The 124,976-nt window shown below is 40.9% G+C and overlaps 13 protein-coding genes across 21 annotated transcripts; 6 read left to right on the top strand and 7 right to left on the bottom strand.

Annotated features, from left to right (window-relative positions):
* Positions 1-4,359: 4,359 nt before the first annotated feature.
* Positions 4,360-5,346, bottom strand: LOC139344985 (odorant receptor 131-2-like). The gene has a single exon (XM_070983429.1). It carries the CDS (start codon positions 5,344-5,346, stop codon positions 4,360-4,362), a length of 987 nt encoding a protein of 328 aa, XP_070839530.1.
* A 3,851-nt stretch (positions 5,347-9,197) lies between these two features.
* Positions 9,198-10,184, bottom strand: LOC139344984 (odorant receptor 131-2-like). Its single transcript, XM_070983428.1, has one exon. The coding sequence runs from the start codon at positions 10,182-10,184 to the stop codon at positions 9,198-9,200; it is 987 nt and encodes a 328-aa protein (XP_070839529.1).
* A 16,695-nt stretch (positions 10,185-26,879) lies between these two features.
* On the top strand, positions 26,880-27,875 carry LOC139344983 (odorant receptor 131-2-like). Its single transcript, XM_070983427.1, has one exon. The coding sequence runs from the start codon at positions 26,880-26,882 to the stop codon at positions 27,873-27,875; it is 996 nt and encodes a 331-aa protein (XP_070839528.1).
* A 2,563-nt stretch (positions 27,876-30,438) lies between these two features.
* LOC139344981 (odorant receptor 131-2-like) lies at positions 30,439-31,374 on the top strand. The gene has a single exon (XM_070983426.1). The coding sequence runs from the start codon at positions 30,439-30,441 to the stop codon at positions 31,372-31,374; it is 936 nt and encodes a 311-aa protein (XP_070839527.1).
* Positions 31,375-32,693: 1,319 nt separating this feature from the next.
* On the top strand, positions 32,694-54,242 carry nup98 (nucleoporin 98 and 96 precursor). 3 transcript variants are annotated; one of them, XM_070982750.1, is made up of 35 exons: positions 32,694-32,873; positions 34,353-34,462; positions 34,931-35,026; positions 35,387-35,572; positions 36,034-36,173; positions 36,365-36,472; positions 37,156-37,339; positions 37,493-37,662; positions 38,148-38,285; positions 38,662-38,794; positions 38,948-39,040; positions 39,286-39,426; positions 39,601-39,734; positions 39,822-40,009; positions 40,195-40,311; positions 40,838-41,027; positions 41,275-41,374; positions 41,698-41,811; positions 41,945-42,083; positions 42,260-42,437; positions 42,783-42,944; positions 44,588-44,827; positions 44,917-45,049; positions 45,517-45,767; positions 45,967-46,151; positions 46,675-46,940; positions 47,181-47,456; positions 47,777-47,934; positions 48,151-48,291; positions 48,385-48,536; positions 48,763-48,984; positions 49,193-49,434; positions 49,684-49,838; positions 50,343-50,454; positions 51,934-54,242. In XM_070982750.1, exons 2-35 carry the CDS (start codon positions 34,384-34,386, stop codon positions 52,131-52,133), a joined length of 5,523 nt encoding a protein of 1,840 aa, XP_070838851.1. In that variant the 5' UTR covers positions 32,694-32,873; positions 34,353-34,383; the 3' UTR covers positions 52,134-54,242. The 3 variants fall into 3 exon arrangements, with proteins under 3 accessions (XP_070838851.1, XP_070838850.1, XP_070838852.1); XM_070982749.1 differs by having other exon boundaries at positions 39,283-39,426; XM_070982751.1 differs by having other exon boundaries at positions 32,743-32,873; positions 37,496-37,662; positions 39,283-39,426.
* Positions 54,243-55,114: 872 nt separating this feature from the next.
* Positions 55,115-56,959, bottom strand: LOC139345062 (uncharacterized). The gene is made up of 3 exons (XM_070983521.1): positions 56,479-56,959; positions 55,600-55,827; positions 55,115-55,417 (listed from the first exon to the last, which is right to left on the bottom strand). Exons 1-3 carry the CDS (start codon positions 56,953-56,955, stop codon positions 55,166-55,168), a joined length of 957 nt encoding a protein of 318 aa, XP_070839622.1. The 5' UTR covers positions 56,956-56,959; the 3' UTR covers positions 55,115-55,165.
* A 4,301-nt stretch (positions 56,960-61,260) lies between these two features.
* rnasekb (ribonuclease, RNase K b) lies at positions 61,261-64,061 on the bottom strand. Its single transcript, XM_070982898.1, has 3 exons — positions 63,853-64,061; positions 62,834-62,916; positions 61,261-62,247 (listed from the first exon to the last, which is right to left on the bottom strand). The coding sequence occupies exons 1-3, from the start codon at positions 63,928-63,930 to the stop codon at positions 62,103-62,105; spliced, it is 306 nt and encodes a 101-aa protein (XP_070838999.1). The 5' UTR covers positions 63,931-64,061; the 3' UTR covers positions 61,261-62,102.
* Positions 64,062-64,125: 64 nt separating this feature from the next.
* Positions 64,126-67,088, top strand: bacc1 (BPTF associated chromatin complex component 1). The gene is made up of 6 exons (XM_070982601.1): positions 64,126-64,485; positions 64,885-64,979; positions 65,396-65,497; positions 65,937-66,166; positions 66,319-66,423; positions 66,745-67,088. The coding sequence occupies exons 1-6, from the start codon at positions 64,465-64,467 to the stop codon at positions 66,807-66,809; spliced, it is 618 nt and encodes a 205-aa protein (XP_070838702.1). The 5' UTR covers positions 64,126-64,464; the 3' UTR covers positions 66,810-67,088.
* A 6,024-nt stretch (positions 67,089-73,112) lies between these two features.
* On the bottom strand, positions 73,113-81,611 carry LOC139344430 (P2R1A-PPP2R2A-interacting phosphatase regulator 1). The gene is made up of 9 exons (XM_070982600.1): positions 80,814-81,611; positions 78,509-78,593; positions 78,352-78,408; positions 77,867-77,913; positions 77,725-77,782; positions 77,479-77,543; positions 77,336-77,382; positions 76,335-76,419; positions 73,113-76,241 (listed from the first exon to the last, which is right to left on the bottom strand). Exons 1-9 carry the CDS (start codon positions 80,912-80,914, stop codon positions 76,118-76,120), a joined length of 669 nt encoding a protein of 222 aa, XP_070838701.1. The 5' UTR covers positions 80,915-81,611; the 3' UTR covers positions 73,113-76,117.
* A 2,383-nt stretch (positions 81,612-83,994) lies between these two features.
* LOC139344837 (schwannomin-interacting protein 1) lies at positions 83,995-93,238 on the top strand. 3 transcript variants are annotated; one of them, XM_070983240.1, is made up of 7 exons: positions 83,995-84,190; positions 85,227-85,420; positions 86,695-86,795; positions 88,313-88,394; positions 88,817-88,930; positions 89,138-89,255; positions 90,023-93,238. In XM_070983240.1, the coding sequence occupies exons 2-7, from the start codon at positions 85,235-85,237 to the stop codon at positions 90,115-90,117; spliced, it is 696 nt and encodes a 231-aa protein (XP_070839341.1). In that variant the 5' UTR covers positions 83,995-84,190; positions 85,227-85,234; the 3' UTR covers positions 90,118-93,238. The 3 variants fall into 3 exon arrangements, with proteins under 3 accessions (XP_070839341.1, XP_070839342.1, XP_070839343.1); XM_070983241.1 differs by having other exon boundaries at positions 84,036-84,194; XM_070983242.1 differs by lacking the exon at positions 83,995-84,190 and adding an exon at positions 84,773-84,834.
* Positions 93,239-98,212: 4,974 nt separating this feature from the next.
* LOC139344838 (P2Y purinoceptor 3) lies at positions 98,213-100,479 on the top strand. The gene is made up of 2 exons (XM_070983243.1): positions 98,213-98,703; positions 99,564-100,479. Exons 1-2 carry the CDS (start codon positions 98,213-98,215, stop codon positions 100,477-100,479), a joined length of 1,407 nt encoding a protein of 468 aa, XP_070839344.1.
* A 2,390-nt stretch (positions 100,480-102,869) lies between these two features.
* LOC139344836 (uncharacterized) lies at positions 102,870-112,153 on the bottom strand. 5 transcript variants are annotated; one of them, XM_070983234.1, is made up of 9 exons: positions 112,095-112,153; positions 110,249-110,461; positions 108,340-108,478; positions 107,936-108,078; positions 107,541-107,593; positions 106,969-107,093; positions 105,990-106,097; positions 105,624-105,833; positions 102,870-104,939 (listed from the first exon to the last, which is right to left on the bottom strand). In XM_070983234.1, the coding sequence occupies exons 2-9, from the start codon at positions 110,452-110,454 to the stop codon at positions 104,628-104,630; spliced, it is 1,296 nt and encodes a 431-aa protein (XP_070839335.1). In that variant the 5' UTR covers positions 110,455-110,461; positions 112,095-112,153; the 3' UTR covers positions 102,870-104,627. The 5 variants fall into 5 exon arrangements, with proteins under 5 accessions (XP_070839335.1, XP_070839339.1, XP_070839336.1 ...); XM_070983238.1 differs by having other exon boundaries at positions 102,870-104,876; XM_070983235.1 differs by having other exon boundaries at positions 111,977-112,129.
* An 8,390-nt stretch (positions 112,154-120,543) lies between these two features.
* Positions 120,544-124,572, bottom strand: med31 (mediator complex subunit 31). The gene is made up of 4 exons (XM_070983886.1): positions 124,368-124,572; positions 123,233-123,307; positions 122,237-122,333; positions 120,544-122,120 (listed from the first exon to the last, which is right to left on the bottom strand). The coding sequence occupies exons 1-4, from the start codon at positions 124,375-124,377 to the stop codon at positions 121,907-121,909; spliced, it is 396 nt and encodes a 131-aa protein (XP_070839987.1). The 5' UTR covers positions 124,378-124,572; the 3' UTR covers positions 120,544-121,906.
* Positions 124,573-124,976: the final 404 nt, after the last annotated feature.

The following is a 124,976-nucleotide window of genomic DNA, read 5'->3' as shown; positions in this document are numbered from 1 at the left end:
GATATGAAATAAAATATCGGCTACGTGTATGTGTGTTCTGTGCAAAAAAGGGGATATAAATAATTTTGCCAATGGAATTTGTAAGGTGAGGATAATTAAAGCTGCAGTATGTATAATCTCTTCTCGATCTTACCTGCTGTAGCTTTAAGTACAGCGTTTGTACTGTAGCACGATGCTCTAGAATGCGGGGTAGTATGGGGTGAGAGTAAACGTAAACATAACGTTGTGTTTATAGTCAAGAGGAAAATGAATGACAAGAGATGTTTGGATAGCTAGCTCTCAGGATGTTAAGAGATTTGGCTGAAGGCGCCACTGAGTATTGCTGTAGAGGGAGTGACCTGAGTGGCTGTACTGACCGGTATAGGAGAAGGTGGGGTAGCTGAGGAGGAACCAGTATGAAAGGTAGAGGGAAGGGAAGAGGGCAGGGTGCTGGGATGGAGGGATGTAAGTGCTTGGGTTCATCGTGACTTTGGGAGAAAGGGGGAGGGTACTTGGGTGAAGGGATGTATGTGGTCGGGTTGAGCGTGACTTTGGAAGAAAAAGGGGGATGAGATAGTTATGAAATTAGGAGAGCTTGAATAAGATTTGATATGACCTGGCCCAGCGAGGGCTGAAAAGGAAGGCTAGGCTTCTTTGGCTGCGGGATGTGCTGTGATGTCATCAGCATCGACCTTGGCGCTGCGTTGGGAACCTGTCAGTGCTCCAAATGATCATCTTTGCTCCATCAGCAGATTGAAAAGTTGTTTGCTCTTTCGTAATGGTTAAGAGGGTTGAGGGATAAAGGGATGAGGGTCGAGGGGTGAGGGATGAAGGGATGAAGGGGTGAGGGTCGAGAATCGAGGGGTGAGGGATGAAGTGATGAAGGTGTCAGGGTCGAAGGTCAAGGGGTGGTAGAAGAGGGATCAGGGATGAGGGGTGGATCAATGAGGGGGTACATGTGTTGTCGGAGATCGTTCTTCGAGTGAGTTACTGTCCATGGTTACTGTGGATAGGTTTGAAGCTGGATGGCATTCTGGTTGTGTGAGGCGAATGTCCTTTGCGGTGGTTTCCGCTGTTGCTGAGGAGACTGGACCTTGGGCAGTGCCGGAGAATTGTTTAGAGCTGAGGACAGGATGTTACTCTGGAGTTTCTGATAGGCAAGGGTAGATGACGTTGGAGTTGTCAGGGGCTGAAGGCCTAGAGCGTCTGGAAAAATGGTTTGCCGAGCACGACTGAGTGGTCGAGATCGACAATAGGAGATGGAGAGGAGTCTGCTGATCTTTGAACAGATCATTATCTGAAGGGTTGAACATGAGCTCCTAGTCTGTGGTGTAAGGTGAGCAATTTATTGTAATGCTTGTTGTCTCGTGTCGTGCGAAGGCAAAGTTATTTGATTAGTTGGTGCGTGGCAGACTGAAGTCTACTGGGAACTCACTTCATTCCTCTACCTGTTGCACTGTTGTAAAATAGTGGCGTAACTTGGTGGGCGTTATCCTGGTTATTTCTCTGCGTGAGACATACCAGGTGTGGCGTGTGAGCGTGTGAACTTGTTGAAATGCATGTGTCTCACGCCCAATGCTTGAGACTTGAGAGCTTTGTGAGAAAAGAATGCAAATTTGGCTATTGTGAGTTTTTTGGAACTGCTGGAATGAAGGAGTGCGTGTCTCCAGTTGATTGTGAAGTTTGGGTGGAAAGGTGGAGAGAATGAGAGAGCTTGGAAACAAAGTGAGCTTGAGTATTGTTTTATACGACCTGGCCCTTTTGGAAGGGCTGGTGAGGAAGGCTGAGTTTCTTTGGCATATGTGTGACATGTCGTGATGTCATCGGCGTTAGCTTTGGCCTGGCGCTGGGAAACCCGAAAGTGTTCGGGACACTCGAGGAGGCGAAGTGGTTTGTGAGATTCGTTGAGTAGTTTGGAGAGTTTTGCTTTCCTGTCGGAGTTGTGGAGGTGGATGTTTCACTGCCTGAGCATGTTTCAGGCGAGCTACTGTCCGCTCAGGTGTGTTTGACGCTGGGGAGCGGTCGACGCGATGTCTACCTGTGTGTGTATGGCGGAGGCTTCTCCTGTTGCTTGCTTGGACCTTGAACGGGTAGGAGAGAGGTGTCTGGTGGCCCACCAGTCACGTGGGGATGGTGCTTCTCGGTGACAGAGACAAGGTCTTCCTTGGAGCTTGTGGCAGGCGGCATGCCGACCACGGGGGAATTGTCGGGGTTGTGGTAGTTGTTGATATTATCTTTCATGGCGGATGTAAGTTTTTACAAATTTGAATGTTCTGTTAGTAAGTTGTGCCAGTGTTTTATTGATTTTTTTTTTTTGGTCTTTCCAATTAAGTAAAATATTTTTTTGGCTATGGTTATAGAGATGAGGATGAATGTTTGCAGATCTTTTGGGGTTGATAAGGAGGAGAGGTCACCAAGCAGGGCTATGGTCGGGGAGAGTGGGATGCTGAGGCTGAAGATCTTGGATAGCTCTGTCATGACCTCCGACCAAAGCTGTCTGACTGGGGGACAGTTCCAGAGTGCATGGAGGTAGTTATCTGTTATGGTGGGACAGTGTGTACAAGTGTTGGTATCAGTGAGGCCCATCAGGTGCATTTTATGGCTGGTGATATGTGTTCTGTGTAATATTTTGTATTGGATTAGCTGTATGTTAGAATTGGATGACATAGTGAATGTGTTATTGCAGATTATTTGTCAGCTGATTTCTGTTGGAGTCTGAAGATCTGAAGTCCATTTGTCTGTTGGTAGTGAAGTAGTGTTGTCATGATGTGAGAAGAGGTTATAGATTTGGGAGGGTAGTTTCCTGGGTTTGAATCAATTTATTGTCAATGGAAAAGGGGGGTTGGATTATGAAACTTGTGTATATCAATCAATATTATATTTGAAGCATTCATGGGTTCTGATTGATTTATCTATTAAGATAATGTCTTGGGTGTTCAGGTCTTTGCAGATGGTTTGTTCTATGTCCAGCCAGGCAGGGTTTGAATTGGTGGTCCAGTGGCGAATATACTGCAATTGATGAGAGAGGAAGTAATGTTAGAAGTTTGGGGCATCAAGTCCGCCATATTTGGTATATTTGGTTTTTGAAGGATGGTTAATTTGATCCAGGGTTTTTTTTTCCTATCTAATAGAATGAGTTTACTGCTGAGTTCAGAGAGGAAAACCAGCCCAGGGGCGGACTGATGGGTTTCATGGCAAATAGATAACTGACTTTGGGAAGAATGTTCTTTTTAACAGATGCGATACGGCCAATTAGAGATAGTAGGAGCTTATTCCATCGATTGAGATCTTGTTTGATATTTTGTAGTAGTGGTATGAAATTCAGTTTGAAAATGTCCTTTGCGTTTTTTGGATATGGATTCCGAGCTATTTGATGGATTGAATAGTTTGTTTATAGGGTAAGTCCCCAACCTCAGCATCCCAGTCAATATGAGTAAAAGGCAGAATCTCGGATTTGGTCCAGTTTATGGAGTAGCCAGAAACCCTGCCAAAACTGTCGATGAGTTTATGGACTGATGGAATGGAGGTGGAGGGGGCTGTTAAGTATAGTAGAATGTCATCTGCATATAAGCAGTGTAAGTATAAGTATGCCACAGAAGCATTATTGTACTATAGAACATTAATCGCTTGCAATTAATTGCAGTTTACTTTTATAAGAGCCACAGTACACATTCTCTGTTTAAATTCTAAATAAATTCACACAATTTGTTAAAAATAATATTTCTCTATGAAGAGATGCATGTGCTGATTTTTGCCTTGCCTGGAATGACGGAGACAGAGTTTGAGCATCAATGTCCGCATTGTTAACAAATAATTCATGGGTGATGTAATCCTCACCACCATATCCATGATGCAACAGTACCTTCACAACAAACATTTTAAGTTTCATAAAGGAAGAATATGTAGCTGAGATGTTTAGTGCATTAGATAGTATAAGTGTACAGAATAAAGTGGGTAGGTAGTATGATTTCGTCATCACTGAGGAGTATCCCTAATTCTGTAATTGTGCTTTTTTTGCCACTGAAAATAAAAACACTTGTTTCTGAACTTGATCAGTGTTCTTGTATAAAACACATCACTTTCAAATTTCCCCGTGTACATTTTTGGGATTATAAACCACATGGGTCTTGAACGATGATTCATGTGTCACTGTTGTATTCATTGTGGCCTGTGGCTCTGACGTTTTAACACTTTGCTATTGTCGGCTATGTTGATGCAAACAAACAAACATGAAACCTTCACTCACTCACCTTTACACACAACTATAGCACAGAAGCATTATTGTACTGTAGAACATTAATCGCTTGCAATTAATTGCAGTTTACTTTCTCTCTTTAAATTCTGAATAAATTCACACATTTTGTTAAAAATAATATTTCTCTATGAAGTGATGCATGTGCTGATTTTTGCCTTGCCTGGAGTGACGGAGACAGAAATTGAGCGTCTCCGCTGACAGCAGAGATTGTACAAGAGGATGGGTCTGATGGTCCGGTCTCTGAGACCATAGATGAGAGAACTGAGACATCTTGGAAAAATAATAATACACACATACAGTACAATCTGGATACGTACGATTATTATCCTGTCTAGGACCTTGTAGATAGCTATAAGCACTGGGTTATGTACAGTTGAGGACAGACTGAGGCCCAGCTGCACCAGATGCAGCAGCAGTGTGTTACGAGCCTTACGGGCTGAAGCTTTGTCTGTGGAGGCTGACCTGGCTGCTACCATCACACCAATATAAGAGCAAATGATGGCCACACCAGCTGATACAAACAGACAACAAGTGTTGAATTTGTCATAAAGGTCAGACACTGGATTAAGCAACATGCTTTCTTTGCCACAAAAGCGTTTCATCTGCAGACTCTGCAGGTCCTCAAATGGAAAATTTAACAGCAATAATACCCGAGTGAGGATACTGAGTGAACTGGCAGCCCAAATCACAACGATAGCTACCTCTGTCTTTCTGATGGTGATGATGGTAGCGTGTCTCAGTGGGTAGCACACAGCCACATATCTCTCCAGAGACATCAGCACCAGTGTGAGAGGTGAGATCACAGTGGTGAGATTGGCAAGCATGGTGAAAACACCACATACAGGATAAGTCAGTGTTATTCTACAAGCAGCCATTATGTACATTAACTGAGCCTGTACCAGCAGTACAGTGTCTGCAAAAAGGAGGTTATACAGAAGAATGTAACGGGAGGTCTCACGAAACACAGTTTTCCTCCTCAAGGTGAATAACATGGTCCCATTAATGAAGAGAAACACACAGCATGGTAATGTAGACACAGTATAAAGTATCATTTTTTCCAGAAACCCCAATTCAACAATGACGTTGATCTGAGATTGAGATCCATTTGACATCATAGAGAAGCTTTGAGGAGACATAAAATGATCAGACTCTGGATGTAATCAGACAGCAAATGCAAAAGAAATCTTGTCCAGTTTGTATTCCTACAGCAGTGAAGACATTTCATCTTTAAAGTACAGAACGCCACTGAGTTCACGCGCAAAATCCCAAATCATCATTAAAGTTCTTAGCAAGGCAGAAGCCTGGCATGTTTCTATGTGTGCACAGATGGACTGCAGGGTTAGCCTGCCCTCACGTGTCCTTTATGAGTTTTGTCCCCACATTTTCTCACATGATACAATCATACGTCAGCATTGTTAACAAGTTATTCATGAGTGATGTAATCTCTCCACCACTACCTTGCACTCAATATCCTGATCCAGTCCACAAATCACAACAGAAGTTGTCTCAGAGAGAGCGTGCGGATGGAGAGGGACAGAAGGACAGAGGAGCTTGGTGTATCTTTGGATGTCCCCCGACAGTCTAATCCTATAGCAGCATAACTAGGCGCTGGTCCAGGACAAGCCTGAGCCAGCCCTAACTATAAGCTTTATCAAAAGGAAAGTTTTAAGCCTACTCTTAAATGTAGAGACAGTGTCTGCCTCCAGGACAAAGACTGGAAGATGGTTCCACAGGGGAGGAGCTTGATAGCTAAATGCTCTGGCTCCTGTTCTGCTTTTTGAGACTTTAGGAACCATAAGTAGACCTGCATTCTGGGAACGCAGTGTTCGAGTGGGGCAATAAGGTACTATGAACTCTTTAAGATAAGAAGGTGTCTGGCCATTTATGGCTTTGTAAGTAAGGAGGAGAATTTTAAACTCTATTCTAAACTTTACAGGGAGCCAGTGCAGAGTGGCTAGTATTGGAGAAATATGATGTCTCTTCCTGGTTTTTGTCAGAACACATGCTGCAGCGTTCTGGAGCAACTGAAGAATATTCAGCAACGAATTTGGGCAGCCTGATAGTAAAGAACTGCAATAATCCAGCCTGGAAGTTACGAATGCATGCATGGACTAGTTTTTCTGCATCATTTTGAGACAAAATATGCCTGATTTTTGCGATATTACGTAGGTGAAAAAGGCTGTCCTTGAAATTTGTTTTACATGGGAGCGAAAGGACATGTCTTGGTCAAAGATAACTCCCAAATTCTTTACAGTGGTGCTGGAGGCCAGCGCAATGCCATCCATAACTGCTATGTCATCAGAAAGTGACTTTCTAAGATGTTTAGGGCCTACTACTATAACTTCAGTTTTGTCTGAGTTTAGCATCAGAAAATTGCAGGTCATCCAGGTCTTTATGTCATGAAGACATGCTTGTAGTCTAGTTAACTGACTGGTTTCTTCCGGCTTGCACACTTGCAACACTTGCACAAATATGAGCTTCATGGTAGAGTCATCAGGAGAAGACCTTTTCTGTGTCTGTCCCACAGGTTTCTTACAAAGAATGTCTCCCCCGCGAATATTTCAGTCACACATGCAATTGTGTCTTGCATTTCTTTACAAATGAAATGATGTTTAGACAATGCATTACCTCCCGCTGATACTTTTGAAAAAATCAAGTTGTGTGCCATACATCAGATTTGGTATGTCCTCTTTAGTTGCATCCAATGCATTTTTCATGATTGACAAAAGCCGCCTCACAGTCATAAATGTTTCATACAGCATGTCAGCCAATATTCTTTTCTTCTTTTCTTTTTTCTTTATTTCATTCATTTATAAAATAAAACAAAACAATTTCATATACATACAAACGTTCTCCGATCTAGAATGAAAGGGAGCAGAAAGAAGACTAGTCTTATTTTGTTTGCCCCTTTATCCCCAGAAACCAATTTACAAAGAACGTAATTTAAAAAACACAACAACAACATAAAGAAAAAAAAACTTATAATAGATTAAAATAAAATAGCTGCCGGCCACCACAGTCACATACCTTTGTAGTTCCCAAGTTACAATTCGGTTAATGCCATTCAAACAACAAAATGACAATGGCATGACAATCAAATATAGCTAACATATTCCATTATGTTTCCTTAACATGCTAGCTTTAATTATTCTTTTAAATGTAATGTTTGACTTGGATTCTTTGGTTTCTTTGTTCAGATTGTTCCATAAACTGATTCCTTTTACAGAAACACAACGTTCCATCAATTTAGTCCTGAATCTTGTTTTTTTAAAGATCTCCGTTCCTTTTAAGTTATACTTGCTTTCTCTTTTTTCAAATCTTTTCTGAATGTTGATTGGGAAAGATTTTTTTATGAGCTTTCAGCATAATTTGCAGAATACTAAAATCTACTAATTCATTAAATTTCAACAATTTTAACTGAAGGAATAATGGATTTGTTGGATCTCTATATCGTTTTCTAGTGATTATTCTTATGGCTCTTTTTTGCAAAATGAAAATTGACTGAGTATATGTTTTACAGGCATTTCCCCATACTTCAATGCAGTAGGTCAGATATGGAACAATCATGGTGTTATATAAAATGTACAATGCCCTGTTATCCAATGAATCCTTTACTTTGTGTAACGGAGCTATTGTTTTCGATATTTTTGCCTTTGTATAATGTATATGTGATTTCCAATACAAATTCTCATCCAGAATGACACCCAAGAACTTGGTTTCCCTTACTCTGTTAATTTCAATACCATCTATATTAATTGAGGCACCAGTGTCTCTCCCTCTATTACTGAATATCATGAAGTTTGTTTTTCAAGATTCTTGTTTAACCACACTCAACACCTGTGTTATATCTTCGCCACAATAAAATAAAGTAATATCATTCTCTCACAGTCCAGAATATCACATCTGTTAACTGAATGCTTATTTAATTATGGTTGGAACAACTGAGACAGAAAGTGAGCATTTCCGCTGACAGCAGAGATTGTACATGAGGATGGGTCTGATGGTCTGGTCTCTGAGACCATAGATGAGGGCACTCAGACTCAGAAGTACTCTCGGAAGTACAATAATACAAACATAAAAAACACCCTGGATATTGACGTAATCAGACAGCAAAGGCAAAGAAATCTTGTCCAGTTTGTATTCCTACGACAGTGAAGACATTTCATTGTTTGAGCAGAGCACTCCACTGACTTCACATGCAAAACCCCAAATCTTCCACATCCTTTTTAATAGAACAGAGGCCTGGCTTTTCTGTGTGAGTACAGGTGGACTGCAGGGTTTGACTGCCCTCTCGAATGGTTTATTGGCTCTGTTCTCACATCATTTCACATTATACAACAACATGTCCGCATTGTTAACAAATGATTCATGGCTGATGTAATCCGCTCCACCATATCCATAATGCAACAGTACCTTCACAACTTCACAACAAACATTTTAAGCTTCATAAAGGAAGAATATGTAGCAGAGATGTTTAGTACATTAGATAGTATAAGTGTACAGAATAAAGTGGGTAGGTAGTATGATTTCATGTCATCACTGAGGAGTATCCCTGAAATAATCTATTTTTTTTTCTAATTCTGTAATTGTGCTTTTTTTGCCACTGAAAATAAAAACACTTGTTTCTGAACTTGATCAGTGTTCTTGTATAAAACACATCACTTTCAAATTTCCCTGTGTACATTTTGGGGATTATAAACCACATGGGTCTTGAACGATGATTCATGTGTCACTGTTGTATTCATTGTGGCCTGTGGCTCTGACGTTTTAACACTTTGCTATTGTCGGCTATGTTGATGCAAACAAACAAACATGAAACCTTCACTCACTCACCTTTACACACAACTATAGCACAGAAGCATTATTGTACTGTAGAACATTAATCACTTGCAATTAATTGCAGTTTACTTTCTCTCTTTAAATTCTGAATAAATTCACACATTTTGTTAAAAATAATATTTCTCTATGAAGTGATGCATGTGCTGATTTTTGCCTTGCCTGGAATGACGGAGACAGAAATTGAGCGTCTCCGCTGACAGCAGAGATTGTACAAGAGGATGGGTCTGATGGTCTGGTCTCTGAGACCATAGATGAGAGAACTGAGACATCTTGGAAAAATAATAATACACACATACAGTACAATCTGGATACGTACGAGTATTTTCCTGTCTAGGACCTTGTAGATAGCTATAAGCATTGAGTTATGTACAGTTGAGGACAGACTGAGGCCCAGCTGCACCAGATGCAGCAGCAGTGTGTTACGAGCCTTCCGGGCTGAAGCTTTGTCTGTAGAGGCTGACCTGGCTGCTACCATCACACCAATATAAGAGCAAATGACGGCCACACCAGCTGATACAAACAGCAGACAAGTGAAGACTTTGTCATAATTGTTAGAAACTGGGTCAAGCAGCATGTTTTCTATGGAACAAAATTCTTTCATCTGCAGGTTCTCAAATAGGAACTCTAACAGTAAAAGAACTTGAATGAGGACATTTAATGAACTGATGGCCCAAACCACAATGATAGCCACCTCTGTGTTTCTGATGGTGATGATGGCAGTGTGTCTCAGTGGGTAGCACACAGCCACATATCTCTCCAGAGACATCAGCACCAGTGTGAGAGGGGAAACATCATTTGCGAGGACGCAGAGCATGGTGAGAACAGCACATACAGGATATGTCAGCATTACTCTACAAGCAGACAGTATGTACAGTACCTGACTCAGTGCCATCTGTGCAGTGTCTGCAAAAAGGAGGTTATACAGAAGAATGTAACGAGAGGTCTCACGAAACAACAGTTTACTCCTCAAGGTGAAAAACATGGTGGCATTAATGAAGAGGAACACACAGCATGGCAATATAATTGGAGCAGAAAACAACAAAACTTCCACCAGCCCCCGGTACTGCTGTCCATCAGTGATGTTTGTCTGAGATGAAGTTGCATTTGACATTATTAGAGAGCCATTTATGGGACCCCCTCGAAATCAACACGGCACATCTGAAAGATTTTATCCAGATAGCAAACTGCAGTTATCTAATTATAACAGAGAAGCACAAATGATCTTGTATAGTTCACCCTTGGAATAGTAAAACTCCATTGTCTTTGCAGAGATGTCTATCAAGATCACATGCAAAACAAATGCTCCACATACATTTTCCCTGTGCCAGCAGTTACCACACCAGCGGATACAAACAGCAGACAGGTGAAGAATTTGTCATAAAGGTCAGACACTGGATTAAGCAACATGCTTTCTTTGCCACAAAAGCGTTTCATCTGCAGGCTCTGCAGGTCTTCAAATGGAAAATTTAACAGCAATAATACCCAGTGAGGATACTGGGTGAATAGCATGGTCCCATTAATGAAGAGAAACACACAGCATGGTAATGTAGACACAATGGAAAACAACACTACTCTTAGTAACCCCTGATACTGCAGTTCAGTGGTAAAGTTGGCCGAGACTGATTTACATTTAACATTTTAGACAACCATTTAATATATCTGAAACTTTAACTTGTTAATGACAATTGAGCGCAACAGCAAAGTACATGTTCTCCACTTTGTATTGTAACAGTAAGTCTCAACAGTGTTAACATTCATAACAATCACTGGTCTTTTCCCTGTCCACGCAGATAGAAGGGCAGATGCTTATTTCGATGTGGCCAGAGCTCGTCTGCAGGGTTTGCCCCACATGTTGATTATGTTTTTATACCCACTTCACGTGACATCATCACTTGTCAGCACCATCAACAGATGGGTCAACAGATGAGGAAATTTCAAGGAAATCAACAGTCAATAGTTGGTCAGCAGTTAAAAAATTTACACAAAGTGCTATTGTTTAGAAAGTTTATGTTCACAAACTACAAACATGACCCATAAGCAAAGAAACATTCAGACAAGAGTACACAGTGAATCTTTAAATCCCCACTGGGCAACCACACAATGTCAGAGCAACAGGGACTGAGTTAACAAGTTTCTGTGACTACAGTTAGGTGGTCAAGATCAAATACCTGTTTGAAAGTGAAATTCTGTCAACATCCCTGCATGTGAAAACACCAAAGGCCAGATAAATTCAGCACTTTACACGTTATGCTTCAGTTGTGATTTTGAGAGATGTGGCATATTTTACAAAAAGCATGACTTTGACGGACATTGCACTTCATTAAGTATGGGTACACCTCCTTCCATTTGGTGAGATATTTGAACAAACTTTTCACCTTTTTGGCAGGTATTCCATCCCTCTCATGTTCACCCTTCTTCTATTTCTTCTATTGGCAGCTGCCATTTGAGTGAGTGACATCTACTCACTAGATGTTACAGCTAAATACTGCCACCTGCTGTACCAGAGGGGAACGTAGGATTGATGGGCCTGGGCCTCTCTGGAGGATGCAAGGTAAATTAGAATAAACATGCCAGGCAGATGTAGCACAAAGTGTGACTACTCACATGGACGCTTGTGTGGCCTGTAATTAACTTAATTTCCTGTTTTATTTTGTAGTGACTTACCTGCCTGCATTCCACCTGGTCTTATTTCATGTCATTGCTCAGTTTCCCACCAGTTTTACTCATCACCTGGTTTCTATTATTCAGTATGACCTCCCAGTACACTACCTGTTTGCCAGATTGTCTTAGTTCTCCGAACAGATGAGCAGCTCTTTGGTTTTCACTGCATCAGTCAGTTTTACATTCTTCCTGTGGTCCCCATCTACAGTATGATGAGGCTGACAATTGTGTAATGCATTACATTGCTATTTACTGCAGTATCAATAAATGGACCAGTATAAAGAGGATCAGTTGTCCTATTGATACATTTTAAAGGTTTAATGTCAGATAGACAATATGAGAACTATGTAAAATAAAAAGTCAGTCAAATGTCTTCATGCCTCAAATAATGAGCCACAATTTGCTTTTGGTTGCAATAAAAAAAACTTTGGAAAATATATGACTTACTTAATATGATACAGTTTAGCTGATATACTGTGGCAAGACCAGTCCAACTATTATTATGAATGGTGCATTATTGTGAACATGTATAACTTTGTATATAATGTACTTTGAGTGTCTGGTCTGTATGGTGTCAGTTACATGTCTGAATGAAAGGTAAGTGTCTGTGTGTGAAGGAGCTAGCCTATTACTAGCCACTGAGGTGTCTTACCCCGGCGTGAGCTGGTCGACGCGCTTCGCTTTGAGATACCGTGACTGTGTTGCTTCTTCAAGAATCCACAGGCAGCTCTTGTTGCAGCATGACAATACTTTTATTGCTTTCCTTTGCACTGATCATGTAAGATATGGAAGACCAAACACACAGCTTCACAGTAATCCCTCCGCGCCACAGCGGTCAAAAACCATTTGCCCTTCCAGGTTCAACACCTGACGTCAACAGATTTCCTCCTACTTTTGTAGGTGAGAGCATAGGCTGGTATTACAGCGACATCCCGTGTTCACAACAGTGATTAACACACAAATCTTATGACACTTAACACATTTGGCTCCCACAGTGTGTATTATATTATGTATTATATGCACTGTTTTGCTCTAGTATACTGTTTCTTGCTTGTGGGACTGTTGGTTTATAATAATAACTACAAATTAATTTCTACAATTCTCTATATGACATATTCAAAACTAGAGAATATTCAAAGGTATTTGTACATACTTCTTATTAAATTTCATATTCGTGTTTTTCATCCTCATCCAGCATGTCACCCAGTCTGGGGAAGGGTAAAGGGCTGACATGTGGACCATTGGACATAGAATCTTACAACTGGTCCATCATGCATGGCAGCAAACACATGGCACTTCCTGCCATGGTCAGTGTGAATGACTATGGGTGGCCCAAATCTGCTGGTATTCCCTCCGCCCATGTGTCCACTGTGGTCTCCACTCCTGTTTGGGCAGGCCGCATACCCCAGGCCACTCTTTGTAATCCCTGTCCATGACAGTGAAGATCTAGCAGTTACCCCTCTCCCCCAAAGATATCACTTCCAACTCACTGGTGGCGCGGTGGAACAGTGGCAACATTGTTGGAACTGGGCGTGGGATCTGTCTATGGGGCCCTTAGGTGCAGTGCAACTGCAGCAGCTGGACAATCTTCCATATCCCTCTGCTGGTCCCTGTAAAACTCCTGTCAGAAGCAGAGTGTCTTGGTGACCCCACAGTGACTGTACGCTCATATTACTGTGATATGGCAATTGAATGGTGGATCTGACATTTATTAAAGCAATAATTAATGTCACTCTAACTGCACTGTGCTAGATGCACCACGTGGTGTCATTTAACAGCATAGATCATGACTACGACTATCATTTTTATCAAGACAGCAAGACATGTCTGTGTTTAAATGAAAGAGCTCCAGCAGCCACATTGCAGGCCGGGATGTGACTCAGCCGTGTCCAATGGATTCTGCTGGTTAGCAGTGGTTAACACTGACAGCGTTCATGGCGTCATCTGTACTTTTCCCACTGTCCCACTGTCTTCTCTGTATATCATTACCACAGTGACTGCTGATCAACAAAGCACTTGCTAGCTTGTGAGCATTGGCCATGTGTTGCTGTACCTACAATCTTAAAAATGTATACCACTAGATTTTTCATGATGTTTTGTGTATTTGTACTGAAACATCTTTGACCAAAACACAACAGAAAACAGCATTAGATATAAGTCAGTAAAAGTTGGACTTCGGCTAACTTTTCCAAGTAATGAGGCATTTAATGAGACATTATTGTTGTTATGGAAATATTGTTTTCAGTTTGATGAAATACTCAGAGGTATCACAGAGAGAAATCCCCACATCTGACCTAATCCCCTGATAACTCATTTAGAGACATTAAATATTCAATACCTTACTCATCAAGTTTTCAGTAAATAATGACATAATTAATGCCACCTGGGTGTTTATCAGTAATCTTAATGGAGAGGGGATGATGTGTAACTTTGTGGAGACAAAGTATGGCAAAGTTCAGCATGAGTCTTAAATGTCAGAATTCGGAAATAATTATGAAGCTTAAAAACCTTCATGTATTTGTAGATAATGTTTCACATTTCAAGCTGCCCTTCAGAAGACTTTTGTATAAAAAAATTAACACGAAAACTGCCACCCAAGCCTTAAGTGAGACCGATCTCTGTTGCCACTACCTTAGACTGTTCATTGTCCCTGTTTGTACACACAGTAGTTCATAGATCGGTATACTTTACTTTACTTTACTTTAAGTAATGTAAAGCATATTTAGACCTGAATATGGTACAGCATTGATGAATTTAACGATGGCTGCATAGGTTTTTAATTGATAATCCCCTCCCAGCTAGTCGAGATACACAACAAAACAAGGTCACAAAGATAGATGTGTATGGCTCCTCTGAGCTTTCTTATCTTCTTCACTAAACACAGATCCAGTCGAAACAAGTTACCAAAACAAGCATAACTAAGAAATTGAGACAATCTATAATAAATCATAAATAATCTTCATGGCTCAATAGTCTGAACTTCCTCATAAGTCAAAGGTTTGGACAAGAATTTTGCTTGCAAGCTTTATCAGACGCATTTTTCCTGCTTGCACGTCTCACACAACAGATGACCACTACTTGCCTAACCCTAACCTGACCCTAACCCAAGTTTTCACCCTAAAATTGAATGATTTATGTCAAGATGTTGGAATTAAGGTGAGTCCCCACAATGTGACTGTGTAAATTCTGTTAAGTTTGTTCAGTTTGTTGGTTTATTTTCCAAAACTCAAAGGTTTCTTTGTAACATTAGTGTCTGTATAATAGTGGTTGTTATGTGTCTGCTCAGAACTTGGAGCTTTATGTTGGTTATTGTCATTTTTGTGACAACGTTTTCATGTGACAGTTTATTGCTTTATTTTTAATTTGTTTGTCACTGAGATTAAAATTTTTGTATCTTTTCTTTTTATCTTTGATTTTCAAGTTCCAAACAGACATTGACACACACACACACACACACACACACACACACACACACACACACACACACACACTTCTACAAAAAAAAGAGAGAAGAAAATACTGATATATATCAACTATAAAGGGCTGCACAGTGGCGCAGCAGGTAGTGCGTGTGCCTCACAGCAAGAAGGTCGGCGGTTCGATTCCCGGGTCAGGCCCTTCTGTGTGAAGTTTGCATGTTCTTCCCATGCATGCGTGGCACTCCGGCTTCCTCCCACAGACCAAAAACATGCTCATTAAGTTAATTGGTGACTGTAAAATTGCCCCTAGGTGTGAGTGTGAGTGTGAATGTTGCCCTGTGATCGACTGGTGACCGGTCCAGGGTGTACCCCGCCTCCCGTTGACAGCCTCCGGCCGAGATACACTCCGGCCCCCCCCGCGACCCCGAAAGGGATAAGCGGCATAGAAAATGGATGGATTCAACTATAGATGAGTGTTGAAACCACCATTGAACTGTCTTAAGATGCAGATCCTCAAATGACCAGTGGATACTGGCTTAAAAAAACTCTGCACTTCAATCATGAAGATTATTTATGATTTATTATAGATCGTCTCAATTTCTTAGTTATGCTTGTTTTGGTAACTTGTTTCGACTGGATTTGTGTTTAGTGAAGAAGATAAGAAAGCTCAGAGGAGCCATACACATCTATCTTTGTGACCTTGTTTTGTTTTGTATCTCGACTAGCTGGGAGGGGATTATCAATTAAAAACCTATGCAGCCATTGTTAAATTCATCAACATTGTACCATATTCAGGTCTAAATATCTTTTGAATTATATCTTGAAAAATAAAATTAATGTTTTTCCCAACCAAAAAACAAATGTGTCAACAGTAACCATGTATCTTTTTTTTCAAGATTGGAGTCACTGGTCCTTGTGTTCTGGGACATGTTTCCTTAATTGGCAGGAGCCTCTGGCTAAATCTCAGAGTAAATGTTGTTGTGGTAGTGTTGTTTTTCAGATGCTGAAAACACTCTGAGGTGAGAAATCCCTCCCATCCGACCCAATCTCCTGATAACTCATTTAGACACATTAAATATTCAAACCTGTTAATGTTTTCAGTAAATATTGACATTGTTAATAATTCCTGTGGGTGTTTATCATGAATCTTCTTGGAGAAGGGATGACGTGAGCCTCTGAGGATGCCATGATGGCAAAGTTCAACAAGTTGAAGCAAGTCCAAAGTAAACAGAGAAAACTTAACTTCATTCACCAATGTCTGAACCTGAAACTTGTTAGTTCAAAACTGTGCTAACCCATTTCAAGCTGCACTAGACGAGATTTTTAGGTAAAAATCAAGGTGTCTTCTGAATCTAAACTTGGGCTACAACAGAGTAACATCTCATCGCCAATGCCTGTTCATTCTCCCTGTTTGCCAATATGCTTCGCAGGGGGGTATTAGCTAATATTAAATAGCTACTTCATGGTCTTGCTGAACAGAGCATGACCAACTGTACAGCACCTATGGCCTTCATTTAAGTGAAAAGATGAGTGTGTGGGAAGAGTTTGGGACAGCCACAGAGAAACCCATTTGTTTGTTCTCAAACTGGCAAAATGCTGCATGACTAAGGAAGGAGAGGAGAACTATTGACCCTGGCTGCGCATATGAGTGGACGGTTGAGGAAACACATTGTAGAACTCCTGAAGCCAGAGTTGTTGGGTTGAAGACAGAAGAAAAGCTTGTCCATCTCTCAGACAGAGGTCACTGAGGTAGTCATAGAGCTTCTCAGTGACAAGGTGTCAGGACTGCATGATCATCGGCGCTCAATGGAAGGGTTTTCAGTGTATACTTACAATGTAGAAGTTAGGAGGAGAAGTGGCGCCTCCAGGTCTGAGTCCATGATACATCTGTGGTACAATGGTGGATTGCGCCGGGTTTTGTATCAGTATTTTGTTCTGACTCAGGAGTGATGGTAAAACGGAGCATGAGATTGAGCGGCTGTATAATACAAGTGCTGAACTGGACCATCAGGAAACTTTGCTTGAAGGCAAAGCTCTTGATTTAGCTTTAGCTGGGCCACCAGCTCTAACCTGGGCCAGTACTCAACTGCCCACCTCAGAGGCCCCTTCTTCCCTTACCACAATGATTACTCTCTCTATCCTGGAGAGGGACATGAACAGACATGCCATGTGCCAGCCTGCTTCAAGACTAAAAACTCAAGGACCACAGGATTTAATGACTTCAGACTAGTCACCTTGACCGCCGTGGTAATGAGCATCTTGTGTTGTCCCGCCTCAGAGCCATAACAGACCCTCAGACAGACCTCATGCAGTTCACCCCTGTGTGCAGAAAGGAGCCAGTTTAAGAGGTTCTGCATGTGATTTGGGTGCCCCCTGCACAACATTGTACAGCAAGCAGATGGTGCCAAAGCATAGCACAAGCCACTCAAAGGGCTGTTCATGGGACCTCACTAGCACATTACTGATACTTCTGCTGTAGAATCTTAGTAAGTAGACAGGAGTACCTGGTACTTATACTGTACTTTTGTTGATGTGTCCACTGTGGTCTCCACTCCTGTTTGGGCAGGCCGCATACCCCAGGCCACTCTTTGTAATCCCTGTCCATGACAGTGAAGATCTAGCAGTTACCCCTCTCTCCCAAAGATATCACTTCCTACTCTCTCCATGGGGCACCCCACTGGAAATTGTTGGAACTGGGCATGGGATCTGTCTATGGGGCCCTTAGGTGCAGTGCAACTGCGGCAGCTGGACAGTCGTCTTCCATATCCCTCTGCTGGTCCCTGTAAAATCCCTGTCAGAGGCAAAGTGTCTTGGTGACCCCACAGTGACTGTACGCTCATATTACTGTGATATGGCAATTGAATGGTGGATCCGACATTTATTAAAGCAATAATTAATGTCACTCTAACTGCACTGTGCTAGATGCACCACGTGGTGTCATTTAACAGCATAGATAATGACTACGACTATCATTTATATCAAGACAGCAAGACATGTCTGTGTTTACGTGAAAGAGCTTCAGCAGCCACATTGCAGGCCGGGATGTGACTCAGCCGTGTCCAGTGGATTTTGCTGGTTAGCAGTGGTTAACACTGACAGCGTTCATGGCGTCATCTGTACTTTTCCCACTGTCCCACTGTCTTCTCTGTACATCATTACCACAGTGACTGCTGATCAACAAAGCACTTGCTAGCTTGTGAGCATTGGCCATGTGTTGTTGTACCTACAGTCTTAAAAATGTATACCACTAGATTTTTCATGATGTTTTGTATATTTGTACTGAAACATCTTTGACCAAAACACAACAGAAAACAGCATTAGATATAAGTCAGTAAAAGTTGGACTTCGGCTAACTTTTCCAAGTAATGAGGCATTTAATGAGACATTATTGTTGTTATGGAAATATTGTTTTCAGTTTGATGAAATACTCAGAGGTATCACAGAGAGAAATCTCCACATCTGACCTAATCCCCTGATAACTCATTTAGAGACATTAAATATTCAATACCTTACTCATCAAGTTTTCAGTAAATAATGACATAATTAATGCCACCTGGGTGTTTATCAGTAATCTTAATGGAGAGGGGATGATGTGTAACTTTGTGGAGACAAAGTATGGCAAAGTTCAGCATGGACAAAGTTAATGGAGAAAACTTCAATGTCTATCCCAAAAGTTAACTTGAGTCTTAAATGTCAGAATTCGGAAATAATTATGAAGCTTAAAAACCTTCATGTATTTGTAGATAATGTTTCACATTTCAAGCTGCCCTTCAGAAGACTTTTGTATAAAAAAATTAACATGAAAACTGCCATCCAAGCCTTAAGTGAGACCGATCTCTGTTGCCACTACCTTAGACTGTTCATTGTCCCTGTTTGCACACACAGTAGTTCATAGATCGGTATACTTTACTTTACTTTAAGTAATGTAAAGCATATTTAGACCTGAATATGGTACAGCATTGATGAATTTAACAATGGCTGCATAGGTTTTTAATTGATAATCCCCTCCCAGCTAGTCGAGATACAAAACAAAACAAGGTCACAAAGATAGATGTGTATGGCTCTTCTGAGCTTTCTTTTCTTCTTCACTAAACACAAATCCAGTCAAAACAAGTTACCAAAACAAGCATAACTAAGAAATTGAGACGATCTATAATAAATCATAAATAATCTTCATGGCTCAATAGTCTGAACTTCCTCACAAGTCAAAGGTTTGGACACGAATTTTGCTTGCAAGCTTTATCAGACGCATTTTTCCTGCTTGCACGTCTCACACAACAGATGACCACTACTTGCCTAACCCTAACCTGACCCTAACCCTAGTTCTCACCCTAAAATTGAATGATTTATGTCAAGATGTTGGAATTAAAGTGAGTCCCCACAATGTGACTGTGTAAATTCTGTTAAGTTTGTTAAGTTTGTTGGTTTATTTTCCAAAACTCAAAGGTTTCTTTGTAACATTAGTGTCTGTATAATAGTGGTTGTTATGTGTCTGCTCAGAACTTGGAGCTTTATGTTGGTTATTGTCATTTTTGTGACAACGTTTTCATGTGACAGTTTATTGCTTTATTTTTAATTTGTTTGTCATTGAGATTAAAATTTTTGTATCTTTTCTTTTTATCTTTGATTTTCAAGTTCCAAACAGACATTGACACACACACACACACACACACACACACACACACACACACACACACACACACACACACACACACACACACACTTCTACAAAAAAAAAAGAGAGAAGAAAATAATGATATATATCAACTATAAAGGGCTGCACAGTGGCGCAGCAGGTAGTGCGTGTGCCTCACAGCAAGAAGGTCGGCGGTTCGATTCCCGGGTCAGGCCTTTCTGTGTGAAGTTTGCATGTTCTTCCCATGCATGCGTGGGTTCTCTCCGGGCACTCCGGCTTCCTCCCACAGACCAAAAACATGCTCATTAAGTTAATTGGTGACTGTAAAATTGCCCCTAGGTGTGAGTGTGAGTGTGAATGTTGCCCTGTGATCGACTGGTGACCAGTCCAGGGTGTACCCCGCCTCCCGTTGACAGCCTCCGGCCGAGATAGGCCCCGGCCCCCCCCGCGACCCCGAAAGGGATAAGCGGCATATCAACTATAGATGAGTGTTGAAACCACCATTGAACTGTCTTAAGATGCAGATCCTCAAATGACCAGTGGATACTGGCTTAAAAAAACTCTGCACTTCAATCACCCCCAAAAATCTTTTGAATTATATCTTGAAAAATAAAATTAATGTTTTTCCCAACCAAAAAAAACCAAATGTGTCAACAGTAAATTTCACTTCTGACCATGTATCTTTTTTTTCAAGATTGGAGTCACTGGACCTTGTGTTCTGGGACATGTTTCCTTAATTGGCAGGAGCCTCTGGCTAAATCTCAGAGTAAATGTTGTTGTGGTAGTGTTGTTTTTCAGACGCTGAAAACACTCCGAGGTGAGAAATCCCTCCCATCTGACCTAATCTCCTGATAACTCATTTAGACACATTAAATATTCAAACCTGTTAATGTTTTCAGTAAATATTGACATTGTTAATAATTCCTGTGGGTGTTTATCATGAATCTTCTTGGAGAGGGGATGACGTGAGCCTCTGAGGATGCCATGATGGCAAAGTTCAACAAGTTGAAGCAAGTCCAAAGTAAACAGAGAAAACTTAACTTCATTCACCAATGTCTGAACCTGAAACTTGTTAGTTCAAAACTGTGCTAACCCATTTCAAGCTGCACTAGACGAGATTTTTAGGTAAAAATCAAGGTGTCTTCTGAATCTAAACTTGGGCTACAACAGAGTAACATCTCATCGCCAATGCCTGTTCATTCTCCCTGTTTGCCAATATGCTTCGCAGGGGGGTATTAGCTAATATTAAATAGCTACTTCATGGTCTTGCTGAACAGAGCATGACCAACTGTACAGCACCTATGGCCTTCATTTAAGTGAAAAGATGAGTGTGTGGGAAGAGTTTGGGACAGCCACAGAGAAACCCATTTGTTTGTTCTCAAACTGGCAAAATGCTGCATGACTAAGGAAGGAGAGGAGAACTATTGACCCTGGCTGCGCATATGAGTGGACGGTTGAGGAAACACATTGTAGAACTCCTGAAGCCAGAGTTGTTGGGTTGAAGACAGAAGAAAAGCTTGTCCATCTCTCAGACAGAGGTCACTGAGGTAGTCATAGAGCTTCTCAGTGACAAGGTGTCGGGACTGCATGATCATCGGCGCTCAATGGAAGGGTTTTCAGTGTATACTTACAATGTAGAAGTTAGGAGGAGAAGTGGCGCCTCCAGGTCTGAGTCCATGATACATCTATGGTACAATGGTGGATTGCGCCGGGTTTTGTATCAGTATTTTGTTCTGACTCAGGAGTGATGGTAAAACGGAGCATGAGATTGAGCGGCTGTATAATACAAGTGCTGAACTGGACCATCAGGAAACTTTGCTTGAAGGTAAAGCTCTTGATTTAGCTTTAGCTGGGCCACCAGCTCTAACCTGGGCCAGTACTCAACTGCCCACCTCAGAGGCCCCTTCTTCCCTTACCACAATGATTACTCTCTCTATCCTGGAGAGGGACATGAACAGACATGCCATGTGCCAGCCTGCTTCAAGACTAAAAACTCAAGGACCACAGGATTTAATGACTTCAGACTAGTCACCTTGACCGCTGTGGTAATGAGCATCTTGTGTTGTCCCGCCTCAGAGCCATAACAGACCCTCAGACAGACCTCATGCAGTTCACCCCTGTGTGCAGAAAGGAGCCAGTTTAAGAGGTTCTGCATGTGATTTGGGTGCCCCCTGCACAACATTGTACAGCAAGCAGATGGTGCCAAAGCATAGCACAAGCCACTCAAAGGGCTGTTCATGGGACCTCACTAGCACATTACTGATACTTCTGCTGTAGAATCTTAGTAAGTAGACAGGAGTACCTGGTACTTATACTGTACTTTTGTTGATGTGTCCACTGTGGTCTCCACTCCTGTTTGGGCAGGCCGCATACCCCAGGCCACTCTTTGTAATCCCTGTCCATGACAGTGAAGATCTAGCAGTTACCCCTCTCTCCCAAAGATATCACTTCCTAATCTCTCCATGGGGCACCCCACTGGAAATTGTTGGAACTGGGCATGGGATCTGTCTATGGGGCCCTTAGGTGCAGTGCAACTGCGGCAGCTGGACAGTCGTCTTCCATATCCCTCTGCTGGTCCCTGTAAAATCCCTGTCAGAGGCAAAGTGTCTTGGTGACCCCACAGTGACTGTACGCTCATATTACTGTGATATGGCAATTGAATGGTGGATCCGACATTTATTAAAGCAATAATTAATGTCACTCTAACTGCACTGTGCTAGATGCACCACATGGTGTCATTTAACAGCATAGATAATGACTACGACTATCATTTATATCAAGACAGCAAGACATGTCTGTGTTTACGTGAAAGAGCTTCAGCAGCCACATTGCAGGCCGGGATGTGACTCAGCCGTGTCCAGTGGATTCTGCTGGTTAGCAGTGGTTAACACTGACAGCGTTCATGGCGTCATCTGTACTTTTCCCACTGTCCCACTGTCTTCTCTGTACATCATTACCACAGTGACTGCTGATCAACAAAGCACTTGCTAGCTTGTGAGCATTGGCCATGTGTTGTTGTACCTACAGTCTTAAAAATGTATACCACTAGATTTTTCATGATGTTTTGTATATTTGTACTGAAACATCTTTGACCAAAACACAACAGAAAACAGCATTAGATATAAGTCAGTAAAAGTTGGACTTCGGCTAACTTTTCCAAGTAATGAGGCATTTAATGAGACGTTATTGTTGTTATGGAAATATTGTTTTCAGTTTGATGAAATACTCAGAGGTATCACAGAGAGAAATCCCCACATCTGAACTAATCCCCCGATAACTCATTTAGAGACATTAAATATTCAATGCCTTACTCATCAAGTCTTCAGTTAATAATGACATAATTAATGCCACCTGGGTGTTTATCAGTAATCTTAATGGAGAGGGGATGATGTGTAACTTTGTGGAGACAAAGTATGGCAAAGTTCAGCATGGACAAAGTTAATGGAGAAAACTTCAACGTCTATCCCAAAAGTTAACTTGAGTCTTAAATGTCAGAATTCGGAAATAATTATGAAGCTTAAAAACCTTCATGTATTTGTAGATAATGTTTCACATTTCAAGCTGCCCTTCAGAAGACTTTTGTATAAAAAAATTAACACGAAAACTGCCATCCAAGCCTTAAGTGAGACCGATCTCTGTTGCTACTACCTTAGACTGTTCATTGTCCCTGTTTGCACACACAGTAGTTCATAGATCGGTATACTTTACTTTACTTTAAGTAATGTAAAGCATATTTAGACCTGAATATGGTACAGTGTTGATGAATTTAACAATGGCTGCATAGGTTTTTAATTGATAATCCCCTCCCAGCTAGTCGAGATACAAAACAAAACAAGGTCACAAAGATAGATGTGTATGGCTCCTCTGAGCTTTCTTTTCTTCTTCACTAAACACAAATCCAGTCGAAACAAGTTACCAAAACAAGCATAACTAAGAAATTGAGACGATCTATAATAAATCATAAATAATCTTCATGGCTCAATAGTCTGAACTTCCTCATAAGTCAAAGGTTTGGACACGAATTTTGCTTACAAGCTTTATCAGACGCATTTTTCCTGCTTGCACGTCTCACACAACAGATGACCACTACTTGCCTAACCCTAACCTGACCCTAACCCTAGTTCTCACCCTAAAATTGAATGATTTATGTCAAGATGTTGGAATTAAAGTGAGTCCCCACAATGTGACTGTGTAAATTCTGTTAAGTTTGTTAAGTTTGTTGGTTTATTTTCCAAAACTCAAAGGTTTCTTTGTAACATTAGTGTCTGTATAATAGTGGTTGTTATGTGTCTGCTCAGAACTTGGAGCTTTATGTTGGTTATTGTCATTTTTGTGACAACGTTTTCATGTGACAGTTTATTGCTTTATTTTTAATTTGTTTGTCATTGAGATTAGAATTTTTGTATCTTTTCTTTTTATCTTTGATTTTCAAGTTCCAAACAGACATTGACACACACACACACACACACACACACACACACACACACACACACACACACACACACACACACACACTTCTACAAAAAAAAAGAGAGAAGAAAATAATGATATATATCAACTAATGATATATATCAACTATAAAGGGCTGCACAGTGGCGCAGCAGGTAGTGCGTGTGCCTCACAGCAAGAAGGTCGGCGGTTCGATTCCCGGGTCAGGCCTTTCTGTGTGAAGTTTGCATGTTCTTCCCATGCATGCGTGGGTTCTCTCCGGGCACTCCGGCTTCCTCCCACAGACCAAAAACATGCTCATTAAGTTAATTGGTGACTGTAAAATTGCTCACACAACAGATGACCACTACTTGGGGGTGTACCCCGCCTCCCGTTGACAGCCTCCGGCCGAGATAGGCCCCGGCCCCCCCCGCGACCCCGAAAGGGATAAGCGGCATATCAACTATAGATGAGTGTTGAAACCACCATTGAACTGTCTTAAGATGCAGATCCTCAAATGACCAGTGGATACTGGCTTAAAAAAACTCTGCACTTCAATCACCCCCAAAAATCTTTTGAATTATATCTTGAAAAATAAAATTAATGTTTTTCCCAACCAAAAAAAACCAAATGTGTCAACAGTAAATTTCACTTCTGACCATGTATCTTTTTTTTCAAGATTGGAGTCACTGGACCTTGTGTTCTGGGACATGTTTCCTTAATTGGCAGGAGCCTCTGGCTAAATCTCAGAGTAAATGTTGTTGTGGTAGTGTTGTTTTTCAGACGCTGAAAACACTCCGAGGTGAGAAATCCCTCCCATCTGACCCAATCTCCTGATAACTCATTTAGACACATTAAATATTCAAACCTGTTAATGTTTTCAGTAAATATTGACATTGTTAATAATTCCTGTGGGTGTTTATCATGAATCTTCTTGGAGAGGGGATGACGTGAGCCTCTGAGGATGCCATGATGGCAAAGTTCAACAAGTTGAAGCAAGTCCAAAGTAAACAGAGAAAACTTAACTTCATTCACCAATGTCTGAACCTGAAACTTGTTAGTTCAAAACTGTGCTAACCCATTTCAAGCTGCACTAGACAAGATTTTCAGTTAAAAATCAAGGTGTCTTCTGAATCTAAACTTGGGCTACAACAGAGTAACATCTCATCGCCAATGCCTGTTCATTCTCCCTGTTTGCCAATATGCTTCGCAGGGGGGTATTAGCTAATATTAAATAGCTGCTTCATGGTCTTGCTGAACAGAGCATGACCAACTGTACAGCACCTATGGCCTTCATTTAAGTGAAAAGATGAGTGTGTGGGAAGAGTTTGGGACAGCCACAGAGAAACCCATTTGTTTGTTCTCAAACTGGCAAAATGCTGCATGACTAAGGAAGGAGAGGAGAACTATTGACCCTGGCTGCGCATATGAGTGGACGGTTGAGGGAACACATTGTAGAGCTCCTGAAGCCAGAGTTGTTGGGTTGAAGACAGAAGAAAAGCTTGTCCATCTCTCAGACAGAGGTCACTGAGGTAGTCATAAAGCTTCTCAGTGACAAGGTGTCAGGACTGCATGATCATCGGCGCACAATGGAAGGGTTTTCAGTGTATACTTACAATGTAGAAGTTAGGAGGAGAAGTGGCGTCTCCAGGTCTGAGTCCATGATACATCTGTGGTACAATGGTGGATTGCGCCGGGTTTTGTATCAGTATTTTGTTCTGACTGAGGAGTGATGGTAAAACGGAGCATGAGATTGAGTGGCTGTATAATACAAGTGCTGAACTGGACCATCAGGAAACTTTGCTTGAAGGCAAAGCTCTTGATTTAGCTTTAGCTGGGCCACCAGCTCTAACCTGGACCAATACTCCACTGCCCACCTCAGAGGCCCCTTCTTCCCTTACCACAATGATTACTCTCTCTATCCTGGAGAGGGACATGAACAGACATGCCATGTGCCAGCCTGCTTTAAGACCACCATCATAACAACTCAAGGACCACAGTATGGCCTCAGAGCCATAACAGACCCTCAGACAGACCTCATGCAGTTCACCCCTGTGTGCAGAAAGGAGCCAGTTTAGGGGGTTCTGCATGTGATTTGGGTGCCTCTTGCACAACATAGTGTAGCAAGCAGATGGTGCCAAAGCATAGCACAAGCCACTCAAAGGGCTGTTCATGGGACCTCACTAGCACATTACTGATACTTCTGCTGTGGAATATTAGTTGTGCAGAGTTTTGCTCAGACTAGGTCCCAAAAGAGCTGTCTCTCTGTTCTAATTCCATCAAATTGGACATAAATGCTCTTCTGTTTTGTGAACTATGGCTGACATGACATGACCAGGGTACCAGGAAATAATAAACTTGTCTATAATGCAGACATGTGATGGTGTCACGTGAAATGGGTGTGAGGACAGAGCTCATATACAGTATTTGTTGGTAGGCAAACCCTGCAGACCAGATCTGCTCACATTGACACAGGAACAGACTCGAACCTGCTGACTGTCTACAGAAGGAAAGTCTATCTGCATGACTTTTGATTTTGCATGAACTTTGCATGGTTTTTGTTTACTGGAATGCAAACTGGAAGAAATGCATTATGTGTTAGTTATTGTGCATTAGTTTTTCAGTGACGTCAATAGGTCAAATTCTTAATTGCTTCTCTGAAATGTCATACACAAATCAATCTCCAACAAATGTCACTGTTGAACAGCAGTATCAGGGTTTACTGGAAAGAGTGTTATTCTCCACTCTGACTACAGCACCATGCTGCATGTTTCTCTTCATTAATGGAACCATGTTATTTACCTTACGGAGTAAACTGGTGTTTCGTGAGACCTCTCGTTACATTCTTCTGTATAACCTCCTTTTTGCAGACACTGTACAGATGGCACTGAGCCAGTTGATGTACATAATTGCTACTTCTAGAACAATGCTGACATATCCTGTTTGTGGTGTTCTCAACATGCTTGGTGATCTCACAAGTCAGATCTCTCCTCTAACACTGGTAGTGATGTCTCTGGAGAGATATGTGGCTGTTTGTTACCCACTGAGGCACGCTACCATCATCACTATCAGAAACACAGGGGTGGCTATTATTGCGGTTTGGGCCTTCAGTTCACTCAATGTCCTGACTCGAGTTCTTTTACTGTTAGAGTTTCCATTTGAGGAGCTGCACAGCCTGCAGATGAAAGATTTTTGTTCTAATGTAGCTATGTTTCTTGGGCCAAAGTCAGCTCTCTATGACAAAGCCTACACTGGTTTTCTGTTTGTATCAGCTGGTCTAGCAGTCATTTCCTCATATATTGGTGTGATGGTGGCAGCCAGGTCAGCCTCCACAGACAAAGCATCAGCTCATAAGGCTCGTAACACACTGCTGCTCCATCTGGTGCAGCTGGGCCTCAGCCTCTGCTCAACCTTTTACAGCCCAATACTCATAGCTCTGTCGAGAACTGTAACAAGGATAGTACTTGTGCGAGCTCAGAATATTTTGTATGTGTGTGTTTTCATCTTCCCCAGATGTCTGAGTTCTCTCATTTACGGCATCAGAGATCAGACCATCAGACCAGTCCTCATGTACCATCTGTGCTGTCGACTGACAGCAGTCGTCCCAGCCAAGGCTGAGAAGAAAAGCTTATCAACTATTGAAGGAGGTCTTCATTAGTAACCATATCTGTAGTGACTGAGAAAGACAGAAATTGAAAACAGTGTCATCATTTTGAAAACAACAAATGTCAGTATTGCTTGAAATTCACTCTAAGAATCCTGTTAATTGACCAGCGTGTAGGATTTAATCAACTGAACATTGATCACCCTCCCTTATATGAAAGGTGCTCTCTATAGCCAGTGTTTGGTTTGTCCATCCTGGGCCACTGTAGAAACATTTTGATGCAACATGGCACACTCAAAGGAAGAGGACCTGCTCCCTCAGCAGATATATAAAGATCATTTTAAGGTAACAAAGACAGTAATTCTTATTTTCAGGCGATTATACACTAATGAAAGCATAGCTATTAGATTACATTTCTGCCAGTAAATCCCCTTAAATTCTACACACTGGACCTTTAAAATATTATAATTCTGACAACATCAAGTGTTAGATTTAAAAAGAATGTCATTTTTTTTTAAGCTGCTTTTATTTCATCTTCTCCTCCCAAAATGCTTAGTTGTAACGTCTAACATATATTGCTGTGGGTCAAATGCTTTGGTAGGGGGGCATTTTATACATTTATTGGATAGCTAAAACTGGAAAAATATGAAAGGAACTGAAGTGTGAGCATAAACATATGTTCATTTTGATTACATACTGACAGGCTTGTTGTATAATCATTAAATGGTTTAAAATCATATTGTCCATTAGTGTAATGGGTTATTTCAATTGATTAATAGATGATTTGACATACAAAATGCAGCTTGACCCTCCGCTTCACTCATCTGCCCATCTTGTCTGGTGATAAGAGCCCGGCAAGCACAGGCAGGCCCCATCAGAGGTACACCAGCCTTTCACATCATTCACTGCATCTAAAACCAACCTTTATCTAACCACAGACACAAAATAACATGAATTCAGATGACACAAACAGTTTGAGGTCCAGCTGCCTGATGATACTCAACAAAATATCAAACCAGGGCAGGCAAGGAAAATACACTCAATTCTTGCCTCTCACAGAGATTATCCTCTGTTGTCCTGTGAGTCCCTTTAACTAATTCAGCAGCTGTTTATCAAACTAATATTAGCGTGTGGAAGTTGAGAGGGCACATTTGAACTGATCCCGGGTATGTACTGCAAGGCCCAGTTCTTGATATGGGCTCCTCCATGAGTGATTGTAAATTTAAAGTCCACTGAGAAATAACGTCTGTCCTTAATGCAATGCAATATGCCCATATGAATCTTAAATTAGTACTTGAAAATAAAATAAAATTCTTGCTTTTCCCTACATGCAGAAATATAGACAACAGTAACATGCATATCTCTATTGTGGCTGTGTTTGATAATGACAGGCTCAAGAATGCAAATATGTTTGCTTATCCAACAGCTCATCTGGGTATTCTCTGCCCAGTTGGACCTGTCTAGAAAACATGCACAGAGAGCAGTTCGGGAGGCATCCTGATCAGATGCCTGAACCAACGAGCTTTGGCTTAGGTGGTAGAGCGTCTTGTCCCCTGGCTCCTCCTCTCTACACATCAGTGTCCGTGGTCCAGAACATTGAACCAGAAGTTGCTTCATGGACAGCGCCTTGCATGGCAGCTTTGTCGACTGTGAGTCTTGCAGGATGGCCTCCTGCCACATGTAATCATTGCATTAAAAGTAAAGAAACTGGTGAGTCTAATCCAAAATTTAAGTGTGCTGCAGTCATAGTTTGTGCTCATAAAACACACAATTCATTCACAATTTATACAATTTGAATAAAAATAACAAGAAAAGTAAAACCACATTCTTCATAATTCCACATTCATTCCTTTCATTCCTCATAATTATACAACAATGATTGTGTAAAATGCAAATAAAAACAGGATTCAATCACCAAGTAATGAAGGTCGCCACTTCTTTCCAGGATGCCCCTTTCGTACCCGATCATGACACGACCAACTGTTACCAGTGAACATGTTTACCTGTGGAATGTTCCAAACAGGTGTTCTTGGAGCATTCCACATCTTTCCAGGTCTTTAGTTGCTCCTGTCCCAACATGTTTGAAACGTGTTGCTGCATCAAATTCAGAATAAGCAGATATTTACAAAAATCAATGAAGCCGATGAGGTAAAACATTAAACATATTGTCTTTGTGCTATTTTCAATTATGTGTATGTCAAAAAGCAAATTACGACATTCTGTTTAATTTATGTTTTACACCGTGTCCCAACTTTTTTGGAATCTGGATTGTATACTAATGCTGTGCTATTTTCATGTTAACCATGCTGACTTCTGTGATGTCACATGGACATAGTGCAGGGCAAAGCTGATATATAGTAAGAGAGGGCGGGCAGACAATGCAGATCAGCTCAGCTCACGTGGACAACAAGCACATACTCTAAGCTGCTTATTATCTGCACAGGGATAATGTACGTGGAGGATTTGGGGATTTGGATGTGACTCAACAGGCATACTTGCGTAAAAGATATTTTTCATTTCTATTCATTGTCTCAGGATTCAAACGGAAAGAGATTTATTGTGCTTTTGTGCTCCAGTAACATTTATAATTTAATACTCTCTTAAACACTTCTTTGAGATGTCCTATGCAACTCAATCTCAGATCAACATCACTGTTGGACTGAGGTTTTCGGAGAGAGTGATGCTTTCCACTCTGTCTAGCTTACCATGCTGCATCTTCTTCTTCATTAATGGCACCATGTTGTTCATCCTGAGGAGTACACTGGTGTTTCGTGAGACCTCACGTTATGTTCTTCTGTATAACCTAATTTTTGCAGACACTGTGCAGATGGCGCTGAGTCAGCTACTGTATTTACTGTCTGTTTCTAGAATAATGTTGACATATCCTGTCTGTGGATTTCTTGTTATGCTTGCTAATCTAACAAATGAAGTTTCTCCTCTAACACTGGTGGTGATGTCTCTGGAGAGATATGTGGCTGTGTGCTACCCACTGAGACACGCTACCATCATCACCATCAGAAACACAGCAGTAGCTATCATTATGGTTTGGGCATTTTGTTCACTAAATGTGCTCACTCGAGTTCTTTTATTGTTAGATTTTCCATTTGAAGACCTGGAGAGCCTAAAAATGACAGATTTTTGTAATACACTTGTCATGTTTCTTGGGCCAGTGTCTGATCTTTATGACAAAGCCTACACTGGTTTTCTGTTTGCATCAGCTGGTGTAGCAGTCACTTCTTCATATATTGGTGTGATGGTAGCAGCCAGGTCAGCCTCCACAGACAAAGCTTCAGCCCGTAAGGCTCGTAGCACACTGCTGCTGCATCTGGTGCAGCTGTGCCTCAGTCTCTGCTCAACTATACACAACCCAGTCCTTTTATTTCTCTCAAGAATTGTTACGAGGATAGTACTTGTGCGTATCCAGAATGTTTTCTATCTGCTAATTATCATTCTTCCCAGATGTCTGAGTGCTCTCATCTATGGACTCAGAGACCAGACTATCAGACCAATCCTTACATACAATTTATGCTATTTATGCTATTTATGTCATTGATAATAGGCCATAAAATACATGGAATATAGAATAAATCAATGTGTCTATTTATTTGCTGTCCTGTTGTCCCCTGAATGGCCTTCATTAATCAGCATATACAGCACTCATAAGAGAGCAGAAAACAGTGAGAAAGTGAAAACTTGAAAGTTTGTCAGTATTTCTTGAAACTAAATAAAGAAACCTGTCAAAATCATCACTCTGACTACCAAGAAATGCTGTTAATCACAATGATTTGTTCAAATTGCTGTTATTTCACTTTGAATTTTATCCTAAAAATTGTGGTGTGTTTTCAACTCCTCTTATGTATCGTAGTATGGCAAATTCCTCAGACTTTTGAATTTCAGGGAATATGAGAGCATATGCAGTAAACGCATTACTTTCATGATAAAAGTAAATCTAGGTTTGTGTTTTGATAATGAAATAAAAGACACTGGCATGCGATTGAGTGATTGAAGCACAAAAAAGCAGGAGAATATACACAGCGAAGAGGGCACGTCAGATTAATAACACAAAACATAATGAACAAATAAATCATGTTACAGGTTAAGATAAGACCTGATAATTCTTAACCTACTGAGGACTTGACATGGGCCACTGACTTTGACACGCTACGTAAAAGTTAATACTAATACTTTTGTACTTTTAAGGAAGTGAAGTACTCACTCTTGTATTCATGACTTTTACTTTTACCAGAGCTTTCACCACTGCTCATCTGCCTGGAGGAGATAAGAGGCAGCCCCCAACTGTGGCCCTCCATACACAACATCACAGGCTGCATACAAAACGTACCTTTAACCAAACTCGCCCCAACCTCCCCATGCATCAGTACTTTTCGTCTCTTTCATTTAATACATTTTTCATCACTGTATGACCGTCAGTGACATTTACTTGGAAAAAAAAGTGTGTTTCAAAAAGCATGAAGGTTAGGTCCACTGTGGCCACTTATCAATGAGCTTTATCTACTAACCATCACTTAGGCAAAACTGACAAAGGTGAAAGTGATGCTTAAGCTCTTTTAATTATATTTTGGTACACCAGCTAAAATGCATTTGGCCAGGACTCCTATGTCTCCATGTATCAGAACATTTTAAGACTTAGGTGTAAATTATTAAACTCTCCTGTATTATTCATTCTTACAAGTAATGAAGCTATACAATCCACTAATGGATCTTTAATGGACTTATGTTTCGTTTTGCATTTGCAAAAGTTCTCCAAAAAGTAGGTATGTCCTCCTCAAACTGTAAAGTTTAGGAATAACGTTATTACCAGAAGGCTCCGGTGCAGTGCTCGCAACGTTCACGTCATGACGTATGACGTATGAGAGTGCGTAACGACAGTCTCTGGTCGACAGTTTTCCCTCCTCGTTGACAAAGCTATTCGGCTATACTGATGTTAAGCTAAAGACACTTTTATCGTTTAATATTTTGGACTCCGTTACTTTAACATTGTAGGAGGAAGGCCGATAAAGAAGCCGAACATCTATAGCATTGTCATTAAAGGTAAATGTTTGCAGGAGCAAGTGTTTTTTTGTCTGTCTCGTTTATGTTTTGCTAACGTTTACGTAGCAACGCGAAGTAGTTAGCGGGAGAGCTAGCTGGCTAACATTAGCTTGACGCACGTCTCCTCTAACTAGTAATTGTAGATAACACGGTAAATGACTAATATCAGTATGTGTTTATATTGATTTAAAAGCCTACAGTCCCCATTAGTTAAGAAGAGTTGACTTGTCGAGAGCTTTGTTTGTGCGGGCAATTCACAGAGCTAGCTATCATGTTGTTAGCTGACGCGGAAATTATGCTCTGGGCATGTCAGTTTTAATTTTAGCTGTCTCTGTGTGTTGATTTGCGGCTTGTAACTGGTCTTGTCTGGCTTTGGCTAGCTAAGTGACGGGCTTGGTTTTCAAGTAGGTTAAACTCATTCAACTAATAGGGGTTATTGTTAATGTTGTATTTTGCACTAATGTCGCACAGCCTGGTTAGCTGCACGTGGGAGCGTCAAAGAAGACCCGAGTGAGGGTCGGCTAGTGTTGTCATCTGCGAAGTGTTTTCACATTTAAGGCCATGGCATCTTAGCTTCATCTTTAAACTGTATTGTACCAAACTTTCCACCTCATTTAATAACCTGAGCCGTACCTTCCACACTAGCTGTTTGCCCAAAGTTGGCCTACAACTAAAGTGGATCCAGCTAGATTTGTTTGACAGATGAATAACTCTGTTCTAAGAAAATAAAGTCTGTGATTCTTAAATACTTTCCTTTTAATATTTTGTATAGTCTCCAATAATGTGTGACGGTGACGGGAAGACTTACAAAATGCAAACCGGCATTAATAAAATATTAAAACAGCACTTCAGAGGTGTTGTCCATCTGAGAAAACCCACTGAACGATTAAGAACGTGATTAATCCTTCAAATCTAAACAATTTCTTGTATTTGGTAGCAGTTGCTAGTGTTTATCTTTTGTTCAATGGTGGTGAAACCTACATTCTTACATACAGCACTTAGTTAAAAGACTAGATCACCTACCCCTTATAATTACAAACTTTGAATTTTTGTTCCCCAATGTAATCCTCTAACTTTTAGCATCCTTGTCTTTTCTGAACATGCCATGTGTTGCGTCAAAGCACAAACTGTATATTGAATGAGACATAATTTTACTAAGGAACTGTTTTGACTTCATCTGGAGTAATAATAAATTGTGTAAAGGAAACCTTACAATCTCTTGATGGAGATTTAATCTGAAAGATGGGCTTTATTTTTAACGAAAGTATTTGCGATCAAGGAAGATAAGTCCTATGGTGTTTCTAATCTGATTTTATGTAATGTCTAAAGTTTGGCTAAATGTAAATTGTTCTACTATCACATTTTCTCATTGATATTTTCTTACAGTTTTAGAATTCTTCTTAAGATTATGAGCAGATGGCATGTTGTTATTGGAATGCTTCTATTTAATTGTTATTTACATTATTTGCCTTCATACAGAAGACTTATGCAGTCCTGCTAGCAGGGCAAGATGTTCAACAAGTCATTTGGTACTCCCTTCGGGGGAGGGACAGGGGGGTTTGGCACCTCATCGACCTTTGGACAGCAAAGTAAGTTTGTTATGTATTTGTTTAAACTTTAACTTTGTTTTTTTGTCTGTGATTCTCTTATGGACCTAAATGTACTAATTTTTGTACCTTTCACAGAATTTATTATCTGAAAGTCAGATCAGTTACGATTTTCTTCAGGAAATTGTTAAGCATTGTCATTAATCAGTGGAAACATATTTAAAATGAGTCAAACTGAGAAACACAAAGTCATTCCCTTTTTAATAAAAAAAAAAATTATTCTTGCTGTTATGAATTTGACATTTTCCTTTATCATTTCACTTCTATAAAGGTCAGTTATAAGGTTGATAAGATGAAACTAAACTTTTTGGTTATCTTGATGTGGTCTTTTGTTAGTGAGTTCCAATATTCCAGGTTTTTTGTTGTGGTGAATGAATTTGTAGCAGCTGGTTTAGTAGGTTAGTTAGCCTGCCATGTCATTCTATCCTCACTTGAATTCTGTATCTGCAGATGCAGGTTTTGGGACAGCAGGAGGCTTTGGGACATCTGCGTTTGGGACCACCACCAATGCTGGAGGACTGTTTGGCTCCACACAGAATAAACCTGGTTTGTCAGCTCTTGTCTCATTCACTCTTGTTTGTTGGGGATTTAAAAAAAAACAATTAGATCATTCGTACTGTTTAGCTGTTCACTGTCTCAGTCCAGCACATATGTTGGCCTTTCTGTCTGGGGAAAGTTTAACCTGCTGAGGTGACACCTGTTTGCAACTTGTCTCAATCCAGTTCTGGTTTTGGATTTTTAGATTTCTTAGACCTTATTTTCTTTATTTAAGCAATAAGTAGTTACCTAAAAGATATGTCGATTATATTATACACAAAAATGTCTGTCAATATAGAAAAAAAGGCAGCTTTTAAAGATGTATATGTAAATAATTTGCTCTAATCTGTCCCTGTTTCTTTCTTGCAGGTGGTCTGTTTGGGTCCAGCACATTCAGCCAGCCAGCAACTTCCTCCACCAGCACTGGATTTGGTTTTGGTGCAGCGACCGGCACTTCAACTAGCCTATTTGGCAGCACCGGAACAGGCACCACTGGCGGACTCTTCTCCCAGCAGAACAATGCTTTTGGTGCCAACAAACCCACCTCTTTTGGAAGTGAGAACCCTCCTTACTTAATTGTTTTTGCTGTACAGTTTACACCTTTATAGATGTTGTTATTCTGTTAGATTAGTACAGTAATGAAGACATGCTTCTGAATTTTTTCTGTTGGGTTGTCAAAAACAACTTACTGTCGTTAAGTAGAAGATCAGTTTGCTTTTTCTTGTAATTGAACAGAGTTCAGAAAATACAATATGAGCTCAGTTTGGTTCATCATGGTAGCCACAAAGAGAGGTGAAGTTCACAAGTCAAGTACCAAGGATATAAAGCAAAGAATTTAAGAATTGTGAAATGACATAAAATTCAGCATCTTCATTTCTGAAATAAGGCTTCTTCCGAAAGATATGTGAAAAAACTGTTGTATTTCTAAACTGCTCTGTCATTTGTCACTTTGATTTGTTTATCTGATGACATGTCTGAATGGTATGAAGAATTCTGCCCCACATAATGTTCTCCAGGCTTTGGGACAAGCACCAGCAGTGGCGGGCTGTTTGGGTCGACCAACACCACCTCCAACCCTTTCGGTGGAACAACCTCCCTCTTTGGAGGATCAGGCTTTTCCGCTGCCCAGCAGCCAGGAACAACCATAAAATTCAATGTGAGGAAGGAATGAATCAAGAGTGATCAAGATTTTGCTGTAGCCTTTAGCAAAGTTTAAGTTTGTCCCAACTCAAGAACTCTCAAAATTGCACTTTGACCTTGAAATGTACAAAGAATTTCTTAGACAAAACCCATGTGAGCATATTTGTACATTTTACACATTGTGCTTTTTTTCCTATCTGTCTTCAGCCTCCAACAGGAAGTGACACGATGGTGAAAGCAGGTGTGACCACAAGTATCAACACCAAGCACCAATGTATCACAGCCATGAAGGAATACGAGAACAAATCCTTGGAGGTGAGTTTGAAGGCCAACACTCAGACAGCTGCTGCCTTTAGAGATTCAGACAAAAGCTCTGTCAGGGATTGGAAAGGTTTTTTCTTTATTTATTTTAATTTGAGCAGTATCAACCTTTGGAAATGTTAATTGACACTGCATAGGACTAAATCTGGTTCTCAGCTTTGCAGACTGGACTATTTGTGAAGTAGCAACATACTTCTGCTTTGTTGGAAGAGGAATGCGACTGTTCAGCCTTGATAATCATTAAATTGACTAAATAGATTGAGATCTGGAACAAGACGTATTTTAAATGTATAAGAAGGGGGAAAAAAAGAGTTTTATCTAATAGATAAAGTGAATTGTGCTTGTAGAAGTTACTGAGTCTCCAAACACAACTGAGAAACTGCTCTGACACAGACTCAAGAATAAAAGTCAGTCAAGTGAAGTGCTCCAGTTGGCATTTTGTTATGAATCAACAAACTTGTAAGCTCTGCTTTCTTACGTTGCAATCCTAAGAAAAACATCATTTATTAAAAATTTTAAACAGGCTAACTGGCAAAATAAACTGTAAAGGAACATAAAAATGACAAAACTGATGAAACCGGATTAAATATTGTTGAAACTTTTTTTTAAGGTTACAACCTGATTTTTGTTCCATTCTCCTTCATTTTTTTCCATTTCTCTTGTGTGTCGTCCTGCAGGAGTTGAGGTTAGAGGACTATCAAGCGGGCAGGAAAGGCCCAACCAACCCGATGGCTGCGGCGACAGGCAGTTTGTTCGGACCGGCCACTGCCACATCCAGTGCCACCACTGGTCTGTTTGGTTCTACTGCACCCAACACAAGCTTCTCCTTCGGACAGAACAAGAGCACCTTTGGAGCAGCAAGTAAGTGGTGATGACAACAGACTTTTGACTTATTCAGACATTCAAACTGTCAACCACTTAGGTTCTATCTAATTTTCCAATATGCGGTAGTATTTTCTAAATCACATAAAAATGAAAGTGTTATTTAGAGCATGCTGTATGTCCTCTCCGCAGCAGCAGCAACTGGTGGTTTCGGTACGGCCACAGGCAGTCTCTTCGGTTCGCAGGCCACGCCACAAGCTAGCAGCCTCTTCAAGCCGTTTGGTCAGCCCACCACCACACAGAGCACCGGCTTCTCCTTTGGTAACGCCAACACAATAGGACAGACCAACACCAGCAGCATGGTGAGAGTCCTTTTTTTTTCTCTACACAGCTTTGCTCACAAACACTTTGGTGGTCAAAATCTCTACAAATCTCAAGAAAATTTGCAGTAAATAAGTTCAAGGTCATAAATGACTTTGAATATACTTCCATTTTTTACAATCTTACATTCAGTGGTTCAAGGATGTCCTGTTTTTTTAACTGAACAGTTTGAAATTGTCAGGATAATGGATTTTATTTGTACGCGTGAAAACACTGAAGAAAAATTACAGGACTATCAAGTACAAAATGTTTAAACCTCAATGCCAGATCTCTGCCAAAGACATCCAATAAAAAGCTCAGTCCTGTTTTTCTGTTAAATACCATTTCAGGCTGCACACGGAGGAATGAAAAATGCATTCATGAATTAGACTCTGCAGGAGTAGAAAAAAGATTAATATATGTCTTTAGATTAAACATCTGCAGCATGTTGTCAGTTTGTGTTTTAAAAAGTGCTTCTGTCTTTCAGGGTTTATTTGGGAACACGGCAGCGTCTCAGTCAAGTGGGTTGTTCGGCGCTGCTCAGACAAGCACTGCCACAGGCTTTGGGACAGGCACTGGGCTGTTCAGCCAACCCAACACTGGATTTGGAAATGTCGGCACTCAGGTAAAAACAGGGATGATTTGAAATGGGACAAATTTAGAGTTTGCAATCAGCCGGGTTATCAGAAACAATTACTTCATTCAGTAAGAAACAGTAACCTCAGCTTAATATTGCACACAGTGCTGAGAGTAAAATGGAGTAGATGTAAAGATTCTGTCTCTCTCCAAACATCAATAAAAGTGTCCCTCATTCTAATATGAATACCAGTCACATGCTGTACTTCTTGCACAACTTGCTGTGTCTGTATTTGAACAATCATCAATGTCAGCCCTACAAGCTCCACTCCTAAAGCTGTGATAGTACAACCTCCTGGGGCTATTGTCACTGTGTGTTTATATGAGTTTGATGTTGTTATGTGTGTGTTTTTTGTCTTTTACAGCAAAGTTTATTTGGTAATAAGACAGCCGGGTTTGGCACCACCACCAGCGCCCCATCCTTTGGCACTGGCACTGGGCTGTTTGGTAACAAACCTGCTCTCACGCTGGGTACTGGAACCAACACCTCCACCTTTGGTAAGTCTGCTAGTGTTTAGAGTGGAGATGGGTGACATAAAATACCTGTTGAAAACATGTCTGTTCAGTGGTTAAACAGTGCTGATTCTTCAGGCTACTTTACCCTTTAACTTTCATTATTGATGAGTATTTTTGTTTCTTCATTTGGTGCAGGTTTTGGCGCAAATCCTGCTGGAGGGAGTCTGTTTGGCAACAAGCCAGCCACTGGAGGACTGGGCACAGGACTGGGAACCAGTTTCGGAACAGGTACAGGAAGATTCATGGCATCAGGAGGGATTAAATCCTGTGCAGACAGATAATGATACAAGACTAAAACCAGGATAAAAGAAAAATATAATGCACTTAGGATAAGTGCCCCCAACACTGATTGCAATATGCAAGATACCTGTCAATCAAGGAGGTGCAGGTTACAGGCCCAGGAGTGACTGGCAACATACTGAGAGACAGTCCTCTCCAAAATATTGATGCAAGGTTGTGTGTGTGTTTAGCAGTGGGTACAGGACACACATCTCTGTTTGGAAATAACCAGAACAAACTGGGCACCGCACTGGGAACAATGGGAACATTTGGAGCAACCGGATTCAACAGCGGAACCAACAACCTGGGCTTTGGACCTCCACAACAACCCGTCGGTGAGAAACTGGAGAGATTGACTGAGTGTTTAAACTCCTGTAACTCTCCCATTAAATAAAACATAATTTCTCTGTTTCAGTTTTGCCGAAGCCATCAGTGTTTGTGGTCTGTTTGACCTCGCTCACAGGGCAGGTGGAGCAGTGTTAATTTGTTTTGTCATTTTTCTCTGGCAGCCCTCACGGACCCGAGTGCAGCGGCCGCCCAGCAGGCCATGCTTCAGCAGCAGCTCAGTGTTCTGGCGTACTCACCATATGGAGACTCACCGCTGTTCAGAAACCAGCTGTCAGACCCCAAGAAGAAAGAGGAGGTGACACAACTGCAGTGTGTTTCTTCACTATGTCTTTGCCGTAGCTTGTCTACAGTAATTGACGCAGCACCTCTTGTACCTTTCCAGCGTTTGAAACCAACCAATCCGACGGCCCAGAAGGCTCTGACCACTCCCACTCACTACAAGCTGACCCCTCGACCTGCAACTAGAGTTCGCCCCAAAGCCCTGTCGTCATCAGTGGCCTCCAAGTCGCAGCTCTTCGATGGCCTGGATGATGACGAGCCCTCAATCACCAATGGAGCCTTCATACCCAGGTACAGACCTGATCACCATGGCAACAGTGTCTGAAAAGGTGTTTCAAGTATTAGTGTTTTGTGATATCATCTGGTAACAAAGAAGCACAGTAATTTCTCATCACATAAAATCCAACACAACTAATATGTGATAACACTAAACCACCTTCTGTGTTTTGGTAACTGAGTGTGCGTTTTATTCACAGGAAGAGCATCAAGAAACTTGTGCTGAAGAACCTGAACAGCAGTCAGTACAGCAGTCCAACCAGCAAAGAGACAGATGACCTCGCCTCACCATCAGAGTATCCACAAAATGGACACAGGTCTGAATGCACACGCACATACTGATCTCTGCTCTCTGATTGGCTGTCAGATGTCTGTTAAAATCATACTGTGTTCTGAGGCCGAAAGTCTGAAACACCTCTGTGACTTTCAATAATTTTACTCTCATATGTGAGCACTAACAGTCCAGGAAGCCTACATGTTGTTAATAAATCTGTCATACTTTTGTTCATAAGTGCTGCATTAAATTTAGATATTACATGCACCTTGTTACAGTAAAATAATTAATAATGTGTTGTTTGAAGAGTCAAAATATAAAATGTTCCTGCTGACATGAGATGTACCTTATTGGTGTAGTTTAGGCTCAGTGTCACTTTGGGCTTTTAGCCTAGAATTTAGCCTGTGCTATGTGAGGTGGAGATTGTACTGTAATGGATTAATTCAAATCAGAGTTTTTTGCTAATTATTCAGTGTGTTTACTGATTGGCTGTGTGGTTAGTTGGATTCTGTGAATAATGTTTTAATTACACAGTGCTCTCCCCTCTCTCCATGTTTTCCTGTCTGCAGTCATATAGAGGAGGAGGAGGAGATAAGGGAGGTGCCGGGCCCCAGTAGTCGGGCAGACGACGACCCGGAGGTCACCCAGTTCTATGTCAACCCGATTGCCAAGCCGATCCCGCAGGGCCGCATCCAGACCAGCCTGCAAGACACCATCAGTGACCTCAACATGCACAAACCAGCCAGGAACGGACTGGAGGTCAGCAGCCACAGTTCTGATTTCCTCAAATCTGATCTGGACCATCTGTTTATGTGTTACAGTGTTGGTTCACAAAGCATGTAGCGTCTAACAGTTTGATAAGCAGAGGCATTTGAATGGAGGACAGAGCATTGTTAGCAAGTCTCAGTGTGCTCTTTTTGTGAGTTGCTTGAAAGGAGGTTATAACTGTAATGTGGAGGCTCCTCTTTGTATAAATTCTGACTTTTTTTTACACATTTTTCCTCAGCTGAGCAGCGAGGACGTATCGGCGTCTCTGGGGGAGGACTCTCTGCAAGAGGAGAGAGAGGAGGAGCAGCAGGAGTCCCAACAGACTCCTCACCCAGCAGGTCAGAAACATGTGCTGGGTGTAATTATTGAAATTACTACCTTTGGATCTATAATTGAATTTAGTATTGTATTTCGAAACTATATCGACCTGCCCACAGACTGCATGTGGAATTGATCTACTAGCTAGATCTCCTCTCCATGTATGAGATTAATATTTTTAGCACGTTCCCTTTAAATTGACTCACTCTGTGAAAAGGGGTCAAATCTGGCCCCAAGTTCTTGACACAGATCTAGTTTCCTCCAGTCAGAAAGGATATTTATCTTTACAAGGACCTTGATTGGCTGCAGAATAAAAGCATCTAATACTATTTCCTGTTTTCAGGCATTGTTCTAAACCGTGTTGGTTATTACACCATCCCCTCCATGGAGGATCTGGCTGACATGGTGGACGACAACGGAGAGTGTGTTGTGGAAAACTTCTCTGTTGGCAGGAAAGGTAACGCCTTCCACCTGATGTCAGTCTACTTCAGATATTTATGCTCTTTGAAATGTTCAATCCAAACAGATCAGCTCGTTAAAGATGCAGACAAGATCAACTCCAGTTAACCTTTACTGATTGACCCTCACAGGCTACGGCTCCATCTTCTTCCCTGGTGAGGTGAATGTGACGGGATTGAACCTGGATGAGATTGTCCACTTCAGGCGCAAAGAGGTCATTGTCTACCCAGATGACAAAAACAAGCCACCAGAGGGGGAGGGGCTTAACAGGTGAGTGACAGGAGACCAGGTGAAGCCAACGACTCTAGAATCAGTCTGTGTTGAGGAAATGTTTTGTAACTGTTGAGTGGTTGTTTTTTTTTGGGGGGGGGAGAACAGGATTTGCTTCACGCTGCCCAGTTATTGGTTGGTAATCTAGTACTTGTTCTAATCTGATCCTCTCATAGGCGAGCGGAGGTCACGCTGGACGGCGTTTGGCCAAATGACAAGACGACCTGCACTCAGATCAGGAGCCCTGAGCGTCTGACTGAGATGAACTACGAGGGTCGGCTGGAGAAAGCCTCGCGCAAACAGGGAGCGCGTTTCCTGGAGTACAGACCTGAGACTGGATCCTGGGTGTTTGAGGTCTGTTCCTGCAGGCTTTAAAATGTCCTGTTCAATTTGTGTCTTTATAAAAAAAAACTAACCAGAAGAGTTCTGTTTATGTAATATGCTATTTACTGATACGTTGTTAACAGATTTGTTAAACGTGTTCGACATTGTAGCCTCCAACATGGGGCTCAAAGCATCCCATCTGTGAGCCTAACTAATGGAAAGTCAAATCTGGAACCAGGTGGATGCTCTGAAAATGATTGTTTGAATGCAGACATTGTTTAAATGAAGCTGGTTTCTGTTCAGCAGCTCTAGTTTCAGATGGTTACCACAAGCTCTGTGCTGCTCAGGTCTAACTGACTCCCTCTTCTTTCTCAGGTGGCCCATTTCTCCAAATATGGCCTCCAGGATTCTGACGAGGAGGAAGATGTCCCGCCCAAAACTGACCCCAAGAAGCTGAAGACAATGATGTCACTTCCTCCCTCCAGGCTGCAGCAACAACTTCCCCCCTCCCAGCAGCAGGTGGTGCCACAGGCTCAGGTAGAGCAGCCTGCCACCGTCAACACTCATCATCATCATACTCACTGACACACCTGAGATGATTAACAAGAGTGTTTCACTCAGACTTCTGCATGTTTGGTTGTTATGGGTCATTTTTAGTTTTGAGTAAGTCAGAGATTCACTGCAGCTGCAAAAACATGATGCTTCCTAATGCACCTTATTGTCCTTTTTAACAACATTAGTTGAGTTTTCTACAAAAGTTTTCTACTTTTTGGAATGCTATGAAATCTCTTCATGTTAGGGGCTTTTTACATGCACTTGATCAGTTATGTATCAATTAGTCAACAAGCCTGAAATGACAAGAAATGTTTAATGTTCCCACAGAAAACTGAGATTGCAAGAAGTGGAAACTTTTTCTGATTCACTTCAGTTTTTTAGGCTACGTTCAGACTGCAGGCAGGCAGAAGTTGTCCAACTTTGAGGTCAGCTGAGGTCAGATTGTCAGATTCATTCATGAAGGAGGGTCGTGGCTGTATGTGAGAGGATTTTACAGATTCTAGTTCTAGTTCCATCAGGTGTATGGGAGATTATCTTGAAGTGTTGATGTCTTTCAGCCAAATGAAATGGCCTGAAAGTAAAATGTCAATTGTTAAACAGAGATAGTAGAGTGACGGAGGGGCACAGAAAACTGAAAAAACCATCGTAGACAGATTTATTTTCAATTCAATTCAATAGTCCTTTATTAGTCCCGCAAGGGACTGCTCTTGTTGTTTCTCTTTTTATTGTTGTGTTGTTTGCTTTAGAAAAAGGAGCAAATTGACATGTTGACACAAATACAAGCTTCAACAAACAACATCAGATCATTCTGATCATTTCATGAACGGATAGTTACGTAGCTGGATTATTTATAGAGAGAAGGCCAAATTAGCGAGTAAAGTATGGGTTGAATGATTTCTCAGGCTTTTTATGTTCCAGTTTTTTTTCTTCATGAATTTGTACAAATAATAATGATAATATTTCTTTAGTGCATTGCAATGAGTTTCTTGTATTTCCAATAAACAGCAACTTAAAGTTGGTATCATGTTACACATTAAGTTTACATTATGCAATTAATGAAAGAAAAGCTAATAAAGTTGATAAAGATGACAATTTAATCTTTGGTCTGAGTAACTTCTCTTTGTTGATAAATGATATCAAAAGCTGTGCTGGTTAGAGGATATCAGTGATTAAATCAAACTTTGGAACATTTCTTGTGTGTCTGCAGTGAAGTCAGACTGAGTTGTTTTCTGTTGTTTACATTTTTTCACTACATGTTCCTACATGAATTTTTGTGATGATGTCATAGTGATGCCTTTTTCAGCGTCTTACTGAGCAGAAGCAGTTTTCTGCAAAACATTTAGATTTTTGAGAGGGAGTGGATGTTGTTATCCACTGTCCTCCATCAACAAGCAGGCAACATTATCACAAACAGTAAACTCCTATAGCCCAAAAAACAGACAAAGGAGCTGTGAGGCACATGCAAGTCAGGCAGAAATTCAGACAGAGCCAGAAAGAGAAATACAGAAAATAAAGAAGTGATCAGCCATTGATGTTCAGTCTAATTGAGTCTGTCTGACTGACATGACTCATCGTTAAGCCCCTTTGTCATCACTCACTCTTATTGTTCGTGTGTTTGCTTTCAGTCCACTGTTGTCATGGATCTTCCGGGGGGCGTGGCGGAGCTTGATAGCGACATGGCTGACATCACCCAGAGCTTCCCGACAGAGAGCATGCTGGGAGGAGAGGAGGATGGTGACCTGCTGACAGGAGAGATGGACACGTCGGGCGGGAAGCTCGGAGGTTTGATGTCTGCAGAGCACGACGGCGTCTCTGCATCCATCCACATAGCGTCCTCGCTGGGGATCAACCCGCACACCCTCCAGGTAGAGCTAGTCTTTTTACCCAGACAGGACATGTTCATTAGACTGCTGCTACAATAAAACTGTTGAATTTTCTCCTGCTGTGTTGGCAGATCATGAAGGCGTCTCTATTTGCTGAGGATGAGGAGGAGAGCGACATGTTCCAGGATCATGGAGCAATGAAGGTCTCCACTGACATCTCTTCCCCTCGCCTCGTCCTGCCAGGAGTTCAGAGCCGACCCTCTGGTAGGAAACGAAAACCTCTGTTTTTTATTTGTCACCTTTATTTATTCAGGGAAGTTTCACTTGTTTAGGGGCAGTTGGGGGTAAAGTGCCTTGCTTGAGGGCACCTCTGTGGTGGTACGAAGCCTGCAACAGTCACTGCTCTTTCACTTTCCACACCCAGATTAATCCTTCAGGTCCAGGGATGGAAGCAGTGACCTTCCAGTCACATGTCCACCTCATGCTCTGATGCTTTAATGATCGTTTCATCTGTAATGTATCAGAAAATAGTGGGAGGCACATCACAGTTTCCAGGACTTCAGATTGACATCTTCTGATATTTTGTTTTGTCCAGCCAGCAACCCAAAACCTCAAGAGATTCAGTTTACTGTGATACAAAATGGAGAAAAGCAGCAAATCCTCACATTAAGCTGTCACTTAAATGAGAATTTTCTCTCTGTCTCTGTCTCTCTCTGTCTCTCTCTCTGCAGGGGGTCTCCTTCAGGCGTGTTTTACCTCCGGCCCCCTCTCTCAGCTGTCACATTCTCCTCGCCCCTTTCTTTCTCCTCTGTCTCGGGCGTCTCCGGCAGTGGCTGAATCCCCCCGGCAGTTACACTGGGCGGGGCCGGGCCCCTCATCATTCCCTCTGGCCTCTCGAACTCCAGAGCCTTCGGTCAGGACGGTTGGTGTCCGGCGGCTGGGTGGCCCCATCCCCCTCAAAGAGTCAGTCACTCAGGGGAAGGTTGGTAGTCTCTTTTCATATTCAACTCCCAAAATCGTTGCTCTGTGCTTTCTGTTTTCTGTCTTCGCTCCGAGATCTTCCTCTCTTTGTTTGGCATTCATGAAGCTTTCCATCATCTTTAGAGGAGCTCCTCCGTCTGAACTCAAACAGAAATGTTTCTCCACAGTGACGATCCATGTTGTGTGTTGTTGTCTTGCAGGGGAGTCTGTTGATGGACGCGGGGCTGTTTGTGGGCCGCTCCTTTCGGGTAGGGTGGGGTCCAGGCTGGACGCTGGCACACTGCGGCCACCGGCTGAGCTCACCATCAGGCAAACAGCTCGAGCACCAAGAGCTGACGACCAAAACTGACTTCAGCTTCCTTCCAAAACCTGCCAGGAGCAAACCGTAAGACATGTGCACACACCAATAGACTGTATAAGCATAAACTGGAGGGCACATGACAAAAAAGTAGTCATGCTGTGATTATTCACTACTGCGGGATGACATTTGTATCAGCATTTAATCCCTCACAGACTGAAATCTGTCGCACATATAGTGATCAGACGGGTGTAACCACAGATCAGACGTCTATGAGATGTAGAATCACACATTAAGGTCGCTCAAATCTCACTTGAAAAGTCCTTTAAAAGCAGAAAACTGTAGTTATTATATAACTACAGTTATATACTTACTGTAGTTGGTGAGCACCTGCTGTGTACAATATGAAGCATAAACACCTTATGCACAAAACATACGTAAGAGCTACAAAGTGTTGTATCACACAAAGTGAAGAAGAAATCATACATTTACAGGAGAACATTTTTTTTTATAGGGTCATAATGTTCTGAACATAACTTAAAGGAAACAAACAGGACTCTGGTGCGGTTTTCTTTCATGCTGATTCTGAGCCCAGTTGTCTCTCCTGCAGACTGATAGAAAGCCCCTATAAGGTAGTGTTGGAGCAGCTGATTGGTCTGGAGCCTCCATCAGTGAAGACCATTGAGGAGGAGGAGGAGGAAGAGGAGAGCCTGGCAGTGCTGCAGCGCCCGCTGGAGATCTGCCTGAAGAACAGCACTGTTGACACCACAGACGCCTCCGCCTGTCCTCTGGTCCGACCGCAGCCCGGCGTGGCAGCTCTGCATGAATATGCTGAGTGGATCACCGATCTGAACGACAAGCACGGAGACGCAGACTGTAAGAAAACAAACAAGTTAGAAACTAGTTAAAGTATCAACAGAGGGTTCAAATGACATTATATAGCATGACACAGTAAGAGAGCTGGGTTAGACTTTAAAATTAAATCCCAGGATGTCTTGCATAAATCATTTGAGTCAGTATTGTCGCGTAGAAGTGGTCATATTTTTATAGACCGAGATAGAGACCAATAGATTTTGAATTAGTGTGATCCTGGCATTCAACCTTCTCTCTCTCCAGCCCTCCTGGGTTATTGGTCTGAGGTCTGGACCCTGTGTGAGGCCTTGTGGGGCCGGTTGGGCCCCGCAGATCAGGAGCCAGATGTTGAGACTCCCAGCGAGTATGAGCAGCAGCTGGAGAGGAGGCGGACCTTCTCGGCCTGGCTGGCCCATGGAGCCACCTGCAGGGTGGAGGAGGAGGTGGCGCTGGCAGGGAAGGGTCGCCACACAGAGGCCATCTTCAGCTACCTGACAGGAAACCGCATCAGCGAGGCGTGTCGACTTGCACAGAAGGAAGGTGAGATTTAATAGGGGAAACAGGGAAGACAGACAGACAGACAGACAGACGAGTGAGGATTTGCTTTATTGTGCAGAGAAGCCAAACAGGTTTCACTTCTTCAAAGCTCTTGTCTGGGTCACATAACCACAAATTAAAGAACTGAAAATTTTTTTTAATCAAGAACAAAGAATATATCAAACTAGACTAAAAATAGCACATCACACTGAATCAGATTCGGTTCAGCTTAAGACGTGAGGCAAATGGATTGAAAAATGTTGCATTAATTGTCCTCATACTAAAACTACCAGCTCTGCTAACATGCAGCTGTTTGTCCCCAGGAGACCACCGTCTGTCCCTGCTGCTGTCTCAGGCCATGGGCTCCCAGTACTGCCGGGACCTGCTGGCCCTTCAGCTCGCCGACTGGAACCGCATGCAGACCGACAGCTACCTGGCCGAGGAACGGCTGCGCATCTTCACACTGCTTGCTGGGAAACCTGTATGTACACATTTGATTCATTTCCTGTGATCAGGCTCAGAGATTTACTTGAGAAATTAAGGCTGATAAGTGTTTTCCTGTGTTCCTACGTGCTCCTGATCTTCATACCTCATCACTGGACCTCTGGAGCCTTAGCGTACATTTGTTGTCCAGTGAACGGTCTTTTGAGTCTGTGCTTTGACATTGATGTTTGATGTTTCCTCTCCATCCCTGCAGGTGTGGCAGTTGTCCGACTCTGTGGTGAATGTGTGCTCTGAGTTGGACTGGAAGCGCTGCTTGGCCGTCCACCTCTGGTTCATGTTGCCTCCCACTGCCTCGGTGGCTGACTCCCTCGCTAAATATGAAGCAGCCTTCCAGGTGAGCTGTTGCCTCCCGCTCTCGCTCAACACAGACAGAACCGAGTGGCCTTGCGGTCCACTGATCATCTTTGTGGTTGCTTCTGTGCTGCAGGGCTCATGTGAGGGGGGGAAGTACGCCTGTGCCCCCCTGCCTCCATACTTAGAGGCGGAGCAGCCGGACATGGAGGATGAGGAGGAGGAAGAGGAGTCTAAAAGGCCGCTACACGACCTCTGCTTCCACCTGCTCAAACTTTACAGTGACAGGTAAACCAACCACATCACTCACCTGTCTGCAGCAACAAGAGCCTGCTTTCCATATGTAGTGTGTTGATCCTACATGTACACATTAACCTTTAACTTTAGCATCAATGTGACATCATCAGGGCTGTTTCCTCCTCCAGAAGACATTTTACATCTGTGTTCACAGGCTGAGCAGAACTAACTGTGATGAGTAAGCACGTTTTTAATGCTTCTCTGTGTCCTCTTGCAGACACTACAGCCTGCAGCAGCTGTTGGATCCTCTGACCGTCACCTGGGAGCGTCTGGATTACCGTCTGAGCTGGCACCTGTGGGGCGTCCTGCAGGCGCTGCACTACAGCCACCTGAGCGCCTCGCGGCAGGGACTCCTCCACACCAGCTACGCTGCACAGCTGGAAAGCGCCGGCCTCTGGCACATGGCCATCTTCATCCTGCTACACATCCCCGACCACATGTACGTTCAGCTCGTCTTTTTTATCTACAGAGTCAAACCGGATTCAACGTTTGTGTGAGCTGTGTTTTCTTCCACCTTTCCATCTTTCTCTGATTCTCCGTCTTTTGTTACTTGTTCCATCACAGTCTTTAACTTTCATCTCCCGCATTCACCCTCCCTCAAGAGAAAAGCAGCGTTAACTGTGATATTTTTCTGTCTGTGTCTTCAGCCAGCGGGAGCGAGCGGTGAGGGAGATGCTGACCCTCCACTGCCCCCTGCAGGAGACAGAGGAGTCCGTCCGGAGGGAGCGCTTCCTGACCGAGAGGCTGCTGATTCCAGAGCAGTGGATCCATGAGGCCAAGGCCACCCGAGCCCGCCGTGACACTGACAGACATCAGGAGGCGCTGCACCTGTACCGGGCCGGATACTGGAACCAGTGTCACCGGCTGCTGATCCAACACCTGGCCTCAGGTTGGGAGCCTTCTGAGGGACTCGTGTGGATCTTGTTTTTAATGATTTTCACAGGAAAATGTGCTCAGACAGATCTGTTGAAACTGGTTTTCTTTCATGTCCTCATTGATCAGTGTCAGGTTTCATAGCATCAGAAGACACATTTGGATGTAACTGAATCTCTCTTGTGATGAGGACGCCGTGAATTTTGTACTTTTTTAAGCTTCTAATTTTTGTAAACTTATTTTTGTCTCTCCCTTCCTCCTGTAGACTGCATTATCAACGACAACCATGACTACTTGCTGGAGTTCCTGGAGGGGCTGGCAGTCTCTGAACATAGTGCCACCATCCAAGACTGGGACACTGCAGGGAGGGTTTACCTGGACTACATCAGAGTCATAAAGACTCTGCAGGACATCCAGCAGGTACTGACGCGCTCTCTGTTTCTAAAAAACAGACAACTTATAATGAGCTAAAATCAGTGTGAACACTCTTTAAATAACATGGGGAATCCATAATTATAACTAGATGTTCCTCTTTGGTATCCCAGGAGGCAAGTAAAACTACTTAGTTTGAGACTCAGTACAACATTTGGCAAAGCCCAAGTGACACTCATCTTCATCACAAGCTTAGTGGTTCTCCAACAGCTCTGGAGCTTCCTCCCGCATCAGGCCAGTGTGCTGCTGTCAGCTTCAGGTTTGCTTCAGGTTTGATGAGTGATGACTGCAGCTACAGCTACAAAATAAATACAGTGGAGTAAAAAGTGCTCCTGTCTGAATTGTGGTGGAGTAGATTTTTAAAGTAGCATGAAATAAAACTACTCAGGTCAAGTAGAAGTACCTGAGTTAATGTACTTATATTCCACCGCGTCAGCATGAAGAAGTGGGGCGTGGACCTCTGAGGTTTGATGTTTGTGTCCTTCCTGCCAGATGGAAAACGCCGGTTATGAGCTAGAGCGTCTCTACACCGACGTGACGTCTCTCTGCAGCAGGATTGAGCTTCTGCCCTGCAGCACCGCCAGAGACCGCCTCGCCCAATCAGGTAAGAGCATGACTGCTCCATGGTTGTCAAGTCGAACTGTGGCTACAAGTGGCTGACGTCCAGAAGAGTCTGCAGATTCTCGCTCCAACTGACACATCTGCCTTCTGATTGGCTGACGATTTAAGATTAAAGTTAGACTTAGAGAGAAACATTTCTAGTGTGACATAATGTCAGTTTTAAACTCTGTAGTCACTTTATCTGATAGGCCACAAAATGCCTGTTACCATCTATAAAAACAACCACAGCAACCTTTACATGAAATGTTTCCAAACAAACATTTTCTTTATTTGCCCATAATAGTAAATCACAGGGACTTAAGACTTCTTACTATACAAACATCCATGTTACACTTTGCGTGAGCCGTACCAATCTCAGTAAATTTATGTCCTACAGACAAAAGCATTCATATTAAATTCATATGGATCATACAGTATAAATCTTTTTGTTCCTTTAAGTGATTTATGCAAACATGGGAAGCGGTGTAACAACTAAAAACTAGAATCCAAAGATGCAAATCATTGACCATGGTTTTAGTTTTGGTTTTGGTTGAAACTTGAAAATCCTGCTTCATTTTCTTGGGTCGTGTAGCTCAACTCGTTCAGAGATATAAGGTAGACGACGCTTCCAGATAGTATAAAATGCCAGAGTTTTGTGCTGCTTTTGGATGATCTGACGAAAGAAATACCAAAACCAAGCAGGAGGGGATAACATTTCACAAACAGGCACAAGTTATTTAACAATATTTTACAAGCATGTTGAATTTGGTCTATGACAATAAGTTTCTGTGTTTTAAGCAAGCATTACTTTCCTGATACTAAGTAAAGCTAACTTGGCCTATGTGAGGTAAAGAAAAGAAAGCTAATTTTAATTAATTTTTCAATAAGATGCTGAAATGTATTTTTTCAATAAGATGCTGCAACTGGAACTGCTGATGATTAAGTCAGCTTACTTTTGAATGTGCTTAAATGCAAACATATGTTGGATAAAAACGACACAGAGCTCAAGTATCATATCGCTAACTCGCTGAATCCATGGCAGCATTATACTTTAGATCCTCTAAAAATAAGTCCCACATAACGAGTGGCGACGCTGCAGGTGTGCGAAGTGTTAGATCATCAGTTTACTTATGAGAAACAGAGATTATGATGGGTGAGCAGTGGCACTCAGGAGGCACTGTAGGTTTGGAAGTGGTTTTTGAAGACGGTCAGTCCACTGAGGTGAGAAACTCGAGGGAACACACAGGAGGAGAGTTTGGATTGAGACTTCCTGTCCTGCCTCACAGTGATGGCAGGACGAGTCGCCGCTTGTTTGCGCGTTGTAGTGAATGAGAAGGCTCATAAACCTGAACATGGAGTTCAGGCAGGTGGCTGAGGTCAGCTGTCATTGGTGAGAATGAAAACCTGCAGACATTTCCATGACACAAAAGCTCCGTTCTGACCTAACCAAGCCCCGCCCCCGGCCCCTCCTCCCTCTTTTCAGAAATGGCGAAGCGTGTGGCCAACATCCTGCGCGTGGTGCTGAGTCTGCAGCAGGGCGACGCCGCGTCCGACTCCCTCAGCATACCGCTCACCCAGCTCGCGCCGCACATCACCCGCCTGCCAATGCCGGAGGACTACACGTTGGAGGAGCTGCGAGGCCTCACGCAGTCATACCTGCGACAGCTCATCGTCAGCCAATGAGAGCACAGGACATAGTGGGAGGGCAGACATGTTGACTGGTGTTTTTGTGTTGAGAGTTCAGCTGCTCGAACATCATGAAAGTCTGATGCAAAAAGTTTTCCAAATACAAAAGGAGCAAAAACAAACTTTGGCATCTTGAAGTTTAAAAAAAAAAAAAAAAAAGTTGGCATGGTTCTGTCCCGGAGTCAACACATGCGTGTGTGTGGTGTGTGTGCGTCGCTGCAGGGCAGCATTTTAAAAAAAACCAACAGTAAGCGACCTGAAATGACCTGAAATTTAAACCAGCAGACCAGTGAAGTTCACGCGCAAACAACCAGCGGTTCCCAGTCAGGGTTTGAACCTCCCAACTGACGAGTGTGTGGGGTCACAAGATGATCGACAGGACATTTGTGTTCTTTCACCAAATCATCTTTATTTCAAACTTTTCAGGCTTTACTCTTGTGAATTATTGAATTAGAAGAAAAATGCACTGTTTGGTAGATCTGGTCACAACTTTGATTGATTCATGCAACCAGTGATGAGGGGTCGCACAGAGACACGGTTTCATCTTTAGGGGTCACGAGCCAGACTTTGGAAACCACTGCTTTGGACATTTGAATGGATTTTTTTCTTTTGCTCCCAGATATTCAGTGGTTTCTATTCATTTCTGTTTAGTATGAAAATCACTTGCTTCAGTTGTCTGATCAATCACTGACATCATAAATCTGTGATAGTTTATGTTTACAGGCAGATAAACTGCTTGAATCCACTCAGTGTCAGCGCTTCTTTTCAGGGAACGAATATGTGGGACCAAACAAGAAGACAATTAAAACAGGAACTCTGCAGATCATCTGCAGTTAGAGGAGATTTGAATATGGGTAATAAAACTCAAGTTTCCAAAGTCCACTAATAAATTTTCATACCGTGCAGAAATTAATAGAAACCAGCGAATACCAGGACAAAGGGGAAAAAACAAAAGTAGGAAGATTCAGAATTTGTAGTCATAGCTAAACCTTGTGAGCACGCTGGTCTGATCCATCATTAAAATGATCAATTCATCACTTTATTTGAGTTGAACCTGAACAGGTCAGATTAAAATTACACTACGAGTCATTTCCAGGTTCTGTTACTGTGGTTTATCATTTTGAAATGCTCCCTACAAACAGGCTTATTTCCCTCATTAGCAGAGTTTCTGTCTCCATATGTTCAAATAGTGTCGTATGTGCACTACACTGTGCACGTGTGTAAACGTGACCCTCAACTAGTTCGTTTGATCTCTGACCCCAAAGAAAGCGCTGCATTATTGGTTAGATCTGACAAAATGTGTGTTGGGGGAAAAAGAAAATCCCATCGCTGACTACTCGTTACGTTTTCATTCAAAGATTTGGTTTTAAATGAGTTAACAGTCGTTATCTTAGCATAGTGTGACAGTAGCATCTGTTCATCTGTCAATATGTGAATAAAGACAATTATCTTAATATTAAAGACGAGCGGTGAAGTCGTACAAACGGGTTCAGTGTGCACAAAGTTGCTTTTTTTGGAGACGACTCAGAGGAAAGCTCAACATGCAAAGTGTAAAATGCCTAATGGTCTATTTTTGTAGATTTCTTGTTTTTCTTTTTGGTTTGAATGTATCAGAAGTGTGTGTGTGCGCATGTAAAGCAGAGATAAACAAGTCGTCAGATTTTCCAAAGTGAAGAGTTTCCTTCCAAAACGAGCTGCCACCCAGAGATTTCACTGCATGTAATTATATAAATATTGTATATTTTTGGAAAATCAAACAGGGAATATCAGGTCATTTTTATCCTCCACCTTTAATTACTAATAAATTGGATGCAAAGAGTTTTGCAAAGAAACTCTTCACTTATCAATCGCTCATTTTTCTTTCTCCTGTAGATTGTCAGCTTGCCAAGAATGTTTTTTTTATTTCGAAGTAAAATAAGTTTTGTTGTTTCTCAACAAACAGGAAGCTCTATATGATGTCTGCTCCTTCTCCTGTTCAACAGAAACTGTGTATGTGTGTAGTTTACATGGATGGATGCTGCTCTGTGTTCGAGTGTGTGTTTGTGTGCATGTTTCCTGATGATTTTGTTGATAATATTTTTTAATAAACCCAAGTAGAAATAAAAAGTTGTTTTTTCATGTCATTTCTGGACCTCAGGGTTTAATAAAAGAAGAAACTGAATAAGAGGTTTGTATTTAAAAACACTTAGTGTTTATACGCATTAAAAACAAAGTAAGGCTCATTTAGGAGAGAATGCAGTACGAGAACAAACTTTATTTTCTGATTGTTCAGTGACAGATTGTAAAATAAATAACCACTAAACTCTCAGCGGATCATATGCTGCGGAGACTGCAGCAAAATTTGCATCCAAATGTACAAATTTACAGAAAACTGGAAAAGTGATCTTTGTCTGGCACCTCACAGTTGTTCAGCTGGAGGGATGTGGTGATTATTCAGGTCTTTCTTTTCTCTCCAAGATGAAGATTACAGAACAATGAGATTCTCAAATTGCAATAAACAATTTGTTTCTCGAATTCCTGAATTCAATGTGCCTCCATAATTTACATATAAAAACACTGAACATAATGCTGACATGTGACATGACATGATTTAAATGAGCCTTCTTTTTACACTTGTACATCAAACACAACAAAAACAGACCAAACAAACATTTAAAAAAGAAAACGAGTAAATGTGTTACAATATTCTGTCCCGACTTCGAACCAAAACAACCACAAACACAGTGTCATTATCATGAATCTAAAAAAAAGCTGTTATTGATTTAGAAATGATGGTACACGGTCTCCGCCACAAGCTGAAATAAGTATTGAAAAAGAAAATGTAGGAATCTCAGAGGGAATTAAAAAGAGAAGAACAGGTTTTCAAGTGAGAGAATAAGTCAGTGTTTAGCTGATCAGTCTGTGGTAACTTGGTGACAGCTCACCTGTGACTGAAGTATCACTGTCTGTTTTAAAAGCCAATGTGTTACCATCAATTATTTCATCATTTGTAAAGAGGAAGCCTGCAGAACGACACGCTGTCACATCTTTTAAGCAGCTTTAATTTTTTTAATTCTATTTCCCTTTATGACTGCATCTGCTGAGAACGGCAGCTCACCAAGGAACATCTCTTTATAATCGCCCTCCAGTTTCAAGCCAAATGCTTCTGCAAGGAGTCGAGAAGCCACCACGAACGTGTGCACTTGTTGGTTGAAGCATGCCTCCAGGTGAGTCTCCTTCTTCGTGGCTTTTATGATTCCTACAATCTCAAAGCTCACGTTCTGGATGCCAATACTCTGAACCTGTGATCAGACAGATTGCCATGAACAGTCAGCAGTCAGGCTAAGTTAACCCCCTTTAACTTGTTTAATAGTTAACAGCTCATAAACTAAGCAGTGAGGAATGTATAATGTATTATCAATAGACTATCAGTGACATTCTGTCTGATATGTGACGTTAGAGAGCAGCAGATCACTGCAGCTACCTCTTGAATTTGGGTGAATCCAGTTGAGTTGAGTGATACGGTTTCATGGAACTTGTTGATCTTCACGTCGGTGACCTTAATGACATCTCCAACTGATAATCCTTTGCATTGCTTGGTTTCTTCACCCCACATGTAGATCTTGATGGAATCAGTGTCGTCTTTTAGTTTAAAACTTTGCCTCTTTTTCATCTCTTTGCTCCGCAGCTTAACTTGTTCAATGGGATCAATCTGAACAAACCAAAAGCACAAGATTAAAACCACACTAGAAAAAATGCCCATAGCTGAATCATTTTCCTTACTTCTAGAAACAGAATTTATTCAGTAAAGGTGTGGCTGATGTTCCCACCAGTCTGACTTCTGATCGGGCATCTTGTATCAACAACTTTGTTGTCTTAGTTTTCATTTAAAAAACTAACTTTTTTTAGTGTTGGTCCACCTATCATGTGTTCATTCAATTCTTTTATTCAATCTTGAAAATGGAAAACTAAAGTGTTTATGGACATGGACAAGATTTTGCTATCAGAAGCATTCTAGTCTTCCTTTGAAGTCGGAATTGTATTGACCAATCACGTTTGAGATGGTTTTGGTTGCATACAGGTAAATATCTGTGATCTGTGTTATCCACTGGTTGCACTGGAAGCCCTGGAGCCCCTACAGGCTAAATTGTTGTTAGACGATTGGCGAAGGTTTCCAAGACTGCGGCTCTCATTTTCAGAGATAAAGAAGCCACTGCACACGACCTCTTCAGCAGGTAACAGCGGACAGAGTTTGAGACTAGCTGGTGAACACAGTGGAGCATTTAGCAGCTAAAGAGCCAGATATTTCCTTCAGAAGTTGGTAGAGACCAAAAACAATGAATATGAATATTGGAGTTCTCACCTCTGTAACGGTTCCTTCAACACTCACTCCTGTCTTGTCATCAGATGATTTGGCCTCAGAAATGGAGCAAACTGGTCTCTCAGAATAAATGAGTGTCCGAGCCTCCATCTCAAGCTTCTCTGGGATTTCAACAGAGTTTGTATCGGACACTTTGCTCTGAGTGGTCACCTTAACACGGTTGTCATCTCTTATTAGCCTTCTGAAGAGGTAGAATTTGCCCTCCTTGATCTCTGGATAGCGCTTCTTTCCATATACCATCACTTTAATGCTGGCTGTCTCATCAACGACTGCCAGATAAAAGAAAAACTTTTTCTCTTGCTCTTTGGTTTGATACTTGCGCAGACCGGATTTCTGAACAACTTTCCCAGCAATGACATCCGTGTCTAGAAGTTCACTGCTGGATTTCAGATCACAGATGGATTTCTTCTGCATACAGAGAGAAAAAAATCTCCATGAAGGCAACATCAACACTAACATGAAAGGTGTGAAGTGAAAGAAAAAGCACCTACCCAAGTGTTTCTCTCCTGGAAAACAAACATTTCATCAGTGATCAGTTTCCAATAATGAAGAAACTAACATAATTACTGGCCTTTATTTTGTAAAACATTGTACTCCTGTAACAGTCTCACTATTTTCAGCTGTACAGAGTCACTCATGATGTACTGGAAGTATTTTGATATATCCACCACATAAGTCAGTGTGTACGAATGCATACAAGGAGAATAACTCAGCATCAAGTTTATTTCAGAGCTCCTACCTTGTCAGTGCGACAGCTCTTCTTTTGATCTTCAGAAGGAGAAACAAACATCAATCAGTCTTTCTACACTGTTTAGTTGCGGATTTCATTTCATTATTCAGAAGAGTTTCACAGCCCTGATTCCAAAAAAGTTGAGTATATTTAATGTTTCACCTCATCAGCTTCATTGATTTTTGTAAATATCTGCTTATTCTGAGACTGTGACTAACTGAGAAAAATGTGGAATGCTCCAAAAACCTGTTTGGATCATTCCACAGGTGAACAGCTTCATTAGTAACAGGTGATAGTATCAAACTGTTGTCAGTAAACAGTCTGTTTGCAAATGATTGCATTCTGTATTTATTTACGTTTTACACACCATCCCAACTTTTTTGGAATCAGGGTTGTAGCTAAAAAACAGCCGTTTAACTGATGATAACAGCTGTGAAATTACACAAATTAGCAGGGATTATAAAGGAGCAGATTTATCAGATGGTAGGCACTGTTGGTCTGTTGACCTACCTGCTGCAGGCCTTCCTTCCTCCTCCAGTGGATCACGTTTCCTCTTCTTCCCTGAAAATGAAATTTGAAACAAACTGAAACACCAACTCAAACTGTTCAGCTCTCCATCACCCTTCTCCAAAAAGACTGATTTCAGCCAGCATCATCGTTCTCTCATCACCACCTCCATCCATCCATCCATTTTCTATGCCGCTTATCCCTTTCGGGGTCGCGGGGGGGCTGGAGCCTATCTCGGCTGTCAACGGGCGAGAGGCGGGGTACACCCTGGACCGGTCGCCAGCCGATCGCAGGGCACATCACCACCTCCAGTTTTTGGTTATCGTGTCGATCATTTCTCAGATTCTGCTGATCTTTTGCCATTTTTTTTTAGAAATGGTGAAGCCTCTTCTGGTTGGACTGTGGCTGTGTTGACATGAATTTTGATTGACACTGATATAACAGAGGTAGTACCAAATGAAACTGGACCATCCAACAGGAAAAGTTGTTGTGATTAGTCCTGTTGTTTAATTCAATAATTTTTATTAATACCCATAGTGAGGAAAAACCACAAATTCAAAACTTATTACATGAACTAACCCTTGCTCCTGTTTTCAAGTCTTTTCCTCAGATTGTCCACAAAGGGGCGCAGCTGGTCCTGGATTTTGGAGTCCTTCCTTGGTATCTCATCCATGGCATCATTGATTACAGAAATAGACCCTTCTACACCGTAGTGCTCAATGATTTTTTGGGGCATCTTTTCTCTGACTCTGCCATTTTTCTGACCTTTTGGGATTTCGTTCAAACATTCCAGCATCTTACTATACTGTGATGTGTCGAGTTCCTCCAGGATGAAGGTCAGAGATGATTTCCACTCCTTCTCTGAAATATTTGACATCTATGACACATAGAGAGATGACAGAAGAGAAATGTTAGAGATATCTATTTATATATATGCTTGAAGATTGGTATGTAGCGCAGTGTTGGAGGTCATCATTAGTGTAAGTGCAGGATTTTACTGTCATAGTTTGTTTCGGCAGAGCTCATTTTAAATGATTCTATATAGGACTGCAAATAATGATTATTTTCGTTAAGGATTAACCTGCTGATTATTTTCCCCATTATTCGATCGATTGTTTAGTTTGTAAACATTCTGAAGATGGTGAGAATCCAGAGACCAAAATGACACTGTGATGATGTTTTATCAAAAAATACATTAAAATTCTGAAAATGATTTAGAGGAAATCATCACATTTTGTAAAGGTGGAACCATGAAATGTTTTTTTATCAAAATAGGTACCAATTACTTTTCTGTGAATCAACTACTTGATTAACTAAACATTAACTAATCATTAGATTAATATGTAAACTCTTCATATGTTTTGTGCGTAAAAGCTGTCAGATAAATGCATTTAAGTAAAAAATATAATATTTACCTCTGAGATGTAGTAGAGTTGAGGTTGAAATTGGCATGAAAAGAAGCGACTTCAGCAAACTACAAGTACCTCAAATAGGTACCCTAAGTACAGTATCTGAGTAAATGTACTTAGTTACATTCCAACACTGGTTAAGCAGTGTTTATTGTGTACAGTGTATTCCTTTTTTTTTTCTTTTGATCCTACTTTTTTAAAAATCTTTTGCTCTGTTGGGAAAGCTTAAAGCCTAAACATGTCGTTACCAGCAGTAACCACTACACATGTAATTTTACATTTGACAAATCAACACCTTAAACAAGCCAAATCCCTCCAGTAAAGACTACATAAACGGTGAACCACATGTAGTTTACAACCTTTAATATTAAATTCTGCTGCAGTAAGTCCAACAAAAGTGATAACACTTAGTCACGTCAGTCACTAATAAAGCACAAACATAGCTTTAGGCTCCTCTTTGACTCACCTTACCTTTGTTCACGACCACGAGCTTAGAGTTTGTTTCAATAGATGTTTTTACTGATTTTTATGTCACAAGAAATTAGCAAAATTAATTTACTTAATACTTACTTTCCCCTTTTCTTCAAACACAACGTTTTCTTCCTTAATGTTTGAGGGCTGTTAGCAGTCAGAGATGCTCTCCGTGTCAAACAGGAAAACTTGAATGTTTTTTTTTTTTTTCTGGGTTGCAGTTAAGAAGGTAACAGGTAATTTTTCACCGATCTGCTTGTCACTCTGCTCGTCAATAATAAATCCTAAAATATATGCCAAGAGAGATTTTTCATCATCAAATATTTTATTTTTTATTTTATTTTTTTTCCTACTTTGACTGTTTAATCTCATAACACCCAGATTCAAAGTCACGGTACACCCCTTCAGTGAACAATGGTTTCGCCTGCTTTCCCGCCTAGATTTGCAGACAGGCGCACTTTCACTTTGAGTCATGTGTGCACAAACAAGTGTGGTTTGTTGTGTTGTGCTGTTAGCATGTAAGCTAATGCAGCTTTCCAACAACGACAGCTAGAAGTTTAGCCACAGTCTGTGGTGGAAAAAGCATTTACATTTTTACCCAAGCGTAGTATTAGCAAAATGTACTTAAAAGTAGGCTTCAGGGCATTCAATCGATCGCAACTGGACTTTGTCAGTTTGTCTTGAAATTCTTTGTTTGTCTGTCTTTAGTTTTGTTTTGTTTTACCCTAAAAATGGTGTGGGAATATGAAAGGATGGGTCGGAAAATGGCGGATTACAAAAACCGTCTCAGGTTTAACCTGAGATGCAGACAAAACAGCCTCACACCAGTAAGCCTACGCCTACGATCCACCATGAAAGGCTACAGGACCGACAAAATCCTGGAAAAGGCTCAAAAACAACTGCTGAATGAGAGAGTAAGGCAGGTCAATTTCACCATTGAAAGCCTAAAAGTGAAATTTGACAACCTACAGCACAAACTTATGTCATCACTACCTGAAGATGTCTGTAAGAAAGTCATAGAATTCACATTGAAAGCCCAACTTGCCCAGCACAACAAAACTAAAGACAGACAAAGAATTCCAAGACAAACTGACAAAGTCCAGTTGCGATCGACTGAATGCCCTGAAGCTCACAATAACCTGGATGAATGAGAATATTCACAGGCACGTACTTAAAAGTAGTTGTTGGTAATAAATAAATAAATAAATAAATAAGCACATTTACTCAAGAACGGTTATTAAGTACAGTTTTGAGGGACTTGTACATGAGTCTAACCACTTTCTACTTTATACTTAAACTCCACTGTAACTCTGAGGGAAATATACTTTTTACTCCATTACATTGATATCTAAAGTTACTTTATGTATAGTGTGTAAATGGTGACGTGGTGTCTAATATTTTAATCTTTGTCAGAGTTTTTGTACAACCATCCTCAACTTAACTTCTACTTTGGACATCATCGACTTCACTGACTGAAGTTTAAACTCAAGTCAAAACTGCTTCCTGATTCAACATTTACTATTGAACTTAAATCAAAATTAAAGGAAGTAATTTGAGTTCCTGGTATATAAGTGGGGAGCACTTCTTCACTTAAATGTAATTTGCAGAAGACTTCAGACTAATCTTAATGCAAATTAAGAACAATTTCAACAAAAAAAGACTGATCTTTTAGTTTTTACACACACACACTTTATTGCAAAGGATTATCCACCATAATTTTGTCACATTAAACACCTTTGTATTGATCCACAGCAGCATTAATGACAAACAGCCTGAACACACCTTTATTTTAACATTTGTATTTCTTCTGAAAGTTGGTTTAATGTCAGCAGCTCTGTGGAATCGACACTTTGAAGTTTTTATTTCTGATCAGTTTGTTTCAACAGGTACAAAACAAACATCAGAAACAGTGATGGAGAATATATAAAATGATAAATGAATGATCAGTTTATGCTGTCAAGGTGTCACCTCCATTATAATAATAATAAAGCATTATTAAGATGTTCAACCAGCTGACAGAAAATTGATGAAAATGAAGATGAATTAATTTCTAATTTTTCCCTTGTTAATTTAATACTAATTCAGTGATGAAATAAATGCAATGTTCAGGAGTTTTGAAGCGAAGTGAATCAACATTTGGTCATTTTCATGAAAAAAACAGTTTAAAGGAATTATGCAACATTTCATACAACAACAACAAACACCACAGCAGACAACAAACACAACAAAATTTTGAACTTTAAAATAAATAATTCAGGTGCCGCCTGACCATCTGCCTTCACTATGTTAACATTTTAGCCAATCACATTGCCCCAAACTGAGATTTAAATGACTCGTTGGTGAGTCAGCTGCTGATTGGTCTGCTCTAAAGGAAGTTGTGTGACACTGTAATGTAAACTTTATGGACAGAAAATGACCTCCAGCTGCTGATGTCAGGTCCTCGGGTTGTCAGGGGTCAGAGGTCAGGTCGCAGCTGCAGCTGCAGCTGTTTATGTGACCATGTACTCCTGCCGTTTGTTGAGTCGGACCTGGCAGAGCGACACAGCACCCACCGCCACATAAATGCCCGCGGCGATGAAGCAGTTGATCCCGACCTGGTTGTACAGAGCGTAGATGTTCTGAGGTGGATTTTTACTGCAGGAGAGAAGAGGAGGCAAGTTACTGCATCTGTCACACCTTTAATCATAATCAGATACTCCATTTCTGAGACTGAAATTTAATACCAAAAATCTGACAATATACTGTCTAATTTCACAATCAGTTTTGATGAAGAAATGCAAAAATTTCACACGGCCCAATCTGGCATCTTCAAATGTCTTATTTTCTCTGACCAACAGTCCAAAACTAAAAAGTTATTCAATTAACCATCAAGTATAACAAAGAAAAGCATCAAATTTTGGCATTTAAAAAGCTGGAACCAGTGAGTGTTTTGCCATTTTTGCTTATTTGATTAGCAAAACTGTTCCAAAATATTTTTCAGTCGTAAAGTGTGCTGACTGACACAGAATTCAGAAGAATAACTGGAGTGAAACCTTTTTCCTGAATCTGTTATGGAGAAACAAGCAGCTTTCTTTATGTTTCCTCTAATGGACTGATGTCTGTGATAGGCTCGAAACAGCCCAGCTTCATACATTGGTTGGGCTCTATTTTAACACACCAGTAATCCAAGATATTTCCTGTTGATTGATGTGTTTGTTTAATTTGCTGCTCTGACACTCACTCGTTACGAATGTCCTCCTCAGTGAACGGCACGTCTTCGATCAGCACGGCCGACTTCGCGCTGAAGAAGATTCCCAACATGGCCTGGAAAAAAACAACAGAGTTTCTCAACATGAGGCCATGGACACAGAAGCAGTAAAGCAGAAGTTAGAGGCAGCTGATGGTGATTTTAATGTGTAACACTATCAGTCAATCACCAGCTTCCTCTCAGAAACTAACCCACGAACTAGTGTGGATGTGTTTAAGATGTAAATGGAGCCGGATAAACACAAATTTTTACATTTTCTCAAATGTCTCATGAAGCATTGCAAATTAGATCTGAAGTAATCTGTCAATCAACAAAAAAACAAAACAAAACTTAACTGACTAACAATTTAGGCAATTTGGCCTTCTGTCTGTATTTGTCTCACTTATTTTTGAGACTTAGCTGCTGAAGTGGCTGCTGCAGAATTGTAACGTCCTTTTGGGATTAACAGGGTTCTATTATGAGATGAGTATGTTTCCTACCTCTAGCATCTGATCTTATTTCATCTGACTAAAGCATCTTATTAGTGGAAAAACTGACTTCCTACTCTGAAACGTCACGAGTGCAAAAATAAGAGTCACATGACTCTTTTCCAACTGTTTTTTTTTTCTTTTTTTTTGACACTTGAGTTAATTACAAAGGCAAAGATGTTCAGTACAGCCTAATTGATCGAAGTAGCTGTGGACGTAATTGATTACTGGTGCAATAATATCAGCTAACGTACAGTGTATTTAGCTTGGCCTACTTGGGCCCCGTCTAATTGCCGACACATATATACGTTCAACGATTACTTTGCGACAGACGATTTGATTTTCATCGTTTTAAGTGTCTCGTGAACTTCAAACACACGAAATTATAAAATTTTGCACGGAAGATATCCGATATGTATTCTGAATTAAAAAATCTACGTCCCTGCGAGCGGTTTGCTAGCTAATCAGTAACGTTACAATTGCAGGAAATAGTCCGCTCCCCTGCCAGAGATCCATTTGTCTTACCAGCATGATGACTCCCCAGATACTGATCACTATTCCGCACGCGGCCATCTTCGGCCCGCAGAAGAGAAGCGACGGCATGTCAATGTCCGGACTTGTCGAACAATCAGAAGCTGGATTTATTTTTGATTCACAAAACTGAGAAACGCTCCATCGAAGGACGTCAGTGCCTCACAGTCAGCTGATCCTCATCACTCGGTTTTACTCGGTGAATGTCGAGATCTATCGTGATCCGCAGCACAGAGACCAATGAAAATGTCAAATGTGACACGCCCCGCCTTTTCCTCTAAGACTGACCAATGGCGTGCAACTTCCAAAGTCGCGCAACATTTCCTTTATCCTTTCTACCTTTGTTGTACGATATCTGTATTTGTTTCTTCCTAATATGTAATATATAAACTACACTGAAGGATTCACGGTGTCTAATCGGATGAAGATTTTCCAATACTTCGATTTTTTTCAAACATTTCCGAGGTCTCAATGGAAGCCTGCTAACGACAACGAGCTAGCTAACGTTACAGAAGCTAACTTTAGCTAGCGGCTAGCTGTGCATATTCGTGTGATTGTTCTGACAAGAACAAGTTTAAAGAAAAGAGCTTCAACACCTTTATTAAAATGACGTCTGCCTCTGCGAAGGTAAGTTCTGACCTGCTTATTGTAGACTCACTTGTAAGAGTACGGACAGTGTGCATCAAAGCGAATCTTGACTTGTAAGAAAGCAGATCACACAGCTGTACACAAAACTCCACACAGAAATCTGTTAATTTAACAACTCTGCTTATAGCACAAATATAAACGTCATGAAAAGTGCTTTAACTTTTTTGATTATATATAGAGGTAGATTCAGCATACAGTTAATGCTCCAAACATGTACTCCTATAATAGAAATCCAAACTTTCCTGAATACTTGCACTATAATAACCATATAATGATGATATTCAGTTATATGAAAACTAAAGCGGCAAAATGTTTTTATTTTGACCTGTGATGTTGCCTTTAATTAACCAAACCATCACGCAATCCTCTTCACTGCAGGTGGGTGAGATTTTCTCAGCAGCAGGAGCTGCCTTCACCAAGCTGGGAGAGCTGACCATGCAGCTGCACCCGGTGTCAGACTCCAGCCCTGCAGGGTGAGACACACACACGACCGTTTCTTAGCTGAATTTACTGAAGAATTACTGCATCTTGATGTATACCGTTACTGTGATATAAAGTTACACATACTGTCATGGAAGATTTTGGACAGATCGCCCACCCTAGCTGAATGAATGTTGAATTTAGGAGTTCAGATTGTGATCACAATGTGGTGTGTTCATGTGTGTGATGAAGCTCAAGAAATGTTATCGTACAGTAATTTATTTTGTAATCAATGTCGTCTTCAGTGATGACATTATTAATCAAGGGACACATTGATCAATGCAAGTTAATTGTTCCGTAATTTATCACGTGAGCAATGATTGTGTGCTGAGCTGTAAATGCTGGCAGAGACAGAAGCAGATGCAGACGTCCTCTCTGTGTGCTGAATATAAAGTGTCTTCGTCCTTAGAGCCAAATGGACGGAGACAGAGATCGAGATGCTGCGTTTGGCGGTGCGTCGATTTGGAGACGACCTGAACAACATCAGCACTGTCATCAAAGAGCGCACTGTGTGAGTCTGCCTGTCATAAAGGAGCCGTTTGTCTATTATTCATGGTGTCTTGGGGCTATTTTTAATGGGTTTTCTAAACATTTAAGGATTCACCTTCAGTTGAGGTGAAAACCATGTAGGTGTACCATTTGGCCACTATGTCAAATGGCTTCAAAGCTCGGTGCACTTCCTGGTGGCTTTGTTGCCAGTCTTTATGCTGAGCTAAGCTAACCAGCTGCTGGTTTCATATTTACTGTACACACGAGGTATCAATCCGAACATCTAACTCTCAGCAAGAAAGCGAATAAATAATCCTGCACAAATCCTCTGAATATGTTCTGGGGTTGTCAGGTTTGATCTTCGCTTGAACTACATCTGCTGACTAACTTGTTGTTTAACAAGTAAACAGATAGAACCTGTAAACCAGGTGTTAGCACTTCGTCGTGTTCTTCCTCTGCAGAGCTCAGATAAAGAGCACGGTGAAGAGGAAGTTGTATGAGGACAGCAGAGTCCCTATTTCCTCTGAATCCCCGAAGAAGACCGTCAAGAAAACCACTGTCACCATGACGCCGACGCCAGCTCCTGCAGCTCCCGCCATGATTGCCGTGCCAACCTCGCAAGTCGTCGTGGCGACGGGCATGCAGAACAGCCCCTCTCTGGCCCCACCTATTAAGAAACAGAAGACTGCAGGTGAGAAATGGAGAAATGGCAGGAAGTGAGTTCTGACAAATGAGATTTAGACATGACGGTGACACTCCTCCTCCTCCTCCTCCTCCTCCTCCTCCTCCTCCTCCTCCTCTTCCTCCTCCCCCTCCCCCTCCCCCTCCCCCTCCTCCCTGCAGATGTGACGCTCAGCGCTCTGAATGACTCGGACGTGAACAGCGACCTGGTGGACATCGAAGGACTCGGCGATGGCTCCTCCAGCAAGAAACTCAACTTTGACCAAGGTCAGTGTCTCACAGCGGTTCACTGAAGGACAGAACACGTCTACAAGCATCATTTCATGTTCACGTCTCAACAGGCTGAGTTTCTATTTGAAGTGTTTACTTTTTCTAGTTGTCTTCTTATGTTTGTGTTTTATTCTTAATTATTCCTCTTGTTTGTTGTCGTTGTTGTTTTTTCACCTTGTTTGTCTGTTGATCCCTCTCTCGTACATCACTCTTTTGCCTGCTGGCATTCAGTAGATACAGTAGCGCTGTAAATTTACATTATCGATTAAGACAAAGAGCTGCAGATCGTCACATTTGAGACTTGATCTGTTTCCTCAGAGAGCCTGAACCTGGACTCCAGCCTCATCATGAACTCCAGTGACCTTCCCCTCCTGTCCCGCTGACCTTTGACCTCTCAGCTGCCTCCCAGGACTACAGAAACATTCAGAAGTGTCATTATTTTCACAAAGGTTCCTCTTCTTCTGTTACTCTCCTGTTACCTGACGTTCATCCGTCAATACTTGGACCCGATTCTGTGCATCGATGTGTTCATTTTAAAGTTCAAAGTGTAAGAAACACAAATACGTTTGGTTGAAAATGTTTCTTTGGATCAAATCCTTTACATTGACAAAAGTGACAGAAATAATTGAAGCCACCAAATTTAAAATAACTGATTTATTTTATTTTTTTTTTAAAAAGACATTTTGACTGATGAACTTCAGGTCACTTTTTTTTTGTTGCTTTTGTAGCAGAATTCTGTTTTCATCAGCGAGTTTTAGTTTTAAGGTCAGTTTCTGCTTCAGTCTGAAAAGAAACGTGTCAGTTTTTAATGTCCTGTGTTATCATGAAGAATAATGTAGAGTTAAAGGTCAGTGTTGACTTCATCTGCTTTAAAGTGTGTAAAGCTGCAGAGGCGCTTTAATATGAAGAAACAATGTGATCAGGAGGGAAATGAGTCGATAAATCATTCACTCAAATTAGTCATTTGTGCTTTCAGTACTTATTTCATCCTCAAACGAACATGTTAACTCGATTTAATTATTGTGCATCGACCTGTAGCCTCAGTCCAGGTAACATCTGAGTCACAGCTTCTGGTTTCTTGGAAATAAATATGGCGATGTTTGGAAAAAAAAAAAGAAGTCCTGCTTTCTGAAAATATTTATCCAGAATACTCAAAGACTCTTTGAACCTTCTGGATGGAAAAGCATTCGATCAGATGCACAACAAAAATGTTTAAACGTAATTCTTAAGTTGCGACTGTAATTCCTGATCTTGGCAGCTGTTATTAGTAAATTTATTTTATTACACTCTATGTAACAGAAACTAAATGTAACAGCTTCTTTTTATACTTAAAATGTTAAATATTGGAGAGAAAATCAGCATATACTAGTATGATTGATAATACTTGTTTTTATTTTGATTCACGTTGTACAAATCAAGCAAGGAGTCATTTCAAGCCGCCATCTTTGTTTCAATCAGGAAAAAGAGGAACCATTAAAGGATTCTGGAAATCAAAGTTGAGCAGGTATGAATGTTTGTGAGGATGGGAAGTGAAGCCCAGTGACACATAAGAGGCATGAAGTTTCCAGGAAGTCCTTTTTAAAGTCAGTCAGTTACCGTGTAAATTATATCAACAGGAGCTTGAAATATATCCACATATCAAACTGTGTTAGTCCACAGTGAGACCGACGGAGAGAAGGTGACAACTTGGCACTAAATTGATTGCAGAATTATTAAATCAGAGAATAAAATAAATTTACTGGACAGACAAATTACTAACTTGAGGGAAAAGTTTCCCTGAGACCAACCTGGACTTTCAAGTACAAATGGCATCATTATATGTATTTATTATTGTCAACAAATCCCATGTAAAGACCCAAACAAACGTTTTTCTGTCTCTCAGTACTTTCTGACTTCTTGTCTGAGGCTCTCAGCTGTAAGCCCATTTGTTTGAAGACGTGACTCTTAAAAAACACCTCAGAAATATAGTTTCATTGTAGTTTCAAATGAACAGGAGGAAAAAAATGCATTTTTTGGGGGACCATTTCCAGTGGCGGATTAATCCATATTGGCACTCTGGTCCTATTTGGGGCAGCAGGACGGTGTGTGTGTGGGACTGAGTCAGAATAGTGTGTGTTCGTGGTAATGAAGGAACGCGTCAGCCAGTGAAATGGTGTGACTCACTGATGTGTTTTAAATAGTTTTTGGCCAGCAGTGGAGCTCTGTGACTCAGAGGAAGAACATAAATCAGGCTTTGCTACACACACAATAGATACATTCACTGGTTTTTCAAACTGAACACGAGATTTGATCACAAGAAGAAATATCTGGACCAGCAGACTTTGTCAGCTTTTCTGATAGTCGCCAGTCATGATGGTAGCTGCTGCGAGTTAGAAAATGAGCTTTTTGACTTGAATATTTGATAAATCAGTGGCTGAGTGATGTAAAACACAATTTTGACTAAGAAAAAAAAACTAAACTCAGAACAAGTCGCTCGTCTCTTTTGTTTTTGTTGGATGATGTTTGAGTCACAGTCAGCGTTGCTGTATAGTTGGTTTGTGGTGATTAAGCTTACGTTTACACTTCGGGAAAACGCTTGTTTTCATGCGGATTGGCCTCTCGTTTACACGCAAATGGATTTTTTTTTCCGGGAAAACGATAATTTTTAATAACTCCGGCCAAAGTGGAGATGCAGGGTGATTCTGAAAACGTCGGCTAATTGTTGGTGTGTAAGCTGGGTTAAACAGCGTTTAACGTCACAACATGACTGAAAATACTTAACGTCATATGAGCGACCTATGTTTATGCTTGTGCCCATAGGTTTGGCATAATTATGATGAGCTTGACGGCGGATTTATCCGTGTTGTGTGCACAATGTTATTTTTGAAAACTGAGGGGCCAAAATATCTGTTTTCCAAAATACCCTGCAACGTGTAAACGTAGGCTAAGAGGTCTTTACAGGACCATTGATTTCTGTTCAAACCAGCTGCTGCCCCCCTATGGTGAAAGGACACAACTGCAAAATAAGATTAATTCAGAGTATTAAAAAACAGCAGCAGCAGATTGGTTTACTGGAATAACTAAAGCTGAAATGATTATTGATGAAATAGTTGATCAACAGAAAGTTTGATGGCACAGAAAATGAACAAAACACGTGATACAATACAGACTTTTATTGATAGTTTTCATATACAATATGTTTATAGTTTGTAGATGAATTGTTTCCACTAAAAACTAAAAAGTCATTCTGCGTTATTTTTACAGCCATGAGATCATCAGGAGGGAATGAACACTTGAATATAGACTTTTATTTTACAGTTGCATAAAAATACATCATCTCATTTGTCTTATGTAGAGAATTTGTCCAAAATAAAAGAAAGAAAAAAAAAAAAAACTATGTACAGTTTGAAAATACTTTTGTGAATGTTATTATAGATGTGCTTTTAGTTCCCTTTAATCATCTCCACTAAAACTCTAGCAGCCCTTTTTAAAGTTGTATCTCATTCTGGCAGATCGTGTCATTTTTCAGCACTTTGACCTGATATGTTAAAACAAACCTGACACCAGCAGCCTTGTTTTCGGGTCAAAAATCATCAAAGTCAAATGACATAATGCAGGTTTTATAACAGTTTTAAACAGCTTTTCTGCTTTCTACATTTAAAGTGCGTAAAAATTTCAAACTTTTGATACCTGAACAACGGAAATGAAGCCAACACAGAAAACTTAAAAACACAAAAAGTTTGATATTTTGGGGAAAAGTGTTTATCACTGGAGGCAAGTTAGATGAGAAGACACCAATCTCAGAGCTGCTTAGCTGCTTTTTTGACTTTAACTACACTTAAAAATGCTCTAAAAAGTCAACTTAAGTCTTTGGAGTTGTGTTCAAAACTACAGACAGCCCGAGGGCACGAATATTTGTAGTATTTTATTGTTTCCTCATGACTCACAGTTTCAAATTTCATGGCAGCAAATTTTTTTCTTTTGATCTGTGAGTCATACATTTGTGATAATGAAAAGCTTTTAAGTTTGGGAATCTGACATCAAAACCTGAAAAAAAAAAAAAAAAAAAAAAAAAAATTTAAAAAAATCTTTTTAATTTTAATCTTGACTGTTTTTTTGTTTTTTGTTTTTGTTTTAAGTCGAACTGAACTAAAATATTTTGGAAAAGCTAATTTTTACACGGAGATTATCAACAACTCAGAAATGTTTCCAAGCATGCAAGTTCATTCTTGACCTTGAAATAAATAGTTAAACAAAATAATAATTCCCCCAGAGCTTTCAACCATATATCACAGCCTTAGCAGATGGAGATCAACTATCATTAAAAGACGTACATTTACCCGAAGGACAACTGAGCGGACTCCATCCAATGATGACTGTAATATGCAGTTAAAAGCTCTGGAAACACCTACAAATGGGACCTTGAGTTAAGATTATTATGTCAAAATCTGTGGCCTTGTCCTCTCTGGGCTTCTGTAAAATAAACCTGTTCAGTCAGGTCAGATCTAAACTGCATGACGCGGGAAACTATGGGTAATGGCTTCAGTGTTACTATTCATGCTGAGAAATCACCGCGTTTTGCCAGAGTGAAATATCGCTTTAATACTGAAAAACATGGACTGGTTTCTCGCTACATGCTCAAGCTTCTGTCTCACTGACGATAAACAGAAAAACAGAAAGAAAGAACGGATGTTCTCCCACGCTCACCTCAGCATCAGGTCAGTAACCCTTTGAAGGACTAATTAAGGTGTAACTGGCATTATGAAAAAAAGGTAACGTTTATAATAAAACAAACTTAATGTCCACAGCAGAAAGCTTCATATCATCTTACATTTGTGAAGCACATGAATCTAAACATAAAGCAGGATGCTGAAAAATTCCTGAAAATCATATTTCGAGGGTAGAGAAAGAGTCACCAGGGCCCAGATCAATTAAGAGACGATTAACAACCATACAATTCCAGCGTGACTGGAGGTTTTTGTAAATCTTTAAAGTAGTTTCGGTAGATAAGCCATGTTGTTACAGGAGCCTGATTTGGTCTTCTTTAGACCTGCAGCTAATCATTGTTTTGATTCATCCTTAAATTGTTTAGTCTATAAAATGACCATCCCAGTTTTCCAAAAGGTTCGGTTTTGCCTTAGTAGAGTTTTGATTTAAATTCACTTGGCTAAAAGTGATAGTTTGATGTAAAACAGAGAAGGGATACAGATGAAGAAAATCTCCAATCGCACTGGAAATGTATATTTAATAAAAAAAATTTACTACAATGATTTGAGCCCTGAGACACATCTGCAAATCAGGGACTGACCGTTGTTCTGAAACCCTAATAGTGTGAAAAATGTTTCATTCCCGGAAAGCCTATTTATCTGACAGGCCAAAAATAAAAGCCCAGTGCTCTGAAAATACTCTCCCTGGTCGTCTTTCCTCTGAATGTCTCAGTGTCGGGTTAGGGTGAGGGTCTGTCGCTGGATGTAAAGTCTGAAGCATTGTCTATTAAGGGCAAAAACCTCGTCCATGCAGCACGATGGATCAGAGCACTGGGCCTTCAGGGCAACTGCCATTCAATTTTGGGACAACAGGCAACTGGAGAAATGGACTTTCTGTCCAATAGGACACTTTTCAGACTATTTGGGTTTCAGAATAATGGGTTGTTGAATGTGGCATCTGCAGACAAAGAGAGGGAAATCCAGCAAGGATATAAAGTGAGGAGGATGAGATAAAAACACAGTAATGAATACTGTTCTTCTTATATTACAGCTATTAAGATTTTTCTTACGAAACTCACTTTCTGATGAAGATTTTTTGGCTTAAAAACATTCTTTGAATCGAGCACCGAAGTGCAGACCGATGATGTTTACCTCCAGAGTCCACATCACATTTTGATCCAGCTACATTAAAAACGTTTCTCTCCTCATACTTAACGAACTGTGTGGGATGCCGAGTGTGCAAAGTTAAACTTAACAAACAGAAGACTGTTTTAAAGCTACACTTTGTGTCTGTGCAGCTATATGAATTTGGCAGCGTGTTGTTACCTCTGAGAAAAGTCTATCCTGCTTCTCGCCACTTCAAACTCTCTAAATTATTGGCAATTAAGAAAAACACTGTTCTTAAATGTTCTAAAGCTTGCCTCAATGTGGGGTTGAACCGCTCTCTCGTAACCTTTAATTGGATTTTTACGGCATGTTATCGTAAGAAATACATGTATAAACAATTTTGGAGTTGCATGTTCATTTGATCCAGAAATCTGCAGCCATTGACTTGTAATCTTCTTATCTTTTTTGTTTATTTGTCAGGTAGTGCCTGATTTATACTGTATTTTAAACGACTCCTTGCATTAAAACATTTTAATTTCTGAAAACTTTGGCTTCTTTACATAATGCAGTAAGCATAACATTCTTCTTGGATGTTTTAAAGCTAGATTTTCACCATGCGTGTATGGAACTGAGCAAGGGGTCTGAACTGACCCCAAATTATCTGGAATTATGCTCAACTTAAAGTGCATTTCTCTGAAACAGGATAGACTCACAGAGGCGGTAACATGTCAAGAAATAAAGCAGGAAAAACAGAAAAAGCAACACAACTTAGCAGTACTGTTCACTGATATGTTACTGATTACGTAACAGAAGAGGAGATTAAAATGGTCTAACGAACTGTGCAAAGTCATGACAACGGAAAATATATCAATGTTTTTTTTGTGGGTTTTTTTTGGAGGGGGGCATAAAGACACTTCTATAAAAAGAGCTTATAGAGACCCTATGTACAAACATATCTCACGGGTGACAGGCCAGGTGATTACAAAAGACCAGGTCCTTCTTAAAAAGAGACTCCTGTCAGCGCAGGAAGTAAAATCTCAGATCTGATGTTGAAATCGACACATGAGGATAAACAACCTGACCGTCGCGCCTCCAAAATATGATGACATGTTTAGGCACAATGATGAATGATAATACAAAACTGTACAATACTGTGCAAGTGCAAAAGTTGGAAGCAGAACCGCAGTTCATTTCTGAAAGCCTCACCCACGAACCACCGGCGCCTCCGACCCCTCGGTGAGACGGCTACGTGCATCCCCGACTCAGGGAAGTCAGTTTTGTGCACTCGTATTGAATCATTACAATTATTTCAGACAAAGACATAATTAAAAAATCCACATTGGTAAATCGTTGCTTATTGAAGTAGAAATAATATTTTTTAAGGATGAGTGTTGTCTGAGCAAACCTGGAGACTAACGTGGGGATGTGTGCGGAGCCAGATGATTGAAATTCAATAAATGCTCATTTTAAATTATTGCCCAGCCTTAGGATTATCTTTGACTATAAGTTAAGGGGATTTCTTTGAAGTCGAAAAATAAACGCCAGAGCTGTTAACACAAAAACCAAGATTGGTCCTGGTCTTATAAAATGAACTGCTGTAACTCAGGTAATAAATACAGGTTGACAAACCTTTTTCAAAATAAATGTAATAGATTCGTGAGAGGAAAACCCAGAGGAAGTAAGAATGATTGCCGACTGCAGGATTCGCCATGGTGTACAGGGATTTCTATGATGATCGAACTGTCTTTAACCAATCTGATGACCCTCATGGACAACATGGCTGATTTCAAGTAGAAGAGACTGAAGTCAGTCAGTCAGTCAGTCAGTCAGTCAGTCAGTCAGTCAGTCAGTCAGTCAGTCAGTCAGGGAGAAAACTAACCAGGAAGTGGAAAAGTAAAAGCATAAATGCACCTTGAGGAGGGAAGAGTGCGGTCGCTTCCTGCAGATTCAATATGTACAATCAAACACTGCAGGCTGAGGAAAACTGAGCACACATCAGTTGCTCTGACTCTCAATATTCACATATAGATACACTATTAACAAACAGACGTGATGCTGCAGACCACAAGTTCTTTACAGCTCTGCTGACTGAGAGCCACTTTGTAAAACCAGTCACCCCGTGAGAAAACCGTCCTCCCACAGTGAAACCATCGGCCAAAGCTGAACAAACTGTTGACAAATAATTGACCTGTGCCATTTTTTTTCTGATAACACGAGGAGGCTTCAGTCAGCGTGACTCAGCCGAGACAGACTACAGCTTTTCGCTAGAACACAAAAATCTTAGGTTTCAGTGACTGAAACTTTGTTCAGAGGCTGAATTTCATGTTTTCATCTTACTCAACAGCCATCAGTTTTGGCCTCACAAAAAGCTATTTCCCCTTCATATGGATTGTTTTTAAAGTATTTCATTGGATATTCAGGTTTTTGTATGTTTTGTAGACTAAAGATGCAAAATTCACCATCTTCAGCAGACGTTCTAATACAAAATGATAGAAACTGTATGATGTACAATAAGTGCATCATAGCGGTTGACTGATTTAAGTTCTAAGACAGATCCAACAGTCACGAACACTTTAAACTTCAACTTCCAGACCAGGTCTGAATAGATGATTTCTACGTCTTCCTGATAGAAAGATCAATACGTTTACATACTTGAAGGTGGAACCAAATGTTCCTGAAGAGCCTGGACTCCTTTAGAGAGACGACTCTAATCAACAGTCTGTAAACATTTTGTCGTCTCCTGCGACTACGTCTTGATTACAACTCAAGACCTTATTAGAACTTCCGAACCTCCAACTAGCTGAACAGAGAAGATCTGGAACTTCATAAACAGCGACAACTGATTGGTCAGACTGGACTTGAGCTGAGTCCACCAATGGGCAGCCCCGTTATTTTATCCATCCAAGAAGCAGCAAAATGAGCCGTTTCCATTTTAGGCTCTGACTTCCACGTTCTCAGAGAGACTTCTGGCTGTACGCGGGTCGTTCTGCGACGTTTGTGTGCTTCTTTCTTTCATCCTTTCACGCTGTATCAGTACAACTTCTGTAACAATTGCATTTTATTCCTCTCCGTAATGAATCTAAGTCAGCCTAATAATAATTAATCTAAGCCGCTTCTTTGATGTCCAGGTCCACAAGACACGTTGGGATTTGGGAGGTATGCCTGTGGCTCATCAGCTGCCCACAGTTACCCATAACACCTTTTTCTGTCAGGCTAGACAGGCATTTATGCGCACAGATGTTTAATTCCAGCTTTGACAACACCACCTGTGTGCCTTCAGTTTCCCAAAAGCGATGATACTGATGATGAGTCCTCTGTAAACCATTTAATTTGAGGGGGAGGATTTGGATTCATCCTACGAACCTTCAGTCACAGGATGAACTCCCACCTCGTAGCGCCCTCTGAAGGAGTCCTGCCCGAGCACAGTCCGACATGGTGGAACCTCTGAGGGATTAACTGAAGAGCGATGGAGCAGTTAATAAACTGAGTTGGTGAAATATCCAACCAACCAATAGGAACAGTTGGAGAGAAGATCAGAAACTTCAAGAAAAATTTCTGTCTGAATCTTCCGGGCTGAAAAAAAAATCCCAGAATCCAAAACAGACACTTTCCATGAAAATAAAGCCACTCAGAGCAGAAAACCAGGCGGAGGAATTTTACATCCAGATCTGTCTCAGCCCTCAGATCTTCATTTCCTTCCTGTAATTCTTCTGTCCATCCAATGTGGTCGCAGGAGGAGGCGGGATTTACAGTGTTACTGGCAGGTGATTGGAACAAAAATAAGGTATGATGATTGATGTTACTCCAGCTTTTTTTTTTTTTTTTGTCTCTGGAGCTGCTGGTCTGCGCCCACAGTGACGGGGTCATGACTCTGAGACAAGAGGGGGCTGAGGTGGGTTTTAGTGTCCAGGGTGCTGGTGGGAAGTGAAGGGGGTGAAGGAGGGGGGAGGAGAGAGGGACAGAGGACTGGACTGAGGACTGACGCCTCCAGCAGGAGGGGAGTCTGCCGCCGACTGAGAGACACTGAGGGGGAGAAACAGGGAGGAGCTTTATTCATGATTATTCATTTAGAATTTGACACTAATATGACTGATGTTTGCTCAAGGTGATCCTCACCTAACCGTGTAGCTACTGCGGTTGGCAGGATCTGTTACCCCGGCAACAAAAAGCTTCTTTGGGGGTCCATCAGACTCCAGCCCTCCTGAGAGACACAGAGGTTCACAAATGTACATGCAGAAACACTGGAAAACACTGTAGGTGGTGCACAAGAAGGCTGCCGTGGAGAATGCAGGCAAGCTGAATGTGAAGTTTGTTTGTTTTGTTTTTTTTTCTTCAAAAACTTTGCCGCACAAATGTTGTTTTCTACTTTGTGCTTTTCCGGTCTGAACAGATAAGCTGGTTGTCTAATAAGCAGTATGTTTTGGAAGGAGGGGCCAGGTCAGTCCAGGCATACCACAGACCAGCCATGCTGCTGCAGACTGCCATGTTTCAAATTTCAAAAGGCGAGAAGCAAAAGGCATCAAAGAGAGTCACAGAGAGTCTGACTGGCAGTCAGCAATGATACGTTTTACAATCACATGTTGCTGTTTACTACAACAGAAGACCAGTGCTCCTTTTAAATGTGTTCACATTTAATGAATAACATTGGTTCTCAGTGGTGGAAAGAAGAAGAAGCCTTTCTACCTTTTATGTTTTCATATTAATAATGGAACAAAAGGCTACTTGTATGTGGAAGGTGTTGCTCACAGTGCATTTGTTAATTCATTGTTTTGCTTTTACTGCCTACAACTTTTTATTTTGGGTTCAGTCTCATTGCTATCAAAGTGTTTTTGAGCAACAAAATATTTCCCTTGGTAGTTGCAGAAGACCAAAAGCTGAGCTAAAAGGAGAGTGAATATTGAGCTTACAGTCATCAGGTGCACAATAACACACCTCCAAATAAATGATAATGTTGCTCAGGCACCACTAGGCGTGTAAACAGACAACTGCTTTCCAGCAAGGTCAACATGTCGACATAATATGTCAGTGTTGTGTTTACAGCTTGTTTCCAACAATCAGCTATTTCAGGTTTAAATCTGGACATGATCTGATGCCCAACACACACATTAGTCAATTACCTTTTCTCTTGAGTGGAGTTAATGCAGGCCACCTCACAGTTGCTGGTCTGTTGGACAGTGAACAGATACGCAGGTAGACTGAGTCAAACAGGAGCTTCCACTAAATGCAGAATAAACCATGAAAAGGTTTTTCTCTCAGGTACCTGAACCTCCTGGTGGGACTTGGGGAGGAATTGGGCGTGACGCCGCTGTCCTGTGACTCGAACCACTGAAGAAAAAAAGGTTGAAAAAACTGAAAAAAAAAAAGTCAATCTGAACCCTCTGTGCTTTAAATACTACAATACCCATGAGCCTTAGCATTCTAGAAATGAACTTGGAGAGTAGAATGCTCAGGAATCACCATCAAAATCAGAGGCAGACGGAGAAGAAGCAGGTATGGAGATGCTTACCGCTGATGCATGGTCGTGCCACTGACTGACTGGAGGAACTGGGTTCAGACTGGAAGCACTGGGAGAGAGAGAGAAGGGGGGGTGTGAGTTAGACTAGGTTTAAACTTCAAACAGCTGAACAGTGTTAGTGTATGTCTTGTACCTTAGTCTCTGCAGACTCCCTCTGAGCGTCATCTCCATATTCTCCTCCTGCATTGAACACAAACAGCTGTTATTAACCTCCATGATGACCTGAGGTTCACACCTCTGCTGACCTTTGACCCCATCTACTCTCTGTCTTCACTGTCAAATTAAACTGCCTCAAATAAAGGCAACATCTCAGTATCACCTAAAAGTCCCTGTCAAGTTCATTTGACCAACTCAGATGGAGTCTCATCTGTCTGAACCTTCTGATCCAGATTCAGTCCAAATCATCTGCTCTGATCCAGTCGGAATAGTCTGATCTGGATTCTATTTGAACCCTTTAATCAGGATTTAGTTTTATGAGTATGATCCAACTAATCTCACTCGACACTTCCAGGTTCATTTTCAACCTGTAATCATGCTGTGATTTGTCATCAGAGTGAAAAGAGATGAACAGAGAAATGTTGTGGAGGAGGAAGAAGTCTGAACTCTGTCTGTCCTCACCTGCCTCTTCTGGTCAAGTCTGTCTCCGGTCAGGGAGAAAGGAGAGAGAGGGAGGAGCTGCAGGAGGAGGAGAAAGAGAAACAACCGATGAGAGTCAGCAGGTTAATGAGAGTCTGAACCGGACAGGAACTTTGTCATCAATGTTAAACACACTGACCTGTGAAGGGCAGCTGGGGTTGATGGACACGCTGCTGCGTCTGTATCGAGCCGAGGACACAGGACTGAAAACCGTCATCCCATCACTGACAGAGAGACATCAACAACAGATTTATAGACATATAGTAAGAGAGACATGTAGAACACATAGATAAGAGTCTTTAAGGACATAAGATTAACTCGACATGTCAACCTTTCAGCTGCTCGCAGTCTCTCTGTCTCTGTAACTGGCTCAGTGTCCGTCCTAAATTAAACATGTGACTTTATGAAAGTTCAGTTTTTGACAGTTCAGTAGGAAACAGTGTAGCTAGAGATGAACCAGAACAGTTTGTAGACTGAGTTTAACCCTTTCAGTCCGAGACCAAAGTTTAAATCTATAAACCTGCGCATTTTCTTTTTTTAGAAGAACCAGATCTGAAAATCAAGAATAATCTGATGTAAATAGTGGTGTTATAGATTTATGGTGGATTACATAAACGTAGAATAAATGTTGCAAAATGCTTTTTTAGCAGAATTGTGCTGATTACACAACAGTTACACAACTCATCAGTGACATCGGTGAAGTTTTTGGTGAAACTGACAGGAACTATGAGCTCACAACAGCCTGATAAATAAAACAGATGGGAATTTGTAAAGTAAAACAACAAAGATTTATTCAAAGTAACTTTTACTCAGGTTTAATAGGGCTGGGCAATAAAACGATAATGATATGTCTCACGACAGACACGTAATCAATATCAATAAAAAATGCGTTCGATAAAACGTTCGGTAATTTTTTTTCTTCGTCAGAAGAAACCTGAAGTTGCGAAGTGAGGTTGGTTGCATGAACAAAGGCACTCGCTCTCAGCTGACCAAGCAACGTAGGGAGTAATCACTGAGCAGTGGGAGCGACACGCTAACACGCCAATCATGTAACAGTATCAAGTTCGATTGCGCCATCTCGTTGTCTCGTGTTTGATTCTTCGCGAGGAGTGAGATAAGAAATATAAAGTCCTGCAGCGAGTGAAGAAATTGTCGATAAAACGGAAAGTCAGCTCGCCGGTATGGCAGTTTTTTGGATTTTACAAGTCAGACCATAGTCAGACCAATGTGGTCTGTAAATTATGCAAGACTGGTTTCGTAGTTTTGCAGGTTTTATAGTTCAATCAATCTTACTGTACTGTCTATCATGTTTGTTTGTATGTTACAGATGTCAAGTCTACCTCAGTTTCTGCTATGTTTACACATATAACACTGCACATATCTGAAAACATTTTATTCACCAGAAAGTGAATCAGCTTGTGAACTTGCTGCACTAAACCTGCAGAAAAAAGTTCTAAGGTTTCTCTCTGTTTATATTTTTACATTTATTATTTGAGTGTTTTCCATGGTTGTGTTGACATTTCCTTTCTTTTCTGCCTTGATAGCTGAGGGGATTATAATCAGAGGAAGGTTCAATTTAAAATAAAAATGTTTAAATTTAATGTACTTTTCTCCTGGTCCTTATTTTAAATAGGTCATAAAAATATCAATAATTATCGATATCGACCGATATAAAACACTTATATTGTGATAAAGTTTTCAGCCATATCGCCCAGCCCTAGGTTGAACTCAAATCAAACCTTCCACTTGACTTGCACTTGGGGTCAATGGTCAACCCCTTGAGGGTGAATTTTTTACAAAAGCATCATAACCAGTAAATAACAGAGGTAACTATCCACTGAGCTCTTCACAGCCTCTAACAAAATGAAGTACAAGGGGACACAGCCAAACTTTGATGCTCGTGTCAAATTGGACCATCATAATAACACATTTTGTTCTCATTTTGCTTTGCATTTGGCTATAGATATAATGATTGACAGTGAGCTAGACCAATTGTTTGTTCTGCTGAGACTGATACAGTGGACACTACACAATATATTTCAGATCTGGTGAAAGCAGATTTCACCTCAATCCAAAGGAAAAAAAAAAAACCTCAACATCTCAGACATGCAATCGCAACATGCGTTTTTACAACTTTTAAACTACTGCTAACTGTTAAGAGGTCTAATACGTAACAAATCATCAGATTTTATGCCAGCATATGTTCTGTATGTAAAATCTGAATCAGAATCTGTAGTTGTCAATGCAGTGGAGTCAAAATTTAATTTCACAAGTACTGCTTGATGCATTTTATGCCGAATTAAAGAGTGGCTCCCTAAGCATTAGACTGTGCTCAAAGTCGTACTTTATCACCTGCCAATGGCTCCCTATACACAAGGCAAATATAAAAGGAATATTCTTTGAAGACAATTCGGTGTTGCACTAGTAGATGTAATACCACTGACCTGACACTGGTGATCATGGGGGCGCTGTTCGATCTACGAAGTGCCCCGCCTCCTGCCCCGCCAGCTGCGCCTGCGCACTGGTCCACTTCCATCCGTTCCATACTTTGGTCCGCAGGCCCAGGCCGGCGGTGGCAGCACCAACTGCCGGCCTCCGACCTTTCGACGGCGGCGTCGGGCTCTACTCAAGCCCGGTGGAAGCCCGACCCGCAGGCCTCACGAGCAGCAAACCCAGAGCCGCCAAGTCAGCGGGCTGAACACCGAAGCTGTCCTCTCTCTACCGCATTTCCCTCAGAAAAACAGCTTATTCGTGTCTGACTGCGGGTCAGACCGTCATTTATTATTCGCAGCTACGCTTCACTTGCTGCTGTCTCCAACGCAAATTTAATGGCTGCGTAAAAGCGAGATAAAATACGAACCCCGCGCAAAAACACCCAAGATAAAGTTTTGTACGTTCATATAGTTCAAACTCACCCGGCTGTCCCGGCTGTGCGGTGAAACTTTTAATTCGAGTCCACGCAGGTGACGTGACTTTTAGGATTAGCTCTTGAGCTAACTTGGTTTGCAGTAAAACCTCCAGTCAGAGATCAGAAAACCGCTATGCAGCTGTCCGAAACAGGCGGACGCGGGCTGGTCACACAGTCCTCAGGGAGAGTCGGTCTCACAGGCCCCAAACACGCCGAACAGAACTCAGGAAGGGTCAAAGAATCACAGATAATTAACAGTTTGAAAGATTTTTTACAACATAGTCCTTGACCAAATAGAGGTAGTTCACCAACTGTGAAAACAGCGCCTCTCTCTGGTCACAAGGAGAACTGCAGTCTAGAGGACAGACAAGAAGTGAGAAAGTGACACTATCTTTCATTTAGAGACAATGAATAAAGTTGAATTTATGATTATTGACGTTTGTAAAGCTATTTTGGATTGTGTCACAGTTCTATCTTTGTTTTACTATAAAACACAAAGTGCTCATACATTTGCACATGGTTTAAATAAGTCAAATCAGTCAGTATGTTTGATCAAAATTATTTATTATTTCAATAACTAAATTCAGAATTTAATCTGTAAAATGTCTGAAAATGGTGAGAAATGAATTAATCAGTTAAATTGAAAGCAATCACCCCGTTATCAAAATTGAACTGGATCAATTTTGTGTTGACTGACTAATTAATTAATTGTTTCAGCTCTCATGTAAATCAATGACTTGGATAACTCTACCCTCGGCATCCATAATATGCTAAAACTATGATTAAAAGTTTTGAACAAAGATATTATAGGAAGTATACTTATAATAAAGTACAATAAGATTAACATAAGTAAAATTGTATGTATTGCAGTAATATGGTGATCCCTGAGCAGAGAGAGTCGCTTACAAGCCACCTAAATAAAGCTATAAACCAGACACAAACAACCCCCAACAGGAATATTATAAGAATATCATAGAAAACAGAATCACAGAGTGAACTTGATGCCATTGTAAACTCATGACAGAGTATATAAAGGAATAATATTGGAATACTTTGATGTTTTCTTTGTTGTTGTGACACTAAACTGTGTGCTGTTCTCGCAGAATCCCAAAAATCCTCCATCTGCTTTGAGTCGTCATCTCCAAAAAATGGTGTAACAGGACACCGGGAGGCTCGGCCTTAACCCCTTCACTGCCGGTTTTGTTTCATTGTTTCCACAATGAAAAACACACACACAGACCAGTGGGGGAATGTACTGTAACTAAGTACATTTGCTCCATAAGTACTGTACTTAAGTACACATTTGAGGCACTTGTACTTTGCTTAAATATTTCCATTTTAATACTACTACAAATACTGGACAACTTTAGTTACTTTGCATATTAAGATTTTTACACACAAAACTATGAAACTACTACAGGTTATCATAAATTAATAATATAGTACAATGATTTCTAATAATAATAATAATAAAAATAATGATAATAATAATAAAGTATAATAATTAAGTTACACTCGTAGAGGCCATTTTTCTGCATTACTTGTAATCGAGTATTTTCAACATGTTATTGCTACTTGTACTTTTTTACAAAGTAAAGGATCTGAGTAATTGTTCCACCACTGACTGTGACTAGCAAGTACAATGCAGTTGTAGTAAATATAGAAATATATAGAACTTTATACATAAATTCAAATCGGTATAACAACCAAAGCAACATGTGCTATGATTGTATTACTTTAGTATAATGGTTAAAGGGCCAGTGTGTAGGATTTAGTGACAGTGGTGTGATACCCCCTGGCCTCACGCCATTTTCTGTTCTTGCAGCCATGCTGAAAATTATTTCTCATTTTAAAGAACCAGTGTTTAGTCTTTATATTTTTATAGGAAGCTCTTCCACCGAGCCCACCATGTTGCACTGCCATACAGTAGCCCCAAAGGAACAAATCAAACAGTGGCTGTAAAGAGTGCCTTTCGTGTTGTTCATGCTTCAAGCAGCCACCACAGAGAAGAGTGAGGCGAGGGGTATTCAGTCAGTTGCAATCTGCAACCTCACCACCAGATGCCGCTAGATCCTACACACTGGTCTTGTAATCACGTCATGACCTGGATTCAGTGTTTTCTGTAGATCCATTAGTAAATTAAGAACACTAGTACAGCTGCTATAATGCACATTGGCCACCGTCACAACAGGTATTACTACTTTATCGGGATTACTACAGTGAATACTGCTGTTACAATTCTCTCCTACTGCAGATAGCCTACTGTGGATGCCTTTGGAGTCCATTTTGATGTAAATCCACTGAGATTTTTTTCACTTTTTTATGTAACACATTTACTGATGCATGATGTCAAATCAATGGAACTTTTCCACTCGAGTCTGATTGTATGATATCTTATTGACAGTGAACCGTAATGCTGGGATGAAAACTACAGGACATATAATGAAATTAAAAAAAAAAAAAAAAAGGTTTATTTTGAGATTGATTCTTGTCAAATGGGCCTGGACTTGGCCTTCAAATAAACTGCTGTTACCAACATAAGTACTTAAAGTACTGATCCAACAGCTGCTAGCAGTACTAGTGACTACGGGCAGCGGGCTGCTGTGGCTCAGTGCTGCCGCTGTTGGACCCGTTCAAGCCTCCGTCGCTCCGCCGAAGCCAAGAGGTTAAAATGGGAAGAGCGGAAGGGGGAGGAAGGGGGAGGAAGGAGGAAAAGGGAAGGTCCTGTCTTCCTTCAGACGGAGTGAAACTAGTTAGAAGCCACTGTTACTTTAACTTTTCTTTAATGCTTCAATAAAACGTCCGTAGCTTCGCGCCGCGGTCAGCCCTCAAAGCGAAGCGGGCGGGCCGAAGGGACCCGCGGTTGTTGGACGGCGGCATGTCGGAGGGATCCGGGGCGCCTGGATGTGACTGGTAGGTGGGTAAAACTCTGCGAGGTCTCCCCGCTGCTGGTAAACAACTTCGGGCAGAGCAGGCGGGCTGCTGCGGGGACACTTCAACTCCACCGACCTGAGAGAGACTTTAAATAACGTCAGTAATCGAGATTAAGATTATTTTTTGTTAAACTTGAAGTAAGTTTTTGATCAGACTCACTGTAATTTGTCTAAACTGTGCAGAAGAGAAGGACCTTGAACCAGGCTACAACTCACTACATTCAATAGATAGATACCAATTCATTTACTGCTATAAAATACACACCAATATCTCATCAAATCAGTATGAATATTCTTTTTTAACCTAATTTAAGAGTTTAACTTAAATCACAAACGAAAACACTGTCACCTTACTGCTTAAATGTCCCAAACATCTTCTTTAAATCCATATGACTCACTTTTTAACAACATACTATGTGAAGTGTTAGTAGCATGGGGTTTTAAGAGTATTTAAGGACAGGTTGCATTTAGTAATAGTCAACCAAACCGACTTGTCTGAGTTTAATAATAGGTTGATTCATGCAGGCTCCAGCCATTAAAGGATTTTTGTGTGTTTTTGTGCAGGTTTACAGGATCACTGATGGGTTACCGTGTCTGCCCAGTTTACCTTTTAATACAGTATCAGTAAATTGCACTGATGAACATACTACATTTTTTAATGCAGGACTTTTATTGTTAAATGACTATTTCTATATTGAGGTTTTGCTAAAAAGTCAAAATATTTCTTCGACCTCTGTACACAGGAAAGCTCGAAGAAGCACAGTTATAAGATTACATTTTAAATATTATGATACAAGATAAACCTTATTATAGTCTAACTTATAACAGTATTAACTAAATTAACCTTTTCTGTAAATTTCAATCCCCACACCTCAAAAATAATTGGTTCAGTTTCAGTTAGATTATTGACTGTTGATTTATTATTCATGTATTCTCAACCAGGAGGAGGTTAAAACACATATTTGAGTCGTTGAAAGGCTTTGGTCATCGTTATACCCTATCCTGTTTATTTTCAGAGAGGAGGATGGATGGAGAGAAAGAGACGGCCGAGGAGAAGGAGGAGGAGGAGGAGGAGGAGAAAGGGCTTCATCACATCGCAGCGGCGAGCTCTGTGGACTATTCAAGCCTTCCCATCATGCACTGGGAGGACTTGAGCCAGCGGATAGCTGAGTTGGAGAAACAGGAGCAGGAGAGGAGGGAAAGGTCAAAGGTCAGCCATGCAGACAAACGTGTTGGTATTTCCTGGATAAGCTGGGGTTCAGTTATCCCAGCAAGGTTAGCAGTTTAGTGGTATTATTCCCCAAAAAGACTACTTTTCCCATAAGGCTTGGTGTCCTCTCTCCCTGATGAGAGTTAACATTGAGCTCTTACTGGAGGGCCGACTCTGTTTACTGAAAAGAAAAGTTTCACACCTTCATGCAGACTTTTCCTGCTCAGTCTTTGCTGGTTTTCATGAGTCTGCGCCTCAGATTCAGCCTGATGGGAAGTTGTGAGGTTGTATTTTTTACACGGGAAGTCGAGCTGGGCATTAAAGGAGTTTATAGTTTGAGTGTAGTACAGTTTAAGTCATGTGAACACTGTTTGCAGCCTCCGTATACTTAACCTCCCTGCTTTGTTTTGATTTGTGTACTTGTTTGGTCAAAACTGGAATTACCAACATGAGGAATTAAAACTGTATTTATTTTTCTGCCATGACAGCTTCTCATACGTTCAGCGAAAGTTAAACTGACACTCTAAAAATAGTTCTGTTAATGTTGTGCTCACTGCTTGTTCCTGCTGAAAACAAGAAGAAAAGCGGAGAATTGGGAAAACACCCCTCGCACTTAGTTTGCCTGTATGACTTCAGCCGGATGCTCTGCAGGTGTATTATGGGAAATGTAGGCTCCGGTGTATTTTCAGTCTTATTTAAACTCTCTCTGTACGTCATGCAAGTCAAATCACTGGAGAACTCTTTTATTTGAGTTCTTAGTTATTTCAGCTGTTTCCTTCATCGTTTGTATTCTTGTCTCGGTCTGATAACATTCCAGAAGGGATGAGAACATGTTTGTTGTGGCTATAAATCCACCGAACACAGTTTGTAATTCACACTGTGGAAGGAGCGAAAATGAGACGAGTGGGAGGGTTCAGCAACCCTCACATTACAGAGATGCTCTGCGGATCATTGCTGCATATTTCTGCATTCTCGGGTGGCATAATGATAACTGTGAAAACGTCCCAACACCAGTTCCCTCTGAGCTTCAGTAGATGGCCTCAGATCAGACCTGCCTGTGCTTCTATTCAGACCGTTTGTCTTTTCTTACTTGATTTCTGATCTGTCTGCTGCCGTTAAAGGGCTTTTCTTTCATCAGTGAATTATTTTGCTAATTTTCCTTTTCCTACAGGAAAGTCCTCAGAAATAATAAAACCAGGTTAACTGATCATTTGTTGTCAGATAATCTGTCTGGGATCTTATTGTGATAATTGTGCCTACTTGTCTTCCTGCAGAGAGGGACAGGGGTGACGATGGAGGAGAGTCAAGGGGGAGTGTGGGGGGACGTCTGGGAGGAAGACGAGGAAGACTTCAGAAGGTGTCGAGTAACACAGAGGTAATGTACACAGTTCAGCTCATAATGTTCAGTTTTTCTTTACAACAGTTTTAGTGGTAACAGGTGATAGTTTCATGATTGGGTATGAGAGGGGCATCCTGGAAAGGCTCAGTCGTTCACAAGCGAGGATGGAGCGAAGTTCACCATTTATCCATGATTGGATAAAGGAGATTAGTACATGAGCTCAGGAACACTTTGTAAAATTATTATTGGTAAACACTGTTTGTTTATAAATGATTGCATTCTGTTCTTAAATATGTTTTCCACAGAGTCCCAACTTTTTTAGATCAGGGTTGTAATTTGTGGTTCTAGTCCGAGGTCTTTTTGGAGGCTGGAAGACAAATGCTGCGGCACATTCATGGTTTTGGTATTAATTTAAATATCCAGGACCATTTATGTCTACTTTTAGAACATTTTGCAGACAACAGTATTCAGTTTGTCACGGCAGCTAAACAGACAAGAAGACTGAACCAATGCATGAGGAGAGAAGGTGCAGATGTTTCAGACAGGAGACCACTGGGTATGATGTGGATCTACAGATTGTCACGTGAAGCAGCGGTCAGTCTGTTGTCAGTGTGAGCACAGACTCTGGTCTGCAGTGTAGTCTGCATCATGAGGAATATAATAATGGATTAATATATAGGAAAATAAATGGATAAAAACAAAGTAAATCTTGGGGTGTGAAAGGGGAAAGCATGTAAGTTTAAACTATTTTATTTACTGATGGTTTTTATAAAACCTGATTTCAGCACCCCCACTTCCTACACCCATAGTTTGAATTTGACCACATTGTGTCTCCAAGTGTCTGTGAACAAAAACAAAAACACAAACTATGATCTCAGAATGACCACGAGGCTGAATCAGCACCTCAGTAACACAAACACAGCTATTTCTTTTGTACCAGGCTTATTTACGGTCTCTGCAGTTTATATATGTGTGTGTGTGTGTGTGTGTGTGTGTGTGTGTGTGTGTGTGTGTGTGTGTGTGTTTTATTAATATTCTTCTCTTGTCTTGTTTTCTTATTTCAGTTAGATTTTACACTTTTCTCTATTTTGCTTTGTTGTTTTGACTGTAAAAGACTTACTAACGTGTTAAGAAAAATACTATACACAGCGTATCATTATATTAATACATTATGATTATATAAAATTAGAAACCGTTTAAGAATCTGGAACCAGCAAGTGTCAGTTCATTGATTATTCTTTTAATCATTTCAGCACAACAGAATGTGTTTGTGAAATCTGTAAAACAATTCAAAACGTCACAAAATGACTGAGAGAAGAATCAGAATTTGTGTTAACTGCAAACTAGAATCATGATAATGGTTAATTTCTAATTTTGTTTAAGCTTAATTTGGAAAATTTGCTTCACTCTGAGGCCGGATGGTGACAAAAGGACATAAGCATGAAGCTCTGATGTGAACGTCTCAGAATGCGCACTGAATGCGAACTGTCCTCTACTTGAAGCATCAGCTCTCCATCTGCTGAAGCTTCAGGATGTTTATTATCTGTTAACAGATTTCACAACCACAGAAACCTGCAGCTGTGCTTCATCAACAACAGCGACAGTGAAGACGAGGAGGAAGGAAGCAACAAAAAGGTCCCTTTCTGACGGGTGTTGTGTATTCTTTACATCACTGCTGACTACAGCTGGGTATCAGTTAAATATTTAAATGTGTCAATGCAATACTTGAGTTTCAGTACAAATACAGGAACAATACTTGTTTCGGTAGAATTATCATGGTGGGGAAATGAACTTCTATTCAGCCAAATCTGAGCACAGAAACTCAAGACTGGTCTCTACAGAATCAGTTCCAAATGTGCAGCTTCATAAGTCCATGAATACTTGTGTAATTTTTGATCTTTGGAAAAGTTCTGATGTTTGTAAATGTTATTTTCATGCTATTTGTTGACAGAATTGGTCAACGTCTTTGTAATCATTTCAAAAATTTAGACTTTGGTCCAGCTTCAACAAAAGCATTTTCTCCAGTGATCTGACCACTGACCTTAGATCTCCATCAGGTCTCCATTGAAACAGGGGGCAATGGTTGCCATGCTGCTGGGCTGAAACAGGAAGTGGCCGTTGCTCTGAGGACGCTGAGAGACAAACTGCTGGCTGAGCAGAAGGAGAAGGAGGTAAGAGGAAGGAAAGAAGGAAGGAGGGAGGGAAGGAAAGAACATTCTTTGTAAGAAGTGCAGAAGCAAGAAGGAAAAGAAACAAACAAAACAAAGAAAAAATTCAATCATCAAAAAAGTGTGTGTGTGTGTGTGTGTGTGTGTGTGTGTGTGTGTGTGTGTGTGTGTGTGTGTGTGTGTGTGTGTGTGTGTGTGTGTGTGTTGCAGCATCTGGCCAGCAGCAGTGGTGTTGCCAAGAGGAAACATCTGGAGCGTTGGGAGCTGCAAAAGTGTTCATTGCAGCAGCTCAGCAGTTTGAGAGCATCACTTCAACAGGACGTACATGGTACACACACACACACACACACACACACACACACACACACACACACACACACACACACACACATACATAGTTCAACTATCAGACACACCCTCTGCAGTCTTGGAAGGTGGCTCTGAGAAGCTGTGTCTTGCTCCTTCATGGACAGCCGCTGTGTTATAATGGATTCTAATGGAAATCCAACCACAAGGAGAAAAAGCATCAAAATGTTCTGAGAAACTTCCAACTGTGACGTGTGACTGACGTGATTTCCTCAATGTTCTTCCACATAGAAACACTTGGAGTTTCCTGGAAATCTGTTTCTGAGAAATCAGGTTTTTTCAGTTTGGGCAGCAGACGTTATAGCAGCTAGAGGACCAAAGGGGATACGATGCCCAATGAAACGCACCATCACCTTGAATAAAAATACAGATTTCTCTATGTTTTGACCATTGTAAACATTTGGGTTAATTTAAGTACACAACTCAACAAACTATATAACATAGGTCTAGTTGTTCTAAAATCTTTTAATGCAGAAATGTTACATATTGTACCTTTCATTCCTACCCTGAAACAGTTGTTAAATATGAGCCCCAAGGTAACTCCTCCCACAACTTAATATGTTCCAAATATTCATGTTTGTGCTGAAAAAGGGCAGAATAACAAATTCCATTTTGTTCTGAGCTGGTTAGCTGTTGGTCACTTGTGTTTAGCGTAAGGAAACGTTGTTGCCTACAACAGAGTACCAATGCATCACTTACTCTTTGATTCTGTCTTTGATTTTCTTCCAGCTCTGAGCTCCGAGCTGGTGGCCCACCTGTTGGTACGAGACCAGCTGAGGACGAAACAGGATGCCATGCTGCTTGATGTGCAGGACCTGACCTAAGACCAGGACCACAGACTGGGACGGTCCACACAACTGAGACAAACATTTGTCCACTCTGGGACCAGGTGGGGCTGCTCGTTGATGTCAGCCCAGGAGCCATTTACTTCAATAAAATGTTAGCTGACCTGCTAATTTATCTGACAAATCACCAGCATTCAGGACAACAAGAGGGAAATACAACTGGATGATCAGGTTAAAAGGAATTGAATCACCTGAAAATGACAGAAAGTTGTGCAGCATTGCCCTGACTTCAAAACTGATGACAAATGACAAACTTGAAACTAACAGAATTACGTCAACGACAGGATGAGATTTCAACACGTGTCCAAAGGAAAAGTCGTTTGCGTCAACTGATGTGAGAAGAAATAACCTTGAACAGACAGAGAGTCAGTTTCAAATCAACAAAGGAACAAAGGTTTCGGGTGGATTGTTTGGAAGCCAAATCCAAACGTCAACATCTGTGTCAGTTTCTGGCTACTGAGGACAGTGATGAACTAGCCAGAGCTACAAGGCCTGTAAAGAATGACAAAAACAAGCTCCTGGATTTTGTCATAATTTCCTCTAAACTGCACTCAACCATTTAGTTTGAGTAGTGTTAGATCTCTGATCTGTTAAGCTCCTCAGGACCACTGTTTTCAAGCTTGTGGCTAGTCTCAGTGGTTCTACCTGAACATTAGAGGCCCAGAAGGGCGGTGAGGGGGTTGTAATTTGACAAAGGGGGTCAGAAATTAAACCATCCTCTCTGATGACACCATTTACACATACTAAATATAAAGGGTTAGTAGATTGGGGGGCCAGCTCCCTCATTTTTCGTGAATGGATTATTAGCAGGTGACAGTTAATGATTGTTAATGATGGGCAAGATGTGGTGTTGAATTTCTGTCAGTGTATTTCACAGTTCCCCTTTCAGACATGCAGCTTAGCTACTTTATTATCAGACTGGCTCAGTATGACTTGGAGTTCAGTGCGTCTGATTGGATTGCTCCATCAGGGTTGGGAGTGAGTTGTTGCCCCAAATCAAGGTGAGGTTGAAGTATCTCAGGGTCCTGTTCACCAGTGAGGGTGAAGGTCTGGGGACAGCAGTAATCTGGGTGATGGACCGTACTGTTGTGGTTCAGAGGGAGCTGAGTGCAGAAGTGGGTGGTGGCTCAACCTTAGAGATAGGGTGAGGAGCTCAGACTTCCAGAGGGACCTCGGAGTAGAGCTGCTGCTCCCTCACATCAAAAGCTGAGGTTCAACATCTGGCTCCTCTCAAATGTCTTCCTTTGGAGGTTTCTGTGGGCACATCCAACTGGTAGGAGACCCCAGGATAGACTAGAGCCTAGAGAGATTATTTATCTCATCAGACCTGGGAAGGCCTTGGGAGAGAGTGACGACAGGACTACCTTGTTTAGCCTGCTACCACCATGAGATGGCCCTGGATACGTAGTAGAAAAGGGATGGATTCTTCCAAAATGCTAAGTGAACCTACATGAAAGTACAATCAGCATTACTATCATTAGAGGACATGTTGGGCTGACATAATGTATGACACTAAAAAAGCAATCGCTGAACAACAATCTGGATTTTAAAGACAGTTATGACATCCAGGGGGAATCTTAAAGGACCTCACAACCTATTTTCCCAATCAGTTTCTTACTATGATCTATCTTGTGCCAAAGTTAAAGTAGTTTTGGTTATTTCACGATAGATTTATGTCAGTATTTGTTTGTCTGTGCACCAATCAGCTAAGTTTGAAACTGAATCTGATGACAGTTGTGTTTTTTTTGTTGCCAGGCTACTGCTACTGCTAATTGGTGCTTATTTAGTCATAAACATTTCACGAGATAGAAGAAAAAGAAAGATTTCAAACCAGCTTTTCAGGGGATTTAAAATATACTCAAAAAACAAACAGAGATGAAATCCTTAGTCCTGCACAAAACAGAAGACGTCAGGCACTTCAGGCATGTAGGAACAAGAGCAATGTGTTAATCATAACAAAAACCCTTCATGAGCTACATGACTTCTTCATCAGACAAGTTTAGAAAACAATGTTGGTCGGTTTTCATGAGCAACTGAAGTTTGCTCTTTTTTTTACACGTTCAAACAATCTTGTTCTGACATTCTTTCTGCATTGAACTTTAATATTGGACACATATATGCTGTGGTGAAGTCTGTAAGAGTTTTTTTTTAGCCTTATCACAAATAGAAAAGTCCATATTGTACAACTCAATCTTTTTTTTTTATGAAAGTGAGACAAAAGAAGTGATCAGAGTTATCTATACATTTATATGCAAATGAGGGATTCTAACTTATTTAAGTTTTATTGTGTTTACTTACTTGTTATTATAACAAGGGAACATTACACTCATACAGCATGTGTAGCGAGACAAGCTCAACTTAACTGATGCATTGATATGTTGGTTGTTATACTTTGTTACTTTTACTTAAAAAACAAAAGGGGAATTTCACCAAAATTTGTTGCAAATAAAAGATACACATATTTATTTTGAATTTTGATATATATTGTCATGACTGAGCAAATGTAACATGGCCGTCCATTTGTTTTAAAAGTTAAAAAAGCAAGCAGTTGTATTGTTGTAATATTACCTAAATACAGAAAAAATAAAACAGTTCTTAATTTTGGTGGCATCCCTCTTTAACTAATGCTAAACACTTCAGGTACAGTCATTGATTACATTATTGTTTACTCATAAGAAATGCAAGGGAATAATGCGCTTAATGTAGTCAAGTATATGTGATGATGCACAGGAAATATTGCTGCCCTGTTTTGATGTTTTCTTCTTTTAAATCGATGTTTATGTTGCCACCTAAACATCAACTTCCAGAACTTTTTTTAAGGATGTGAAGTTGTATTCTGACTGCAGTAATTTACCTTTGGTTTATACTCGAGCCATTGATATTTAGATGATTTAAATGTGGCTTTTAACCACCACTAGCAATGTCCTCTAGTGCCTAACAAAGAAATGATATTTTGAAACTGATCAAATCCACTTTTTTCACATTGATTTGTGATAAGGAGCTCAGTGTTGTATTCATGGAAGACAATCTATTGCAAAGGAAATGTGTCTCTGTTACTTACATATAAAAAAGATTAAAGTCACATTAAAATTGCATTTTTAAACAAGCTTAATGTGTTTCTTCCTGAAACATCATACTGTGAGGGAGATTTCAAAACTGTCCAATAGTAATATTTTGTGCTTATGCTCCTAAAAATGAGGTAACAAACTGACAAGTTATTGTTTTTTATTTCATTTCATCTGTGACTTAAAGAGTATTTGTAGACATATTTTAAAATGTAAATACAATTATTTACAAATGGATTTGTAAATGTAAACATTAATTCTAAGATACACTTTATGGCATCCACTTTATTGCATCAATGTTTTTCATTTCACTGTAATCAGAAAAAGGCTCAACAAATGAAGCCGTACACTTTGAATGTAAAGAATCCACAGCTATGTTGCTTGAAAATACTCCACCAACAGTGGACAAGTCCTGCATTTAAAACTGTACTCAGCAAAACAGTATGTATTAATTTACTTAAAGTATGAGAAGTAAAAGTAGCTGTTTTGCAGTAAAATGTTCCCTGGCAGTGTTTTATTATTATATCTGACGTTTTTGGATTAACATTACTGCTACATTAATGTTTGTGCTGCATTTTACTAAGACGTTTCAGGCTGAGCTAATTTTAACTACTTTATATACTGTTGACTAATTTAATCTACAGCAATGCATCATATTCTATAAGATCATTGTATGTTTGCAGTGCTGCTGTCCTGTGCAAACCTCGTATCTCTAAAATGTTTCATGAACTCAGAAAAAACATTGTTTTTCAGCTTTGTGATGATGCATTTTCCAACTTATCCAAGAGGGTTTTTAAATAGTTTATTTTGAGGTAGAATTGTCTCAACCCATAAAGGAACACTTCATCCTTCAGTTTATCACAAACATTCAGAATCAACACATGTGGAGATACATTGTTTTCACAGGACAAGAAGAATTGGAATTGGAAACATCAGCCAGTTTTGTGACAATATCTGTGACTTTAGCTAGTATACGTTATGTAGCACAAGCTAAGCTATTTTACAGAGTATAAGAGTTGTTGATCCGTGGTTAAAACAGTGATAAAGCTCAGCTGAGTGTGCGGATATTGTTTAATCATGGTATTCATGAACATATATTTCCAAATTCTTCCAAATTATACATTTGTATCAAAGCATTTTATAGTCTGTACAACACATGACCCTCAGCTCAGGTAAGGAAAAACTGCACAAAAAACTGCTGGATATCCTTCCAGTAAAAAAAGTATTCCTTGCAGGAAGTGGCTGTCCAATCAGTTCCTTTTATTGTTTGTATTGTGCAAAAGCCGCAGTCAAACTTTATTACATAAAGTTGTCATTTTAGTGTTAAAACCAGTTTTAAAAAAAGCATTTGTAAGTGCTGAGCTAATGCTAAAGCTAGCGTCTGGGGTTGTCTACATGGAGCATGTGAAGCAGCATTGGTGTTATACTTTTGGCAGGCTAGGATTGAGAACTAGTATTCAAAAGCTAGCTAGCTAAGTTAGCAAGCTAAAAGAAAAGCCTAGAAACACGTTGCCTGTTTGTTGCTAAAATATGCAGTCAAACACTTGGGTTTGAACAGGCACAATCTTAACAACTGCTAACATATTAGCCATGTTGGCTATGTTGGATCAATTGCACTGTAGCAGTCACATACAGAGGAGTTTTTTTTGTTTGTTTGTTTTTTGCTGCAGGTTTTTTTTTTTTTTTTTTAAATGTCAGAGTGATTTGATGTCTTAACCCTCACTGTATTTATTCATATCTGTGCTACCTGTTCACTGTTCACAGTGCCTTATCGGTGGCTCTTTGACTGTGTGTTCACTGTCAGAGAGCCAGTCTCAGTATTTACCATAGGAATTAGAGTTGTTGTTGTTGTTCTTGATGATGATGATGATGGAATGAACGGAGCAGCAGGGTTGGAGGTAGAGGAGGAGGGGCTGATGTGTTCACTGTATTCACTTTGATTTCTAATTAAAGCCTCAGATAACGAGAGAGAGCGAGGAGGAGGAGGAGGAGGACGTGAGACACAAGCTTCAGCAGCTTCTCTGGAAGAGATGGTAAGTGATTTATATTTTATATTTTTATTTTGCAGAAAAGCAGCTTTATTGTCTATTGTTTTTGTCTCAAATAGCAGTTATTGATTAAAGGTCTGTATGTCATGTGCATTAAAAAGAAAGGATTCATTAAAGTATTACTTATATTTGGTCATGCTTAGCTCATATTCATTTTAATCGTTTTTAATGCAATATTGCCTCAGGAGCTCAAGAACATAAACCTTTGCATATTTGTTTTCTCTTTGAAAATGAGTTTCATATTATTAACCTTCTGTGTTTTAAATGTGTAGTCCATGACTATTTTCTCCAAACTGGTGTTAGTGGTTTAGTTTGTCGTTTTAGCAAGGACTGTGTGCAGAGCAGTTCAACACATTTATAGCACAATTATCCTTGAGCTAATTTACTTTTCCTGTTAACGATCCAGATGTACAAACGTAAGACCCAATACAACAGTAAATAAATTGCAATTAAACAAAAGATTAATCTGACAAATGTTTGGCAGCATTGGGATTTAAATACAAAAGACCTCAGAGCAAAGCCCTCAACTCTTTACGAACTATTTTTAATGTTTTTTTAAATCCTCAGTTGCTAAAAAGGGCCGGTGTGTACTATTAAAAGCGAACAGCTCAGAGCTGCACCGTGAGCGCCTCCTCCTCTTCCTCTGCAGTCCTTGTATAGGGTTTCATTCCTGCAGTTCTGACTGAATGAACGCTAATCAATTATTTACAGAGAAGCTGAAGGTCAGAGGAGAAACCCCAAGAGACCCTTCGGCCCTGAAACAGACACTTCTGAGCCACAACTCCACCAACGAGACCCGATGAGACCAAGAGGACAATCAGAACAAGGAGGACAACTGAAGGTAAGGCCAAACTCACTATGGTCCAGAATGATCTTCTGAATGTGAAATACTGGTACTGGATTGGCGGAAAGCAGCAGTTTCGCTTGATTCAAACTGTTTTAATTCAGGTTTAGTTGAGTCTTTACAGTTCAAATGCTTCAAACTGGTCTAACTGGACAGATTTCAAATGTTTCATACAAGGTTAACCAATAAGGTAAATCCAGCTGTGGCATCTTAGTCAATGTACAAAAATAGAAGTGCTGAAATGATTGAATAATTGATTACTCAACCAACAGAAAAATAACTGACAAAAGTTCTCATAACTGAGTAATAGTTTCAGTCATTTTTAAAGCACAAATGCTGATCTTTCTTTATGTCTGTGAAGATTCTCAGTCATTCAGGTCATGCTTATCCAAGGTTGCATCTAGGGCCACTGGACTTGGTTGTAGATACTTGAAAAATAAAGTGGAGAGAAGTAGAGAAGCCATCCCTCAACAGAGGAGGAGGTCTACTACTCTCCTTATCCCCCACCAGCCCTTCCCAGGAGATTTAACAACTGCTCAGTTGGCCTCATGTGACAACCCCAACGACTGCCGTTTACACCAGGCCTCAGGTGACTCCAATATCTAAGGACTGCCTTTACAACAGACAGGAGCACTAACGAACCAGGTGGTATCCATGACCTTGATAACAACTCCACAGAGGTTAAATGTGTAGGACTTCCCCACAACCAGTTAGATCTGAGGATCTGGATGAAAGGAGAAACATTTTCAAGTATCCACATCTCAATCCATTTGCCCTGGATTCAAAATCCCTTGACCAATCATCCTCTAGTTTCTAGAGTCCCCAGTGTGAGGATTTGTTCTGTTTTCTCTATTCTATTTGATAATAAACTGAATATCTTTGCAAATTCTGGTCAGACTAAACAGGCAGCTTTGTGAAACTGTATTTAGGCACAGTGTTGCTTTGACATAAATGCTAATGTTAACATATTAAGAAGAAGAAGAACGCACTTTTTATTATCACAGCTTTACATATACATGCACCACAAACATTACATGCACACGTCATGCTTTTTTGTGAAATTAATTCTCCGCGTTTGACCCATCCTTGGTCTGTCGATCCTGAGCGGAGCGGTGGGCTGCCAGCTGCCCGCCAACAGCGGCGCCCGGGGACTTTCTTTCGTCACCAGTCACCAGTCGGTGGTGATCTTCTTGCATGTTTTTAGTGGGGGTTATTTAAGGAGGAAACCCCGGGTGAACACGGGGAGAACATGCAAACTCCACACAGAAAGGCCCCCTTTTTTCCTTGAGCAGCAGGCACCGAAGGCATGGTGGAGGACACGCCACCAGCGCCCACAACGGGACTATAATGACAATACTTATGTGCTGTTGTTGAGCAGGTACAATGTTTACCATGTTCACCATCTTAGTACAGTGTAGTGTAGTATAGTATGCTCCCAAGGTAATTAGCGGTAAACACGAGGTATAGCTGAGGCTGGTGGGGGTGTCATTAGTTTTGCAGATATTCGCAAGACCATTAATGGGTTAAATCATAAAAATGTTATCTGCACTTAACCAAAATTCATCCCAAAACATATATAATGTACAATGGCCATATCCTACTTTCTGATTACATATTCTTTATGTCTACTGACCATGAACCAAATGCCTCAACAGCTGGAACAAACCACCTACCTGCTGTACAGAAAGGCTTCATAAATGGAGAGAGGTTTCCGGAAAGTTTTGTTAATGATTGAGGGGCTAATTGAGCGAAACACAGTCTTCATCAGCAAAACACCGGTGGTACATTCTGAACGAGCTTTTCCAAACTAATGACAGTGTGTTTTCTTTCCCTTCTTTGTCGCAGAAACTCCCTCCATATCGAAGAGACATGGGTCAGTCGACAGTGAATAGAGACAAAGATTAGATAGATAGATAGATAGATAGATAGATAGATAGATAGATAGATAGATAGATAGATAGATAGATAGATAGATAGATAGATAGATAGATAGATAGATAGATAGATCAGAGGAAGGACAAATGAAGGAAACCTCAGTGAATAAGAAGACTTGACGGAGCTGAGATGACGCCAGAGGAACCTGAACTGAACCAGCTCTGCCAGAAATAGCCTTCATCATGGGATTGAGCCAAGCCTCCCAAATCACTCCAGACACTGATTTGTTGGCGGCAGCAGCAGCAGCAGCAGCAGCGAGTAACCATCCCAACACTTCTGGCACCTTGCCCACGTCGTCCCTCCCTCCGCCATCCTGTAGCATTGATGAATCCTACAAGTATGTCTTCCTGCCTGTTTGCTACTCGCTGACCTTCCTTTTCAGCCTTACTCTCAACTCCGTGGTGCTGCTGCGCTCCTGCCGCCACCAGGGCAGTTGCTGCGGTGGTGGCAGCAGCAGTGGCGGTGGGCGACGCTGGAACACCTCACTGATCTACATGGTGAACCTGGCCACCACTGACCTGATGTATGGTCTGTCACTGCCCTTCCTGGTGGCGAGCTATGTGCTGAGGGACCGCTGGGTGTTTGGGGACTTCATGTGCCGCCTTGTCCGCTTCCTCTTCTACTTCAACCTCTATTGCTCCATCTTCTTCCTTACCTGCATTTCCGTGCACAGGTAGGACCCTCGGGAAACATGCCAGCCCAATAGAAATAACACAGGTGCTCTTAGATGATTCTTCTGATGTAATTATTGCTTTCAGTTTTGAGACTTTTGAACTGGTGATTAAAATAAGATGCTGCTTTGTTTAAACTTTATTTATCCATTTTTGGGGGGTTTACTTTCATTTACTGACTGTAGCTACACCTGTAACCAGACACCACAGAACACGAACAGAGGTCCCATGTTCATGCCCCATAGAATCAGAGCTGTTTTGGTGGCACAAGGGTGACCTACACAATATTCATCAGGTGGTTTTTATGTTGTGGTCGATCAGTGTATCTTCTTGGTATGTTAATTTTTAACGGCCCTTACATGTGCTATTTGAACATTCATTTGCTTACAGGAAAATTGCACTATGACACATATTAGCAAGGCCAATGTAGCAAGCTAGCTGATTCTCCTGACCTTTGAGCCAATCAGAAATGATTGGTGAAATGTTTGGAAAAGGGCCAAGTTAGTTGATGGGTTTCAGAAACAAATGAGCCAGGTTTAGGTTCAAACCCCCTAAGTTGCCAATCTGTCTAGACTGTTTCCTCACTCTATCACACAAACCTGTGGAAGATCAATAGTGACAAAACAATCAATGTGAAAATTAAGATTTAAATGAATGTAATCCCAGGCTGCTTCTTAGTTTGGTACATCAGCTTTTACATTCATCTGACAAACTTAAAAAGGTTATGTATTCCATTCATGACAATGAATCTCTGCTAGAAACCCTCAGCTAAGCACCTGAGACTCAATGTATCCAAGTGTTTTTAAAACTAAAGAGATTTAAAGCAATGGATTCAAACTCACCCCTGGTTGTCTGTACACAGGTACCTGGGGATCTGCCATCCGATGAGGACCATCACTCTGGAGAGCAAACGGGTGGTGAAGGGGACCTGTGCTTTGGTGTGGGTGGTGGTCTTCATTCTCACCTGCCCCATCTTCAGGTTTGCCCAGACAGGATACGTCAGGCGCAGAGGTGGTGGAGTTGTTGAGTCTGGAGGGGCAAGGGAAGGTGGCAACAGTACAGGATCTCAGGTGGAGGACGAGGAGGGATACATGAACTGCTGGGATGATGCCATTGATAAAGAGTTTGCTGACTATGTCCCATACGGCATCGTCCTCCACCTGCTGGGCTTCTTTGTGCCCTTTGTCATCATCGCCTGGTGCTACTCTCAAGTGGTCAGGACGATATTTCAGACCCTGCGTTCCCCTCCCAGTTCCATAGAGGGGGGGGAGGATGGTCCAGTGGGAGACGGGGCTATTGATGGAGTTCGAGAGCGGGAGAGAACCTCGGTCTCCATTTCTGGATCACAGTACTCGCATTATATCCGGCGGCGACGGAAATCCATTAAAACCATTGTAACCATCACACTGTTGTTTGCGCTCTGTTTCCTGCCCTTCCACGTGACCCGGACACTGTTCTTGCTTCTGCGGCGAGGGCAGCTCGGTGGCTGCAACGTCATGAAGACTGTCTCCATCTGCTACAAGGTCACCCGGCCGCTGGCATCCTGCAACGCTTGGCTCAATGCTCTCCTCTACTTTCTGACAGGGGATAAGGGCACCCCCTGCTGCTGGCCGGCAGAACACACTGTCCGCAGAGACCGCCGAAGTGGTTCCCTCTGGTGGCCACTGAAGATCCTGAAAAAAGAGGGAATGGGAGAGGACGACCAGGAGGTGGCTGAGAGGGTTGAAAGGGAGGTGCACATAGAAAACGAGTCCAAGTCTTCAAGGGTCATCTTCTAGAAGGTTTTAATGCTGGTTTCTTAAAAACAGCCCATGATACACCAAGAAAAGATTTAGCAGTTTAACAGAAAACTCTCCAGTAGTGTTGAATATTCAATCCAAATTTCGCTCCAGAGCTCCAGTCAAAGCACAAACAATGGAAAACCATGAGGAAAACATGATGGAAATGACATTTCTGTTAGTTTCATGTATTAATGTGAGGAAGGTTATGGTCTCCTCATTGCTCCACACAGATCTGATTTGTTCCATTTCCTTGCACTGTCGCATTTTGCGAGGTGACAAGGTGACAACTTTTTTGCAATATTTAATATTTAAACTTTTCATGAATTTCTGGCTTTGCTAGTAATTTGAAAATGTACTTTAAGATATTTGATGGCTGATTTCCTCACTCAGTTTTTGATAGTTGGTTAAATGGACACATTTTGGTTGGTACCAAAAAAGTATTTAATATGCAGCACTACTGTTTAGACGTGTTACTGTATCAGATGAATTTCACTGAGTCAAGTCAACGAGAAACACTCAGCTTTTCCATAAAACAAAATGACATGATGTTTAGCACAACCTCATAGCTCCTGCTGTGAATATTAAACAGAAATTCCTGAATCAAAGTCCTGAATCAGAAATGTGTGGATCTGATAGAGGGGATGTTTATTTAAGCCTCTCAAATGACTAATTCACTAAATAACTCAAACTACATTTTTGGTCTTTTAAATTAGCAATTTGTACCATAACTCTCTTAATTTCCTCAGAATACTAAAATTACTAATACTGTTAATTAGTTTACTGAAATTTGTCCTCCTCAGTGTGGACCACTTAAATTTAACATTCTTTTATTTAGATTCTGGATTGAGCTACATGGAAATACTTGTGGCTTTGGCTGCTCCAACCACACTACACTCATTCTAAACAGGTTCTGAATATCGTGTTCAGTTCATACTGGAAAAGTGGCCAAATGAAGCATATTCAAATCAGGCAGTATGCAGACTAAATATGATTACTTTTTTTTGTGTCCTTTCATGGACATTATGCTCCCACAATGCAAAGTGCAACGGAAATAAAAGTGGCTGCTCACAAAATAACATAAATTGTTGCTGGTGGTGAAACAGCTCTTGGAAAACAAGAAAATGTATTAAATCTTGCTCACTTTGTGAATTTAATTGGCACTGATGTTATAAATCCACAGTTTATTAAAGTTTTGATTACATGTCATTTCCTGTTACTACAAAATGGTAAAATATATTGATTTTTTTTTACTAACGATTTATAAAGATTACGTTGTAGTACATAATGCGTAGAATTTATATGTAGAATGGATTTGGGATACTACACTGATTGGGTTTCATTTTAGGGCAGAAATGCACAAATTAATTTTTTTTTGTTAATCTTTTAAATAAAATAAACTGTCAAAAACTAGTGGAGAATGCTCCAACAGTACAAGGTGACGCAGTCAAATGTCGTTTTTTCAACCATCAGTCCGAGAATGTTTAACATGATCTTAGCAGATAAATGACTTAAATGATTGTAACGCACACCCCCCCCGCCAACAGCTGGAAAAAAGAAAGTCGACCTTTGACCCTGTGACATAAACTTGAACTGTTCTGTCGAGTTTTAACAGGTTCCTGACTTCATTGTTATGTTCTCATGTTCGTTAAGACACACCTTCACTTAATCCTGGAACATGTACTAAATAAATGTGATTCTTAAAAAAGGTGACACTCTCCTGTAAATGCCATGTAAAACCCTGAATGGCAGCCATGTTACTGACCTGCACTAGTGTCTGAATGTATTTCCTTCAAAGAGCAACACTCTGCACGTTCCTGCTTCATGTGATGTTGTTGTTTTTGAGCTCAGGTCACTCTCATATTTTTGACTCGTGTAGTTTGACGTTTTGTGGCACAATATCTGGATTAAAGTCTGTTGTTGACATCAGCTCTATGTGTCCTCGGCCTCGTTCATGGTTAACATGTGGATCCGTTCAGTCCCAGAAATGATTAATAAGCTGAAAGATCATGTCACTGCTGGGCATCTGACACTGCTAACCAAACTGTTGAACTAAAACACTTGAGGAAACCACACTTTTTATCTCAAGCTGCTCTGGTCATTCATTCTTCTATCAAGAAATATAATAAACCTACAGTACTTGTAAAAAGTTCTGAAAAAATATATTTTTACAGTTCATTTATTAATATAGGTCTCTATTGTTACTCTCTTTTTCATGACCTAAACATAGAATTACCACCTTGCATTTGTTTACATCCACATCTGTCCAGACTCTTATATAAATATATGAATATATATATGAAGAGAATTGATAAAGGGTAGGATGTGTATTTTTTGGTGAAATGAAAATTATCGCTGTATTGACATGTATGACTGCAGTGAATAATTTCAGTGAGAAAGATGCATTTTATTTCCGGAGGACTGATAGAGAGCTTCATCACATGGTGGAATCACAATCACCTGAAGCTCAATATCAACAAAACCAACAAGCTTGTGATTGGACTACAATGCTTGAAATGGATGCTGCTGCACAGAAGCTACAAATTGTAAAACATGGATGCTTCACACACATCTTCAACCCGGCAGCATAGAAGACCGATACAATCACCACAGTTTCGAGGTTGACACCCAAAATTTGTGACACCAATTCAGTCACAGTCACTGCTTCTGTTCCCGAGTTATGGGAATGTCCAATGGGACTGCTGGGTTTTCAAGGCCACTGGATATTAAGTGGACTGTGGACGGTTTCAGAATAATGGGGTGCTAAAACAATGGGCATGGGAAACAAGCTCACAGTGCCAGTACAAACATGCTGGTGTTTATCAGGTATTATGTTTAGCATCTTACTTTATCATGTTAGCATGCTAACATTTGCTAATAAGCAATAAGCAGTACAGCCACAGTACAGCTGAGGCTGATGGGAATGTCTTTAGTTTTGCAGTACTGGACAAAGTTTTTGTCAAGATTTGTTTTACATGACATAATTGTTCATGCATTCTTTCTCCATCAAAGCATAGTACAAAAATGTAAATAACTTTATTTATGTAATCTAATCACCTTTAGATGATTACATTACATCCACCTACTCTCCCCAACAGTCCTCACAACCCACCTGTGTGCTTGCTAATGAACCTGACGTGTCTGTTGAGTTTGATGTTAGTAAGTACACAATAACTTGAAAATAATTTGTGACAAAGACTTTTTTTAATCAACCATGCAGATTAGAATACACAATGTTAATTTTAGGCTGCTGTGTTGGCCAGAATCCAGATGCAGGACGGTCAAGGTGCGCACTTTATGGCAGAACCCATTTCAACCATTCAGTGATCATGAAGATCTGCAACTGATCATGGAGGAACGCAACTTCTTAACAGTTAAAGAAAAGAGTTTAAAGTACCAAGACTAAAGCTGGATTTTTAATTGACACGAGGTGACAGCACAACTACTGCTGTGCAATCAATAACAGAAGTAATCATGTTGACTTTGCATGATTGTGGACAGCAGATGGTTTATAAGTCTTTGCTGTTGTGCATTAGTGAAAGTTACGTTTTAGTGGAGGAGAATGGCAGCTATATTCATAGGCTCTGTAGCTACGCAGTGAATCCCCCTCAAGACTCGACAGCCATGCTAGTGGCTGTGTTAAACTATAATTATGTACAATGATGCTTTAAGCTACATGCTATCATCAGCATGCTAGCAAAAATGATGAAAATGAATAATGAAAATACAGACATCCTGGTGTTTAAGGCTTCTATGTTAAGCATCTCAGCTTAGCGTGTTAACATGTTAACTGGCATTGAGCACAAAGGACGCCTGAGGCTGAATATCACCCTGACATTCATGCTGCTGGAATGGCTAAAAAAAAACATGACCTCACCCATTGGAGAACAGGTGATTCATTCATGTCAGTAGAGCTCATATAAAATTCAAGACAGTGTATAGTTTCTTCTGGAGAGCTGCTGAGTGCTGCAACCAGCAAACAAAAGACCTCCATCAACACTGAATAGATGACACTTAACTGGAGTTTTAGGAGAATCAACAAGTTGTAGGAGGTTGCTATTCATAAAGTTTATTACACTGTATTGTGTCATGTGGTGTTTTTGTGATTTTCTGCACCTGCTGTTTAACCTTTCACCTCTATCAATTCATCAATTGATCAGCTCCCACTGGGTGTCACTGATCAGCCTGTAGTTGAGTCTCCGATACTTTTGAGGGTGAATTCCTCGCTGATGCCACACCTGCTCATACAGGCTACGTATGACTGGTGGCAGCGGCGGGAAGCCGGCGGTGCGAGCCAGCATCTCGCAGTAATCCCATTGTTCCTTTTGCATCATCAGCAGGTGGTGCTGCTGGACTCCCTGCTTCAGTTTTTCCTGCTGCTCTCGCCAGACTTCATCCTGCATTTGAGTCACAGACGGTAAAGTGACTGAGCCGTCCAACACGGCTAAAGCAAACTGGACCTGCAGAGATAGGACTGGAATTAAGAATAACCAAACCTCAGTTCCACCTTTAGACCTCATTAGTCTGTGATGCCCTCATTTAATTTCATTTTATCATGAAACTACTGCAACAAACATCTTAAGACTCAGTTTCTTAATGCTTGCTTGAATCTTGCTGAAAGTTGATTTTTATTTTCCTAATTTTCCTGTTAATATACAGTTTTATTCTATTTTAATGTTTTGATTTGTTTTTAAAGTTTCTTGTATGTACACATCTTGACGTAAAGCGCTTTGATCTGCACTGTATCAATGAAAAGTTAGAAAGTTTATCATCATCATTATTGTTATTAGTAGTATTATACACAGGCTGGAAGGCATTTTCTGCTCACATTCTGTCGTGTTTTTGGTGGAGCCACTTTCTCTCCACCTGCCATGCCAACATCTACATCAGTGATTTCTCGTGTTTGAAAATAATCGTTGTAGCTTCCTTGTTTGTTTGCTTCTTGATGTGCTTCTTTTGACACCACAGATCACAGTCTCCATTAATGATTATGCTTCGTCTTCAGTCTCTTTCATATGTGGTGTGTCACAAGGCTCAATTCTTCGTCGCATCCTGTTCTGTGTAGATGAAGCTTCTGTTTTTCCAGTGGCTCCTGAGACCTGGAGGAGCATTTCCTACAACCACCTGTTAATACTTCAGCTCACCTGACAGTGGAAGTTGGGGAAGGGGCAGATCATCTTGCACATGCCAATAAAGAAGAGTGAGGGGAAGGCTGGGGGCATCATGAATTGGTAAAGTGGAGACAGCATGTAGTCACTGATCTCCATACCCAGCTGAGCCGCATCCAGGAATGGAAACTTGAAGTTGTACCCGGTGCAGAACATCAGGACATCAGCTGCACTCACAGAGTTGTCCTGGAACAGGTAGTTTTTGGTACAATCAGACAGTCTGTCGATTACACATAACTAAGAGAAAGCAAAAGGTTTTTCTACAGGTGTTAAATTGAACTGAAATTAGGAGCCTAACTGGGTCAGAATTGGTGCAAATTAGTGCTGGGAGACTTGATTAACCTGGAAGCGAATGAGGCCGTCCTTCTCGACCGCCACCACTGGACTGGACTGCTGAATCCCAGACGGGAGAGGAAAGGTCAAACGATCACGACCATGACTCAGAGTCACCTGGAAAGAAAGAAGGATAGAGACAGAGACAGATGTACAGTATATCATGATTAGCCTGCTAAGAAACCAGAAAGCCACAAGAAGAGGAATATGAAGAGCAATGTACAGGTTGAATACAAGCCACAGTAGCAGAAATTCAGAGAAAAAATCCTGTTAGACGACCCCACAGTCTGCGGTGCTAGATTTGGATGAAGTCCAACAGTTTTTCATCATGCTGAATTATTGTGTTTGTGCAGCCTGTCAGCACAATAAATCCAGTTTTTCTTGACAGTGCTAGCCTTCATGCCTGGGTACATTTAGCAGAAGTCAAGAAATTGGGCTTTACAGCTCCATCTGTGACAGAAAACATACTAGTGTACTCATGAGATCCATGTTTATTATTATTAAACTTGACCTAACCCAGACCTAACTAGAGCTGCCGTTACTGAAGCTCCACTAACAGTATATTTTACCAGTAAAGATGTTAATGTGATTGGCATATACATATGAGCACAAAGGAGATGGACATGTGATATTTTAACAAACATGTATTTATTAAGCAGGGGGCCACAGACGCAAGCAGCTCTACTGCGCACTCCCCTTTGTGAAGTCTCGTTCTAATGTTTCTGTTTTACTAAAATGAGTCCAGATGTCCACATGACATGTCCATGGGACTGATGGGAAATACTGTCTCAACACAGATACTGTAAACACTACCACCAGCACCATCCCTGGTGAGCTCACCAGTCATCACATTCATATTCAGCAGCACCTTTAATCTGACAACCTGCTTTGTTGTGTGCATTGTTTAAAAAGCACTAAAACACAGCTGTAAAGAAACGACATTCAAGTCGTTGTAAACAAGGCAGAGCTGTAGTGTGTTATTTGTTACCTGGGCACCAACTTTGGCCAGTTCAATGGAAATGTCCAATCCTGAAGCTTTGGCTCCCAGAACCACCACTGACTGATTTGAGAATGGCTCTGCATACCTGTATGTATGACTGTGGAGCACCTTTCCTAAATACAGAGAGAGAACTGACATCAGTTTCATGTTGAGCACAGAGGTTAGCTCAGAATGTGTTCGTCAAGCTTAGCCAAAAGACCTGAAGCATGGGGAAGCTGCTCGCCTAGCTCCATGACAAGAGAAGAAAAAACACTTTTTTACATTTTGTACCTTTTTAATTAATACATAGAAGTGTAGAAAATAAATGTATGCTACGCTGAGCTGAACCTGATGAAAATCTTCTGGCTGAAATGTTGTAAACAAACAAACAAACACACACACACACACACACACACACACACACACACACACACACACACACACACACACACACACACACACACACACACACACACAGACATTTCCATCTAAAATGATACTAAAATGATGCTGACTGATATTCTAACATTATCCAACTTAATGCAGTTGTTCATCATCATATCATAGTGTGTACACTACACCTTTAAAGTTCTCTATCCCAGGTATGTCTGGGATGTGAGGGTCGGAGTAGTGCCTTTAAAACAAACAAAAAGCAAACATCAGAACATCCAAATAAACATGTTTAAACTCACAAATGCATTATTTTGGTGACCCCAAGTGGCCAGAGTAGGTAATGACTTAACAACATATCAGAATCAGAAATCAGAATCAGAAAAGCCTTTATTGCCAAGTACGGTTTTACATATACAAGGAACTTGCTTTGGTGAAGTTGGTGCATGACACATCTAGTAAAAAATAAGCTGTTAAAGTAGTAAAAAATATAGCATATTGGTTTGAGGCAAAGTGTGAAGATACACATTTGGCAAATGCAAGATGAACAAGAAGAGAAATGAATAATCTGACTGTGACACCTTACCCTGAGCAGACGAAGACCGCATCAAAGGTCTCTGTTTTCTCATCACCTGACGAATCAGATGTTGTCACTTCCCATGTTGTCCTCGTCTCCTTGCCCTCCGTTGCCAGGACTACGGGCTTCACGTTTTCCACCACTGTGTTGAACTGACACACAAAGAGAAAAAGAGGATTCACACTACTTGGGGGTCACATCTGTGAGCCACCACCATCACTGTGGTTGTTCTAGTTCTAGTGAGGACACACAGATCCTCAAACCGCCGTCAACTCTGCCTCTAGATATTTGATACAAGTGACATTAGACAGGGAATTTCCTTCATTCCCGTTCACTGATGAGTTTGACATAATACCAGATTCTTTTCTTTCCAAATGCAAATCAGTCAGGTGATCAGCTGCAGGATGACTCACCCTGATGTGAGGCCAGATGTTGTGGCTCTGGCAGTATGATTCCAGGTACCTCTGAATCTCCTGATGGGGCAGGAAGCTGTTCAGCTTGGGGTCAAATGGAAAATCAGGGAACATCATCACCTCCTTTGGCAGGTTGGTCCTGTCGTGAGGTCAGGGAATCAGAATCACTCAGAGGGAGGCTGACTGTCTGTAGGTTACTTAAGACGAAAACATAAATACTAGTGCTGTCAAAAATATTGCGTTATTAACGTGTTAACACAAATCAATTTGGACGCTCTTTGTGACCTAGTGAACTTGTAGTTTTTTATAAGCTGTGGCCACTGCTAGTAACGTAAGAAAAACTACAGGATCCGGTTGTAAACCAGAAACAAAACAATAGACACGCCCCACGCACGTGTTTGGTCACGCCTGCTCGCTAGCTGTAAAGGAGTAGGTTATTGGTTTGTGTGGATGTCAAGTGCGAAACGGCGAAATGGATGCGAACAAGATTCTGAATGGAAAGTTTCGTTTCAAAAAGTTGCCAGATGGGTCGACTGACAAGACCAAAGTTATCTGTGTGTATTGTTGGTGTGAACTGAGTTATCACCGGAGCACATCCAGGCTGAAATACCACTTGATGGCCAAACACACGGCTCATGCAAATTCTCCGCCGCCTCCTCGTCAAAACCAGGCGACAATGGATGGCTTTCGACAGAGGCACATGGATGCTATTATGTTCAAAGGAAACTTAAGAAAGGAAAGTTTAAGCCATGGTTTAACTGCACTATAGCCTGAGTCCTAGTTTACAATGATGTGCACTTTGTAACTTTATCTTGTATCACCCTGTTTTGATCCCTTAGAAAGGGTTGTGTGAGATTTGATTCATTCAAATGTGAATGACTGCTCAACGTGAGAATGTTAGTGTGAAATATAACACTACACGTTGTTGTTTTCAATGAAAAAACATTTGCACAAAGCAAGCCTATCCACGTTTCCATGTTGATAATAGAATTAAAATGATAATTCAAGGGACATTTAGAATAGATAAAAATGTGCGATTAATTTGCGATTAATTGCGAGTTCACTATGACATTCATGAGATTAATCGCGATTAAATATTTTAATCGATTGACAGCACTAATGAATACTAATAAATAAAGTTCTCTTCAGTTACTTGTATGTGCCACTTAAGAACAGGACTGTTTGTATGAGTGGATCTGACTGAGTTCCAAAGTACTGCAGTGTAAAAATATATTACAGGTAAAAGTACTCAGTGCAGAAAAACATCCTCTGTGACTCTTACACTTATATGATATCCTTAGAATATTATTATCCATGCATTAATGTAAGCAGGATTTTACAGTTGTTTTGTATAGGACTGAAATTAATGACTCTTTTCGTTATGGATTAATCTGCTGAGTATTTTCGTCATTAATCATTTGACTATTTGGTTTATAAAAATTCTGAAAACAGGGAGAAATGTTGTCACAATCAGCCAGAGCTCAAAGAGAAACCTTCACCATGTTTGTTTCCAAACCTCAAAATTATTAAAAAATATATCAATCATTAAAATAATTCATAGGAAAAACAGGAAAACATGAAATGTTTTACAACATGAAAAATGACAACAAAAAAAGATGATCAATATAGTTACCAGTTTATTTTCTGTGAACTGACTAAATGTTTTTACTATACTATAAACTGCTGTGTATATTAATGATAACAAAAACATCACATTTAATAAACTCTTCACATGTTTTGTATTATCTTAATTTGTAAAGTAATGAGTAACCAAAGCTGTCCAATAAATGAGGCAAAAAGTGCCACTAAAAATGTAGTGGAGAAGGAGAAAGTACGATGACAGGAACAGACTCAAGTGAAGTAAAAGTGCCTCAAATTTAGATTCAAGTACAGTACTTGAGTTACGTACCTGAGGTCTCTGTACATACTGCTGTGAATCGGCTGTCCGTTGTCGTATGTCCCTGTACGTTCATCGTAACACCAGGTGCCACCAACCTTGTCGGTGAGCTCGAACACCACCGGAGGAGCGAAGACGTTCAGGCGGGACAGGATGTGTCTGGCTGCACAGAGTCCAGCCGCCCCGGCACCGATCACTGCCACCCGCTGCAGCATCATCTACGACCTGACACAGAGAGAGATGTGCTGAGGTGACGCCTTTGCTCCGCCAGTTACTAAAGGAGCATTTCCACAGTGTTGGGAAAGTTCACTTTCTACATGAACTAGTTCAAAGTTCAGTTCACAAATTTTAAAATTAACTAGTTCAAAATTTTGAACTAGTTCTAAAAATGAACTAGTTCATAGCTGTGAATATTCTCATTCATCCAGGTCAGTTTGTCTTGGAAGACGTTTCGCCTCTCATCCAAGCAGGCTTCATCAGTTCATGCGCACCAGACTAGATGGGAAATGGTTAGGTTATTTATCCTCTGAGTGAGGCCAACCCCCAAAACCATCCATTATCTATACCGCCTATGGAGGCTATTCCAGCTACATGCAAGGACACACTCACACAATTGATGACAAGTGTGAGTATTAATGCTCAATTAATGAGCATGCTTTTGGTCTGTGGGAGGAAGAAACATGCCCCGCCTGACCCGGGGATCGAACCGGCAACCTTCTTGCTGTGAGGCACGCGCACTACCTGCTGCGTCACCGCCACCCGATCGGCTGAATGGGGGATCGTTTGCCTCACAATAGCGAGATACCATCCTTGGTTTTGGGGGTTGGCCTCACTCAGAGGATAAATACTTGAGCCTAACTAACACCATTTCATTAGACTAGAGCTGTCCTATCTAGTCTCGTGCGCATGAACTGATGAAGCCTGCTCGGATGAGAGGCGAAACGTCTTCCAAGACAAACTGACCAAGTCCAGTTGCGAACGATTGAATGCCCTGAAGCGAACTGGTTCATAGTTCTTTTTTTCCACATGTTGCTGCGAGCTATTATTTTAAATTGTTGCCACAGCCCATATAGAACCACAGGCAGCAATTGTTTTATCCGTTTTAACACCGTAACTATTACGTAAAATTTCATCTTCATTCCCAATTTTTAGACCTTATCCAACCAGGGTTTACATTAACATTGAGGGGACAACATTTCCCCATTGCTGCTTTAACGCTTTGTTGCTGTCCATTCAGTCCACACTAGCAGCAGCTGCAGCTTTCACCCCATGTGACTGAAGTGCGGATTATCTGTTTGAAAGCCGTCGGGCAAAGTTTGCACAGAAATGTAAGATTTTTCCCAGCCTCACCGATCTTGTCATAAAACTCATTTAAATGATTATACGACGTCTCCTTGCCGCTTTGTCACCAACATGTTGCTTTTTTTTTGATGACGCATGCGGCGGTGCAACACAGGTGGCTGATGTTGCCAGATTGGGTATTTTTCCCGCTACATATTAAGGCCTGTTGACGGTGTGTTTTCGCCTGGAAGGCTCTTTAGAAATCTGACACCCTATTGAACGAATTTAAACCGAGACAGCGTGCCGTTCACAGACACCACAATGAACGAGTTCACAGTAACGTTCATCAGGCAGTAAAGCAGTACGTTCAGTTTACGTTCGCCCAAAATATGAACGCGTTCATGAACTATCGTTCAATGAACTCGTACAGGCACAACACTGCTTTTCTAACATCATTACATTACATAATCGCCAGCAGCCCAGTCACAGATTCGAATTTCCGGGATCAATATCTCCAAAGCGAAAGATTGTTAGACACAAACAAAGATTGTAACACAAACAACGAGCCACAACCCACAAAATGAGCCGTCTTCTGCAAAGTGTGACTTCCGTTGGTCTCTACGAGCAGCCGACAGCGAGACCAGAGCGCAGGGACCGTCTACAAATGTCTATACCGAAAAGAAACAATAAATAATTAATCAATAACTTCACTTCTGTGAAGTGTAGTGCCACCAAACTCACCTCACACACTAATTGCACCCTGCTGGTTATACTTATGCATTTGCTTTGGAAAAACATGCTTTTACATAATTTGGGGGAATTTTTAATGGGAATAATATTCAATAATTTCACTTTAATAGCGTGTTGTGCCACTAAAATCCCCTCACATATCAGTGGCCTCCTGCTGATTATACTGCGACGCTTAGTTTGGGAAAAAGTGTTTTTACATAATTTTTGTTTGGAATAACATTCAATAGCTTCATGTTAATAGTGTGTAGTGCCCCCAAAATCCTGTCACACATCAATGACCTCCGCCTGGTTATACTACAACACTTAGTCTGTACACTTAGTACACCACTTGAGTAAATGTACAATTTCTTCAACCTACCGGTTTCAGTTAGTATGGAGAAAGTCTGGACTTTGACGTACTGAAACTGAACTCCCTGAGAACACTAGCTGTTCATTTAAAACACGTTTTTAACTAAATTAAGGTTATAGCTAAACTTATTGTAGTTGACAGAGTACAATCAAGCAAAGAAAAATAAACAGATTTGCTATGAGCGCATTCAGAAAATAAAAACATATTCAAAGTGTTTATCTTGTTTATCAGCTAATTACAGCTTCATTTAAACCCGCTATCATCACATAAAATTACTGCACGTGCCCTGCGGTCACACTGCGCATGCCCACAGAGAACCCTAATCCTTGATCTAGCTAGCTAAAACTTGCTGCACAATTAGTTAGCAGGGACAAAACAAGGTAGCTTCAAAATACTGTACCGTAGTGTATTGTATTCACTGTTGGTTCTGGTTCCCAGTTCGATCAGTGCGGAAAAGAAATAAACATCTGTTAGCCCGATTCTTTTGTTGAAAGCCCAAGGACAAGACTGGAAAAATCTTCAGTTCACAGATGTAGAATTTGTTCAGGTCACAGGTAAAGTAAGGCAGCGCTGGGCTCGAAGTGATGGCGCTCTTGCAGGATCTCAGTCAGAATGAGCCCAGATTTCCAGGTGTATTCACATTTTGTCTTCTTGGGTTGGGGCCTGCCCTGTATAGAGGTTGGACTTACATGCGATCACTCAATGGCCAGTTATCTTTGATGTGAACAGGCCAACCAAAGTTCACGTGAGCTAACTGAAATATAATACAAAAGATGTGTGTGTGTTGGCTTCAAGGCATGTATCTAACCTTGAGACTTAACCTTAAGAGATAAGAGAGGATTCTGTGGGCACCTTTTGGTCTTATCAAGTAGAAAGTCACAGCGTTCAAACTAAGGAGTGTGATTTGCAGGGTTACATGAGCACATGGTCAGATGATTTATAGATTACATGACTACAGAGAAAGGTAATAATTCACAGTGACTAAAATAGCGTCTAATTATAACATTCCCCCTTTTGACATAACTTTATTATGTCAATTAAACATAGGTTGGAATGTTATCGCTATATTGTGTCACAACTGTGAGTTGCAGCCAACTTAGCAGGCCCCCAGACTGCAAGTGACTACCTACTTCAGATGCAGCACAACCAGATAGGACATTTTTGATATCCCCCTTTTGATAGAATTTTATTATATCAACACAAACAAGAACATCATAACCGTATAGTGTATTTGCAAGCATGTCTTCATTGCGTTGAGCGTCCTATATGTATGTGTAAGCTGTTCTGAGGCAGTGGTCTAGTGACTGTGTAAGGTTCTTTACAGTTACAATTAAGGAGTTGCATTTCTCCTTGGACCCGGTATGTTGGTCCCAAATGAGGGTAATTTTGTTTTTAAGCTCCTTCCAATTGTCTGAGGTAGGGGAGGCTGTATATTCAATTCAATTCAATTCAATTCAATTCAATTCAATTCAATTCAATTCAATTCAATTCAGCTGTATTTGTATAGCGGCAAATCACAACAAAAGTTGTCTCAGGATGCTTTCCATATAGAGCTGGTACAAGCCGAGCTCTTTTATCTACAGAGACCCAACAATTCCCTCATGAGCAAGCACAGCGGCAAGGAAAAACTTCCTTTTAACAGGCAGAAACCTCGGGCAGAACCAGGCTCTGGGTGGGCGGCCATCTGCCTCAACCGGTTGGGTGAGAGAGGAAGAGCGAGAGAGAGTGAGACAGACAGAGAGAGATAGACAGAAATGCAGTCAGAGAGAGAGATAGGCAGAGAGAGATAGACAGAAATGTAATCACAGTAACAATGACAGTGGATGTAATGGCAGGGCCATGGCAGGAGACGCAGCTGTAATCCACATTCCAGATTCAGCCACTATCCACGGGAACCTGCGAGACGACAAAGCACGGAGACTCCGGGGAAGGGGCTAAGTTAGTAACACGCCGTGGTAGGACATGAAAGCGTGCAGATGGAGAGGGACAGAAGGACAGAGGAGCTCGGTGTATCTTTGGAGGTCCCCCGACAGTCTAATCCTATAGCAGCTTAACTAGGGGCTGGTCCAGGACAAGCCTGAGCCAGCCCTAACTATAAGCTTTATCAAAAGGAAAGTTTTAAGCCTACTCTTAAATGTAGAGACAGTGTCTGCCTCCAGGACAAAGACTGGAAGATGGTTCCACAGGAGAGGAGCTTGATAGCTAAATGCTCTGGCTCCTGTTCAATTCAATTCAATTCAATTCAATTCAATTCAATTCAATTCAATTTTATTTGTATAGCGCCAAATCACAACAGAAGTTGTCTCAGGACACTTTCCATATAGAGCTGGTACAGACCAAGCTCTTTTATCTACAAAGAAACCAACAATGTTCTGCTTTTGGAGACTTTAGGAACCATAAGTAGACCTGCATTCTGTGAACGCAGTGTTCGAGTGGGGTAATAAGGTAGTATGAGCTCTTTAAGATAAGAAGGTGCCTGGCCATTTATGGCTTTGTAAGTATGGAGGAAGATTTTAAATTCTATTCTAAACTTCAAAGGGAGCCAGTGCAGAATGAGAAATATGATCTCTCTTCCTCATTTTTGTCAGAACACATGCTGCAGTGTTCTGGAGCAACTGGAGAATATTCAGCAAAGAATTTGGGCAGCCTGATAGTAAGGAATTAAGTATTAAGTATTAAGTATTAAGTATTAAGTATAGCTGCCAGAGTTCCAAAACACATAACTACAATTAGGGCACCATGGGTTGTTGGTGGGCTGTCCCCACATGGAAATGTACATGTATACATCATAACCTCTCCAACTGTGGGGTGGTGATCCACACTTTATGGCATCACACAAATCAAAATTAAAGGACTGAGGAGCCTGATCATGAGTCACATTCTCAAGCTCTCAGCTCAGTTTTGGTTCCATATTTGTCCCTGTGCAACTGTCTTTCAGTTCTATTCTTTGAAGTGAATTGTGTGTGGCTCTGTTTGTCTGTGGGGACAGATGCCGAGTCATAGGTCTTATTTTGGATTGATTGTGCTTCAGATTGTTGGCTGTCCCACCACAGGATTGGTACTACAATTACTAACATTAATGTGGCTAATATAATGACAGTTACTCGAGTACCAAACCCGAGTCTCCAAAGTGGAGACTTTTTAGAGGGTGTGGTCTGTTTGGGGTTGGTCCAGTCTGTGGTGCATCGTCATTTCCAGTGTGTTGGTCATTGCTAGTAGATGAGGTTCCTAAGTCAGTCCTAACCTCAGCCAGTGTTCTTTCAGTTGGGTCCTGAGTAAGTGTACAGTGTGTTTTGTGGATCCAGTTACTCAGCCTGTCTTCTGTCAGCCATACCTTCACACAATATGATGTAGCTTCTGCTACCTTGTATGGTCCCTTCCACCTGGGGGAGGACCAATTGAGTTTGTTGACTTTCCTTAGGACCCAGTCTCCTACTTCAACAGGTGAGGTATCATGGTCCTGCTCCTGGGTGAATATTACTTGTTGAGATGTACTGATCACAGTGTTGTTCAGTTTTTTCACATATTCACATTCACATTTTCATACTGTGTCTGTTAGTGCAGTAGTGACTGGACAGGGCATTTTTCTCCCTGTCAAGATCTCATGTGGACTGACATTCAGGGTGGCATTAGAAGTGGACCTTACCTTATACAACGCAATAGGTAGGGCTTCGATCCAATTTAATTTTGTCTCTGCACAAACTATCGCTAGACCTTCCTTAATTGTTCTGTTTGCCCTTTCCACTAGTCCTCGTGACACTGGATGGTAAACTGCACCAAATTTAGGTCTGATCCCAAACATCTTATCTTAGTTATTTATTAGAGAAGTGAGAACCATTGTCAGATCTTATCACTTCTGGTACTCCAAATCTTGGTATGATTTCTCTTGTGAGCCATTAAATCTCTTCTTTCCCTTTTTTGCTCTTGGTAGGTGTGGCTTCCATCCACCTATTAAATTAATCTACACAAATGAGAAGGTATCTTTTACCTTCTGTTCTGTGCTCTGCTCCCACGTAAAATCAAGTACAGTTAACTTTCCATGGAGCATCTGGTACTGGAAAACTACCCAGTCCTGCTTTTAGTGAGACCTTTGGATTAAATTGATTACATATCTCACATGTACAAAATATTTTACAATGTCTTTGAGGTGTGGGTGCCAACAGTGTTGTAAAATAATAGCCTTTATTTTTGACCTCTGCCCTGTGCTTCTTGATATAGCATGTTTAGAGAGTCCTGTGGAATCTTTTATGGCTCCTTTTTCTTTCCATGCCTGTTTTTCAGATGGAGCAGCTGCTTCTTGAAGCTCTTTAATGTTTTGTACACATAGGTCTCAGTGTGATTTATCCTCAGATGTATTCTGAGACATTTGTTTATATACATTGTACCCTGCTATTGATTTTGCTGCCGTGTCTGCTGCATTATTACCTCTTGCTACTCTGCCATCTCCATTTTGATGTCCTCTGCACTTGACTATAGCAACCTGTTTTGGTTCAAGCAGGGAATGAAGAGATCAAGTAGCTGATTCAGGTGTTTAACAGGGGTGCCAGCTGAGGTCACAAAACCTTTTCTTCTCAAATGACACATATCCACATGTACAGCCTGAACTGCATAGGCTGAGTAAGTATAAATGGTTGTAGTTTTTCCTTTTGCTAATTTGCATGCTTCTGTTATTGCAACTAATTCCGCCATTTGAGCTGATGCTGGCTGTGGAATTGTTCATGCATCTCTTATCTCCAGTCCATCAGATGTTTCTTCTACAATGGCATATGATGTTACTAACGCGCCAGTCGGTGAGTGATGACTATGTCCGTCGTAATATAGTGTCATTTGAGTGTTTTCAATTGGTTCTTTGTGTAGCGTAGAGTGTAGTTGCATTTCTTTGTTAGCTTCTGCTTCACAGTCTTGGTCTTGTTTAGTGTTCAACTGTAAGGCCATGTTAGCTCCTGTGCTGGTGAAATGGATGTGAGGTTTGTTGAGCAGTTGTTGCAGGCCTTGGATTCTACGTGCTGATAGTGTGAATGCGTTGGAGTCAAGAAAGGCTTTCACTCCACATGTAGTATGCACAATGGTCTCATTACTCATGGTGATATGAGAGGTCTTTTGTACTGCTTTTCCTATAGCTTCCACATGTCTGACACATGTAGGGTGTCCTAATTCCACATTATCTAATTTTGAGCTATAGTACATCAACACTTTCTTGTCTGTTGTACTCCTACTCTTCCCCTTTTGAAAAAGAATGCACTTACAAAACCGCTCTTTTCATCAACATCCAAATGAAACGGCCCTGAGTAGTTTGGAGCATGAAGAGAACATGCATTAGACAAAGCGTCTTGACATCCACAAATGCTTTGTCAACTGCTGCCGTCCACTGTAACGGAGAGTTATAGTTTTTGTACCCAGCTTGTGTGATTAGCGCTCTCAACGGTGCTACCAAAGTGGAAAAATCGGGCACAAAGTTTTTGCTGTATGTTAACAGCCCCAGAAACTGCATCATGGATTTTACAGTGGTTGGTTTGGAATGACTCAAAATGTCTGTCTTCTGGGCATTGGTCATATGCAGGCTAGAAGACCAGATGACACAGCTCAAGAAAGTCACCTTAGGTCTCCTGATTTGGAGTTTGGACTTTGAAACTTTAAACTCACAGTCAGCAAGGTGACATAATACAATTTCAGTAGCAGTTATGATAGAATCTGAGTCAGGAGCTGCCAGGAGAATATCATCCACATACTGGAGAAGGGAGACACCTTGTGGCAACGTCAAGGATTGTAGCTGTTGTTTCAGAACATGATTGAAGATGGATGGTGAGTCAATGAAGCCTTGAGGTAAATGAGAATATGTGTATTGTGTACCCTCATATAAAATAACGGACATCTGTTGAGAGTCCTCATGCAGGGGCACACAGAAGAATGCATTAGACAAGTCAATGCAGGAGAAAAACTGTAGGTCAGGCGAAATTGCGTTCAACATGGTATAGGGGTTCGGCGTGTCATAGTTTGAAGGAACAACGACTTTGTTAATTGGTCTGAGATCATGGACCATGCGATATACAGGTTTACCAGGCTTTGGTTGGAACAGGATTAATGGGAGTGTTCCACGAGGAGGTTGTAGGTATAAGAACACCTGCCTGTGACAGTCCCATAATTTTGTTTTTGATACCCGTGACTTGGTCAGACATAACTGGGTACTGGGTCCTATAAATAGGAACAATGTTAGGCTTCAATGGGATAGAGATAGGTGGAATGTTGAGCAGACCAACATCAGGGGATCCTGTCGACCACATGGTTTCAGGCAGACTGTGTAGCAACGCCTGTGTGCATGGGTGATCAGAGTTTTCTCTACCTCTGTTCGAAACAAATAGTGTTTTTCTGGGTGTAATATAGTATGTGAGACATGAGCAATCATGTAGGTCTGTGTGGAAGGTGAGTTGCGAAGATTTTTATTCTGTGTAGGAGCTCAAACACATGTCACCAAGCAACACTTCCCCATGGGACCTAGGTTTTCAGCTTCTCCTCCATTAGCTACCTTCAGAGTAATGTGAGGGGTGGATGTCTTTAGCAAAGCATACAATATCTCCACTATCTTTTAGCTCAGCAGATTTTGTCACTGGAGAGGTCAAGGCCTGAGCTGGCATCTGATGCGTTGGTTGTGCAGAGGACGGTATGTGACTAGAGTGTTTGACTTCTCCTAAGAAACGCTGACAATTTATCAGAAACACTTCTGCTTTCTTAAGTTCCTTCTCTGCCTTTCCTTTCCGAAATCTGCCTGCCTCCTGTAGCTTTGCTGTCGCCTCTTCCAAACTGCCTGTTGCTTGCTTAAAAAACATGGTGAAATCACTCGGTTTTGGTGGAGTGCTTTCAAATCCTCCAGACATTCCCCTTAATTGCATTTCCCTTGTCAAATCTTCAAATCTATCTATTCCTATTTCTCTCCTTCCTCTTTATGAATTTTTTTCTGCCATCTAGCCACTGTTTCAAATAATACCGACGCCAAGGAGCAGGGTTTACAGTCCTTTCAGTTATCAACTTTCTGTGACATCTTTAAATATTTATACATGTGTTAGTCAGCGGGTGAATGGTGCAATGCCGGAGTGAGGACCCGATCAAGAACCTTCGACACAGAGCCTTGTACTCTGCGCTTGATCGCTGGGGGTTCTCCCAGTCTCTTCACTTGTTTTAATTCACCAATCTCCATAATACCCTAACTGAAAATCCCCTAAACTATTCCAATGTCCCCCCTTTACAGAATTCTCAATCACTCTCAAATGCTTGATATACTACTACTGACACAGCAAAAATATCGATCGAGCGGGAAACCACCCCACATATGTATGAAAAATAACAAACGTATCCCTGTGTCCTCATAAAGACTTTATCTTTACAATTTATTGGGATAATAAACACTCCTGATCAAGAAGTCTTCACCTAACATGGCATCGCCTCATGGGCATCAGGTGTCCCTGGCATCACCTAACGTGGCATCGTCTTACACGGCATTGGGACAATCACTATTCTCCCGACATCAGGCTTTCCTGGAATTAAAAATGTCCTCTAATAATTGAAAATACAATGTCTTTTTATTCTAACCAATTTAAGTAACACTAGGACACTTATTCACTTTCCTTTACGTGAGACTATGTGTTTTTACTTTCCATGTCACCATTCAGAAGAAAAAAAAATCTGACAAAACGCTTTTTCCAAATTTACTATAGTTTTAGCGATGGCCAATGAGCAGAAATTTCGAATAGAAAGAGGTTTCTGCATACCTGTTGTTTCAGGCGCGCCTGGAATTGTCTGAAAAAGACTCCTCCGACTAACTCCAGCGGTCATCAATTGGACACGGTCTCAGAGTCAACCAATCTGGGTCACGGCACCAAATTTGTTAGCCCGATTCTTTTGTTGGAAGCCCAAGAACAAGACTGGAGAGATCCAGTTCACAGATGTAGAATTTATTCAGGTCACAGGTAAAGTAAGGCAGCACTGGGCTGGAAGTGACAGGGCTCTCGCAGGATCTCAGTCAGAACAAACCCAGATTTCCGGGTGTATTCATGTTAGCGTACCAACACAGGTAGACCCAGACGACGGAAGTGAATGAGGAGATTAAATCAATTAAATCAGAGCTCAGACTGTTCTGATAACGATAATAACTTCCGACCAGAGTCCTTCAGAATAAAAGTGACATCGCTTCAAAACTTAGCTAGCTTGGTTAGCTTTACTTCCTCGGTGCTGATGGCCTTTTTCTCATTTTGTCTGCCTTGAAACTAACCATTTCTGTCCAATTTGGTGCAAATGTTACATTTGTCAACACATTAACTGAAATCAAAAGCAACATAAAAGCTTATAATGTCAAATATTTTATTAAAAAGGGAAAATAGTAGAATTACGCAAGAGGAAGAAATGTAAATAAAAATGAATGTTCCTGTATGCATAAAATACTCACTGTATATCTAAGCCATTCTCAACCAGGGACCAACTGTCCACTGCAGTCTGTTTTTACCATCTGTTACACTTGCAAATGTTCAGTCTTTAGATAAGATTAGATAAACCCTGATCCGGTACTGTATGCTGCTACACATCACAGCCCTGCACGGCTATCTCCCACATTTTGGTCACAGATCCACTCATCAAATTTGTCGTATTTTTTGTTTCAAATGATGTCAACGATATTTATTCTCATAGAGAAATGTCTCCTCGGGAAGATACTTTGCAGAAAAACTAATGATTTAATCCTCTAATTGGCAGTAGCAGATTTTACTTTGATTTTCATGTTTGTTACAGCCACCTAACACTGCTTTTTCCCTGCTTATAGATCAGTTTACTTTCTTCTTCTGATGTTATTTTGCTTCAGAGAAAACAACAGTTCTGCCTGACAAGTTAAAAGATTTTCAACAACCAACGTCACTTGGCAAGAAGTTACACACTTAGCTGCTGTTCTGTCATTACTAACTCTGCTACACAAGTATCCACACACTGGTGCTGGACTGATAAACTGGGTGGTATCTTATTACAGATTTATAGTATCACTATATGTCAGCTGATCAGTGTTGGTCTATGTCATGGTTTGTTCACTACAGAGCACTGATAAGTTTATTTTCTTTAAATACCACCAGAAGGGATCCTTATCAAAACAGTACGCATTTATGTAAAGAAGCAAACAAACAAAAAATTGACTGACTGTCAGTATCAAAATCAATATTGTCCTCAAACATCCAGAAACAGTCAAGCTATATTCCACATGTTAACTATCCCACACCTTCCCATGTACAGTCCTCCTCCCACCTCCAGTGACATCATCACTTCGCTGTAGCGTTCCCATGTGGCGGCTGCTGCTGCTGCGGCTGCTGCTGCTCGGCCAGCGCCTGCTGCAGCCGGGTGCGTTTCCTGGAGTAGTGCTGCCAGTGCAGCAGCTGCTGCTCGTCGATGAACTTGGCACACTGAGCGTTGACCAGCTCTTTCCTGAAGTGTTCGTACTGCAGCAGCTCCAGCATGTGCAGGCAGTGAGGATACCTGCAGAGGGAGAGGAAACAGGAGGCTGCTGCAGATTCAGACTGTACTGAGGAGCAGCAGAGCAGTTTATGTGGTACTGAGTAAAAATAAATTACTGTTTGCATGTGTTGGCTTACTTGAGGAACTTTGCATATTCAGGCTCCTTCCAGTACAGCAGGTACTTCAGGTAGTTAATGAAGGGCCTCTCTCTCAGGACGCCTCTCTGAGCCAAAACTGGAGGTACAAACACACAAGAAGTCAGTGTTATCAGTCAGGATTTCAGGACTTTGATCCCATTTAGCCAAAAGAGCATCAGTGAGCTTCAACGCCGATGTTGAGTGATCAGGTCTGATTCACAGTCAGTGTTCCACTTCAGTTGTTGGATGGAGTTAAGGTGAGTATTTCTCCACCAGAATTACATTCATGGCAGTGTGGGGAGAGTTTTAAAACAACATTTAAACTCAATTCCCCTGATAGGAAAATAAAATATTGATGTTTAATCTTAAAGGTCAATAATTTTCAAAGAGGCTTTCAGGAAAGAACTATGTAATCTAACTAAAGAAGCAGTTGCTGATTTGGGATTTCTTTAAATGAACTGGTCTTTTACATAAAACTTACAGAGAACATAATCTAATAATAAAACAGAAAAAGATCCCAAAATTTAAAAAAAGACTAATTATAATTAGTGGGTGTTGGAGTTTTCAAAAGTTGAAACAAACTAATGTCTAAAATACTGAATGCTGTAGCTGTAAAAGTATCTGTAATAAAACCTTTTCTGAAAGAGCCTACTCTTGTCCATAGACCTCCATCTAACCTTAACTTTTGAACTGAATTGAATTGTAGCATGAATTTTCCGTCACTGGAACTGTGCTCAGGGGTGTCCACATACCTTTGGACAGACGGCTCTTCTAAGTCATCTTAGTCTGCACCAGGCAGTTGAATTCATCCCACAAACATTTTTCTAAGACTGATACCAGTATGTTCATTCTGAAGCTGCCGACAGTCAATAAGCACAATGGCTTCTGAACCTAATGAAATAAAGTGACTTAAACTCGGAGGGGATGTCAGAAATTGTCGACAGTCAAACCACACAGAAAAGAGAAATATCTGAGCTGTTGTCTGCTGTCACTCACAGTTTAGATAGTTCGGGTTGGCCAAACACTGGACGAACTCCAGCTCCGACTGGAAACGGTTCCTGGCCTGCTCCTCTGGACCAAAAAGCACATAAAACAGTTTAACAGCAAAATACACCTCAGCTACAACATGATGATGAAGATATGTTCTATGTGAAGAGGTGATAGAATTTTAGGCTATGCAGGTTTAGAGAAACAATTCTGACAGCAAATTTTAACATTTCTACAATAATCATTTTCAGTTAATCTGGTTCCATTACAGTTGCACAACATTTGTTTTATCACAGTCTTAAAAGGAGACAACAGACTATGGATGTGTCATATCAAACTGCTTAGAATAAACACAAGAATGTCTTCTTCATCATGTTACATCATATAAACAACTGAAAGGGATTATGTAATAACTGCATTTGAATACTGAGTGAATACCTTTTGAATATGCATAACACTAGTTTAACAATGCGTTTTCTTAATCAGCTGAATGCTAGCAGTCTGTTAAATAAATTATTGAATTTACTGGAGAATGTGTTCATATTTGTACAGTCAGTCTCAGAAAAAGTCTTAGGTCATGCTCAAACACACATTTTTTCGGTACATAACAGTGTCCTTAGTTAAAATAATTTCTGATGTAGTTCGGAATAGCACTGTGCACATTTTTTCTTACTGATGCTGCTGTAATTTGGAATTTCCCCTTGTGGGACTAATAAAGGTATATTGAATTGAATAAAAACAAAAGGGCATATCTGCCAGTTGACAAATATCCAGTCGCTTAAGCAATAAGAATAATATAACTAAGTATCAGTGTAACAATGTCTACATTAATATACTGAGTAGTGTATTTACATAAACAACTAACTAATAAATTCCTTGACTTAATTCCTTGAATAATTTAGCTAAATGCTGTTGTCGGAACCATGCTATCCGAATTCAAAAGTTCAGTCTCAGTTACACAGAAAAGGCCTTCAGTCATTTCAAACAAGCATTTACTCTTCTCAATATGTAAAGACGACTTAAATTACTTCAAATTATATATTGAATTTCTTTCATTCTTAATCTTTATGTCGCCCTCTCCACAGGGATTTATGGTAGCAAGCTAACATTAGCACATGAAGCAGCTACAATATCAGCTACAAACCTGTTTCCATGTCGCCGGCTACGGACAGACGCGGCTCTAAATACAGCAGACAGTCACTCTTTAGATGACGATGATAACCGCCTAAAATATGAGAAAATAAATTTCTGACCGTCGGTCTTTGTTGCTTTTAAGTCACCGCAATCTAGAGTGCTAAAGCATATTTGCCGGAAATCGGTACTCTTTTTCTGACTATTTACGTCAATTTACGTCAGCTACCGTTCATAGCTTGATCGCTAGAGGGAGACATTTGACAACAAGCTCGTGAATGAATGACACAGAGACAGAGTCCCTATAGTGTTCTAAGGACAGTGATCTAGAGTTCGTGTTATATAATTATAACACATTACGTATTATATAATTATAACACGAACTCTGGATGTTACATAACTATATTTATATTACTGTGCAATAACCCAAAGACTCAGTGTTTTTGGCAATATTTTTATTCATTCTGTTAATGCTGTAGCTGCTGGCAGAGCTGTCTGGTTATTTTATACTGTTGGGTAGTTTAATATGCCAGGTCATATTTATCAGCTTATAAGCTTAACAAAAGATTAGAAACAAAGATAAGATCCCATAAGTAGCAGTAAGTAACCTGTAACTCCTGCC

The sequence above is a fragment of the Chaetodon trifascialis genome, chromosome 16 (genome assembly GCF_039877785.1).
Source record: "Chaetodon trifascialis isolate fChaTrf1 chromosome 16, fChaTrf1.hap1, whole genome shotgun sequence".
Classification (NCBI taxonomy): Eukaryota; Metazoa; Chordata; class Actinopteri; order Chaetodontiformes; family Chaetodontidae; genus Chaetodon; species Chaetodon trifascialis.
The sequence above is the reverse complement of the archived record's forward strand: the minus strand, read 5'-3'. Positions and strand labels throughout refer to the sequence as shown.

Bases quoted from the DNA above. Each gene is read 5' to 3' on its own strand.
- LOC139344984 (XM_070983428.1), bottom strand. From the start codon at position 10,184: ATGTCAAATGCAACTTCATCTCAGACAAACATCACTGATGGACAGCAG.
- med31 (XM_070983886.1), bottom strand. The intron at 122,334-123,232 runs GTGAGTGACAGC...TTGTACCTCCAG, and splicing joins CAACCCGAACTATCTAAACT to TTTTGGCTCAGAGAGGCGTC. The intron at 122,121-122,236 runs GTAAGCCAACAC...CTCCCTCTGCAG, and splicing joins GAATATGCAAAGTTCCTCAA to GTATCCTCACTGCCTGCACA.
- LOC139344430 (XM_070982600.1), bottom strand. From the start codon at position 80,914: ATGGAACGGATGGAAGTGGACCAGTGCGCAGGCGCAGCTGGCGGGGCA. The intron at 77,783-77,866 runs GTACAAGACATA...TCTCTCTCCCAG, and splicing joins GGGAGTCTGCAGAGACTAAG to TGCTTCCAGTCTGAACCCAG. The intron at 77,544-77,724 runs GTAAGCATCTCC...TTTTTTCTTCAG, and splicing joins GGCACGACCATGCATCAGCG to TGGTTCGAGTCACAGGACAG.
- bacc1 (XM_070982601.1), top strand. From the start codon at position 64,465: ATGACGTCTGCCTCTGCGAAG. The intron at 64,486-64,884 runs GTAAGTTCTGAC...TCTTCACTGCAG, and splicing joins TGACGTCTGCCTCTGCGAAG to GTGGGTGAGATTTTCTCAGC. The intron at 64,980-65,395 runs GTGAGACACACA...CTTCGTCCTTAG, and splicing joins TCAGACTCCAGCCCTGCAGG to AGCCAAATGGACGGAGACAG.
- LOC139344836 (XM_070983234.1), bottom strand. From the start codon at position 110,454: ATGATGCTGCAGCGGGTGGCAGTGATCGGTGCCGGGGCGGCTGGACTC. The intron at 106,098-106,968 runs GTAACAAATAAC...CTTTCTTTCCAG, and splicing joins TGGCCAAAGTTGGTGCCCAG to GTGACTCTGAGTCATGGTCG. The intron at 104,940-105,623 runs GTGAGCTGAAGT...CTATCTCTGCAG, and splicing joins TCCCCAACTTCCACTGTCAG to GTCCAGTTTGCTTTAGCCGT.
- LOC139344981 (XM_070983426.1), top strand. From the start codon at position 30,439: ATGTCCTATGCAACTCAATCTCAGATCAACATCACTGTTGGACTGAGG.
- nup98 (XM_070982749.1), top strand. From the start codon at position 34,384: ATGTTCAACAAGTCATTTGGTACTCCCTTCGGGGGAGGGACAGGGGGG. The intron at 45,050-45,516 runs GTAGGAAACGAA...CTCTCTCTGCAG, and splicing joins AGTTCAGAGCCGACCCTCTG to GGGGTCTCCTTCAGGCGTGT. The intron at 46,941-47,180 runs GTAAGAAAACAA...CTCTCTCTCCAG, and splicing joins CAAGCACGGAGACGCAGACT to CCCTCCTGGGTTATTGGTCT.
- LOC139344837 (XM_070983240.1), top strand. From the start codon at position 85,235: ATGGATGGAGAGAAAGAGACGGCCGAGGAGAAGGAGGAGGAGGAGGAG. The intron at 85,421-86,694 runs GTCAGCCATGCA...GTCTTCCTGCAG, and splicing joins AGAGGAGGGAAAGGTCAAAG to AGAGGGACAGGGGTGACGAT. The intron at 88,931-89,137 runs GTAAGAGGAAGG...TGTGTGTTGCAG, and splicing joins CTGAGCAGAAGGAGAAGGAG to CATCTGGCCAGCAGCAGTGG.
- LOC139344838 (XM_070983243.1), top strand. From the start codon at position 98,213: ATGGGATTGAGCCAAGCCTCCCAAATCACTCCAGACACTGATTTGTTG. The intron at 98,704-99,563 runs GTAGGACCCTCG...GTCTGTACACAG, and splicing joins ACCTGCATTTCCGTGCACAG to GTACCTGGGGATCTGCCATC.
- LOC139345062 (XM_070983521.1), bottom strand. From the start codon at position 56,955: ATGTTAGTGTTGATGTTGCCTTCATGGAGATTTTTTTCTCTCTGTATG. The intron at 55,828-56,478 runs GTGAGAACTCCA...TGGTTTGTTCAG, and splicing joins TTGAAGGAACCGTTACAGAG to ATTGATCCCATTGAACAAGT. The intron at 55,418-55,599 runs GTAGCTGCAGTG...GTCTGATCACAG, and splicing joins GATTCACCCAAATTCAAGAG to GTTCAGAGTATTGGCATCCA.
- LOC139344983 (XM_070983427.1), top strand. From the start codon at position 26,880: ATGTCATACACAAATCAATCTCCAACAAATGTCACTGTTGAACAGCAG.
- rnasekb (XM_070982898.1), bottom strand. From the start codon at position 63,930: ATGCCGTCGCTTCTCTTCTGCGGGCCGAAGATGGCCGCGTGCGGAATA. The intron at 62,917-63,852 runs GTAAGACAAATG...GTTTTTTTCCAG, and splicing joins TCTGGGGAGTCATCATGCTG to GCCATGTTGGGAATCTTCTT. The intron at 62,248-62,833 runs GTGAGTGTCAGA...TCTCTCCTGCAG, and splicing joins GAGGAGGACATTCGTAACGA to TAAAAATCCACCTCAGAACA.
- LOC139344985 (XM_070983429.1), bottom strand. From the start codon at position 5,346: ATGTCAAATGGATCTCAATCTCAGATCAACGTCATTGTTGAATTGGGG.